The 139,540-nt window shown below is 39.3% G+C and overlaps 14 protein-coding genes, 1 long non-coding RNA gene and 2 pseudogenes across 17 annotated transcripts; 8 read left to right on the forward strand and 9 right to left on the reverse strand.

Moving 5' to 3' along the window:
• The first annotated feature begins 490 nt into the window (after positions 1-490).
• Positions 491-4,231, forward strand: LOC120428793 (Bardet-Biedl syndrome 7 protein homolog). Its single transcript, XM_039593891.2, has 4 exons — positions 491-1,886; positions 1,939-2,793; positions 2,850-3,336; positions 3,393-4,231. Exons 1-4 carry the CDS (start codon positions 1,284-1,286, stop codon positions 3,776-3,778), a joined length of 2,331 nt encoding a protein of 776 aa, XP_039449825.1. The 5' UTR covers positions 491-1,283; the 3' UTR covers positions 3,779-4,231.
• Positions 4,232-8,517: 4,286 nt separating this feature from the next.
• Positions 8,518-10,662, reverse strand: LOC120428804 (alkylated DNA repair protein alkB homolog 8). The gene is made up of 2 exons (XM_039593904.2): positions 10,494-10,662; positions 8,518-10,432 (listed from the first exon to the last, which is right to left on the reverse strand). Exons 1-2 carry the CDS (start codon positions 10,602-10,604, stop codon positions 8,738-8,740), a joined length of 1,806 nt encoding a protein of 601 aa, XP_039449838.1. The 5' UTR covers positions 10,605-10,662; the 3' UTR covers positions 8,518-8,737.
• Positions 10,663-17,362: 6,700 nt separating this feature from the next.
• Positions 17,363-20,067, forward strand: LOC120428805 (T-complex protein 1 subunit beta-like; annotated as a pseudogene).
• Positions 20,068-21,664: 1,597 nt separating this feature from the next.
• LOC128092895 (uncharacterized) lies at positions 21,665-22,418 on the reverse strand. Its single transcript, XR_008212075.1, has 2 exons — positions 22,281-22,418; positions 21,665-22,207 (listed from the first exon to the last, which is right to left on the reverse strand). It is a non-coding gene; the product is annotated as an uncharacterized LOC128092895 (long non-coding RNA).
• Positions 22,419-26,247: 3,829 nt separating this feature from the next.
• On the reverse strand, positions 26,248-29,532 carry LOC120428806 (putative helicase MOV-10). Its single transcript, XM_039593905.1, has 3 exons — positions 29,397-29,532; positions 27,886-29,335; positions 26,248-27,831 (listed from the first exon to the last, which is right to left on the reverse strand). The coding sequence occupies exons 1-3, from the start codon at positions 29,413-29,415 to the stop codon at positions 26,409-26,411; spliced, it is 2,892 nt and encodes a 963-aa protein (XP_039449839.1). The 5' UTR covers positions 29,416-29,532; the 3' UTR covers positions 26,248-26,408.
• Positions 29,533-38,033: 8,501 nt separating this feature from the next.
• On the forward strand, positions 38,034-41,336 carry LOC120428802 (putative helicase MOV-10). Its single transcript, XM_039593902.2, has 3 exons — positions 38,034-38,122; positions 38,182-39,724; positions 39,783-41,336. The coding sequence occupies exons 1-3, from the start codon at positions 38,110-38,112 to the stop codon at positions 41,194-41,196; spliced, it is 2,970 nt and encodes a 989-aa protein (XP_039449836.1). The 5' UTR covers positions 38,034-38,109; the 3' UTR covers positions 41,197-41,336.
• A 5,776-nt stretch (positions 41,337-47,112) lies between these two features.
• Positions 47,113-56,787, reverse strand: LOC120428796 (putative helicase MOV-10). Its single transcript, XM_039593894.2, has 5 exons — positions 56,627-56,787; positions 56,460-56,514; positions 51,277-52,400; positions 50,904-51,217; positions 47,113-48,782 (listed from the first exon to the last, which is right to left on the reverse strand). Exons 1-5 carry the CDS (start codon positions 56,672-56,674, stop codon positions 47,219-47,221), a joined length of 3,105 nt encoding a protein of 1,034 aa, XP_039449828.1. The 5' UTR covers positions 56,675-56,787; the 3' UTR covers positions 47,113-47,218.
• A 387-nt stretch (positions 56,788-57,174) lies between these two features.
• Positions 57,175-59,740, reverse strand: LOC120428803 (putative helicase MOV-10; annotated as a pseudogene).
• A 9,789-nt stretch (positions 59,741-69,529) lies between these two features.
• Positions 69,530-72,166, forward strand: LOC120428808 (putative helicase mov-10-B.1). Of its 2 annotated transcripts, XM_039593907.2 has the most exons (4): positions 69,530-69,709; positions 69,764-70,067; positions 70,131-70,429; positions 70,483-72,166. In XM_039593907.2, the coding sequence occupies exons 1-4, from the start codon at positions 69,702-69,704 to the stop codon at positions 71,990-71,992; spliced, it is 2,121 nt and encodes a 706-aa protein (XP_039449841.1). In that variant the 5' UTR covers positions 69,530-69,701; the 3' UTR covers positions 71,993-72,166. The 2 variants fall into 2 exon arrangements, with proteins under 2 accessions (XP_039449841.1, XP_039449842.1); XM_039593908.2 differs by lacking the exon at positions 69,530-69,709 and having other exon boundaries at positions 69,936-70,076.
• A 131-nt stretch (positions 72,167-72,297) lies between these two features.
• On the reverse strand, positions 72,298-75,803 carry LOC120428794 (putative helicase MOV-10). The gene is made up of 2 exons (XM_039593892.2): positions 75,727-75,803; positions 72,298-75,674 (listed from the first exon to the last, which is right to left on the reverse strand). Exons 1-2 carry the CDS (start codon positions 75,801-75,803, stop codon positions 73,958-73,960), a joined length of 1,794 nt encoding a protein of 597 aa, XP_039449826.1. The 3' UTR covers positions 72,298-73,957.
• Positions 75,804-88,935: 13,132 nt separating this feature from the next.
• Positions 88,936-91,584, forward strand: LOC120428800 (putative helicase mov-10-B.1). Of its 2 annotated transcripts, XM_039593899.2 has the most exons (4): positions 88,936-89,121; positions 89,176-89,479; positions 89,543-89,847; positions 89,901-91,584. In XM_039593899.2, exons 1-4 carry the CDS (start codon positions 89,114-89,116, stop codon positions 91,408-91,410), a joined length of 2,127 nt encoding a protein of 708 aa, XP_039449833.1. In that variant the 5' UTR covers positions 88,936-89,113; the 3' UTR covers positions 91,411-91,584. The 2 variants fall into 2 exon arrangements, with proteins under 2 accessions (XP_039449833.1, XP_039449834.1); XM_039593900.2 differs by lacking the exon at positions 88,936-89,121 and having other exon boundaries at positions 89,348-89,488.
• A 131-nt stretch (positions 91,585-91,715) lies between these two features.
• LOC120428795 (putative helicase MOV-10) lies at positions 91,716-95,222 on the reverse strand. The gene is made up of 2 exons (XM_039593893.2): positions 95,146-95,222; positions 91,716-95,093 (listed from the first exon to the last, which is right to left on the reverse strand). The coding sequence occupies exons 1-2, from the start codon at positions 95,220-95,222 to the stop codon at positions 93,377-93,379; spliced, it is 1,794 nt and encodes a 597-aa protein (XP_039449827.1). The 3' UTR covers positions 91,716-93,376.
• A 9,825-nt stretch (positions 95,223-105,047) lies between these two features.
• Positions 105,048-108,816, reverse strand: LOC120428809 (putative helicase MOV-10). The gene is made up of 3 exons (XM_039593909.2): positions 108,152-108,816; positions 107,786-108,090; positions 105,048-107,733 (listed from the first exon to the last, which is right to left on the reverse strand). The coding sequence occupies exons 1-3, from the start codon at positions 108,389-108,391 to the stop codon at positions 106,131-106,133; spliced, it is 2,148 nt and encodes a 715-aa protein (XP_039449843.1). The 5' UTR covers positions 108,392-108,816; the 3' UTR covers positions 105,048-106,130.
• A 2,938-nt stretch (positions 108,817-111,754) lies between these two features.
• On the reverse strand, positions 111,755-114,050 carry LOC120428801 (putative helicase mov-10-B.1). Its single transcript, XM_039593901.2, has 2 exons — positions 113,890-114,050; positions 111,755-113,830 (listed from the first exon to the last, which is right to left on the reverse strand). Exons 1-2 carry the CDS (start codon positions 113,946-113,948, stop codon positions 111,865-111,867), a joined length of 2,025 nt encoding a protein of 674 aa, XP_039449835.1. The 5' UTR covers positions 113,949-114,050; the 3' UTR covers positions 111,755-111,864.
• A 5,205-nt stretch (positions 114,051-119,255) lies between these two features.
• Positions 119,256-121,008, forward strand: LOC128093131 (uncharacterized). Its single transcript, XM_052708925.1, has 3 exons — positions 119,256-120,627; positions 120,714-120,797; positions 120,878-121,008. Exon 1 carries the CDS (start codon positions 119,291-119,293, stop codon positions 120,422-120,424), a length of 1,134 nt encoding a protein of 377 aa, XP_052564885.1. The 5' UTR covers positions 119,256-119,290; the 3' UTR covers positions 120,425-120,627; positions 120,714-120,797; positions 120,878-121,008.
• A 3,458-nt stretch (positions 121,009-124,466) lies between these two features.
• Positions 124,467-132,321, forward strand: LOC120428799 (putative helicase MOV-10). The gene is made up of 5 exons (XM_039593898.2): positions 124,467-124,702; positions 124,759-125,077; positions 125,141-125,457; positions 125,511-126,262; positions 131,512-132,321. The coding sequence occupies exons 1-5, from the start codon at positions 124,569-124,571 to the stop codon at positions 132,273-132,275; spliced, it is 2,286 nt and encodes a 761-aa protein (XP_039449832.1). The 5' UTR covers positions 124,467-124,568; the 3' UTR covers positions 132,276-132,321.
• A 1,721-nt stretch (positions 132,322-134,042) lies between these two features.
• On the forward strand, positions 134,043-136,287 carry LOC120428798 (nucleolar GTP-binding protein 2). The gene has a single exon (XM_039593897.1). It carries the CDS (start codon positions 134,175-134,177, stop codon positions 136,197-136,199), a length of 2,025 nt encoding a protein of 674 aa, XP_039449831.1. The 5' UTR covers positions 134,043-134,174; the 3' UTR covers positions 136,200-136,287.
• Positions 136,288-139,540: the final 3,253 nt, after the last annotated feature.

Genomic DNA, 139,540 nt, shown 5'->3' on the forward strand with positions numbered 1-139,540 from the left:
CGGGCTTATTGGAAAGGTCTTTTAATTACCTATCCAACGATGGGTCATAATAGATCATGACAAATATTTCATCAAAATATTAGAGATCCGGCCTTGAAAATGTGTATAGATAACACTTAAGTGTTTATAACTTTTGATGGGGTTGTCAGATCTTCAATCTTTTGAACGCATTGGAAAGGTCTTAATACCCTTCTAACAATATATAGCATGACTAGTTTTCTTACAAAAACCACCCTTTTTACAATCTTCCGAAGTTTAGCTAAAATCGTTTTTTTTTGCATAAAAAACGGTCCAAATCGGTTCAGCCAATCCGGAGATAATCGAGTGCATACTCGATGCACAGACTTACAGACATATACCCGCACAGACATTTTTTCAGAATTTGATTCTTAGTCTGAGAAGGTGTGTCGAATAAGGAAGTTCATTTTTCGAGTGATTTTATAGCCTTTCCTCATTGGGGTGAGGAAGGCAAAACTTAAATTTGGAGTGCTTTTTCAAAAATGCGTGGTTTTGTGATTTTTTTTAGTATTAGGGACAGTACATGAGAAGCGAGCCGGGGAGAGATCAAAAAGAGCGAGGATCACCTCTGCTCACTCTGCTCACTTCAGGGACAGACAGGGACAGAATAACATTTATTTGTGGATCACATTTAGGCTGGTAGAAATTGGAAGTTGATCTCTCGCGCGATCACATCGAAATGTAAATATGAAAAAATCCTAATTATTTAACTTCCCCGTGATCTTACCACTGGTCGTGGCCGGCGCCATTATTTATCAGCATGATAGGGTTCTTTGAAACATGTGGTGATGATAACTTTCGATAGATTTGTCACATCTTCAATATCTTGGACGCGTTAGACGACTCGAATGCTTTTAAATACCTTTCTAAAAATGTATAGCATGACAGGTTTTCTTATAAAAACCACCCTTTTTACAATCTTCCGGACTTTTGTTAAAATCGTTTTATTAGCATAACTTTTGAAGTACTTAACTAAACTGCATAATTTTTGATAGCGACTTATGGGACCCCAAGACGTATCGAATGACGCCAAAACGGACAAAATCGGTTTAGCCAATGTCGAGATAATCGAGTGACAATTTTTTGATCAACATCCCACCACACACACAGACATTTGCTCAGAATTTGATTCTGAGTCGATAGGTATACATGAAGGTGGGTCTAGGAGGTCTAATTGAGAAGTTCAGTTTTCGAGTGATTTTATAGCCTTTCCTCAGTAACGTGAGGAAGGCAAAACGGATAAATTGCAACCACGTGTCTGGCGCATGCGCCACAATCCACAAGTGTCCCCCTCGACTGGTTACCTTGGAACCGTTAACGACCCCAACAGAAAACACAATCCCCGAAAAAATCAACGAAACCAAACCAAAATGGAACTCGAGCTGACCCGCGTCGACTACACGACGGTTGGCCTCACGGCGGCCAACTGCCTCCAGCTGCTGCCGGTGACTTCGGGCGGGGACGCGGTTCTGTCGTCCCGTGCCCGCCAGCAGCAGAAGGTCGTGGTAGGCGACCAGGACGGGGTGCTGCAGGTGTTTTCGATGAAAAAGGACGAACTACAGGTGCACTTCAAGACGCTGCCCACGGATAAGATCGCGTCGGTGAAGCTGGGCGGCCAGATTGGTTCGGTGGCGGACAAGATCTTTACGGCGTCGGAGAATAAGGTTCGGGGGTTCAATAAGAAGGGGAAGATGTTTTTGGCGTTTGAGACGAACTTGACGGAGAACATTAGGTCGATGTTTGTGAGTGGAAGCGATTTGTTGGTTTGTGGGAACCACGTCTATAACCATTACAAGGACTGCAAAGAGCACGGGTCTTATTTGTGCGGCGATGCAATTGTGGACGTGGCCGGGTTGTGTCCTAATAATGTAGGTATGGAGGGGTCGATGACGTAGAGATTGATAATGAGTTCATTTGCAGACGAGTCGGCTGATAACGGTGCTGGCGTGTTCGGGACGAGTTTTGCGGATCTTGGAGCACTCGCGAGTCCGGCAAACGCTCGAGCTGGACAGCGTTCCGACGGTGCTGCACGTTCCGAAGGGTCTCGGCGATAGAATCCTGTGTGGGTTCGCGGACGGGAAGGTTGTGCTGTTCCACATCAATGTGGCGTCCAGCGAAGTCAAACGGGAGACTTTGGTCGAAGATGCGGAGAACCTGAGTGCCGTCACGTGTCTGGAGACGTTCGACCTGTCCGGGGATGGGAAGGACGAGCTGATCGTGGGTAGACGCGACGGAACGCTGCAGGTGTTTACGATGAACTCGGACGAGTACCAGTTTGAGATGGAATGTACGCAGATCTACAGGGAGAACTTTACGGAGAGTGTGTCGAGCGTACAGGGTGGTTGCATTGGGGCTAATGGATACTCGGAGATCGCGGTTTGTACGTACTCTGGTAGGGTGTTTGGCTTGACAACCCAATGCATCAGCAAGAGTCTAAGTGACTCGAATAAACGTGGTTCGGTCAGCATGGCTCCGGACGCGTCCTCGAAGCTTCACAAACTGCGTGCTGAGATCTACGAACTGGAGCAAGCGATCACCAGGGAACGCGAACGCTACCAACAGTCGACACAAGCCCTCTCGACGGGGTTGTCGGCGATCCCGATGCTACCAGTCAACGACTCGATGCTACTCTGCCAGGAAGACGCAACGTACATGCTCACCGTGGAGATCCCAACCCCGATCGAGCACGTTCTCCTGCAGTGCGATGCCCCGATCAACCTGATCGACGTCGAGAAGAACTCTGCGGTGGTAAGCTTCAGCGAGTGCGATAAAATGGTATGTAACTTCAGGTATAAAATAAACATCGCCCTTTTCAAACCCGATCTTTTCAGAGTGGCAACAGCCTGCTAGCCAGCTATCGCTGCCAATCCAACACAAACCGCGTCGATCTCAAGTTTCGCACCGTCGAGGGTCAAAACGGAACCCTTCAGGTGTACATAACGCCAAACCTGCAGCCCAAATGTTGCCAGCTGAAGCGCTACTCGATCAAACCGCTGTCCCTGCACGCGATCGTTCACAACCTACCGGACGACGAGCTGTCCAGGCCGATGAACGTCCTAATCCTCAAAGGGGCCTTCAGCCAGGCCGAGATGCACAACTGGATGATCAACAGCATCCCGGAGCTGCCGGAAAAGATCTACGGCAACGACAAGATCCGGCAGGTGTTCCGGCACGTGTTCATCGGCACGGTGCTGATCTGCGAGTACGGCAAGGGCGAGGCCGACTTTCGCAGCGATAACGTGTCCACCATTTCGATACTTAAAGATTTTATTACCAAAGAGGCGACCAAGAAGCGCATCAAGCTGGAGATCGTCACGAGTAAGGCCTGAAGACCTCACCTACAGAGAGTTGTTGTTCATTTTCGATCGTTTCAGACATCAACGAGCAAACCATCCCCGGCCTCATCAAGCTGATCGAACCCAAGATCGTGCACTACAACAAACTGACCAAGGACTACCAGATATTGCAGGCGCTGATCGATCTGGACATTCGCAACGACGACGAGTTTGGAACGCTCTCGCAAGAGTACCAGGATCTGCTGAAGAACCAGCGCCAGATCGAGGCGGAGTTTAAGAAGCAACCAACGATCCTGAACCGCATCTACGGCATTCTGACGGATCTGTACATCGATAAGTTCAAGTTCAAGGGTGTCAACGTGAAGACGAAGCTGCCGCAGCTGATTGATTTGCTGGAGCATTACGAATATGAGGAGTTGGTGGGTTTCTACAGCGTTGTAAAGACGATTGATGATGAGGTTTGAAGATTTATAGTTATGAATAGGGTTGGTGAATTTTCACGATTTCGCGGAACGCGTTTGGTTCTTTCCGTGGGATCCTTTTAATATTTTATTGTTCTATACATACACATTTTTCAAATAACTCTGGAGCAATTCTCTACGAAATCGGTCTTTTTTCTTCAATTTTAATTTTTGTATTTTTTAATCCGGCTGAAACTTTTTTGGTGCCTTCGGTATGCCCAAAGAAGCCATTTTGCATCATTAGTTTGTCCATATAATTTTCCATACAAATTCGGCAGCTGTCCATACAAAAATGATGTATGAAAATTCAAAAATCTGTATCTTTTGAAGGAATTTTTTGATCGATTTGGTGTCTTCGGCAAAGTTGTAGGTATGGATACGGACTACACTGGAAAAAATAATACACGGTAAAAAAAAATTTGGTGATTTTTTTATTTAACTTTTTATCACTAAAACTTGATTTACAAAAAAACACTATTTTTAATTTTTTTTATTTTTTGATATGTTTTAGAAGACATAAAATGCCAACTTTTCAGAAATTTCCAGGTTGTGCAAAAAATCACTGACCGAGTTATGAATTTTTTAATCAATACTGATTTTTTCAAAAAATCGAAATTTTGGTCGTAAAAATTTTTCAACTTCATTTTTCGATGTAAAATCAAATTTGCAATCAAAAAGTACTGTACTAAAATTTTGATAAAGTGCACCGTTTTCAAGTTATAGCCATATTTAAGTGACTTTTTTGAAAATAGTCGCAGTTTTTCATTTTTTTAAATTAGTGCACATGTTTGCCCAGTTTTGTAAAAAATATTTTTGAAAAGCTGAGAAAATTCTCTATATTTTGCTTATTCGGACTATGTTGATACGACCTTTAGTTGCTGAGATATTGCAATGCAAAGGTTTAAAAACAGGAAAATTGATGTTTTCTAAGTTTCACCCAAACAACCCACCATTTTCTATCGTCAATATCTCAGCAACTAATGGTCCGATTTTCAATGTTAATATATGAAACAATTGTGAAATTTTCCGATCTTTTCGAAAAAAATATTTTTGGAATTTTCAAATCAAGACAAACATTTTAAAAGGGCGTAATATTGAATGTTTGGCCTTTGTGAAATGTTAGTCTTGATTTGAAAATTCCAAAAATATTTTTTTCGAAGAGATCGGAAAATTTCACAAATGTTTCATATATTAACATTGAAAATCGGACCATTAGTTGCTGAGATATTGACGATAGAAAATGGTGGGTTGTTTGGGTGAAACTTAGAAAACATCAATTTTCCTGTTTTTAAACCTTTGCATTGCAATATCTCAGCAACTAAAGGTCGTATCAACAAAGTCCAAATAAGCAAAATATAGAGAATTTTCTCAGCTTTTCAAAAATATTTTTTTCAAAACTGGGCAAACATGTGCACTAATTTAAAAAAATGAAAAACTGCGACTATTTTCAAAAAAGTCACTTAAATATGGCTATAACTTGAAAACGGTGCACTTTATCAAAATTTCAGTAAAGTACTTTTTGATTGCAAATTTGATTTTACATCGAAAAATGAAGTTGAAAAATTTTTACGACCAAAATTTCGATTTTTTGAAAAAATCAGTATTGATTAAAAAATTCATAACTCGGTCAGTGATTTTTTGCACAACCTGGAAATTTCTGAAAAGTTGGCATTTTATGCCTTCTAAAACATATCAAAAAATAAAAAAAAATAAAAATAGTGTTTTTTTGTAAATCAAGTTTTAGTGATAAAAAGTTAAATAAAAAAATCACCAAATTTTTTTTACCGTGTATTATTTTTTCCAGTGTAGTCCGTATCCATACCTACAACTTTGCCGAAGACACCAAATCGATCAAAAAATTCCTTCAAAAGATACAGATTTTTGAATTTTCATACATCATTTTTGTATGGACAGCTGCCGAATTTGTATGGAAAATTATATGGACAAACTAATGATGCAAAATGGCTTCTTTGGGCATACCGAAGGCACCAAAAAAGTTTCAGTCGGATTAAAAAATACAAAAAAAATCGAATGACCGAAATCCTAGAGAACTGCTCTCTGGCACAATTTTTGAAAAATATTTGTTTTTTTTTTATAATCTGTAGGATTTGTTTTTTTTACATAAAAAAATTTCAGAGGTTTTTATTTTTTTTTATTTTTTGTTAATTGAATTCAATAGAAAATTAAAAAAAAACGATGCTTTATCCACCTTTAGGTGGTTGGTGCCTTCCTCACATTCATAAAGTCAATACATTCAGTAAAAATAGCAACGTTCCCTTAACATGTTTAACAAATCAATTTTATTACTGATTTCTTTTGATAGGGTTCGCATACCTTCAATTTTCTGGCTCATCGGCAAGGTCTGATAAAAAAAAAACCTATCCAACGAAAGTTCACATGGAAGATTCAGACAATATTTTTATCACAATATCTCAGATCCGGCCTCCAGAAAGTATATAAATAACAATTAAGTGTTAATAACTTTTGATAGGGTTGTCAAATCCTTGATGTTTTAGGCTCATTTGAAAGGTTTTTTGATTATCTAAATAACGATGGGTCGCATGATGGACCCGGACATAATTTTTACTGAAATATCTGAGATCCGGCCTCCAAAAAGTGTATAAATAACACTTAAGTGCTAATAACTTTTGATAGGGTTGTCAGATCTGCAATGTTTTGGGCTCATTGGAAAGGTCTTTTGAATACCTTTCTAAAAATGTATAACATGACAGGGTTTCTTGCAAAAACCACCCTTTTTACAATCTTCCGGACATACGCCAAAATCGTTTTTTTAGCATAACTTTTGAAGTACTTAACTAAACTTGCTGATTTTAAATAGAGACCTATGGGACCCCGAGACGGATCGAATGAGACTAATACGGTCAAAATCCGTTCATCCAGTCCGGAGATAATCGAGTGACTATTTTTTGTCCACCCACCTACACACATCCACACAGACATTTGCTCAGAACATGATTCTGAGTCGATAGGTATACGTGAAGGTGAGTCTACGAGGTCGAATTAAGAAGTTCATTTTTCGAGTGATTTTATAGCCTTTCCTCAGTAAGGTGAGGAAGGCAAAAAGGATGAAAAAAAATATTTGGGTTCTTCCAGATTTTTTTAAATATTTTGTGGATTTTTGTCTTTAGTTTTTGTTTATTTTTAATTTATTATTATTCATATTTGCCAAACATTGAATGTTACGCCCATTTAAAATGCTAGTCTTGATTTAAAAATTTTCATAATATTTTTTTCGAAAAGATCGGAAAATTTCACGAATGTTTCATATATTAACATTGAAAATCGGACCATTAGTTGTTGAGATATCGTCATTAGAAAATGGTGGGCTGTTTGGGTGAGACTTAGAAAACTTCAATTTTCGTGTTTCTTTTTCTTTAAGCCGCTGTATCTCAGCAACCAAAGGTCCAATCTTCAATGTCTGTCTCTTAGACAATTTTATAGCAAATTTTCTGAACTTTTCAAAAAAAATATTTTTAGAAATGGCCACTCATGGTCACTATTTTTAAAAATTGAAAAACTGCAAATATTTCGCTAAAATCAAACCTTCGGTGGCTATATCTAGAAAACGGAGCCCTTTATCAAAAAATTAGTAAAGTACTTTTCGATTGTAAATTCAATTTTGCAATAAAAAATAATGTAAAACTTGTTTTTGCATGAAACTTCGATTTTTTCCAAAAATCACTATTTTTTCAAAAATCCATAACTCGGCGGCAGATTTTTTGACCATGTTTCTCTATGGCTCAAAAGTTGCGGATTTTTGTCCCCTAAAACATATCAAAAAATCTCGAAAATCAAAAAATACGTATTTTGGGAAATTGAGTTTTAGTGAAAAAAAAGTTGATAAAAAAATCCTCAAATTTTTGTTTTCCGTGTACCTATTTTTTTCTCAATAGTCCTCAACAATACCTACAACTTTGCCGAAGACACCAAATTGATCAGAAAATTCACTCAAAAGTTACAGCTGTTTGAATATTTACATACCATTTTTGTATGGACAGCTGCCAAAATTGTATGGAGACTTGTATGGGTGAACCAATGACACAAAATAGCATATTTGGTCATAGGGAAGGCCCCCACAAAGTTTGAGTCAAATAAAAAAATACAAAAAATAAAAATGGTCGAAATCGGCCGATTTCGTAGAGAGTTGCTCAGCTTTGTTCGCAGTTTGGGTTACTGTTGTCGGCTGTGCTGACTATGTTGGTGGCGTCGATCAATTTTGTGGATTTTGTTTGTAACTCTTCATTTTGTAGAGATTTTTATGTTTGTTCCTTTTTTTGAGTTTTTATTTTTTCATTGTTTTTTTTAAATTAATTAATTAATTTATTTTTTTATTTTTTTTATTTTAAATCTTAAATGCTGTCATTTTCTGGCGCTTTAGATTTCAGTAAACCAGATAACTTTGAATCATTTTTGGACATAATAATTAGGATAGTAAAATTTAAAAAAAAAAACAAAACTAAGTTCAAGGGATAAATAGTCGAGTTCGATCTATAGTAAAAAAAAAAAAAAAAAAAATCCCAAGAATTAAAGAAAATAATTTTATTTTTATTTTTATAATTTTGAAGTTATTAATATTTGTATTTCTAAGTTTCAGAATTTTAAACCTTAGAATTACGGTATTTTTGATGTTTTACCTGGATTTTTTTTAATATTTGTGTTTTAGAATTTCAAAATTTAGTTTTTTTTTTAATCATCTGATTAAATTATTTTGCAATCTTAAGTGACTTAACAAAGCAGAGCTTGAAAAAAGATGTTTTATTGAAATCACGGTAAAATTTAGTGAGAAAAACTTATAGTTGATTGAAGATAAATAGGTACATAAGTTTTTGCTCTCGATCCTTGAAATTTCCATGAAATGATGAACATGATTTTACTCATCTTTCGTTAAGGGACGTTTCGGATGCAATGACGACACGCTTCTTAATCGCTCAACAAAAACCTTCATTCCTTCCTAAACTCAACGCACCAGTTGCCCTGGTCGTAGTAACTCTCCACCACCGTCACGCCGACGATACTCTCGCAAATCTTCGCCAGCTCCCCCTCCTCAAACACGTGGTAGTACCGCAAAAAAGTCACCTTCGCCTTCTGCTCGTTCCGCTCCACATCGCGCAACTTCCACGGCACCAGCAGATCCTGGTGCTGAAACTGTGTCCTGTTGGTGTGCACCGGCAGCAATCCGTCGTAATGTTCCGCCACCTTCACCCGATCCTCCTTCTCCGGTCGATTGTTGTGCTTGTTCTGCCTCAGATAGCTGGACTTTTTCGCGTTCGCTTCCTGGTTCTTGGCCCAAACGTAGACGAGGGAGCGTCCGCCAGGGCGCAGCACTCGCGCCATCTCGGAGAGGGCCTGCCGGCGGCGTTCCTCCGTGGCTAGGTGGTGCACGACGGCGATGCTGATGCAGGCGTCGGCGGAGGCGGTTGGGAAGGGGAGGGCGAGACAATCGCATTGGGCCACTTTGTGGCCACGTTCTAGGCAGAGTTTGAGGAGTTCCGCGCTGCGATCACAGCCGATGGGGATGATGTCCGGGCGGAGGCCGAGGTACTTGCCGTTGCCACAGCCGACATCAAGGAGAACGGAACCGGCGGGAAGCGATTTGATGAACGATTCTACGCGAGGCCACGGCGAGTGACGAGTTTCGCTGAAATGCTTTGCTATTTCGTCGTACACTTTGTGAACGTTTTCCAGCTCTAATTCGGCGGCTTTTTCTTTTAGCCGGTCAGCTCGATCTTGGGACTCCGATTGAAACGTGTCGCAGAGGGTCGGGAACTGGCAGCGACATGGTCCGTCGTGAAGCTTCCGGAAGGTGAAGGAAACGCGGAGTTCTCGCTTGCGAACAGTCAAACTGTTGTTCAACCTGACGGTGTCCATCTTTCGGGGAGTAATACCGTGCGTCCAGCCGTACCGGCTCTCGCCGGACATGATCAGCAGCGATCGCTGCGGGAGGTCCACACTGAGGTGGGTTCCCTTTGCGCCCCGGAAGTCCATCGCTACGGAACTTCCTATCGATAAGGAAATAATTGGATCTTCAAAGGCGCTGTGTGTGTCCACGTGGGGAGGAATTCCCTGTCCGGGTTCGTACCGATTGACCGTTAACTGCTCCGGAACGTGCCAACTTAATTCAGGGTAAAGTCGTTTTAATTTCTCCCACAGTTCGTTGCAAATTTCCGGGATCTTTCTGTCCAAAGGATTATTCTTATCGACGTTGTTACTTCCATACAAAAATTCATAACCAAAGTGCTTAACCTTTCGATGTTTCAAACTCCCATTACTTTCGTCCTCCTCCTCCCAATCTACCAACCCCAAAAGCGCCCTCTCCATCCCCTCGTCCACAAAGTCTTCCAACAAAATCAACCCCGGCGGAACTCTCTCAACATCCGTCTCGTCCCTCAACCCTTCCTTAAACTCCTTACAAAACGCCATCAACAGGACACTCCCGTCCTGTCCCAGCGGAGCAAGTCCGTTCATCTGCGTACAAACCTCCCGCGCGTCCTGCACCGTCCGGAAGCGAAGATAGCAGAACGACTTCCCCGCCGGAAGAACGACATCCTCCGGCGAAACGCCGTAACTCAATACCTGCTCCAGCAGAACCTCCTGCTGCAGCCCCGTGGACAGGCCGGCGTTGCAGATGACCACGTTCTAAAATGATAAGATTGTGAAATCCCTGAAAAAAAAAATGTTTTTTTTTCTCAAAACAAACCTCAGTCGAAATCTCCCCGGTAAACTCCAGTCCCGTTTCGGCGGCGATCATCAGCTGGCACCGTTTGATCTTTTTGGCCAGCTTCTTTTCGGCGTTTTTCGAGAGGGTCATCCTGAACCGGCTCCGGAGATTGCAGGCACGATTTTTCCACCGGATTTGAATTTTGTAAACAAAAACAAAACGCGCGTGTGCGGTACAGTGCGGTCAACTTTGCGGGTGAAATGTCTGTGCGTGGTTGACGAAAAAGTCTGTAGTAGTCATACAAAATGCGCGCCAATTTTTACACGTTAATTTAAAATAGTCATTTGAAAGCATATACCCAGCAATTCTCTTTTAAGATCTATTTCTCGATTAGCTTTTTGTAAAATTTTTAGCGATTTTTTATCTCGATTTAGATGAAACTCTGTCTATCGATTTCTTTTGTCCAGTGAGCCATTTTTCATTTTTAGTTTTTTCCAAACAAGTATTTATACCTCGATTTATACCACAGCTGTCCATAAAAAAAGTGCTATGAAAAAATAATATTAAATCCTATATTTCAAACTCCAAAATTCCATACCGTCATCAGGGGTGACATTGGGTAAAGGATTTGGACTGGGGGTGAGATTGGGTCATACAAATTTCCAAGTTCCAATGTCAATCCTGATGACGGTATTAAAAATCTTGAAAAAAGCAAAAACTATTTTAAAAAATTAGAAAATTTCAGTTTTCAAAAACTGAAGTAAACCTTTTTTTAATTTTTCAATTGAAACCACTTACAGTATGTAAAAAAAGTATTTACACCCCTTGGGCACTATGCACATTTTGTGATGAAACATGTAAAAATTTTAAAGTTTGACAGGAACCTAGTACTACGTTTTGTTCAGAAACTCGTGCCAAACATTTTGCTTCAAAAAGCTCATGAAAAGATGATTTCTATAAAAAGTTATATAACAAATACTATTACGAAAATAAAAAAGGTGCAAAAAAAGTTTGTACACCTTTCGAAAAATTTACATAAGTAAAGTTATTTGTTGACAAATCACCATAAATCCAGTCTCCCAACTCCAAATAGGCATCCCTGACTGATTAAAAAAATAATTAGGATTGAATATAAAGTTTACTAACTACTTAGTATAAAAGTTTATATAACTCTGGAAATTCTATAGAAAACTTATCTTAACTTAATTTTGAAATCTTCTAATTCAACTAAATGTCAATATATTACCATAGAATTGCAAAATAAACATTTGGGAGTGGGTATAACACCGTTTTGGGGGTCTTTGTATCGCTAGAATAGATTTTTCGTTGGAATTTCGTACCAACCCGGAATTACGTCGTCGGAAAATCCGCCGGCATCCGAACCGGTCCACAATTCACAAGTCAACCTATGTGGAATCGGAAAGGGCATAAAATTTCCGATCTTTTGATACCCAAACATCTAGGTTTTCTTTAAAACCTACGTTTTTAAATACCTGGGCAAAAAGTAAGTTTGATCCACGAGAACAAAAATTACGAAATTCCATACATTTTTGACAGGTTGCTCAAACGAAACCATAACAACGTTTTTGCTTAGGTATTTAAAAACGTGGGTTTTATAGAAAACCTAGATGTATGGGTATCAAAAGATCGGAAATTTTATGCCCTTTCTGATGCCACATAGGTTGACTTGTGAATTGTGGACCGGTTCAGATGCCGGTGGATTTTCCGACGACGTAATTCCGGGTTGGTACGAAATTCCAACGAAAAATCTATTCTATCGATACAAATACCCCCAAAACGGTGTTATACTTACTCCAAAATGTTTATTTAGCAATTCTATGGTAATATATTGACATTTAGTTGAATTAGAAGATTTCAAAATTAAGTTAAGATAAGTTTTATATAGAATTTCCAGAGTTATATAAACTTTTATACTAAGTAGTTAGTAAACTTTATATTCAATCCAAATTATTTTTTTAATCAGTCAAAGATGCCTATTTGGAGTTGGGAGACTGGATTTATGGTGATTTGTCAACAAATAACATTATTTATGTAAATTTTTCGAAAGGTGTACAAACTTTTTTTGCACCTTTTTTATTTTCGTAATAGTATTTGTTATATAACTTTTTATAGAAATCATCTCTTCATGAGCTTTTTGTAGCAAAATGTCTGGCATGAGTTTCTGAACAAAACGTAGTACTAGGTTTCTGTCAACATTAAATTGTTTAGATGTTTCATCACAATATGTACATAGTGCCCAAGGGGTGTAAATACTTTTTTTACATACTGTAAATTGAAAAAGTATACTGAAAAATATATGATACCCAACTCAAAGATTCTTAAATTCATGAATCCTGGAATCCTTAAATTCTAAAAGCCTTAGGTCTAAAATTAGAAAACTTAAAATTTCTGATATTTAAATATTCTAGAAAATTCTAAAATTCAAAAATCCTCAAATTCCTAAAAGTGAAAGTTTAAAATTGTAAAATGTAAAATTGGAATATTTTTTAAAAAAGCTGAAATTCGAAATTAAAATTTTCTAACAATCAGAAAATCCTATGTTTTAAAACTTCAAGATTTCACATTCAGAAATAAAAAAAAATATAAATACATGAAAAAATAAAATCCATTGAAAACAATTCTAAAATGAAAAAAAAAACTCAGCAAATTCTAAAATTTTAAATTACATCATTCTAAAATTCAAAATACCTGCAAACTACATAATAAATAATTAAATAAACAACATACTTCAATTCAGATGTTGATAAATTTTGATTCTCAGACTCAAAATTCCTAATTTCTAAAATTCTTAATTCGAAAGTTCTAATTTTCTAACAGTCTAAAATCTACAAATAAAATTTTAAAATTCTACAATTTTAAGATTCTAAAATCCCTCCACTGTAATATACTCAAATTCAAATATTCTAATAGCCAAACATATAAAACTACGTTTTTTTTATTTCGAAGGTTTTAAATTCTGAAGTTTTAAACTTCCCTAATTAAAAAGTTCTAAAAAATTTTAAGTCTAAAATTGTGAAGTTCCAAAATCCTAAAATTTTTAAGATGTAAAATTCCAAACTCGAAGATTACTTAGATAACATTTTGAACCTTTTTCGGGTGATCTATTTTCGTTTTATCTGAAAAGAATGCTTTCAAACAGCTGAGAAAATTCTCTTAAATTTGGTAGCTCTTAGCTTTGGTAGCTTTTGTAATTGTCCCACCCGGGACCGTGGTGTAGGGGCAAGCGTGGTTACCTCTCACCCAGTCGGCTTGGGTTCGATCCCAGACGGTCTCGGTGGCATTTTTCGAGACGAGATTTGTCTGACCACGCCTTCCGTCGGATGGGGAAGTAAATGTTGGCCCCGGTCTAACCTAAAGGGTTAGGTCGTTAGCTCAGTGAGCTCAGTCCAGGTGTAGGAGTCGTCTCCCTTGGTCCTGTCTCAGTGGAGTCGCTGGTAGGCAGTTGGACTAACAATCCAAAGGTCGTCAGTTCAAATCCCGGGGTGGATGGAAACTAAGGTGTAAAAAGATGTTTGCAATTGCCTCAACAATCAAGCCTTTGGACACCTAGTTTCGAGTAGGAATCTCGCAATCGAGAACGAATGATTTGATTTTTGCCTTCCTCACTGAGGTAAGGCTATAATCCTGCTCTGAAAATGAACTTTTTATTAAAAGCTCCTAGACCCACCTTTATGTATACATATCGACTCAGAATCGAAAACTGAACAAATGTCTGTGTGTGTGTATGTGTGTGTGTATGTGTGTGTGTATGTGTGTGTGTATGTGTGTGTGTATGTATGTATGTGACCAAAATTCTCACTGAGTTTTCTCAGCACTGGCTGAACCGATTTTGATCGAACCAGTTGCATTCGACTTGGTTTAAGGTCCCATACATCGCTATTGAATTGTTTGAAGTTTCGATAAGTAGTTCAAAAGTTATGTATAAAAACGTGTTTTCGCAAATATCCGGATCTCAATTATATGCACGTAAACGATGTCCGGATCCATCATCCGACCCATCGTTGGTTAGGCAATTGAGAGGCCTTTCCAATGAGTCCAAAACATTGAAGATCTGGCAACCCTGTCTCGAGTTATGACCACTTAAGTGATATTTATGTACTTTTTTAAAGCCGGATCTCACCTAAATGCATGTAAACGATGTCCGGATCCATCATCCGACCCATCGTTGGTTAGGCAATTGAGAGGCCTTTCCAATGAGTCCAAAACATTGAAGATCTGGCAACCCTGTCTCGAGTTATGACCACTTAAGTGATATTTATGTACTTTTTTAAAGCCGGATCTCACCTAAATGCATGTAAACGATGTCCGGATCCATCATCCGACCCATCGTTGGTTAGGTAATTGAAAGGCCTTTCCAATGAGTACAAAACATTGAAGATCTGGCAACCCTGTCTCGAGTTATGACCACTTAAGTGATATTTATGTACTTTTTTAAAGCCGGATCTCACCTAAATGTATGTAAACGATGTCCGGATCCATCATCCAACCCATCGTTGGTTAGGTAATTGAGAGGCCTTTCCAATGAGTCCAAAACTTTGGAGATCTGGCAACCCTGTCTCGAGTTATGGCCACTTAAGTGATATTTATGTACTTTTTTGAAGCCGGATCTCACTTAAATGTATGTAAACGATGTCCGGGTCCATCATCCAACCCATCGTTGGTTAGGTAATTGAAAGGCCTTTCCAATGAGTCCAAAACATTGGAGATCTGGCAACCCTGTCTCGAGTTATGACCACTTAAGTGATATTTAAGTACTTTTTTAAAGCCGGATCTCACCTAAATGTATGTAAACGATGTCCGGATCCATCATCCGACCCATCGTTGGTTAGGTAATTGAAAGGCCTTTTGAATGAGTCCAAACATTGAAGATCTGGCAACCCTGTCTCGAGTTATTACCACATAAGTTATATCTGTTTTTTTCTGGAACTAAAAAAGCTGAAATGTGTGTCCAAACCACTCATATTACCCATTTTTGGTAAAAAGTGAGGAAGGCATCAACCACATAGGTGGATTAGGTTAGTTTTTTTTGTAATTGTCCCACCCATGTGGATCAAATCGGACCGCGCACTGGGCTCACAATCCAGAGGTCGCCAGTTCGAATCCCGCGGCGGGCGCTCTAAAAATTCTTTGTATTAATATGGGTATTCGGCGCCGTCGCTCCATGCCATACTTTCATACACTTAGGAGCCCAGGGCGGCGAAGTCCTTTTAGATTAAAAGGAAGACACTAGTTGTTGGTACTAACAATGGTGGCCGACAGCTATAAAGTCAACTTCGTTTCTTTAATTTAAAACATTAAAAATTTAAGTATTCGACAATTCATTTAATAAAATTAAAAAAACGAATATTTATAAATTTTAAAATTTAAAGATTGTTTAATTCTTTAACTTTATAATAAATTTAAAAATCTGAAACTCAATCAAATAATTCTCTCTGGTTGGCGATTTTCGCGATATCAATATTGCTCCATCTGTCAATTAATTTTTCAGTCCCTTCAAAAACATGCTTTGATTTTTTCGTTGTATAATCACAGACAACAGACGTTTGGGCTCGATTCTTCCCTTGTGTAAATCATTGCTACAGATTTTTTAGTTGTGGCAATCCGTTTGTGGCGCTGCAGTCGCTTTTCTCTGACACATTGCCCGCTGTCAAAATATCGCTTTCCGCCTACTGTCATTTTTCATTTTGTTGGTTTTCAACGTTTGTAATCGTTTGTTCTGGATGTTGATTTCAGCCTAGATTTCAGCCGATTTCAGTAAAATCACTCGCTAGAAATCCGGTGGGGGAATCTGACGCGCCGGGGAGAGGCCTTTGGTATGGCGACGAGGGTTCGCTGGAAGTGGCGGCACATGAAGGTGGGGTGGGTTTCGAAGGCGTTGAAGAGGTTGATGTCTTGGAGGTGAACGTTGAAATGATCGTGGTAGCTGGTTTGTCGGTTCCAGAGATAATCTTCGGAATGCGGTCGTTTGGGGCCAAAGCGTTTACGGGGTTGGCCGTGATAGTAGCTCTTGTTCCGGATTGTTTCGTTTCTGGTTCCGGATCTTTTATCCTCCAAGAAACGCTTGCTCATCCTCCCGATTTCCACCGGGTCTCCTACTCCTTTTCGCTCACCACTATTGGTTTTGTTTATCAACACAACCAGCAAGAATTTGACAGCCTCAAGCGCGGCCTTGGTTGCTGTGTTTAAAAAAGCATCAGACTAGACTATTTTTTTAATATCGATAATTAAATGAAAAAAAAAAACATCCACGTGCTTGTAAACCGTGTTAATTAATAATTAAAGTAGATTTACTATAGCATTTAAACATAATCTTCAACTTTTTATTAATTTTTTTCGAAAAATTGAAATAACATATTTTTTTATATTTCTAGGTGATGCATTTTCAAACACACCTTCTCAGAAAACCATCATGGCTGCTTTAGAGAGTGGCAATAGACTAACAGATGGCGCTAGTAGATTAGCAGGATGCGGCAGCCATGTTTTTACACACGATTTTCAAATTATTTTGTTCTAGCCGCTACGTCTGTTGTCTGTGGTATAATTTCATACCTCCCGCTCTCGACAGTCCTTTGAAAAAAATCAAAGAATTTTTAAAGTTTAAAATGAAAAAAAAAACAAAACAAAATAAAAATCAAAATTCGGGTGATTTTGGAAAATTAGAAAAAAAAAATAAATTTAAACAACCTTAACTTTTTCAACTAAATTCATTAGAATATTTATTATCATGTTTTTTTCAACCTATTTTTTTTTCAGTTGACGTCAAAACCTCGGTTGGGGCGCACGTCTTTACACTTTCGCGCTGCGAGTTGTTTTTTCGCTAATAGTTGCAACCACTCTCCGCGCTAGGCAAATATTGCCTACTGGCCCGCATCATGAACGAGATGCGTGGCTACCGAGGGGGATGTCACTCCGCGATAACACACTAAAACGCACAAAAACGAGCTCGAAAAGCATCAACGCTACTCATCGTGCCGAGTTTTCACATAACGCCACCTTAAAGCAAGTTATCGCAAGTTAACGCGCGTTAAAGCGAGTTAAAGCAACCACATCTGCTCGACTTTTGAGCCAGGGAAATCTATCTTGCAACCTTGCCGTCGAGCAGTTTTTGGTCATGTTTGGCAACTCGGTATTTGTTTTGGTTTGTTTTCAAGCAGTTTTGACAGAAAGAAAAAAACAATGCAAAAATTGCGATTTTTTTCAACGGCCGGAAAAGTTTGCTCCGGTGTGATCGCCGGCTCCACCGTTCACAGCACGGCGCACGTTTTGACGACCGGAAAAGTTAACTTTACTCCCGGTGTGTTGGTGTGCGGTGGGACTTTGGCGGAAAATCCTGACGCAAACTCAAGGAGGAGCACAGTTTTTGGGTAATGTTTTTTTTGGCAGTGCGATTAAGAGATTTTAGTGCCGGCGCTCCGCTGACCGCTGAAAGGCGCACCGCCACGCTGCATCACTAACCTTCCCCCAGCGAAGCGTCGAAACGTTTGCCGAGGAGGAGAAGGGCGAATTCGCCCGGCTGTCCTCGTTTGTGGGGGCCATCGCGATCGACGATCTGGTCAAGGGCACACTCGGTCCGAAGGGAATGGACAAGATTCTGGTTGCGCATGGCCGCAGCGCCGGCTAGGTTGAGGTCTGGCAGCGAAGACGTGGACATAAGTCGCTTCCAGGACGACGAGATTGGCGATGGAACGACTTCCGTGACGGTGCTGGCGTCAGAGATGCTGCGAGAGGCGGAAAAGTTGATCGAGCAAAAGTTGCACCCGCAGACGATTATCGCCGGGTGGAGAGCTGCCACGAAGGCGACATCTTCGGCGCTGATTACCGCGGCTCAGGACAATTCGAAGGAGGTGGAAAAGTTCCGAGAGGATTTAATGAACATTGCCTGGATGACGCTCAGGTCGAAGATTCTGTCTCAGCAAAACTACTTTGCCAAGCTGGCCGTCGATGCCGTGATGCGGATGAAGTGATCCGGGGAATTGAGATCAAGGTTTTTGGATCGAGCATCAAGATGGACTCGATGGCGAAGATTGCCGAGAAGGAGAAGATGAAGGAAAAGGTGATAACCCGGAAAAGGTGATAACCCGGTTCGTCTCGGTCGTTGCGATCTGATCGAGCAGATCATGATCGGCGAGGACACGCTACTGCGCTTCAGCAGAGTTCCCCAAGGAGAGGCCTGTACCGTCGTAATCCGTGGGGCAACCCTGCTGATCATCGACGAAGCGGATCGTTCGCTGCACGACGCTCTTTGCGTTTTGGCCGCGGAAACGTCCGGTAAGGAATCGATAGCCATGGAAGCGTTCGGTCTCGCTCTGCTCTAGCTGACGACGACGACGATGATCGCCGACAACGAAGAGTACCGTTTGTAACGCTTATCTAAACGAAGAGTAAGAATGTTGGAGAGGGGTTTTGCAGGACTTTTTTATGTTAATGATTATTTCTTTGCAGGTGCACGTGTAATCAACATGCCCATCGAAGGACGCTGCAGCGATGGCCGGACCTGGACATCCTGGACAGCCGGATCATGCTGCTGGAGCAAAAATTTAACGAAAAGATGATTGTTTCTATCAAGATTAACAAAAATACTAGTCAGATGAGTTTTAAATATAGTTAGAATACTTTATCAACATGAACTGTAAAAGAGACTGTAATGCTACTTATAAATATACTTAAAAATAGAACTTGTTTCAAACGAAATCCAACCGCGTTCTAAGAAAACTTTCATAGCGCTACCGACACTCTCGCACCTTGCTGTAGACGCTTCCTCCACAGCAGACAGATTTGTGTTTCAGCCGGTAGAACAGTTGCTGGGTAGATTTCCGGCTCGTGCCATCAATTGCAGCGACTGAGCAATCAAGTACGCGTACAACTTTTTTTTCTAGAAGTAGACATTGGCAAAGTTGAACATCACACTAGCTCAGGATCGCAACTTCAGGATGTTCCAGTGAGGTGGCTTCAATTCCGCTTTCATCAAGGTTGTTTCCGCTAACACTCTCTTCCGGAATGTGGTGGAGGTCACGTGAATTTCGTTCAACAACAGTTTATTACCAACCGAATCCGTCTGGTCCGTCTCATGTCGCAATGGGTTCTTGAGGGACCGGATGCACCGATTGAACCGACCTTTGTCCTCGAACCTCCAGAACTTCACCAGTACGGCGTCGGTACGTTTGTTGTTCTTGAAGGCGCACCTCCTTCACGTCGTCCGGCGCGTTGAACCCAGCGCGCCCGCAGACACCACGGAACACATCCAGGTGTTGATTCGGACGTTCCAACTTGATTCCCTCGATAAGGACTTCCTCCTGCAACCGATCTTGTCGCAGTTCCTAGATTCCCCATTTCAGCAGTCGGTTTTCAGCGGAGACGACGTCGACCCGTTGCGCAAGCTGCAGCAGCTTCCCAAGGAGGTCCTTGCTTAGCTTTTCCAGGTCGTCCAGCTTTTGCAGCTTTGCGTAAATCTCCTGCAACTGCTGTGAGACGCTGGAATTCGCCGTTTCGGAGTTCGTCGACTTGCCGTTCATTCCACCTTTGGAATTGATCGAGCGTCGGTCGGATCCGTTCGTCCTAACCTCAATCTGCGACACGATCAACTTTGAGATGATTTCACCGAAAAGCGACCACCGGACCGGAACTCCACTTCTCCCGGTTCCGCAACGTACTCCAGCGACCGGATTTATGCAAAACACAAGACAAAACGCGTGAATTAGTATATTTTTTTTGATTTTTTTACGGTCGGTAAACAATGCCGACCTTTCAGGTTGCAGATGCTGCCGTTCTGTCCGGATGCTGCCAATTTGCTAAAGCCGGGCCGCTGTGTCCTGCTTACTCATGTCCGGGTGCCCCCGTTTTTTTTTAAAATCGACGATCTAGTCCGGCGACGGAGAAAAAATTGGCAAAACAAACTGCTCGACTGATTTGACATCGAGAACTGTCATTTGCTCTTGACAGTTCTCGCTGTCAAAAAAATCGAGCAGTGTGATGCGAAAACGCAAGAAAAGGTAAACGAAAAAGCAAGTTAACGCGGTTATCGCAAGTTAAAGCATGAAAAAGCGGAAAGGTAAAAGTGAACGCTACAAAGGTTAGCAAAGGAATCTTTATCGCTCGGTCAACGCGGAAGTGTCATCCCCCTCGGTGGCTACCGTAAAAACACGGTGGTGATCGATTTTGGACCGGTCCCAAAAAAACCAACAATAACACAAATCCGCAAGTTCGCCTTCGAGCAGCTCAAACTAGACATCACACAAATTCGCAACCTCCAGCTCAGCATGACCAAGTCATTTGTTTACATCGAGATGAGTCCAGAAATCAGCGCAGAAGAACTGGTGGCAGAGTTCGACATGAAGCTCACTATGACGTCGGAAGATGGAGTACAAACTCCGATCCCGCTGCACACTGCAGATGGAGCTACCGAAGTTAAGATCCACGATCTTCCCCCCTACATGCCCACCCAGATTATCGCGCAACACCTAGCAGAGTTCGGCGAGATTCTGTCCATCACAGACGAGCTGTGGAAGGAACACTTCCCGGGTGTACCGACAGGTACGCGGATTGTTCGCATGAGGATCCGGAAACCTATTCCATCCTATGTCAACATCGGGGAAGAAGTGGGGTACGTTCGTTACCGGAATCAGCGACCTACCTGCAGACACTGTTCCCGCTATCTCCACGTTGGACAGAAGTGTTCTGACGTCAAGAAAGCTATCACGGGCGGTGTTAGCAGCCGTTTGACACTGGCCGACATCGTGTCGGGTGTAAACCCGAGCGCCGATGGAAAACAGACACCCGAAACCCTACCAGCACCACCTCCATTGATGCCACGACCCTCTCTCCCGATCGAGCCGCTGAACGAGGAACAACTCCTTGCCGATGAGGAGGCTCCGGTGATCCCTGAAGGCACAATCGTTCCGGAACAAGAAAGCCCAGAAGAAGAACTCCACCTTCCCGGGGACTCCACCTTCCCGGGAGATGAAAATTACGAGATTTCCAGTGATGAGGACACAAAAATGCAGACGGAAGAAGCCGAATCGGAAGCCGATTCAGCTGAAGATACAACTGCAGGAAAGAAACGCCCCGCACGACCCAAGTCGCAGAAGAAATCCAAACGGCTGTCCGGATCCAAGTCCAAATCTGGCTCCTCCAAGTAACATCGTTTTCAACCTAATTTTCATCAACATTTTATCTACATCAAACTCCTCATCGTCATCGCAATCTCGCCATTCTTCAACAAACATTTATTTCGCGCAACACATAGTTCTTAAAGGTAAAAAGCTCCGGTATATGTCCTGCCGAAGCGTCCACAGATACTGCCATCCCATTCAAAGCTCCCAAACTGCTCACAGATTTTCCGAACAAGGCGCTCCTGGAGTCGCTTACTGCCGCACGTCTGGCTCGTCGTCGTTGAAGAAAGAATACCATCACGCCGCTTCACCTGTTCGTATAGGTAAGAAGCTCAAGTCCAGGTATATGTCCTGCCGAAGCACCAGATACTGCCCGCCGTTCAAAAGTCCTCAAACTGCTCACAGATTGCCTGGCCGCTCTGCATCTATCATCCGCATCTACGGCTCGACGTCGAGCACACAAACTGCTCGCAGAATTTCCTGCCGAGCTGAACTTGGAATCCGCAACCGAAACACACCCTGCCCGGCGATGAGGACAACATATCAACAAGCAGCTTCACCTAGCTCCACAGGTAAGAAGCACAGATATATGTCCTGCCGAAGCACCTCCGGATACTGCCTTTTCTGCAAAAGAATCTCAATTACTCACAGATCGCAGCACACATCGTGGTGTGCAGAAAATTTGCACGGAACTTACCTGCCGGGACGTGCACCGCCTCGCCAACGGCTGGTGATAATTGAAACACGGAAGTTCAAACTCGCATCAACACACGGTCCAAGAAAAAAACAGGTGAAAGCAGCGCTTTTGGAAGTGGTATGTAAACACAAAAACCATGACAGCAGCGCAGGAACAGCTGTTTTGTCAAACTATTTGACAGAACCAGAGACCTGGAACGGACATCAAAACGTAAAGGGTCACACAAAAACGTGCGACACTAGCGACATCTGTTGGGCAATAGCAGCACTACGCGGGCATTTTCCTAAAGGGTCTAAGTGGATTTAAAAAGTTATAATTTCGTATCTATCAACATAAACAACATCACGAGCCAAACTAAGCTGGATGCGCTGACCAGTTTCATGCGCGCTCACGAAATAGACGTTTTCTTCCTTCAAGAAGTTGAAAACGATACTATAAATATCCCCGGCTACACCATGCTGTACAATATAGACAATCGAAGAAGGGGCGTTGCAATTGGATTGAAATCTACAGTTGAGCATGTAACGGTTGAGAAATCACTGGACGGACGATTAATCGTCGTACGCTTGAGAAATGGGACAACGCTGTGTAACATCTACGCGCCTACTGGTTCGCAAAACCGCCAGTCACGTGAAAATTTCTTCAACTGCACCTGTGCTCACTACTTGCGCAATCTTTCTGGTCCGCTAATTTTGGGAGGAGACTTTAACTCAATCGTGAACGACCGTGATGCTACAGGTGCCACCCCTAAGAGTGAAATGACTTCACGATTGATGACTTCGCTTGACCTGATCGATGTGTGGAGGGAGATACATCGGAATCAAACAAACTACACTTTCGTTCGAGGAGGTTCTGGTTCAAGACTGGATCGTTTTCTTGTGTCGAAGTCAACAAGAGAGCACCTAAGGACAATCCAACATGCTGTTACTTGCTTTAGTGATCACAAAGCTGTGATAGTGCGCATGGTGATGCCAGTTGCGGGTACAAATATTGGTCGAGGAGTTTGGAGATTGAACGCAGCAACTATGGACGATGAGGACACAATGGCTGAGCTGCAACGGAAATGGGACTATCTAGTAAGGCAGCGACGAAACTTCACATCCTGGCTAATCTGGTGGATAGAATTTGCTAAACCAAAGCTGGCTGCCTTCTTCAGATGGCGGTCATCGATCCAAAATAGGGAGTATCGAGACTCAATGGAGCTCTTGCATGGGGAATTAGCTCGACGCTATGAACTGTACATCGACGACGCTTCGCAGCTTACTCGCATCAATCACATCAAAAGCCTGATGCTGAGAATGCAGAGGGAAAGATCCAACAAATCACGCCTGCTATATGATACCTACCTACAAGGAGAACCGACAAGCACGTTTCACCTGGCCGAAAAAAGCCAAAATCGAAAGTCAACATACATTCACCAGCTAGAGATTGACGGAAGAATCATCCAAGGACCGGAAGTCGTACAACATGCAGTGGAGTACTTTGAAAACCTGTTCTCAAACAACATTGTGGACTTTCATTCACCTGACTTTGTGCCAACCTGCAGCATCCCTCCAAACAATGAACGCAACGAAGCAATCTTGGAACCTGTGAGCGAAGAAGAAATTCTCAAGTACATCAAGCAAAGCTGTTCGAGGAAGTCACCTGGCGAAGACGGTCTACCCAAAGAATTTTACTCGAAAGCGTGGGACATCATCAAGCAGGAATTCACGCTGACAATGAATGAAGCTCTTCAAGCACCAGACACTACTTCCAAATTCATGAATGGAATAGTTGTGCTGGTGAAAAAGAAGGGTACCGGAAAGGACATGAAGGCGTACAGGCCGATTACGCTGTTAAACTTTGATTACAAAGTCTTAACTAGAATAATCAAACAACGAATCACGCCTCTTGTCGAAACAGTTCTTTCACGTCACCAGAAGTGCTCCAACGGGAAGCATAACATCTTCGAAGCAACGACAAAGATCCTGGACAAAATCTCTGCACTGAAATTCCGTGGCCAGCCTTCCATGCTTGTCTCTTTTGACATGGACCATGCGTTCGATCGGGTCAACCACAGCTTCCTCTTCAGGGTGATGGAGCAGATGAACTTTAATCCTCGCTTGATCAACTTCTTACAAAAAATTACTAGGAACTCGTTCTCTAGAATTCTGGTAAACGGAAATCTATCACGTCCGTTTCAAATACTACGGTCCGTAAGGCAAGGCGACCCTCTCAGCATGCTGCTCTTCGTCCTATACATGCAACCATTGGTCGACAAAATTGTTTCAGAGGGACTCGCTGGCGACGCGCTGAACGTTTACGCAGACGATCTAAGCATATTTGTACCAGACGGAAGACGACTCACGCAGTTAGTCAACGTGATCAAAGCTTATGAACCAGTTTCTGGTGCAGTTCTCAACCTTGCGAAGACAGTGGCGCTGAAAATTGGAAATGTAGACACAAATGGTATTCCGCCTTGGCTGAATTTCGAGGACTCCTGCAAGATCTTGGGGCTTATCTTCACGGATACCGTGAAGAAATCCATGGAGCTTACCTGGCAAAACATTTTGAAGCAGTTGAAATGGCGACTGTGGACGTGCAAGTCTCGAGTTCTAAATCTGATCCAGAAAGTCATCCACATCAACACCTTTGTGTCTTCCAAACTGTGGTACGCAGCTTCAACACTTCCGCTTCCCAAAAAGTTTGAGACGCAGATTCTGAAAGAATTTCGGAATTTCCTGTGGATTGGTGGGAAACAACACATCCGGCTGGAGACTTTATCTCTTCCCAAATCTCGTGGTGGTCTGAATCTTCACTCACCTGGCCTCAAATCAACTGCGCTGATCACAAACAGGATGCTGAAAAATGAAAGTGAACTAGACCTCTTCAGGGACATGCGATACAACACACCTTTCTTTCAGATACCAGCCGCTTACCCACAAATCAAAACAACTGTTCTGGAAATATCAACACTGTCACCACGTGCAATTCAGCAGCCCAGCTCGTTCGTCATCTTCCAAGAGCTCCTGGAGGGTGAATGTGATCCTGCCATCCTAGAAACCCAGCGAGAATGGAGACGTATCTTCAAACAACTAGGAGATCAAAAACTGGACTCTACACTTCGATCCAATTGGTATTGCGCAGTACATGGGAAAATCCAACACAACGAGCTGCTGCATCGGCAAAACAGACGATCTAGTCCGAACTGTGACCATTGTCCGCGGACAGTGGACACACTAGAGCATAGGCTATTCGAGTGTCGCATAGTTTCCCCAGTATGGAGTTATGCGAAAACAAAACTGAATGCTATTAGTCCTAACCTTAGACATAAACGGAATGAGTATTTTCTGTATCCATCATTTAGTCGATTGTCACGAGAGCATTCAATTCAAACAAAACTCATTGTTGCCAAATATTTATATTTTGTTTGTAATAATTCTATAGATAACATTAGTGTAGAAAACTTCAAATTTGAACTTTAAAATTTTAAGCGAATAAACAAGGACTATTACAAAAAAAAAAATTTTTATTTTTTGAATTTTTAACTTGTTTTTGTTGTTTGTTCGCTTACTTAAGGCCACTTTAACCTTCTTGGTCATTCAGTGCCTAACAGTTTTAAATAATTTATCAAATTTTAAATTTTTTATATTATTAAATCAAGAACAAAATAATTTTTTTATTTACTTTTAAAAATTTATTTAAAAATTGTATTTTTTTATAATTTCGGATTCAAATATTTTTCAAAGCTTATGTTTCGTAAAATTCGCAGCGACTAAATCGTATTACTGGAACCAATAGAAATATTCCGGACACCAATCTAAATGTTTTGATCAACGATTGTCGATCTAATTTTTAATAATGGTGATGTAATGATCGTATTGAAAACGATCACAATGTGACGACCACTTGCAATATTCAGGTAATTGGCTAAATTTGTGATTTATACTAAAATATTTCAAGTTTGAACACACTTTTTTCCCAAAGGATTGTCGTTGTATTTATCAAAGTCCAAAAAAGTACAACATTAATTTGAAAAGAAATCGAATCAAACGTCCACGTTTGTACGTTCCACTACAAATAAAATCACATGATGTTCAATTCAGAAAGAATTAAAACTATCTTTGGAAGCACCTTAAAAGCTACAATCTAACTATCCCCCTTCGCCTTCCCCCCATCCTTCGCAAACAGCGCATCGAACATCCGCTCGCGCTTGGTCCGCTCGACGATCCGGGACGCGTCCAGCCCGAACCCTTTCCCGACGACGGCTCCGTTTTGCTTGCAGTAGCGCACCAGCTCGAACCAGTTCGCATCGTGCTGAAGAGTGTAGCTGTTCCCGATGACCACCAGCAGGGCTTTGGCCCGCGTCATGGCCACGTTCAGCCGCTTCACGTTGTTCAGAAAGCCGACGTCGGCGGTGTGCGAACGCACCGTTGAGAGCAGGACGATCAGCTTCTCGCGACCTTGGTACTGCTCGACGGAACCGACCTCGACAGCGGGCCATTTGTGGCGTTCGCAGAGTTGTTTGAGCTGCTGGACTTGGAGCTGGTAGGGGGAGATTATGCCTATGTCTTGCTGGGTGATGGTGCGCCCGTTGATTCCGGAACGGAGGATGAAGTCCAGGTAGAATTCGACCATTTCGACTTCCTTGGCGTTCATCCGGCTTCGACCGAAGCTGGACTCGTTTTCGCCGAGGACGGTGTGTAGAATGATGGGGAGGTTCTTGTTCGGGAGGAACTTCCAGTTCTCGACGAAGCTGACCTCTTGTGGGGGTGCGAGCGCGATCAGTTCGTTCTCGTAGAAGCGCTGGTTGGAGAAGCGGAGGAGTGCCTCGTGCGATCGGAAGTTCCTTCGGAGTTTGGAGATGATCAGAGTGTTGTACTGGTTCGTTTGTGGGTCTTTCTGGTACACCGGCAAGTTCATGAGTCGCTCCAGCATCGACATCCCAAGACCCATCTTGTCCGCGAGCTCGCTGCGAACGACTGGGCCGAGTTGGTGGGGATCTCCGGCGAGGACGACGCTCGCGCACAGCTTCTTGGACGTGGTAACGAGTCCGGCCAGAGCAACGAGCGCAGCCGGTTCCGAGGCGCTTCCGCACTCGTCGATGAACACGTGCTTGAAGTGACTCGGCCTAACGCGACACTGCACCAACCGGCCGCACGTCGTCAAGCTGCAGATGAGGACGTTCGTCTGGTCCAGCTGCTCCCACGTTGGCCACTGATAGCTGCCGGTGGACAGGTTGGAGATCTGCTTCAACGGTTCCGGCAGCTCGTCGATGCGCTTCTCGACGGATCGCGAGAAAAACCGGAGCAGGTTCTTCGAAGGAAGGTAGTTTAGGAGGCGGACCGCGAGTTCGTCGCAGGCCGCGTTCGACTGGGCCGTTACGAGGATGTGCTCCGACGGATGGCGCGTACAAATCTGAACGATGGCTTCCACGAGGGTTGTGGTCTTGCCGGTTCCGGGTGGACCAAACAGGATGTACGGCAGCGGGTAGGCGGTTCGATTGACAATGTTCCGGACGGCCGTTTGCTGCTCGACGTTGTTCTCAAGCCCCGGGTTGAACCAGGCTTTGCTGAAAGATTCAACAAGTTAAATAACTTTTACTGAACAAGTTCAACTAACTCACATTTCCCTGATCGTCGATCGTGGCGTGGGAGGTACCTCGGGAAAGAACAACGATGCCACTTGATCACGCCGCACCAAATCCAACGCCTGAAGTTCCAGCCGGCACACGAGGCGGTCAACCTGCAGCCTCACCTGGCAGCTACAATTGGCCTCGACCTTCTTTTCCAGTTCAACAACCAGATGTTCGGGCAGCACCTGGACAACGGTGCCTCGAATTTCGACGTTTCCCCTGTTGGGATCGACCAGCGTCAGGTTGATAATGTCCCCGGCGGCAAGATTCGTCGGCAGGGCGTTAAAGTGGACGGTATCTATGCGGTACTGGCAGTCGACCTCGGTCGGAACGATGACGGCTTGATCAGCCTGAAACTTAGCGAGATCCAACTGAACGTTTAAGTCGTGCACGTGAATCATAACTTCCAGCATGTCGCAGTAATTTGCGATGGTCAGTCGCGCCGACGGTCCCGTGGTGCACAGATATCGGATTGCGTCCAGCAGAATCCGTTCAACGAGCGTTTGCTCCTTCGACATCTGCAGATTGTTGGAGATCAACGCAGTCAGCTCCGGCTTCGGGAAGAATTCATCAAGTTGACCAGGTCGCAACGGAGGAGAAACGGTTCGAACGATGATCTGGTAATGCTCAATGTACTCCGTTTGTTCGTTCTCCTTGCGGCAACTTATCAACAGCCAAAACTTGTCGTAACTCTTGAAAAAGATGTGATTCGGGAGCAAAAAACTACGAACTTCATTGGATTCCAACAACTCCAGCTTGGTGTGCACCGGAAACAGCAACGTACTCGTGTGATACACAAAGACGGAACCCACATACACCGGACCAGGCTGGCGACTCTTGATCTTCAACGGCGACGTCAACCCTTTCTGATCATACTGAAAACAAACATTCAGCTGGCATTTAACCGTCTGCAACCCACCCCCAGCCTCAATATCCGGCAGCGAATCGTGCTTCTTCATGTGCAGCCGCAAACCCAGCGCACTCCCAAAGCTAACCCGACACAACAAACAACTCAAGCTGTTCGCTTTCAACTCAAAATCCGTCTTCACAGCCCGGGCCACCGTGGTCACGTACTTCAAGTGCACGTTCAGCAAATTCAACCTCTTCTCCGACTTCCTCCCCTCAACCGCTGCTGTTGGACACGATTGAAACGACTTGACCGAGTCACATTCGTCCTCCTCCCCCTCCTCTTTCTGCAGCATCAGCGGCAGCAGCTTCTCCAGGTCAATCCGATACTCGGACTGGACGACCTCCACCAGCAGAGGCGATCGTTGCATCAGGGCCTGGAACTCGCGCAGCCGGACGTCCTTCCGGTACTGGTTGAACAGTTCCGCCTGGAAGCGACGGAAAAGCTTCTCCGAAGGCACCCGGCCGTCCTGGTCGAGCTCGCCCGCGGTGTGGCACTCGAGTAAGGATTTGCGCAGGATCTCCTGCGGGTTGTCTGGTGGGAATGGGGACCATGATTTGAAGGTATTTGCCGAAGGATCGGACGAATAATTTACCTCTGCGGACCACGTCCATGACTGGGTGGTTCCAACGTTTCGAAAGACGGGAACCGGCTCTGAGAACGTCGATCGGAACGTTGTTTTTCTTGCAAATTCCGTTGAATTTTAGCACGTCAAACTCACGATCCACACACTGACAGATTGTTTCGAGTGTACACGCTAACCGAGACATGCAACAAATTCACTTTTACTCCTAACTTTTTTAAAATTCTAAAATTCTATAATAATTCTAAAGCTCTAAAATTATAAAATTCTAAAATTTTAAAATTCTAAAATTCTAAAATTCTAAAATTCTAAAATTCTAAAATTCTAAAATTCTAAAATTCTAAAATTCTAAAATTCTAAAATTCTAAAATTCTAAAATTCTAAAATTCTAAAATTCTAAAATTCTAAAATTCTAAAATTCTAAAATTCTAAAATTCTGAAATTCTAAAATTCTAAAATTCTAAAATTCTAAAATTCTAAAATTCTGAAATTCTAAAATTCTAAAATTCTTTCTAAAATTCTAAAATTCTAAGAGTCTAAAATTCTAAAATTCTAAAATTCTAAAATTCTAAAATTCTAAAATTCTAAAAAACTTAAAATATATTTTAAAATTATAAATTTCCAAAAAATCAGAAATTCTAAAATTCTTAATTCAAAAATTATAAAATTCGAACATTAACAAAACTAAAAATTTAAGATATTCTCATATTTTGAAAATACGCAAAACCGAGTCTTGCAACAAACTCGCAGAGTTTTAGAAATTGATTTTTTTTAATTTTCAAAATTTTAGAAGTTAATATTTCAACCTAGGAAGTTGTTGTCTTCTTATTCCAAAATTTACTAACTTATGGACCCAATCCTGCATCAATCTGATTGTTAAAATAGAGAGATTTTGTTGTAAATCGCTTAGTAGACAGTACTTTAGGGGATGAATAAAAAGTTATATCGATAGTTCCCGTAGTTTCAAAAATACTAAAATATCTGTAACTTAAATTTGGGTGCAAAAGCTCTGGTTGATGTGCACCGTTAAATATTAAGTATTTCAAAACAAGCCTTACCCGACCAACTTCGTTCTGCCTTTTTTCGTTTGTAGACGTTTTTTGCTTATTCAGCCTCCTGTGATCAAAATATGATTTTACGTAATTTTCTCCATACAATTTGCCGATGCTCCGGAACCGGTTCCAGAGTGGCCGAAGTGTCAATTAGTTAGCGTAAGAACCTTCCTTGGACTTATACGAACCCAACGCAACAAAGAGCACCTCGATCCGACGTTCCGTGTTGAATTGATTCGCGTTCGAACAAAACCGTCGAAATTTTTTATATATATAGATTCTAATATTCGTAAGTTCTCAAATTTTATTTTTTTTAATTCTAGGATTTCGAAAAATCTTAATATCTATTCTAAAATTAAAAAAATCAAGAATTTAAAAATTCTAAAATTCTAAAATTCTTAAATAATTATTCTAAAATTCTAAAATTAAAAAATATCAAAATTGCTTAAGTTCTAAAATTTTAAAATTCAAAAATGTCCACACAAAAAAAAACAAAAAAAAGATATTGCACTGTAATTTGGATTTGGCCCCCACTTTTCTCTCGCACTTCTGACAACAAAATTTCCAAAAACTATAGGCAACCAGCAGTTGTTTATTTACATTTCCAGTCGCAGTTTCCACCAAACTGGACATTCGCCGTGACATTCGCACTTTAAAATTGCGATTGACAGGTGAGCAACATCGGCTCGCTTTGATCATTTTTGAGAAAATTAAAATTTCCCAAGCCAGTTTGACAAGTGGCAATAGTACGATCGATAGCAATAATTTAGTGCGAAGTTCAAGTTAGTGAGAATTGCGCAATATTCTGAAATTTTAAAACACGCAGAATTCTAATTCGAAGAGTTTTAGATATTTAGAATTATTTTTTTTTAATTTTCAAAATTCGATGCCAACATTTCAAAAAGCATCATGTACATACCATCCTTTTTGAGAAAAACGCATTTGAATGTTGAACATCCATTTTCAATTTCCATTTTAATATAGTTCGTGTACTTAGGATCGCTGGTAACCGCCGACAATGACACCAGCAAAGAGATCCGGACTCGTATTTTTGCTGGAAATCGTGCGTACTTCGGATTACGGAAAACCCTTACTTCGGATCGAGTGCAACGCCGCACGAAGCTGACGATGTACAAAACACTGATTAGATCGGTAGTCCTCTATGGCCACGAGACCTGGACGATGCGGCAGGAGGACGAACGTGCCCTTGGAGTTTTCGAACGGAAGGTGCTACGAACGATCTACGGTGGAGTGCAGGTGTCTGACGGAGTGTGGCGAAGACGCATGAACCACGAACTGCACGCGTTTCTTGAAGAACCGACCATCGCCACCCAGGCGAAAATCGGGAGGCTCAGGTGGGCCGGCCATGTCACCCGAATGGACGAAAGCCAGCCTGTCAGACTGCTATTTGACCGCGCTGAACCAGCTGGCGGAACAGGCAGAAGAGCAGGGAAACCGCGCGCACGGTGGGGAGACCAAGTGAATGGTGATATCCGGAAGATCTGTAACCTGGGAAATTGGAGAGTAGCAGCACAAGACCGAGAAAGATGGAAGCGTCTTCTTGCTACAGCACGCGTACCTGGTGCGCTATGCTGATTGGTATGGTATGGTATGTATTTTAATATAAAATCAAAATAAGCTGTTCTAATGATAACAAACAATGAAATACGTTGCTTCTATTGAAACTTGATCATCCAAATTTAATAAAACATTATTTCCGTAATTTTATTTGAGAAAAACAAACATAACTTCTTTTGAAATCACCAACGTCTATATTACCCTGCTTTTATTGAGGGGGACGCTATGTTATGATTCGTTTTTCTTCGCCGAATGCACATGGCACTTTTTTCATGATGCTTTTTTTTCGTCACGAGGTTCATGTAGTCTTTTGTTTGACAGGTTGACAGGGCTATATAAACAGGGACTGCTGATGGCAGAGATTTTGTTTATGTTACTTTATTTAAAATCATGATTAAACAGACTTTACTGTTGTAACTCATTTTTGGTGGAGAGGTAGCTTAAGTACGGTATGCTGATCGGAAGGAACGCGGTCAAGAAATGTTGCGTGTTCTTTTCGTGACCCCCCCAAGAAAAGTTGACAGCTCGGTTGACAGTTCGGTATGAGCGCGATTGACGGTGTGCGCGATTGAGGTTCTTTCGAGGAAAAAAATAAAAAGATTAAAAATATTCAAAACTTAAAATTAAATAGATTAAAAATGTTTATTCAAAAACATTTAACAACAATTATAAACAAAATTAAGAAATCAATAAATAAAAGAAAATTTAGAAATTCTTATATTCTAAAACAAGAAAAACTGAAATAAAAAAAATGTAATTATGAAATAAGGAAATTAAAAAACCAGGGAATTAGGAAATTTGGAAATTATGATAATAGCAAATTAGTAAAATAAAGAAAATAAGAAAATTAGGAAATTATGAAATTATGAAACAAGGAAATTAAGAAATAAGGAAATTAGAAAATTAATATGTAAGGAAATTGAAATGTTAGGAAGTTAGGAAATTAGGAGATGAAGAAATTAGGAAATTAGGAAGTTAGGAAATTAGGAAATAAGGAAATAAAGAAATTTTTAAAATTAGGAAACTAGAAAATTAGGAAGTAAGGAAATTGGGAAATTAGGATATCAGGAAACTAGGAAATTAGGAAGTTAGGATATTAGGAAAATGAGAAATTAGGAAATTAGGAAACTAGGAAATTAGGAGTTTAGGAAGTTAGGAAGTTAAGAAATTATGAAATTAATATTTTGGGAAATTAGGAAGCTAGGAAATTAGGAAATTATGAAATAAGGAAAATAGGAAATTCAGAAATTAGAAAATCGTGAAATAAGGAAAATAATATGTTAGGAAATAAGGAAGTTAGGAAATTAGAAAATTAAGAAGTTAGGAAGTTAGGAAATTAAATTATGAAATTAGAATATTAGGAAGTGTGGAAGTTAGGAAGTTTGGAAATTGGGAAATTAAATTCTTAAATTCTTAAATCTTTAAATTCTTAAATTCTTAAATTCTTAAATTCTTAAATTCTTAAATTCTTAAATTCTTAAATTCTTAAATTCTTAAATTCTTAAATTCTTAAACTCTTAAATTCTTAAATTCTTAAATTCTTAAATTCTTAAATTCTTAAATTCTTAAATTCTTAAATTCTTAAATTCTTAAATTCTTAAATTCTTAAATTCTTAAATTCTTAAATTCTTAAATTCTTAAATTCTTAAATTCTTAAATTCTTAAATTCTTAAATTCTTCAATTCTTCAATTCTTCAATTCTTCAATTCTTCAATTCTTAAATTCTTAAATTCTGAAATTTTGCAATTCTTCAATTTTTGTAAATTTCTTAATTCTTAACTTTTTTTGAATTTCTTTATTCTTAAATTTTCATTCTAGATTTTTTAATTTTGGAAGAAATAGAGTGTTTGATTTTTATAATTTCGAGGTTTTCGTAAATTTGTATTTACGAATTTCTATATTTCCGATTTTTAAAACTTTTGGAATTTCGACTTGTACATTCGTTTCGAATTTTAACATTTTTGATCTATTGAATTTATAAAAACGTTAAAAATTAAAATTATTATTCAATTCTGCATATTTTTAATTTTCCAAATTTCTGATTTTTGTTGAAATTTTCTTTATTATTTAAAAAAAATGTTATTTGAAATTTCTGGAATGTTTGTTTTTTTTTTCATATTTTTGAATTTGTTGTTTGGTTGGATTTCAAAATTTCAGATTATTATTGTATTTTCAGTAAGAACATAGATATTTGTATGATTATTGTCAAGTTTAATTTCACTCTGATTTACTTCATTTTGGTCCCGCGAGTGTGGGTAAATCGGACTTAAATTCAGAGGTAGCTGGTTGGTACTAGCAATAAATTGTTGGTGACACGATGGCCGACATCTATAAAGACAACTTCTTTTTTTACTCCATTTCGACCAAAAAACTAAATCTCTCCTTTTAGTTTCAATATTCTGCTTTTTGAGATTCGGCGGGAATTTTAAATATTATTATATTATCGCGGGCGTTAATAATTAGAGTTCACGCACGCTGATATGACCGCAGAAGAATGGCCGCATGACAGCCGCAGAGCAAATTTTTGGCTGTTGTCAATGGTTGCCTTGAGTTTTCTGCTGACTTTTTGAAAACTACACGCAGAAAAATGTTTTGTAGAATCAGCCTGTACAAGGTTTATTTCAACAAAAATTTTGTTGAATATAATCAACGCCGATTTTGCGTTGAAACAAACCTTGATTTTCTCAATTCCACAAAAATCTTTTGTTGTTTTGAAAAAGTTGCTTTGACGTTTAGCGTTGATTCAACAAAAATCTTGATTTTCAAATCAACAAAATGTTTTGTTGATTCAAATATGCCTCATTTTTCTGCGTGTATTCAAAACAAATCAGGTTGACAGCCAAATCAACGCTGGATTTCAGTTCAACCTGCTGATTTTTACACAGCGGTAGTTCGGCGGCTGTAACCTCCTGTCAGTCACAGCGAAGGAGAAAATTGATTTAATCTCGCAATAAGCGGGATTGCCTCAAAAGGCTGAAACTCAAAAGGCAGGATCTCGGAAGGCCGAAATTCAAAAGGCCGAATTTTGTCTTTTGCCCAGAAGGCAGGTCGTCTCAAAAGGCCGAATGTCTCGAAAGGCAGAATGATGATGGAATTCAGAATTTTGTTCATATTTTCACGATTTTCTTTGATTATGATATTCAAAGATATAGTAAACTTACGAACTGTGTTCTTTTTTTATAATATTAAGCGAAATTAGTACATAATGAGTACATTCTGTTTATCTTTACCGATCATATTGTTACCATGCATACAAGTGAGTAGAGTAAAATGAATTAAAGCATTTCAAAAGTGTTTCAATCTTGTTGTTTATTGAATTATGGTGATGATAACCGAAATTTGATCATTCCTGACCAAGTATGTACTTAAATGAATTCAAATAATTACAATTATTTTTTTGCGGTGAATTAATTGAAGTTTTTAAAATTTAGTTAGCAGCAATGGTAGAAAGTTATGCCCAACTCGATATGTCGAACTCCATAGAGCTGGAAGATTCAACCTCCACGTAGATGGTCTCGGAAAGAGAAATAAGATCGTCCTTGCTGGTCGTTGTTGTCTCGATGGCCAGCGTTTTCGGCGCTGGAGATCGGGATCGGTTACTGTCGTCAGAGTCTAATTCGTCATTTTTCTTGGCTTCCGAAGATCTATCTCGCTTGGTGGGCATAGGGCGGCGTTCTTCGTTCGGGGTCATATTAGAGTTGTTATTACTGGTGAGAGTTTTCACTTTCTGCTCCAGGAGGGTGATGTAGTGCTGCTTGTTCTCCAGCTCTTTGGTCAGGTACTCGATTTGCATGGAACTTTTTTCGAAGCACTTCTGTAGTTTTAGGTAACTTTGGTCCACTTCACTTTGCTTTTTTAGCATTTCTTCGAATTTCTGTTCATATTTTAGTTCTAACACTTTCAGCGATTCTTCCTTTTGCTTTATTTCACTTAACCACTTGTTTTTTTCTTCCTCAATGTTCACTTGCTCAGCCGTGTTCATAGAGCCGGCTGCAGCGACTTTAGCGTAGTTTCCGGCGTTCGTCCTGCTCTCAAGGAGTTTCCTCGCTTCGTGGTAAGGGATGTTTCGGTCGATTTTGATTCTCACTATTTCCTCCTCGGTTTTCCTTTTTGGGCACTGTCGATTTGTTGCAGCGTGGCCTTCTCCGCAGTGTTTACATTTTGCTGGGTTTGGGCAGTCGATGTTATCGCCGTGGAAAGGCCCAGAGCAGTTGGCACAGGCCTTTGCACCTCTACAATTTTTGCTGATATGGCCATATTCAAAGCATCCGTAGCACAGTGCTGGTGGGGGGTAGTATGGACGGACCGCGACCGAATGACATGCTACTTGTACTCTTTCCGGCGGGTGGGGTTTGTTGAAGGTTATCACAACCGATCCAGTTTCAACTTTATTCACACCTTTTTTCAGATGTCGTGCAGCTTTGATCCCTTGTTCCGACAGTTCTTCAACGATCTGCTCTTCCGTTACACCAATTAGATCCCGGCATGAGATCACTGCTCTTGATGTGTTTCGGAACTCGTCGTCCACAACTTCTACTTTTGTTATTCGATCGCCAAGTACAGTTAGCTTGTCCTTCAGCTGTTTAGCCTGTGCTTCGTTTGGTACTCTGACTGTGTACGTTCCGGCTTTGAAGTTCTTGCGGATGTCCTCGACGGTGGCACATGCCCGGATAGATTTGGTAACCAGGAAGATGTTTACAGTGGCCAGAGATCCTTTGTTCGGTGCTTGTACTGTCACGTAACGAGATGAACCTTTCAAGCTCCAACTTGAGTCAAGGGTAGGTGGGAATGCGTACATTCCCCCTCCACTCGAAGCCATGTTGACCGCCTCTCCCTCGGAGGGCGCCTCTTTGGCGGACAATTCACTCAGAAGGCTGAGATTGTGTACTTCCTTTGGCAAAAATTACAGTTCTTCTTCACTTGTTTACATTTTGGTTTGTTGTCTCTTCTAGGTTAGGTATTCTCCTTTGCGGAGCACACCACGGATGGTTTCGGCCCGGGCCCTTTTTGGTGGCCCACTGGGACTGCGAAACTATTTAAACACCACTTTACTGTCCTTAGCTAAGTTTGCAGTTAGTTCGATAACTAAATCACTTTTAAATCTGACAAAATCGCTCGAAATTGGCAGAGCAACGCAGACGCTTGTTTATTCAACCGAACGTCACTTTGTCGAGAAGTTATGCCTTCTTTATTTCGAAACCAATGTTTATTACATAACTATGGTTTATAAAAATAATAACAGCAAACCGCGCCCAAAAAGGCGGAAACGCATTTCAAACGAAGTTTGGAATGCGTTTCCGCCTTTTTGGGCGCGGTTTGCCTTATGAGATTCGGCCTTTTGGGCATTCGGCCTTTTGGGATTCGGCCTTATGAGAATTCTGCCTTTCGAGTAATTCGGCCTTTTGAATTTCGGCCTTTCGGGATTCGGCCTTTTGAGATTCGGCCTTTCGTAGGAGACCCCAATAAGCAATATCCAATTCAAAATTATTAAAACGTTTGTAATTATCAGTCGCATTCGAAAAGAAAAATTACAATTCATTGAATTTTTCATCAAAACATATTACAAACAAGCACCGCGCGAAGAAACGTCAAACGCAATCTTTCCGTTTCTGTTACTTTTCAGCTGCGTACCGCTTAAGAAAAATCTTTTCGTGACCCTTTCCTTGACCGTTTCTTGGGCGTTTTTTTGTATGGAGTTTTGCGTTCCTTCCCATCTGCGTATCAGCCTTTATTAGGAGTACTTTCAGAATATGCAATAACCCAGAAAGTGTCAAAATGTACATGATGCCTTTTGAAATGTTACCGTCGATTTTAAAAATGATGTTCACTGTAACTGTTTTCGCACTTTTTCATACGATTTTTTCAGTTCGACTGCGATAACACAAAAAAGTGTAATCGCAGTCGAACTGAAAAAATCGTATGAAAAAGTGCGAAAACGAACTCAGCAAAGTGCGATTTTCAGTTACAGTGTTGTGGTTAAACCTCGGTGTAAACTTAATTATTATTTAGAGTGTACCGAGGAAACATGATCCACATAATCCACAACTTTCTAAACATCAACAGTCCGCCAAATTGTCTTGACCGCAGCTTTCGCAATGACCCGGAAAGGTAATTTCTCACGTTAAAAATACGTATTTTCCCCTGATTCAAACAATTTTCCTTAACAGTGGACAAAACCCAGGACATTCTCCGCAAAAGTTTGGCCAAATGCTTCGCGGAAGGGTCGCTCGCCCCGGACGGGCTGGTTCCGTCGGAGGCGATCTTCGAGCTCTTTTCCAAGGACCTGTTCGCCGAATGCCGTAAGGACGTCCGGCTGCGTGAATTTCAAGCCCTGATGCAGCGTTCTCCACTGGTGCTGGAGACGCTGCTGCCCGAGCCGGACAGGAGGGAGTATCGGGTTGATTTGGGTAGGTTGCTGGAGGAAGCGGGAGAGACTGAGAAAGTGGTGGAGGAAGCGGTAGATCCGGTGAAGTCGGCGAAGCTTTCGTCGAAGGTTGACTTGCTGATTGGGGGGATTCAAAAGTGCGCGTTGACGCGTCACGAATCGGATGAGGATCTAACGGCTTTGGTGGTTAAGATCAAGCACGTGACTACGGTGTCCCGGTGGTTTCTACCGGATTACAAGCTTTCCGGGAAGAGCTGCATCGTGTGCCGGTTGGATCTGCAGAGTGAGCAGCAGGTGCATCAGCACTACCGGGAGAAGCACGGACTGGCGCTGAAGATAACGCCGGATGGGAAGGAGGTGCGCAAGGCGAAGACCAAGCTGGAAGTTTCGATGAGGTTCGACCAGTGTCAGCTGAGCAGTACGGTTCAGATTCGGAACTGCAAGGCGGTTAGGCTGAACGTTGTGTCGGTTTACCTGTTTCATAACCGGTTCCAGTTGTACGCGATCCGAGAGCAGCCTACCACCGATTTGGAACCTGGTGAAACGCATGGATTCTTGGTGCCGAACAGTCTTCTTAAGAAGAACACGCTCAAGTACTCGCTGCTTCTAGTCTATCGACAGACGAACGACATCTCCGAATATCTCGAGCAGCACCACATCAGCGTGGCCGAGATCTGCTCGAATGCCGGACAAAGCTCGCGGCGCAAACACACCAAAGAAATTCGCCTGCGACCTGGCCACCTGGACAATTACCTGCCAACTGAAAAGCTCACGGAACTTGTAACGAATAACTTGAAGATTTCACCGGAACCGTCCATCAGCGAACCACTTCTGCTGGACGCAATCCGATACCTGTGCACTACGGAACCCGCGACTCGACTGACCCCAGCCAACTACTGCGACATGCTGGAGATCATGGTCCACGTGTGCGATCTTAACGTCCAGCTTGATCTGGCGGAGTTCAAAGCGGAAGACGCGGCGCTGATCCAAATGGGCAAAACTCGCCAGTATCGGGTGGAGCTTGCCGATTTCGATGCTCCGTTGACGAAACTCTCCATGGGCGACAACGTCTACGTTACGGTTGAGGATCCGAAAAAGGGACGCCTTGAGCTGCGCGGAAGTTTGGTGCTGATTCAAACCGATTACCTCATAATTGAGCTGAACAGAAAGCTTGAAGGGGAATGTCGCGGGCAGGTTTCGTTGCTGCCTGATCGGTTGATCTGCCGGCTCGAGCTGCACGCGCTGGATTTGGTGCGAAGGTATCAACTGGCGCCGTTGTTCTTTCCCGAGGAGGCTCCCAAGCCGCTGGAGAATGTTAAGGAGATGTGAGTTAGATTGTGGATGCTTGTAGAACCTCTTCTCAAAATTTGATTTTTTTTTCAGCGATTCCTGGTTCAACCCTAGTCTTGAAGGCAACGTCGAGCAACAAACGGCCGTTCGGAACATCGTCAATCGGACCTCGTACCCGCTGCCGTACATCTTGTTTGGTCCACCCGGAACCGGCAAGACCACAACCCTCGTGGAAGCCATCGTTCAGATTTGCACGCGCAATCCTCTGGATCCGATCCTCGTAACTGCCCAGTCAAACGCGGCCTGCGACGAACTCGCGGTCCGTCTATTACACTATCTGGCACCAAAGTCCATCTACCGGTTCTACTCGCGATCGATTGAAAAGCGTCTCGAAGAACTTCCGGAACCGCTGAAACAGATCTCCAACCTGGCCGACGGCGTCTTCTTGTGGCCACCGTGGGAAACGCTGTACAAAACCCGCGTCATCGTCTGCAGCTTGACCGTTTGCGGACGATTGGTGCAGGGCAACATGAAACCGAACCATTTCCGGCACGTGTTCGTCGACGAGTGCGGAAGCGCTTCGGAACCAGCAACCCTCGTTGCCCTAGCTGGACTGGTCAGTAAACGCAGAAGAATTCCAGCCAGTGTCGTCCTCGCCGGAGATCCCCACCAACTCGGCCCAGTCGTTCGCAGCGAGCTCGCCGAACAAATGGGTCTTGGGATGTCGATGCTGGAGCGACTCATGAACTTGCCGGTGTACCAGAAAGATCCGGAATCCCACAAGTACAACCCCCAGATCATCACCAAACTCCTCAGGAACTTCCGCTCGCACGAAACACTCCTCCGATTCTCCAACCAGCGGTTCTACGAGAACGAACTGATCGCGCTCGCACCCTCGCAAGAGGTCAACTTTGCCGAAAACTGGAGCTACCTCCCAAACAAGAACCTCCCGCTCCTCCTGCACACCGTCCTCGGCGAGAACGAGTCCCTTCTCGGTCGCAGCCGAATGAACGCCAGCGAAATCGAAACCGTCGAGTTCTACCTGGACTACATCCTACGATCCGGAATCAACGGACGCACCATCACCCAGCAAGACATCGGCATAATCTCCCCCTACCAACTCCAAGTCCAGCAGCTCAAACAGCTCTGCGAACGTCGCAACTGGCCCGCCGTCGAAGTCGGTTCCGTCGAGCAGTACCAAGGTCGCGAGAAGCTGATCGTCCTGCTCTCAACGGTGCGTTCGCACACCGCCGACGTGGGCTTCCTGAACAACGCCAAGCGGCTCAACGTGGCCATGACGCGGGCCAAAGCCCTGCTGGTGGTCATCGGGAACAGCTACACGTTGCAGCACGATGCGAACTGGTTTGAGTTTGTGCGGTTCTGCAAGGAAAATGGGGCCGTCGTGGGCAAGAAGTTTGATCTGAACGCGGCGCGGATCGTCCCGCAGACCAAGCGGCAGCAGATGTTTGCGAAGCTGTTCCGGGAGATGGCGGAGGTTGACCGATGAGCTGCGGTATGTAGTTGAATAGGCAGTTTGTTGTCTATTGCTATTTATTTTTTTGGAGCAAAAGTGTGCATTTAAGACTTGACCGGTAATTTAAACGTAATAAAACAGTTAAATAACTTAAAATCATAAATGACGTCAACTGAACACCAGTCGACCTACGCTGAGAGATATTGAAGAAGCCGTGAGGTGTATGAAGTCAGGAAAAGCTCCAGGGGTAGATCGGATCTCCTCAGAAATGCTCATAGCTATTCAGCATGTTCAGCTAGTCTGCCTGTGTAGATCTATCGGATCACGCAATAGATTAACAGTCCGTGGCAGACGCACTTAAGGAGGTTTTAGACTACGGCAAAAAAACAATTCGCACATTTTGCCAGTTTGTCTGCGTTGTTTGTTCGCCAACATTATTTGTTTGCAGAAACGTCAAGGAGCCATTACACTACCACAATCAAACAAACTCGCACTTTTTCGTGTTTGACAGACTCGCAAACTTGTTTGCGGCAAACTCGCAAACAAGACAAAATGTATGCAAGCTGAAGGGCATACATTTTGTCTTGTTTGCGAGTTCGCCGCAAACAAGTTTGCGAGCCTGGCAAAGTGTCAAACGCGAAAAATTGCAAGTTTGTTTGCTTGTTTGTTTGTCATAGTCTAATACCACCTTTAGGAGCCCAGAGTGGATTGGTCTTTGTAGCAAAAAGAAAGGCACTGGTCACACATTAAGCGGTATACGCACTTCGGAAGAAACCGGACAAGAAAAAAATCAAATGGGCAGCAGCGGCAGCGAAAGCAAGCCAGAGAGGGTGAAGAAAAGCCCCAAGAAATCGCTCCCTCTCCTTTGTTCTGCTGTTCGTAAAGCTGTTTCTTGACCCCTTTCCTTCCGATCTCCATACTAGCCTTTAAATGAAAAAACGCTCAAGAAACGGTCAAGAAATGGGTCAACAAAGGGTCACGAAAAGATTTTTTTCAAGTATTACGCAGCTGAAAGGGAAATTCAAATACAGCCCAGACTCGATTATCCGAAGGCGGTGCCAGAAAAATTTCATTTGAGAAAATGCATTCGGTAGTTTTTAAGACATTCAACCATACAAATTCGACTAAAATCGGGTCACAGAATTCGAATTTGATGTTTGATTTGATTTAACATCAAGTAAGAAAAAAAAGTCAGAAAAAAGAGATTTTTTTTCTTGATTCGATTACCGTAAACTGGGGTGACTTTGATAGGTTTTTCAAATGCCCGTCAAATTCATATCAAAGCATTTTAGAGAATTTTGAGTATGTAAGAATTAAGGGATAGCTTATTATCGAACATATATGCAAAAAATGTGACTGTTACATTGGATGTATCAAAATAAGTGGCCAAATCAAATTTCTATCAATGTCACCCCGGGCTATCAAAGTCACCCCAGTTTACGGTATTTGAAGTATTATACATACCTTCCATCGGATGAGGAAGTAAAATGTCGGTCCCGGCCTTGGTTGTTAGGCCGTTAAGTCATTCCAGGTGTAGGAGTTGTCTCCATGCCATAAGTACAAACAACAAACCAAACCAAGCCTACTCCGGTGGAATCGCTGGCGGCGGTTGGACTCGCAAACCAAAGGTCGTCAGTTCCAACACTGGGGTGAAAGGTTCCTTGGAGTAGAAAGAGGTTTGGGTGCTCTCCCCATTCAAGCCTTCGGACTCCTAGGTTCGAGCAGAAACTTGCAATAGAGACCACAAAAGACCCGGGGGTCGTTAATGTGGATGGTTTGATTTTGACATACCTTCGGATAACCAAGTCCATAAATTTATAAATTCAAAAATAAAATAATACAAATTAAGAAACCTAAAAATTACAAAAAAAAAAATAGAATAGAAGTTTATGCAAAAAGAAGATTTTTTTTTTATTTATCCAACGAGGTTTACTGAGTTGATTGAATACGACGAGTGCTGAAAAAATCAAGTTTTGCAACGATTTGCTAACAATCCCGAAAAACGCTTTTTAAATGGAAATTTATGATTTAGGTTTTTTTAAGTTCTAAAAAAAATCCAAAATTCAAAAAATCTAGAAATTTAGAAAACAAAAAAAATAAAATTAGGGGAAATGCATGTATGTTTTTTTTTATTATTAATGATTTTAATCTGTGAAAGTTTCAATTTTTAATTTATTTTGTTTTATTTTTTTGTATCGTAAAATGCTTCATACATATATACAGTTACAAGCCTTACCCGAAAAACTTCGTCTTTTCCTTTTTTCGTTTGTTGACGTTTTTAGCTTTTTCCTTGTTCAGCCTCCTATGATCAAATTTGATTTTACGTTACTTTTTCCATACAATCTGCCGATGCTCCGGAATCGGTTCCAGAGTGGCCAAAGTGTCAATTAATTAGCGTAAAAACCTTCCTTGGACTTTTACGAACCCAACGCAACAAAAAGCATCTCGCTACGACGCTCCGTATTGAACTGATTCGCGTTCGAACAAAACCGTCGAAATTTTTTATATATATATAGATAGATGATACTGTCAAAAAAGTGCAAAATATATATGAACTTACGAAAAAAAATCTTTTCCTAAAGTTATATGTTTTTTTTCGATTTGTGGTCCCAAAGTTAAAAATTTGTAATAAAATAGCCTCAGAAAATTGAAATATTTTTTTATAATTTTCTTTAGTTTTTTTTAATTTAAAAAAGAAGATTTTTGTATTTTTTTATCAAGCTGGAGTAGTTTTGTTTCAAGGTTCAATAAACATTTTTTTTTTCGCTTTTTGGGTGTTTTTGAAATTGCCTTGAGTCAGGAGTCAGGGATATTCAAAAAATATCCTAAAACTCTTTAGAAGTTAACTTTAGAAATTAATTAAATTTATATTTCTTTTTTTTATAATTTTCTTTAGTTTTTTAATTAAAAAAAAGGAAGATTGTTGTATTTTTTCTGTTAATCCCGAGCATGGGTAAATAACAAGGGAAATCCAAAATAATACCATTCAATGGTATCAATACCAAATTTTGGTTTTCGCGAGCCCTTGAAAAAATGTCTAAAGTGTATGTTAATACCAATCTGTAGTATTATACCAAATTATGGTATTGTTTTGTTATTGGGCAAATTTTAAGAAAATGTCGAATTTTGACATACTGTTACTTACTTACATCTAATCTAATCTAATCTAATCGAACACAAGCGCAGCCAGTCCGAAGAAAGCATCCTGGAAGAACTTGTGGTTAGATTACGCCCCAAGTTCTTTCTTGTCAATATTAATAATTGCAGTACATTCGAGTTACCTCGAAAATGTATAGCAAAAATTAAAGCGGCCAGGCCTACTGCGTTGCATTAACCGCAGAGACAGATTCTGTGAACGGATCACATTTCACAGAATCATCAGGGGAGGAAGGATGCGTGGACATACCGTACCAAACGCTCCGAATCAGTTGTGGTGTGGTGTGTTAGTGTAAATTTGGCAGATAATAATATTTAGAGGCGCGGGGGGGGGGGGGGGATTGGAAGGGGGAGGAAATGAGGATAGGAGAAAGGGAAGGTGGGAAAGGGATAATATGGATATATCATTTGATCAATAGAATATTATATAAAATAAGGGGAAAAAAACTTCTATCAAATAATGATAGATAAAATGGATAGATCTCACAAACTCCTGGGTCCAACTCGATATAACCGGAAAGTGTTGTTCCACAACGCCTTGATTGTTGCTATTGGAAAACAGGCTGTTATCTCCACAATCCTCCTCATCAGCTGGAAAAAGACTTCTAATCCACCGGAACCGAAAAACCGCCAGAAAAGTTTCACTGCAGCAGAAGTAACTGCACCGGAACAGCAGGAACCAGGAACCAATCCACATTGAAAGCGATCCACCAGAACTGAACTCCACTCGTAAATGAACTACACCGGAACTTTACTCCAACGGAAAACTTTAAAAAAAATCTTGAGGAAAATCCACTTCTTTGAAAAGAGAAAAAAAAAACGCCGGCGAAAAAAACTTTCCGTCCCTGACATACTGTTACTTACTTACATACTTACAAACGCAAATCTACTCCAAATTAAAGCCAACTATTTTATTTTGGTCTAAAAAAGTCATTTAATGAACTTTATAAATTAGGGAATATTATACATTGGTATTGTAAAGGTATTTTAAATAAAAATATTTAAATATAAAGGTGATTCATAAAAAACATCTTATTTAACTGATGTTTAACATTCTTAAAAGTATGCTGATACATTTGAAAATGATAAGAAAAACGTTTATACATTTAGACGATTAACTTTACGACAACAATAGGTTTAACGTGAAAAAAATAAAATTTTATAATGGATTTTACGTAACATTGTGTGTCTTTTTCGTCATAATCAATAAACTTAAAAAAATAATGTCAATCTTTTTTAATTTGATAAAATAACTCTTTCAATACCAAAATATTGGTATGCATGTGGTATTCGAACTTCGTTCTAAAATCCTTTTAATATTGGATTTGTGTTGAATCCTATTCAGTTGGAATCATGCATCCTCGAAAATCCCACGAAAAATGCCACGCTGCCTGGGATATAGCCTTTCTCGTTCTGGTTTAGTTTGTTTCTCTTTCTTTGAATTTCCTGATATTTTTGCCTGCAGCTAAAACATGTTGATGCAGCAGCAGCTAGTTTTCAACAAGCGTTGATAGCTCAGTTGGTAAACGGGTAGCTAAAATGGTGTCTGCACCTTACCTGTCATGAGTTCTCGATTCCAGTATTCCTCTAGTTCTTTACCTGTTATTTTTTGGCTTTTTTTTTTTTCCATAAAATTATTTTTATTAGGTCCCTTTCGGTACTGGGACCTGGTTAGGACCGAGTCGGCTTTTGTAATTACATTTGACTTAATAATTACAGAGGATCTTGTGTGTAAATGTTAGTGGGAGGGGAGACTTCGTTTTCCTGCCTGTTCGAAGGATTTAAATAAAGCATCAAAATTCTACCCATTTCTCATTGCAATCCCATTAGCCAAATTGAATTCCCGCTGTAATCCTATAGAGAATTCTCATTGTTTTTTGTCTAATGAGAATTTTTATTTACCCGGAAAGTTGTTTTTTGTCTGGTATTCATTTGCCCTTGGAATGGCACGTTTTGGTATTGCTTTGGTCTTCCCCATACAGTTTTTTGGTATGATTTCATGGTATTATACCATCTATTACTGGGCAACCAAGGGCACATTTTGGTATTTGTTATTATGCCAAGTAATACCAAAATATGGTATCCCCGTGTTATTTACCCCTGCTCGGGAAGCTGGAGTTTTTTTTAAAGGTTCAATAACGAATTTTTTTTTTTTGCTTTTTGGGAGTTTTTTAAACCGCCTTGAGTCAGGAGTCAGGGATATCCAAAAATTAACCTAAAACTCTTTAGAAGTTAATTAAATTAATATTTCGGTTTTTGAATGCTTGAAATTAAAAAAAAGGAAATTCGCGTCTAAATTATTTATTTTAAACAAGCCTTACCCGAAAAACTTCGTCTTTTCCTTTTTTTTCGTTTGTTGACGTTTTTAGCTTTTTCCTTGATCAGCCTCCTATGATCAAAATTTGATTTTACGCAACTTTTTCCATACAATCTGCAGATTTTCCGGAATCGGTTCCAGAGTGGCCAAAGTTGCCACTTTTTGGCGTAAGAACCTTCCTTGGGCTTATACGAACTCAACGCAATAAACAGCACCTCGATCCGACGCTCCGTATTGAACTGATTCGCGTTCGAACAAAACCGTCGAAATTTTTTATATATATAGATTATTTAGAATTATGAAATCGGAATTGTTTAATAAAGAGGCCGTCCATAAACCACTTACGAATATTACGAATCTGATAATTTCGAATTTTGGTATTATCAATTAAAAAAAATATGAACGCCAGTCACTTTAAAACTGAAAAGATAAATAGGAGTGGAAATTTCGGATTTTCCCCCCAAATCAAAAGTTGCTGCATTTAACGTCATTTATATTATGCTCTGGATTTCTAGTCAATTAAACAATTTGCAGGCATTCTCTCACATCAAGTACTAACACACGTGACTTTCACGACGCGTTCTAGAATTTTTCCAACAACTCCACGTTTGCAATCGCATGCAGCTGTTGCCTAAACCAGAGATACGAAGAAAGCGCTTCCTCAATCTTTCTCGCATTGTTATTAACTGGGACGGGTTTCGCCGGAATGGGCGCCACCTTCTTCACCACATTCGGCTTCTTCTTTTCTGCCTGCTTCGGCGGGTTCTCCTTTGGTTTCTGCTTCTTTTTATTTGCCTTATTCGCCGGAGCAATCGCCGGTTCCGTGGGCTTCACCAGTGCCCGATTAACGCGACAATACTTGATAAACTCCTTCCAGTGTGGGTCATTTCCCAGCGTCGATGGATCGCCGACGATGATCATGAGCGCCTGGGCTCGCGTCAGCGTCACGTTGAGTCGTTTAACGTCCGACAGGAAGCCAACGCACTTGGTCCGCGTTCGTACAGTGGACACGATGATGATGGGTTTCTCTCGACCCTGGTACTGCTCGACGGAACCGATCTCGATGTCGGCCCACTTGGGCTCACGGAAGCGACTCTTGAGGTGGGCCACCTGCAGGGCGTACGGCGAAATGACGCCAATGTCGGTCTGCTTAAACTCGCGCCCGTTGATGCCTTCCGCGAGGATCTTGCGGATGTACCACATGACCTGGTCCGCTTCAACCTCGTTGTAAAGACTGGTGGAGTTTTTGTCCTGCAGTGACTTCCCGACCAGAGGGTGAAAGATGATGGGGAAGCTCTGGTTGGGCAGTACGCTCCAGCCGAGTGCCCAGCCGGACACTTCCGGACTGGCTTTGGCGCGAAGTCGTGCTTCGTAGAACGTTTTGTTCGAATACTGCAAGATTGCAGTGTGGGACCGGAAGTTGTCCCGAAGTTGGGTGATGACTTGCCGGTTGTACTCTCCCGTCTCAGGGCTCTTCGCGTACAATCCGTGGTCAATCAACCGGTCCAGCATGGACCTGCTTTGTGAGCTGTGGGACAGGTAATCGTACATGATGACCGGTCCCAGCTGGCGAGGATCTCCCGCGAGTACGACACTCGCAGTGACCTCGCTGCCGAACGTGGCAATTCCAGCGATTGGAATCAGTGCGGAAATCTCCTTGGCACTGCCACATTCGTCGATAAAAACATAAGAAAAATGCTTGGCGGCAATCCGGGCCTGGTTCAACCGGCCGGCAGTCGCCAAGGTACAAACCACCACCCGACTCTGGTAGATGTCTTCATAGCACAGCCGTTGGTAGATCCTCCCGTTCAAATTGGACACCTCCAACACCTCGTGGTCAAATTCGTCCACCTTGCGCGTGCACGACTTGGAGAAGAACCGAAAGATCGCATCGTCCGGAACAACGCCCAGAAGCCGGTTGGTCAGCTCGTTGGCGGCGAAGTTGGACGTGGCCGCTACCAGGACGTTCTCCTTGGGCCGTTGGTGATAGATTTGGCCGATCGCTTCGGCTAGCGTCGACGTCTTGCCCGTTCCGGGCGGTCCAAACAGGATGTAGGGGGCCGGAAAGGACGACTGGTTCACGATGTTCCGCACGGCGGCCATTTGCTCCTCGTTGGATGCGACGTTCTGGCGAATCCACTTGAATCTGGAAGGAGAACAATTAACAACTGACAAACTGCACAAATCCGTGGCGATTATTGCACTCGATCGTAATTTTGTCAATGGGTAGATTCAGATAATTCGATCGTTATTTTTCGATCTGTCATCGAAAAAAAATACCATAGAAAAAATCTCGATCTGTGTTCAAAGTTTTGCAAAATTCCTTGATACAAAATTAAAAGCAATTTTGTAAATTTGATAAATTTGGTAAGATGTTTAAATTTGTTAAATTTGTTATTTAAAAAAATGTTATATTTTTTTAATTTGGCCAATTTGTTAAATGAATGAAGTGAATTCGATAAATTCTGTAAAATTTGGTGCAGTTTTAAATTCTGCGTGTTTTTTTTTTAATTTTGTAAATTAGGTAAATTTACCGATAAATTTGGTGAATTCTATAAATTTGGTAAATTTAGAACAAAAGTTAAATTTGGTAAATTAGATAAATTTGGTAAATTTGGCAAATTAGGTAAATTTTGTGAATTTGGTAAATTTGGTATTTTTTTTTAATTTTGTGAGTTTTGTTAATTAGGTAAATTTGCTAAAACTGTTTTTGCTTATTTATAAATTTTGTAAATTTATGAAATTATGAAATTTTTAAATTTCAAAATTACGAAAATTTGATATTGGGAATTTTATGATCTTGAAATTTTGTGAAAATTTATCAATTTTGTAAGTTTTATAAATTTTGTGAATTTAATTTTTTTTCGTAAATTTGGTATTTTTTGTAAATTTTCGAGAATTTAGTAAATTTGGAAAAAACGCTAAATTAAATAACATTGGTTAATTTTGTAAATGTTTTAAGTTTTTCAGGGTTAATCAACTTTTTAGGTAAATTTTACTAATTTTGTAAATTTTGCATATTTGGTATATTTGGTACATTTTGTATTTTTTTAATTTTGTAAGTTTTTTGTAAATTTTGTACATAAGGTGGATTTGATATAATTGGTAAATTTTGTAAATTAGGTAAATTTGAAAAAAATGGTTCAATTTGAAATATGATAAATTTGTTAATTTGTAAATTTTGTAAAATTCGAAATTTTAAAATTATGAAACTTAAAAATTTAAAATTTAGAAATTTTGAAATTATTTTTTTTGAAATTTTAAAATCTTGAAATTTTGAAAATGTTGTAAATTTGGTTAATTTGGTAAATTAAGTAAATTTAGTAAATTTGGTTAATTTAGTAAATTAGGTAAATTTAGTAAATTTAGTAAATTTGGTAAATTTAGAAATGTAGAAATTTAGTAAATTAAGTAAATTGCTAAATTTAGTAAATTTAGTAAATTTAGTAAATTGTTAAATTTAGTAAATTTAGTAAATTTAGTAAATTTGGTAAATTTAGTAAATTTAGTAAATTTAGTAAATTTAGTAAATTTAGTAAATTTAGTAAATTTAGTAAATTTAGTAAATTTAGTAAATTTAGTAAATTTAGTAAATTTAGTAAATTTAGTAAATTTAGTAAATTTAGTAAATTTAGTAAATTTAGTAAATTTAGTAAATTTAGTAAATTTAGTAAATTTAGTAAATTTAGTAAATGTAGTAAATGTAGTAAATGTAGTAAATTGGTAAATTTAGTAAATTTAGTAAATTTGGTTAATTTTAAAAATTTTGTCAATTTAGTAATTTTACTCATTTTAATAATTTTAGTAATTTTAGTAAATTTTGTAAATTTTGTATTTTTTTAAATTTTGTAGACTTTGTAAATTTTTGAATTTTGTAGATTTCGAAATTTGGTAAAATTGGTAAATTTTGTAGATTTTGTAAATTTTTAAATTTTGAAGATTTCGAAATTTTGTAAATTTGGTAAAATTGGTAAATTTTGTAGATTTTGTAGATTCTGTAAATTTTAAAATTTTGTAAATTTTGTATTTTTGTAAATTTTATAAATTTAGTGCATTTCGAAAATTATGTTGATTTTCAAAATCTACTCCAAATTTCGTAATTTTGTTAAATTTTGTATTTTTATTTATTTTGCAAGCTTTTTTTTGTAATTGTTTGTTAAATTTGCTAAATTTTGCAATTTTTGTAAATTTTTATAAACTTTGCAGTCGTCAGTTGTAATTGGTCGATAGTAGATCGAAATCAATCATCACCACTCTGAAAACTCACTCATTAATCGCCGGCAGCTTGCTCCGTCCAAAGTCGCTCGGAAAGGCCAGCTGCTGCATCGCCTTGCTTTCGAGCAGCTCCAACGCCTGGTACTCCAGCTGGAACGGACTCCGATCCGGAACAAACTCCAGCTTGTGGAAGTTGGCGTCCGGATTACCGAGCGGCAGCCCGTGCTCGAACAGCATGAGAACACCCTCGAAATCGATTCGCTCCACCACGCCTTCGAAGGTTTCCATGCGTTCGCCAATTTCGATCGCCAGCAACACCACCACATCCTCCTTGAGCATCGAAGGACGCGCCTTGAACTGGTCGATCTGGAATTTAGGATGCTTGATTAGGGGAATGCCAAAAAAGACTTACTAGAAACGCTTACAGAAATGGTGAAATACTTTGGAAACTTGGTCTTCTGCAGCTTCGGCTCCATGATGATGTAGCTGCGAAACTCTTGAATTTTGTACTCGTCCTCGATCTGGTTCAGCAGCGTCAGCTGCCGATGGTACCGATCGCCACTAAGCGAGTTGGGCTCCTTGAAGCTCTCAACCTCCGCTAGGAGATCCGCCTGAGCGGGTGTGAAAGCGCCCTGGTTCTTAAACTTGTTCTTGTACAAAAACCGAACCGCCACCGGCACCGGAAAGTCCGGCAACTTGGCCAGCTTGATCTCGGTCCGCCGAGCACGACTTTGACCTGCCTCCCTAAAGTGAAACTGCTCCACGATCTGGAAGTCCGCTTCTACCTCCACCCACGGAGTGGCCACGATCAACAGCGAGTAGGTCCGCGCCCCACTCAGCACCAGATCGTCCAGCGTGACCTGCTCCTCGAAGCAGTACCCCGGGGCCATCCGGAGTACCGTATCGCCAAACAGCGAGTGCAGACACTCGTTTCCGTCAAACACGAACACCGACCGAAGCACCAGCACCACGTTGGTCGCGTTGGTGATCTGAACCTCGAACATCGGCACGGCCCGCGGAATCTGCTGCAGCTGAACCTTGAACACCTGCCGCTTCAGCAGCCCGTTCCGGTCGTGAAGGTTCAGCATTGGTTTGAGCGAAAAGACGGCACCGTGGTCGCCGGACAGGTGCGCCCGGAGTTCGCGTTTCGTCCCGAAAGGAAGCTGGCAGATCGGGCAGGAAACCCGCACCGAACCGTTGAGAGGTTTTGCCACGCGGACGGCGGTTGCCTTTCGTTGGAGCTTCAGGTTGGAGGATTTTTTGTGCTTTTTGGACAGGAATTCGTCCATGGAGTTGGTACCGGGGCGTCGGTTGAACTTTTGATGGGCCACGTTTTCCGATGGTTTGGATTGGGCTGAGACGTTGCTCGTGGTGGCGGTTGCATTTTTCTTCTTTCGCGCGATCCTGGCTTCTTTGTAAATGTTTTTCTTTTGGGGGTTGGGCTGTGGGGGCTGCTTCTTAACCTTCGGGGGTTTGGTCGTAGGGTTGTGATTGTTGTTCTTTGGGGGTTTGGGCTGCTTCTTGGTATTTGCGGGTTTGGTCGTAGGAACTGAAATAGACGAGTTAAAAAAGACGATATCGACATTTTTGATTTAAAAAATTACTACGATTCCGATTGATACCAGTTTGCCTTTCTCACTAAGGATAATAATGAAAAAATAAATTCTTAATTAGGGCTCGTGCATAAACCACGTGGTCTTAAAATTAAAGATGGTTTTCCATAGTTGCAACTTTGCCGAAGACATCAAAGCGCTCTGAAGAATTTTAATGAATTTATAACATCGCCAATCAATCTCCCATTTCTCCAAAAACTCAAAGTTTCATGCAAATAAAAATAACATAATAGTAGTTTATGCAACAAGTTGCAAAAAGAGGATTTTTTCAGCACGAGTCGTACATTTATCCAACGAGGTTCACCGAGTTGGATAAATACGACGAGTGCTGAAAAAATCCTCTTTTTGCAACGAGTTCCATACAACATTTTTTGCAATTTCGAAAAACACTTATTAAGTCGAATTTTCATGTATTTTGTCAATAAATCGTTTAAATCAAAAAAATGTTGAAAAGTGTTACTTTTCGAAACAAGTGCTGAAAAGTTCAACTTTTCAGCACCCATTTCAGTGCTAAAAAGTAGAACTTTTCAGCATTTATTTCGAAAAGTGTTGCTATTCGATTCTGTTGTTTTTGGTACAGAAAAGTAGGCTATTTCGTCGTTCAAGAATGACAGGAAAAGTAAGTAGTTTCACGACGGAATTGCAAAAAATAAATTAGATTTGCGAAATCGTAGAGAACTACACTCATACAAGTTTTCACACAAATAAGGTTTCTGTCTTCGGCAGTCAAAATTAGAGTAAAACATTATTTCTGTTTTTTTAAATATTTTTCTTTCTGGGTAATTCTCCGCCAACTCACACAGCAGTTGCCCCGACCCCTCTTCGATTTGCGTGAAACTTTGTCCTAAGGGGTAACTTTTGTCCCTGATCACGAATCCGAGGTCCGTTTTTTGATATCTCGTGACGGAGGGGCGGTACGACCCCTTCCATTTTTGAACATGCGAAAAAAGAGGTGTTTTTCAATAATTTGCAGCCTAAAACGGTGATGAGATAGAAATTTGGTGTCAAAGGGACTTTTATGTAAAATTAGACGCCCGATTTGATGGCGTACTCAGAATTCCGAAAAAACGTATTTTTCATCGAAAAAAACACTAAAAAAGTTTTAAAAATCCTCCCATTTTCCGTTACTCGACTGTAAAAAATTTTGGAACATGTCATTTTATGGGAAATTTAATGTACTTTTCGAATCTACATTGTCCCAGAAGGGTCATTTTTTCATTTAGAACAAAATTTTTCATTTTAAAATTTCGTGTTTTTTCTAACTTTGCAGGGTTATTTTTTAGAGTGTTTTAATGTTCTACAAAGTTGTAGAGCAGACAATTACAAAAATTTTGATATATAGACATAAGGGGTTTGCTTATAAAAATCACGAGTTATCGCGATTTTACGAAAAAAAGTTTTGAAAAAGTTGGTCGTCATCGATCATGGCCGTTCATGGTCACCCGCGACAGACACGGACGACGAAACAAAGAGAAACGCAAAAAGTAACTTTTTCAAAACTTTTTTTCGTAAAATCGCGATAACTTGTGATGTTTATAAGCAAACCCCTTATGTCTATATATCAAAATTTTTGTAATTGTCTGCTCTACAACTTTGTAGAACATTAAAACACTCTAAAAAATAACCCTGCAAAGTTAGAAAAAACACGAAATTTTAAAATGAAAAATTTTGTTCTAAATGAAAAAATGACCCTTCTGGGACAATGTAGATTCGAAAAGTACATTAAATTTCCCATAAAATGACATGTTCCAAAATTTTTTACAGTCGAGTAACGGAAAATGGGAGGATTTTTAAAACTTTTTTAGTGTTTTTTTCGATGAAAAATACGTTTTTTCGGAATTCTGAGTACGCCATCAAATCGGGCGTCTAATTTTACATAAAAGTCCCTTTGACACCAAATTTCTATCTCATCACCGTTTCAGGCTGCAAATTATTGAAAAACACCTCTTTTTTCGCATGTTCAAAAATGGAAGGGGTCGTACCGCCCCTCCGTCACGAGATATCAAAAAACGGACCTCGGATTCGTGATCAGGGACAAAAGTTACCCCTTAGGACAAATTTTCACGCAAATCGAAGAGGGGTCGGGGCAACTTTTCCCGATTTCGTGTGAGTTGGTAGAGAATTACCCTTCTAGAAAACGTAAAAAAAACGAAACAAAAATCACTTTACTTCACCAAATTGGATTATAAATCAAAAAGTTTTTACATAAATTTGGATAAAGTGCACCGTTTTCGAGGAAAACATAAAGTTTGATTTTTGCATTATTTCTGCAATTTTTCACTTTTTTGCCCATGGTTATCCAAATCAAGGATGTGAAATTCAAGTTCAGCGATCAAAAATTCTTCAAATTTGTCTGGATGATTGCCCGTATCACCAAATGAATATTCCCAACAGTTCATTACAGTCCATTTTATATTTCCAAATCCAAGGTGGAGTGGACTCAAGACGGGAAAGTCTGGAAAAAGTCGGGAGTTCGACAAAAATCGACAAAAAGTTGGTAATTCAAAGCATACTTGTTTGAAAATTATTTTCTAACTCTTACCTAATTTTGTAATATTTTATACAATTTTCAAATTAAATTCACTTAATTTTTCGTTAGTAACTTACTTTAAATTCAAGGTTCCTTTCACTATTTCATTCACATTGAATATATAAAAAAAAATCCAGCTTGAGTTTGGCATTGTTTTTTTGTGTTAAATATTTTAATTGTTTAACAAAATTCATTTAGCTATTTGAAATATTTTTACCCAAATATTTCCCTTGATTATTTTTGGAGTATGGGTAAATTAATATAAATAAAGACTATAGAAAAAATAGAAAAAAAATGCAAACGTGATAAAATATTGAAATTAAAAAAAAATAATCCATTAAATTTTGATTTCAGTTTTTGCAAATATGTTTAAAGAATTTGTCTCTAAAAACAGTCACCCCTTCTCAGGGGTCAAGTTAAGTAGACCAAATAAACACTCAAGAATTGTACCCTCTTTTGTGCAATAAAGTTCATCCCCAAGTTATCGCGACTTTTCTGTAACTTACCGGATCACTAAGTTCTCCCCCGAACACACAGGACCACATCCGCTACGATGTGCGTTAACATTTTTTAAAAGCATTTTAAAGCATTGAATCAAACTGAATTTTCGTACATTGAAAAACAGGTAAATACCGACAACTAAATAAATTAACATTGATTCAAACTAAATAAATTAACCAAATTGATTAAGGAACTTCATTAAAACATTTTTTAAACGAATTACTACATATTTTCAAAAAAAATTAGAGAATAATAAGGCCGTTGCTAATATTTTTCAAAGTTGCATATTTGCAACGGCCTAACAGTAATTAATCATGTTGTAAACGTTCTTTGATAAAAAAAATAAGAATACAATTTGAATTCAATTATTTTTTAACTTCTAGTTGAAACGAAGTATCAAAAAATATACGTCTGCCAGTTTTTTTTTACAATAAGGCCGTTGCAAATATTTTTTGAAGTTTATGTCCCTCGACTCTGACCAAAGTCGAGGGGGGGGACAAAAAATAAAAAAAAGTATGAAAATTGAAATTACAATTGACATAAACTTTGAAAAATTTTGGCAACGGCCTAAGTGAAAATTCATCAAAACTAATTACCATTTTAGAATCAGTAACTCATTTTTTCTAATAAAATTTAATCACCTAGAAGCAGATACAGTTTTATTACCCTTTGTGCCTTTTATTTAAGCGGATTTCTTAATTTTTACTACCTTCTGCAGTTTAACTGCTCAGTGATGTCATATAACTGTGTAAGTTGCTTATCTTGAAGTAGCTACTTCAAAAAGTTTTTTTTATTAAAAAAGAAACAAATATAAAACAATTTCCAGCAAGTATAATTCAAATATTTAACGGTGTTGCACCTGAATCAGAAAAAACGGGAATCCCCGATTTATAATCCACAAAATCATTGATAGAACGTAACAACAACAAAAAAGATGCAAACATGCACTTTTGAAATGACTCACCATCGACAGCCGCCGACCGGACACTGCTAGCCGGCTTATCTGGATGCAGTTTGAGCTGTGGCAGACAGGAAAAAAAAATCGCAATGTTGATGTAAGTTTATTGTTCGTAAACACAACTGATTCGATGAAAGTAAAGTTTTTGTAGGCTAGAAAAAGCAAACAAGTACCTTTGTCAGCATTTCCACCATCGTTCCGATCGCCGGATTAGAATCCATAATAGCAAATGTACACACAACAACAAAGCACGACACAAAACTGCCAAACAATAATACTGATTGTGGTGACGGGGTCCCTGTTCGAAGGAACAAAGCTGATGAAAGACTGATGGGGACGCGATCGAAGTAATCGATGATCAGCTGGAAATCACTTTAGAGAGGGAGAGCGAGAGCAAGAGAGCAAGAGAGACGCGCAACGCTGAGAGATTTTGACGCCGGTTTTGGATTGGCTGAAAATTTTTAATTTTGACGGGCGCCAAAGTCGACTGATAAGAGAGGACGCCTACTGAGAGCGAAAACGTGGCGAGTTGCATCCTTGCATCCATGGATATGTGAAAATTGATAATCGTTATTTTTTATTTCTCACAAGTAAAACGTGCACAAATTTTCCATGCAAAAATGCGTGGTTTTATTTTGAACTGTTTGAGGCATTTTAGAAAGAATTTGGTGAAACGTTCCCTTTGACTTTCTTTCGTCTCAATTACCCATTTAAATTAATAAAAAAAGACATTTTTTGTCGCACACTCAGATTTCTTGAATTTTTATAATTTCTGCTGCAATTTCAATACATCTTCTGGTTCATCTAATGAATGAGTTATTGCCAGATTTTGCAATCTAGACTGAATTCCGGCAGTTTTCAGTTGAACGTCAAGTTCAGGCTCAGTAAATCGCTGAGTATGTCCAGGAGATTTAACCGATTTCTTAGGTGCTTTTTTGCTATGTTTTTTCACTTTAAATGGCGCTACCCGCCAAGTCAGCGGCCAATTCACCATACTTTCAATAAAAGCGTCATTTTTTCGGCAATACTGAATAAAATCCTTCCAGTAATCGATCTTTTCCAGCGTCCCCGGATCGCCAACCACAATCATGAGGGCTTGCGCCCTCGTTAGGGAAACATTTATCCGTTTAGCGTTGTTCAAAAACCCCGCACTGTTGCTGCGGGATCGTACCATGGACATGATCATGATGGGCTTTTCGCGTCCCTGGTACTGCTCCGTTGAACCGACTTCGACTCCATCCAAATCGTGATCTTCAAGAAGCTCTTTGATGTGGCGAACCTGGCTTGCGTACGGAGTAATAACTCCAATCGAACCTTCCTGGACTTGCTTTCCACAAATTCCGTTCTTGACGATCATCTCCACGTACGTTAATACTTGATCGGCATCAAGCTCGTTATACATGCTGGATGAATTCTTATGCTGCATGGTCTGGCCAACGACGGAGTGGAAGATCATCGGGAAGGTACGATTCGGTAGACGATCCCAACCCACCGCCCAGTGAGTCTTTTCGGGAGAAGCCTTCGCCCGAAGTTGACCGTCGTAAAACGTAAGATTCGGGAACTCCAACAAAGCTGGATGGGATCGGAAGTTATCCCTGAGTTGCGTTATGACCTGCGGATCATACTCCTTTGCGTACAATCCATTGTCCGCGATACGCTCCAGTAGAGACACGCTGTGGGTTGTATCGTTGAGATAGTCGTACGGAATAACCGGCCCAAGCTGCTTTGGATCCCCTGCCAGGACGATACTGGCTGTAATTTCACTGCCGTGGACACCAATGCCGATTATCGGGACCAGGCTGGAAACCTCTTTGGCGCTTCCACATTCATCGATGAAGATGTAGCTGAAGTGGATCTCGGGAATATCCGAACCAACGAGTCGACCTGCGGTAGATGCGGTACAAAGAACCACTCGACACGGACGAATGTCCTCGTAAAACTCCTTGCTGTCCATACCGATATCCCAGCGGTTTAAATTTGACACAAGCAAAACATCCTGCGCGATGTCTTTCTTTTTGCGCGCACAGGACCTGGCAAAGAAGCGAAAGATATCTTTCCCGGGGATGATTTCCAGCAGTCGGCTGGTAAGCTCGTTGGCGGCCGAATTCGACGTTGCCACTGCGAGAACATTCGCCGCGGGTCGAAGTTTGTAGATCTGACCGATGGCCTCTACCAGTGTGGATGTCTTGCCGGTTCCGGGTGGACCAAACAGAACGTAGGGTGCCGGGAAAGAAGTTTGATTGACAATGTTCCTAATGGCCTGTACTTGTTCCACGTTTGAAGCGATACTTTCACGGAACCAATCAAAGCTAAAAAAAATACGTTAAATAAACGTTTTAAATCGTTACTAATGCAGAATTGACCATTACCTGGAAAAATCAAGCGATTCGTTTCCGGTATAAGAGTTAGCAAAAAACACCTTCTCGATAACGCTCTGCTGTAGATTCTCAAGTGCTCGATACTCCATTTTAAACGTAGTTCTTTCGGCAAGAAACTCAAGTTTCATCACCCTGTGGCACGGTAGTGCCTTTTCTGTAAAAATCGTAACACATTTCCTGTGCACTTTGTCCACGGTTCCTGTGACCTTTCTAGTTTCATCCGAGTATTATTCTATGCTGAACCGCACCCCAACGTCTTCCTTTATTGCAGCTAAAAAATTTGGACAACTGATACGTCTGGAGAAAAAAAAATCCCATTATTCTCGAATTCTTCCAACCCAGCAAACATTTCCTCCATACTGGAATTTGGCACTTGAAACCTCCAACATCTCGATCAACTAGATCTGGCCTGGGTGTCAAGGTAGGTCCAACTACGAAGCAATCCCGGAACTCGTAGTTCACGTGTACATCTTCGATTTGGTTCAACAACTCCAGCCTCGATTTATAGTTGTCCACCGTCAGCGGTGATCCTTGCTTTGCTTCCGTAACTTCAGCCAACAGGAGATTTTCCTCCGAATCGTACGCATCGGAAGGCTTGAACTTATTCTCGTATAGTGTCCATACCGTCCGTGGAACCAAGTATTCGTTCAAGTCGTCATCTTGGAGCAGTCTGTGCGATCTGAACCAATAAAATTAAAAAATAAATCCCCTTAAAAACATCAAATTATAACTACCTCTCGTAACAACTTCTTCGCGGGCCGAATTCACTGAACAGCGATCTTGAATGATGCGAACGATACATTCTTCAAAAGTTTTCCTAACTGCACTATGCGGCTCCAACTCGAAGAGTGATCCGTCGAGGAAACGACTCTGATCTGGTACAGCCAAAAGCAAAGCTGGGGTTGGAGATAAATGTGAACAAATGCACAACTTGTCAACCTACAAACAGGCCCAAAATTACCCTCCAATACGAGTAAACAGTTTGTATATTACAAACAAGAAAATAAAAAGCGTACGTTGCAAATCACACATCAAGCAGGAAATAAATGCTCCAGAAAGCCCTCGCGTTTTACGAGCCAACTCCAGGCACGTTGCTGTAAAATCGCTTAGTCCTGGAAGCGTGACTAATTTCTTACTATACACTATAGCCGGGAACCGTGGTGTAGGGGTAAGCGTGAATGCCTCTCACCCAGTCGGCCTGGGTTCGATCCCAGACGGTCTCGGTGGCATTTTTCGAGACGAGATTTTGTCTGATCACGCCTTCCGTCGGACGGGAAGTAAATGTTGGCCCCGGACTAACCTAAAAGTTAGGTCGTTAGCTCAGTCCAGGTGTAGGAGTCGTCTCCCTGGGTCCTGCCTCGGTGGAGTCGCTGGTAGGCAGTTGGACTAACAATCCAAAGGTCGTCAGTTCGAATCCCGGGGTAGATGGAAGCGCTAAGGTGTAAAAAGAGGTTTGCAATTGCCTCAACAATCAAGCCTTCGGACACTTAGTTTCGAGTAGGAATCTCGCAATCGAGAACGCCAAGGCAATGCTGTAGAGCGAATAATTTGATTTTTTTTTTGACAAACAGCACTATACAATCTTGCGCATATCAGACAAGCGTGGCCCTTTGTTGATAACTTGTGGGAGAATTTTCACAAGTAACATATTTCCAAAACAGCGCATTTAACGGAACTTAAAAATTGGTAAACTAACCCACATTCAATATTATGTGAAACACTGACATTTAGGCAATCATTTACAAAAAAACGTTACTTAATCCATACTTAGGTGGTTGGTGCCTTCTTCAAATTTAAAGAGTGCTATCCAAAATAGACACAAAAGGGCGGTGTTTTTCAGTGTTTTATCAATTTGACTCATTATTCATACCACTAGATTTGGTAGTCAGATATTCATATTGCAGGGCACTTATGTACTTACAACTTATGATAGGGTAGTCAGATCTACAATCCAATTTGTGCTCGTTGAAAAGATCTTTTAATTACCTATCCAAAGATAGGTCGCATGATAGATCCGGACAACGTTTTCATCAAAATATCTGAGATCCGGCCTCCAAAAAGTGCATAAATAACACTTAAGTGCTAATGACTTTTGATAGGGTTATCAGATCTTCAGTTTTGGACTCGTTGGAAAGGTCTTTCAAATACCGTAAAACGGGGTGACTTTGATAGCCGTTTGCGATTTTTCCGCAAAATGAAGAGTACAATTAAAATACGTAAGGAATGGTTCAGAAACATACTGACCGTGGTAGAGAAGTGTTCAAAGTACCTCAAGAAGAACTTTTCATAAAATTTTGACAAGTTTAAAAAGTTAGTTAACTATAGTTAAGAAAATGTTGATGAAGTTCATTATTTTAATATTCTCAAAGTGTCATGATTTTCTCAATGAACATGATTTTTTATCGGAAAACGGAATGCATTTTCGGATTCTTTGGACAATTTTCCAATAGGAGAAGGCTAACAAAGTTTGTGAATAATAAATAATATGTGTATTTGAAACACAATTAAAAAAAATCTCCAAATTCATAGGCGATTTCAGTTGAACAAATTTCATGTAAAATGTGAAAACTTGTCATTCGTGCTTCAAATTCAGTATAAAATGCAATATAAATCGATAATTTTATAAACAAAACTAGTTTTAACAAATTTCAGGCAAAATTCCGACTTTTTAACAATTTTACCTAAAATTTATATGTATTTTGCTAAAATGCTTATACACTTAGTTAACTAAATATAAACATTGATTTTTTTCTTAAAAACTATATCAGCTACTTTAGTGATGGTACAATTAGCGTACAAATAAAGTTTGAACATCTTAAATATGATTTTAACAAGAAAAACTATGACTATCAAAGTCACCCCGGAATTAAAACTAAGAATTTTTAACGTAACTATTTTTCTAAACATTATTGAAAAAACTTTTTTACCGAAATAGTGCATGGACTTTGTGTAGTCTACCCCAGTACATGTTTTAAAAATAATAATCTTGAGAAAAATCTTACCTATCAAAGTCACCCCGGTTTATGGTACCTTTCTAAAAATGTATAGCATGATGGCCTTTCTTACAAAAAACACCTTTTTTACAATCTTGCGAACTTTAGTCAAAATAGTTTTTTTAGCATAACTTTTAAAGTACTTCACTAAACATAATGGTATGAAAATATGACCTATGGGACCTGTAGACGGATCTAAAAACACAGATCCGGACAAAATCGGTCAAGCCAGTTCCTAGAAAAGTGAGTGAGAAAAAAATCTACGTCCATCCACACACACAGACATTTGCTCAGAATTTGATTCTGAGTCGATATGTATACGTGAAGGTGGGTCTACGAGGCCTATTTAAGAAGTTTATTTTTCGAGTGATTTTATAGCCTTTCCTCATTGAGGTGAGGAAGGCAAAAATCATTATTTTCAAATTTCAAATTTGAAAATACTTAATTATTTTTTTTATTTCGATTGAATAAGTTCGTTGCCATTTTTTGTAACTCAAATGATTTGTAGCATTTTTTTCTAGACTGTTTTAAAGTTTGCTTATTTTGAAATATGGACATTGGACCATCAACTGGGCCGAATCGGAACAAGAGTCTGAACAGAGACAGCAGTTTTTAGAGCGCAGAATGGTCCACCTAAGTAAAACGCACCAAAAACCATAGAAAAACATACAAATTTATAAATTCTGTGTAGTAGGCTTATGCTTTGGAATGTTCCCTTCAATGTTGTATACTTGGTCGATGATTTTTTTTTACTCAAAACTATTTTTGAACCACTTTAAAAAAAAGGTTGAATGGACCACCTTAGAAAACAATCCATTTCTTCTAATACAACGTAGCAGGGTGTGAAGAAATGAAGGAAGAAACCTTTCATACATAGTTTACATGAAGTTTGATTACTTTTATAAAAATAGTCACTTAACAAAATAAACATGTTGTAAAATAGTGTAAATATGTCGAAATAAGACACTATTTCTACAAATGAGCATCAAAACAACTTAAAAATCAACTAATGTGGCATTAAACGTGATTTGTGATGCTACCAGGAGTGAAATAATCCATTTAATTTGAATTGCATAACTTTTGATTGGCATTCTGCCCCCATGTGGATTTTAATTTAACACTTCCACTGCCAAGCCTCTAAATGATTTGAAGGTTCTGTTCTTGTATGTTTACCTTGATAATAACATCTTGTAACATTATAAGCATTGAACAAACATTTTCAAACTATCCAACTTTTCAGAAAGCGTATTTACAAACCTCAAAATAAATAGAATTTGTGTGGTTTATGTAAAGAAATTTAAATTTTTGCGCATACACTCAAACCCCGATGGTTTGACACCAACTGTTGTCAAACGAACGGGGTCACGTTTTAGTTTGACACCCCTTTTACACGGAGTTCACACACACTACCAAACGTTTGTTTTGATAGTGTGCGTGAGCGCCGTGTAAAAAGTGACAGTTCGTCACTTTTTAGTTTGACTTTGACCAACCAACGGGGTACAAACTAAAAAAGTGTCAAACGAAAAAGTGACCAACCACCGGGGGTTGAGTGTAATTCAAAAAATACAATGAATTCAAATGTGGTTTTCGGTTTGGTAATGTTTTTTGACGTCTTTTATAAGACCCTTGCCTCATAGTTGGTCAAAATCCAAAACCAAGGGTGGCCCATTCTGCCCCCCTGCCCCTACCACTCAGTTAAATCTTTTTACGTCGCAAATAACAATCTTTTCTAAATAATTTTTTAACAGTTCGGTAGTTATGTCCTGGGGTCAAATCAGCTAAGTGTACGGATTTTTTAAAGCAAGAGTTGGTAGCCTTACCTATAAACACAGAGTGTACTACAAATATGAAGATATTTTTGAATTAGGCTGAATATTATTTAAAGTTTATGTTTGCATCGGCCTAATGTAAAATTGTCAATACAATCCGCTGATGCATTCCGTTTTCTGATTTGAACTCATTTTCAATGATAAAAACTCGAAACATGAACTTTAGGAGTACCTATTAATGTAATGCGATTTATCAATGTTTTCCTAGTTATAGTTGACTAACTTTCAAAACTTTTCAAAGTTTGTTGAAAACTACTTTTTGTTGTACTTTTTGCGAAAAAAGACAGGAAAATTTCTCTCTCTTTTGAGAGAACTGAATTCATAAAAGTAAACTAAACGTTCAAATTTGAAGAGCGCTAAAAATTTTGCCGATGCCTTCTACGCATAAACGTGATCTAACGCACGTGTTTGGGACCTGTTGGAATTGCAAACGATACGATAAGCTGATTGTATTTTATAACATTGGCCAGTTTTTTTTTTCTCGATAAGGACATATCCGTTTATGATCCCCGGTCTTAACCTGGTCGCAGTACCTAAAAGGACCTAATAAAAATAAGATATGATAAAAGGGCATACCCGACATTCAGAGTTCGTTTCATTATGACCAGAATAATAACACTTAGGTCGAAAATCTTGACTTTAAACCTGTTTTGACCCCATAACTCATCTTCAATTCTTCAACGCATCTTCACTCAGGCCATCGGTTCAATTCTCCACATTTCGATGAATCATTACGGGGAAGAACCTGTCCAAAAATACCATCACGTCACCAATATACTTACGGTCCGGTGTGTATACTCGACTGTCTGCAGATCATATATGTTTGTTCCCGGTTTGCGTTTTCCCCACGACGTTCACAACCTGTCGTGTAATCTGCCTTTTTACGCATAATTGTCCCATGTCAGTTTTAGACGATTTTGACTTTATGACATTTTTAAGTTTAGTTTGATGTGTACTTTAAGAAAAACACATAAAAACTGGTATTTTGTTGGGAAACTCATTAAAAATAACATCAAGTCTGTTTGTCCCATCGTTAAACTTCTACACATAATTGTCCCACCAAGTATTTTCTTACACGGAATCATTAGTTTTACGAAGCATTATGTCTTCGTTACCTGTTGTATAGCAAGAAAATCACAAATAAGGGTGATAAACTGCTAACTGGGGCGATTAGGGACACATAGGGCGAATAGGAACCCGCGGGACAATTATGCGTAGAAACGCAGAAATCGGTCGAAAAATTTCAATCGCGTTTTTCTCAGTTCGACGGTAACATTTCAAAAAACATCATGTACATTTTGACACTTTTTGGGTTATTGCATATTCTGAAAGTACTCCTAATAAACTACCTCTCCACCAAAAAGGAGCAAAAGTTTCTTCAGTTAAGTCTGTTTAATCATGATTTTAAATAAAGTAACATAAACAAAATCTCTGCCATCAGCAGTCCCTGTTTATATAGCCCTGTCAACCTGTCAAACAAAAGACTACATAAACCTCGTGACGAAAAAAAAGCAACATGAACAAAGCGCCATGTACATTCGGCGAAGAAAAACGAATCAAAACAAAGCGTCCCCCTCAATGACAGCAGGGTGATATAGACGTTGGTGATTTCAAAAGAAGTTATGTTTGTTTTTCTCAAATAAAATTACGGAAATAATGTTTTATTGAATTTGGATAATCAAGTATCAATAAAAGCAACGTTTTTCATCGTTTGTTATCATTAGAACATCTTATTTTGCTTTTATATTAAAATGGGAATTGAAAATGGATGCTCAACATTCAAATGCGTTTTTCTCAAAACGCATGGTTTGTACATGATGCTTTTTGAAATGTTGGCGTCGAGTTGCACTTTTTTGAACATGGGACAATTATGCGTAGAACGGCAGTAATCCAATTCAAAACTTGCTCGCCCAAGCTGCAAAAACCATGCTGGGTAACTACGTCAACTCTCGGTCGGTGAATCGAATACTTCGATGCCAACATTTCAAAAAGCATCATGTACAAACCATGCGTTTTGAGAAAAACGCATTTGAATGTTGAGCATCCATTTTCAATTCCCATTTTAATATAAAAGCAAAATAAGATGTTCTAATGATAACAAACGATGAAAAACGTTGCTTTTATTGATACTTGATCATCCAAATTCAATAAAACATTATTTCCGTAATTTTATTTGAGAAAAACAAACATAACTTCTTTCGAAATCACCAACGTCTATATCACCCTGCTGTCATTGAGGGGGACGCTTTGTTATGATTCGTTTTTCTTCGCCGAATGTACATGGCGCTTTGTTCATGTTGCTTTTTTTTCGTCACGAGGTTTATGTAGTCTTTTGTTTGACAGGTTGACAGGGCTATATAAACAGGGACTGCTGATGGCAGAGATTTTGTTTATGTAACTTTATTTAAAATCATGATTAAACAGACTTTACTGAAGAAACTTTTGCTCATTTTTGGTGGAGAGGTAGCTTATTAGGAGTACTTTCAGAATATGCAATAACCCAGAAAGTGTCAAAATGTACATGATGCCTTTTGAAATGTTACCGTCGAATTAGCTGATTCTACTACCACATATCCGCCAAAACGACGTAAACGCCACGGGGCATAAGATTTAATGAAGTTTTTTTCAAAACCTTTGTTTTCTAATAATATTTGGAAAGTACAAAATAAGGCTTAGGGTTCGTTTTAAGGCTCATTTTATCAAAATGCTATTTTTCCTAGATCAGTAGTGTCCCTACCAATGACATGCACCTATTACAAAGTATGATTTAACTTTTAATTATTTTTGTTGACAGCTTTTAATAGATCTTGTTCAGGTGGGGCAAGTGTACCATATGGATTTTTAGTATGGAAAAAATTACGAATTGCTGCAACAACATATTTTATTGGGAAATAAATACATGAAAGTACTTAAAAACTGATAAACAATTGTTAAAAAAAATTGTCTTACAAAATATAGTGATATTATGAAAATTTCCTTTTTTTTCATCTAAGTAATATTTTTTTTCGTAAAAACGATTTTTTTTTTTGTAAAATATTATTATTTAATCTAAAAATGAAAGAAACGTTTCAAATACATTCTAATCTGATGTCTCTAAGTGATAACAGTTCAATTGTTAGCAAATTAACATGTTGTTTCATGCATTGTTCCTCTTGCCCCAACGGGTTGTTCGTCTTGCCCCACTAGTTGAGTAGAACGTACGGAAAATCAAAAATCTTAAAATCAATTTTTTACATTCAAAAACAGGAATTTTTAAAAACTTGTTCTAACAAAGTCTTAGTCAAGACCTAGAATAAGATGATTATAATAAAATCCGACAGATTTTTTTACTTTTTAATGGGTTATATCGAGCATTTCCTCAGCTTGTTACACTTGCCCCACTTTCCCCTATACGCACTTTGGAAGGAACCGGTCAAAAAAAATTTCAAATGGGCAGCAGCGGCTGTGAAAGCAAGCCAGAGAGGGTGAAGAAAAGCCCCAAGAAATCGCTCCCTCTCCTTTGTTCTACTGTTCGTAAAGCTGTTTCTTGACCCCTTCCTTCCGATCTGCGTACTAGCCTTTACATAGAACTGGCCTGAAAGGTATGATTTCAGAAATTAAGTTTCAAAAATAAATTAAACCTTTTAAGAGCTGAGGTTCCGAAGTACTGGAAAAGAGTATGGAGAACGTTCATAAGTCCCATTTTTTTATTTGTTAATACTTTAAAAACATGTATTCAAATGTATTTGAAAATGTAGATTAATAAGTCTTGTAAACCGGGGTGACATTGCTAGGATTTCAATTTTTTTTTCAAATATTATTCAAACGGCAGGACTTGTCTCAAGATTTATATTTTTAAAAATGTACATTTGTAGGCCACACAATGCCCATGTACGTTTTTTTTTTTTCTAAAAAGTTTTTTTTTCAATAGTGCTTGGAAAAATACTTTTGTTGTACATAGTTTTTTTTTAAAGCGGGTGACTATCAACACTGTTTTCTTACAAATTTTGATCTACAAGTGTGAATATTCAATTTATTATGTCAAATTAATCATTAGTAAGGTTCTCGGTAAGGTTACTTTGAAAGTTGCATTTGAAAATGTTTTTTTTTTCAACTCAGTTCAATAAGTTTTTTTTATGTACATCTAAAATTAATATACATTTTTAATTTAGTTGTCTGACCAAAACCAATTTTGTTGCATGAGAATTGAAATTCCAAATTTACTATAAAACTGGATCTATCAAAAATGCCTAAAAATAAGGCTACTAACTGTTCTGATTTTTTACGTACCCTACGGATTTTTGACCCACTTCGAGGATTTTTTACGTGCCAGGTTTTTTCGTGTCACACGGATTTTCAAGGAATTTAATGATGAGAATAACATTTTTTTTGAATTTAATAGCTTTTCTGCTTTGGACAATGCTTTTCTAACTAGACATTTTTTATTCGACTGTAAGTTTGATTATAAAAGGATAATATGGGTAGTTCAAACATTACTATCATTTTTTTTTAATTCCGCATAAAAAAATAACCAATTAAGTACCCAAGAACTTTCAAAAGCATGCAAAACCTGTGAAAATCTGAATTAACAATTTTGCTCCTATACTCAGAGCAATATTACTCGTAAAAGAAACTTGACAATTCGTGAACTTTTAAAACGTTTAACCACTCAGTTAAATCTTTTTACGTCGCAAATTACAATCATTTCTAAAAAAATAATTAACAGTTAGGTAGCTATGCCCTGGGGTCAAATCAGCTAAGTGTACGGATTTTTTTCAAGCAACAGTATAAATATGAAGATATTTTTGAATTAGGCTGGTACAAATATTCTTTAAAGTTTTTGTCTTCCCTCTCCCCGACGCCCCCCCCCCCCCGCCCCCCCCAGTTGGCCCGAAAAACCAGGGGGCCAAAAATATATTTCACTAAACTTCACAATTTCAATGGAAATTGAACTGCAATCAGCTGAAATCAATTTAAAATGCATTCCCCTGCGTTTAGAATCATTTTCATTTTTAAGCATGTTTGGGTTGATTTAAAAATCTTTTGAATTTTTAAAAGTTTCCGATAGTTAGTATCGCAAACTAATGATTGCAAAACAATTAGCATTTTAAAACACTTTTTCCATGCAAACTATGGCTTGTTATTTCAATATTTATATTTTTTCATTTTTTTTTTTCTAATTATAGTTAACTAATTTTCAAAACTTTTTTTGAGAAAAAAGACAGAAGGATTTCTCTCTCTTTTGAGAGAACTGAATTCAGAAAAGTGAACTAAACGTTCGAATTTGAAGAGCGCTAAAAATTTTGCCGACGCCTTCTAAGCATAAACGTGATCCAACGCACGTGTTCGGGACCTGTTGGAATTGCAAACGATACGATAAGCTGATTGTATTTTATAACATTGGCCGGTTTTTTTTTCTCGATAAGGACATATCCGTTTATGATCCCCGGTCTTAACCTGGTCGCAGTACCTAAAAGGACCTAATAAAAATAAGATATGATAAAAGGACATACCCGACATTCAGAGTTCGTTTCATTATGACCAGAATAATAACACTTAGGTCGAAAATCTTGACTTTTGACCTTTTTTGACCCCATAACTCATCTTCAATCCTTCAACGCATCTTCGCTCAGGCCATCGGTTCAATTCTCCACATTTCGATGAATCATTACGGGGAAGAACCTGTCCAAAAATACCATCACGTCACCAATATACTTACGGTCCGGTGTGTATACTCGACTGTCTGCAGATCATATGTCCGCTCCCGGTTTGGGTTTCCCCCACGACGTTCGCAACCTGACGTGTAATCCAATTCAAAACTTGCTCTCCCAAGCGGCAAAAACCATGCGGGGTAACTACTTCGACTCTCGGTCGGTGAATCGAATACTTGACTCGTGCTGCAATTAGCAAACGTTTCTACGCTGCGGTAGTGCTAGCATCGGCAGCTTCGTCATTCTACGCTATAATTATATGTGAATCGCGAATGTTGCAGCAGTGTGGCTGCATTCGTTGAAGACAACCGGTGTTGGTCGAGTAATATTTTTGATTGATTTCGCTAAACTATTCAAAATGGCACGGTAAGTTTCGCGATCTAGTTGGAACAACGATCCGACAAACATTTAAACCCACAGACGACAGCAGCTGGACGATTACGAGGTGCCGGCGGCCGTCAAAACGTTGTGCGCGACCAACTTCAAACGAACCGACGCGTACGGACCGGAAGAGGACGCCCTGCTGGCGAAAGTGACCGAGGCCAAGAAGCGGGGCTCGCAGCTGACCGTGGAAAACTACAGGGAACAGCTGAAACTGCTGAACCAGATCGAAGATGAACACCTGGCCAAGGAGTTTGGTGAAAACGTAGTGGTTGGGCCCAGTCTGGAGCCCAGGAGAGATCTGGTGGATCCGGTTGTCGGTGGCTTCAAGTGCCAGATAGCGGTATGAAAAGTGGGTTGGAAGAAGTGTGTTGATGAAGTTACTGATTACTGATGTCCATTGCAGAAGAAGCTGTTGGGAAGTTGTAAAGCAAACATCAAGGAAGATGGAGGTGTACGCATGAGCATCAATCGTTACGACGGAGGTATCAAAAAGATCACCGGAACTGTGGACAACGTGGACGCACATAATGTGACCATTTGGGTGGAAAAGGATGTCTATAGCGTGAATAAGCTTGAATTCCTCGTCGAAAGGACCACGTTTCAGATGGAGTATCGTGCACTTGAGCTGTTGGAGCAGAACGTTATCAAAAATGTTTTCTTTGCTGATTCTTACACCGGGAATAAATCATTGGATTATATGAGGTAAAAAGGTTTGAACATTTGTTGATTATTCTCATAATTTAATTCATTTTTAGTTTCGAGTGGTTCCGTCCGAGCATCGCATCCAATCCGGAGCAAGCCCAAGCAATCCGAAACATCGTCAATCAAACCTCGTTCCCGGTGCCTTACGTGCTGTTTGGTCCACCCGGCACGGGCAAAACGTCCACGCTGGCGGAAGCCATCGGCCAAATCTACAAACTTCGGCCCTCGGTGAATGTTCTCGCAGTGGCCACGTCGAATTCGGCCGCCAACGAGCTAACCAGCCGACTGCTGGAAATCATTCCCGAGGATAACGTTTATCGATTCTTTGCCAGATCCTGCGCGCGCAAGAAGAGAGACATCGAAAAAGAGGTCCTGGACGTGTCGAACCTGCGTGGAAGTACAGTTGCGGACAGTCAACGGTTCTACGAGAAGATTCGACCCTGTCGAGTGGTTCTTTGTACCGCGTCTACCGCAGGTCGACTGGTGGGCATGGATATCCCCAAGGAACACTTTAGCTACATCTTCATCGATGAATGTGGCAGCGCCAAGGAGATTTCCAGCCTGGTTCCGATAGTCGGCGTTGGCATAAACGAGGGTCAAATCACTGCTAGCATTGTTCTGGCTGGAGATCCGAGGCAACTGGGACCGGTCATTCCGTGTAAATATCTAAACGATACGACCCACAGTGTGTCCCTGCTGGAGCGCATCGCGGACAAAGGATTGTACGCGAAGAACCCGCTGACGGGAGAGTATGATCCAAACGTCATCACACAACTCAGGAATAACTTCCGGTCACATCCGGCACTGCTTGAGCTGCCGAATCGTATGTTCTACGCCGGACAGCTGCGAGCAAAAGCTTCTCCCGATAAGACTCACTGGGCCGTGGGTTGGGATCGTCTGCCGAATCGCGCCTTTCCGTTGATCTTTCATCCCGTGGTAGGAGAGATCAAGCAGGATGAAAACTCCTCCAGCATGTACAACGAGCAGGAAGCTGAACAAGTACTCTCGTACGTGGACACCATTATGAACGATGGAATTTGTGGCAAGAAACTCGAGCAAACTGCAATCGGGATCATCACTCCGTACGCGCGCCAGGTTCGATATCTGAAAGACCTTCTGAACATGCGTGGCTGGAAAGACATTGAAGTCGGGTCAACGGAGCAATACCAGGGACGCGAGAAGCCCATCATGCTGATGTCGACCGTACGGACGGGCAGCAAGAGTGTGGGCTTTTTGGCTGACACCAAACGGCTGAACGTATCCCTGACGAGGGCGCAAGCCCTGATGATTGTGGTGGGCGATCCGGAAACGCTACAGAACAATCGACACTGGGAGAAGCTGCTGCAGTACTGCAGACGCAACAATGCCGTGTTTGGAAGGTCGGAGAAGCCGGCAAGGCAGGTTGTACGGCAAGATAGAGAGCGACACTCGGAGAGGAGGTTCTACAAGAAGGCGCCCCCCACCAACGTGGGCCGTTCTCGTTTTGGCGGTAAAAAAGTTCAACCGGAAGTGGGTGAGGTGGAGAGTAAGATGGAACGTCTGGGACTGGATGGAGATTGTTGATGATTTGTTTATGGTTTGGTTTTAAGAGCCGGGTTTTGTTCTCGAACATAAGATTTTTATGTTATGTTATTATGATTCTGATTATGAGATTTTGTTTGAAATAACTGTAAATTTATTGTGGCAATAGTTTTCGGATTATTAAAAAAATATATATATTTAAGGATGAGAAATTTATTTCACGTGTTTTGCAAATAATTATTCTACTATATAATATCTTCTGAAGGCCTTTTGTAGCGATAAATATAATTTAACGGTCATTAGACCGACCGTCGACTTACCGGTGTCTGTTCCGCGATGGTCACACTGACCTTCAAAAATTGACAAAAAATTACTGCGCAGGTCCAACTTGAGGGTTAGCAAGAACTTTGGTTACAGAATAGAATGCTCATAAGTATTCAGGAAATGTGCAATTCAAGATGGCGGCCAATATGGCGGTGCTAGAGTATTTCTACAGAATTGTAAAAGGCAATTAACAGGCCTGAGTACTTTGGAGCATTCTTGGGGTCAAATTCGATTTCAGTGACCCCAAATTAGTAAAATTTGAATAGTTGATTGAACCTCAAAATCCTTTAATGTTGTTTTTTTTTTCATTCAGCTGCCATATTGGACGCTGCTTGAATATATCGGTTCCCTTAGAGAATCGGGAAAATCAACAGGCAAACTGGCATGAAACACGACTTGCTTCTTGCAAGTTGCAACGCTATTTTCGCGTTTCGTGAATAAGGCCAAAGCCCCAAAATCAAAATTAAAGGATAAGGATGAAGTTAACTAGAAGAAAATGTCATAAGAAAAATCATTAAATTTTCATAAAAAAAAAGAAATATCAAAGCTTAATTTTTTTTAAACATAATGAAATTTTTAAAACAGGTATTAGGGTATTAGACTATGACAAATAAACCAACAAACTCGCACTTTTTGACAGTTTTCCTGCATTTGTTTGCAGAAATATCAGCCTGTATACATTTTGCTTTGTTTGCGAGTTTGCCGCAAACTTTCACTGCTCTACAAAAAAAATACAAACATGACTGCGCAAGCTCATCTCGAAGGGAATCATACACTTTGGGGTCAACAGAAACACGTGCCCTTTGATTTATTCAAATATATTTAGGCAAAGGCAAATGGTTTTTTTTCCCCGAAGTTTGTACTTACGGAGAATTCCAAAATTATCCAATCTTAAATTCAAAAACTTCAAGATTCAAACCCTAAAATTTTAAAATTATGAAATCTAAAAAAACTGAAAATTAAATAAAAATCCATATTAAATCTAAATAACTGTTTAATTTGAAATGCTAAAATTCCGTAGTTCAAAATTCTAAAGTATTATCATTCTGAAATTCTTGCCAAAATACAAAAATGTCTGAAATTTAATATTTTTAAAATTCCTGAATTTCTGAATTTTGCAGTGTCAAATTTTAAAATTACATAATGCTCAAATTCTAAAAGAATTAATTGTTAAATTCCGTAATACAAAAAAAAATTAAAAAGTTTAGAATTTTGGAAATTTAAAATTTTATTTTTAAACTTTTTTGAATGTTAAGATTTTTGAAGTCTAGAATGTTTTATTTGTGTAAACAAAATTAAAAATACGGTATGTCCACGCATCCTTCCTCCCCTTTAGACTCTGTGAAATGTGATCCGTTCACCGAATCGTCTCTGCGGTAAACACAACGCAGTAGGGCTGGCCGCTTTAATTTTTAATTTTCCTCGGATGTACTGCAAATATTAATATTGACAATGAAAAGTGCTTGGGGCGTAATCTAAGCACAAGACTAATTCCAGCAATTCCAGCATGCTTTCATCGGAATGGCTGCGTTTGTATTAGATTAGATTCTAATCATTAGAAAAACAGAATAATATTTTAAAGTATTTTAAGAATTTTAAAATTAGTTTTTTTTAACATCAGGACACCACTGCTTAGACAGCTGGGAATGGGCATATTTCCCTACTGTTAAATACTTCGATGATTCAAATTGGTCTTGTTGGTCTGCGTGGCCATAGAACATATCCAACAATTATGTTAGCAATCTCTAATATCACACCAAGCGTTCCGTTATCTTGCCCTGTGACAGCAGGGACAATTTGGGTCGTTTCAACTGTTCTATTGTGTAGTTCTGCCTCAACAATTACGTTTCCAGTGGAGTCGGAGCCGGATTCGGAGTCTGATTCGGTGTCGGCATCTAAGTCACCCGACTCCACAGGCCTGGTACAAGCTGTGATTTGGTTGGGTAATATAGTGTAATCTATTTCTGGCGTTTTGGTATTATTTGACGTTTCTGCGCGCATATCTGATCCAGAACTATTGAAGCTTTCCGTGTTCAAAGCGACCGTTTCAACGGGAAATTCCAACACGGAAGGCACTACGGCATTGTTCTGTCTACAGTACCCGATAAATTTTGCCCAATGTCTATTATTTCGTAGCGTCTCCAGATCGCCCACCACAATCATCAGGGCTTGCGCTCTCGTCAGGGAAACATTCAGCCTTTTTGGGTCGGCCAAAAAGCCCACACTCTTGCTGCCCGTCCGTACGGTCGACATCAGCATGATGGGCTTCTCGCGTCCCTGGTATTGCTCCGTTGACCCGACTTCAATGTCTTTCCAGCCACGCATGTTCAGAAGGTCCTTCAGATATCGAACCTGGCTAGCGTACGGAGTGATGATCCCGATTGCAGTTTGCTCGAGTTTCTTGCCACAAATTCCATCGTTCATGATTATTTCCACGTACGAGAGTACTTGTTCAGCTTCCTGCTCGTTGTACATGCTGGAGGAGTTTTCATCCTGCTTCATCTCACCGACCACGTGGTGAAAGATCAACGGAACGGTGCGATTCGGCAAACGATCCCAACCCACGGCCCAGTGAGTCTTATCGGGAGATGCTTTTGCTCGCAGCTGTCCGGCGTAGAACATTCGATTCGGCAGCTCAAGCAGTGCTGGATGCGACCGGAAGTTATTTCTAAGTTGTGTGATGACGTTCGGATCATACTCTCCCGTCAGCGGATTCTTCGCGTACAATTCTTTGTCCGTAATGCGCTCTAGCAGGGACACGCTGTGGCTGGTTTCGTTCAGGTAGTCGCATAGAATGACTGGTCCTAGCTGTTTCGGATCCCCAGCCAAGACGATACTGGCTGTGATTTCACTGTCGTGGACACCAATGCCCATTATTGGGGCCAGGCTGGAAATCTCCTTGGCGAATCCGCATTCATCGATGAAGATGTAGCTGAAGTGATTCCTTGAAATATTTGCATCCACGAATTGAGCTGCAGTTGATGTAGTGCAAAGAACTACTCTGTAAGATTTTACATCTCTGTGTACCTTCTTTTTGTTTTTCTTATCACTTATCATGCTGCGTAGATTTGACACGTCCAGAACATCCCGATCGATGTACTTAATCTTTCGCGCATAGGATCTAGCAAAGATTCTGTAAACGTCTTTCTTGGGGATGATTTCCAGCACTCGGCTGGTCAGCTCGTTGGTGACCGAATTTGAAGCGGCCACTGCGAGAACATTCACCGAGGGGCGAAGTTTGTAGATTTGGCCGATTGCTTCCGCCAGCGTGGACGTTTTGCCCGTTCCGGGTGGACCGAACAGCACGTAAGGCGCCGGGAACGAGGTTTGATTGACAATGTTCCGAATCGCCTGGGCTTGCTCCGGATTGGATGCGACGCTCGGACGGAACCACTCGAACCTTCAAGAATATAAAGTGAAAAAAGCATTCTACGAATTTGTTATAAAATTACCTGCAAATATTCAACGATTCATTCCCAGTGTAGGAATCAGCAAAGAACACCTTTTCGATAACGCTCTGTTGTAACATGTTAAGTGCACGGTGTTCCCTTTCAAACGTGATTGTTTGGGCGTTTTATATACCTCCTGTTGAATTTCACCAAACGCATACAAAAGTCGTGATTGATAGTTTTGCTAGATTTTTATGCACATTTGAAAAAATGTTTTTATTTAAAACAATTCACTACAAAAAATAATTTTGTACAATTTCTTCTACAACTCTGCCAAAAATTATTAGCACTAAATCATAAACTAAAACACTAAAACACCAAACAACGTACAGTGTGGTACTCGTCTTGGTCGCAGCTAAATAACACTCGACCGGATTTACCAAACAACAGAGTGAAAATGATTTGATTTATGCTACCGTGAACTGAAGTGGCATTGCTCGGTGGACACCTCCTCAGAGTGGGTGGGCTAGCTCCAGAATAGAGGATAATGTTTCAAACCCTATCGCTACACAAGCCGATTGCCAATTCCAGAAGGAATTCTAAGTTTCTGGAAACATTTTTTTTTAACTTTTTGACATGATAGGGGAAATATACTGCCCCTGATCGCATAAATGTCCTATATGCATTATCATCACTTTTGAGTTATTGATGACACATTCCGCCGTGACGTTGCAACGCTTTGACTTTTCTTTTTTCATTATTTCGGCTATAACTCAAAAATTGCATTGAAAAGGTACATATGTTATTACAGTTTCGGAAAGTACATTAAATTTCCTATAAGAAACATTATTTGAAACATTATTTTAAGCAAATATTCTATTTTTGAGAGGGGAATATGTAGCGTGACGTTGCAACGCGTGACTTTTTCTCAATCCTGACCCAATTCATGTTTCGCCATTAACTCTGCTCTGTTTAATGGCAAATTTGGAGTTCTTCTTCCATTTTTAGTGTAAAATTGGCCAACAAATCGAATGCAATCATTAGTTTTACGAAAAAATTAAACCTCGATTTTTAAAGACCACTTACATTTCGTGACGTTGCAACGCTCTGTTTTTGAAAACAGGGTTTTTCGTTGCGTTGCAACGTTACGAAATTTTAGTTTCAAAATAAATCATAGTTTTTGTTAGGCTGAACAACTGTAGGTTAAGATTTGATTATAAGACATTAATAGACAGTACAAGGACATGTGAATTGATTGGCCCACCCATTAGACCCCCCCCCCCCATTACCGCTTTCACAGTAGCAGTATGATTTACTAAGTTTTCCAAAGCGTTTTCAAAATGTTTTTGCCTTCCTCACCTTACTGAGGAAAGGCTATAAAATCACTCGGAAAATGAACTTCTTAATTCGACCTTGTAGACCCACCTTCACGTATACCTATCGACTCAGAATCAAATTCTGAGCAAATGTCTGTGTGTGTGTGTGTGTGTGTAGGGATGTGGGTCTGTGCACCAAAAAATATGCACTCGATTATCTCAGCACTGGCTTAACCGATTTGGACCGTTTTGGTCTTATTCGATTTGTCTTGGGGTCCCATAAGTCCCTATTGAAAATTATGAAGTTTAGTAAAGTACTTCAAAAGTTATGCTAAAAAAACGATTTTGGCGTATGTCCGGAAGATTGTAAAAAGGGTGGTTTTTGCAAGAAACCCTATCATGTTATACATTTTCAGAAAGGTATTTAAAAGACCATTCCAAAACATTGAAGATCTGACAACCCTATCAAAAGTTATTAGCACTTAAGTGTTATTTATACACTTTTTGGAGGCCGGATCTCAGATATTTCAACGAAAATGATGTCTGGGTCCATCATGCGACCCATCGTTAGTTAGATAATCGAAAGACCTTTCAAATGAGCCTAAAACATCAAGGATCTGAAAACCCTATCAAAAGTTATTAGCACTTAAGTGTTATTTATAAACTTTTTAGAGGCCGGATCTCAGATATTTTATTAAAAATGATGTCCGGGTCCATCATACGACCTGTCGTTAGTTAGATAATCAAAAGACCTTTCAAATGAGCCTAAAACATCAAGGATCTGACAACCCTATCAAAAGTTATTAGCACTTAACTGTTATTTATACACTTTTTGGTGGCCGGATCTCAGATATTTCAGTAAAAATGATGTCCGGGTCCATCATGCGACCCAACGTTAGTTAGATAATCAAAAGACCTTTCAAATGAAATGCGAACTATCGTTGGATAGGTTTTTTTTTATCAGACCTTGCCGATGAGCCAGAAAAATTGAAGGTCTGCGAACCCTATCAAAAGAAATTAATAAAGTAATAAAGTTGATTTGTTAAACATGTTAAGGGAATGTTGATATTTTTACTGAATGTATTGACTTTATGAATGTGAGGAAGGCACCAACCACCTAAAGGTGGATTAAGTAACGTTTTTTTTTGTATTATTCCATTATCACGAAGGACAAACCCCCCCCCCCCCTCCCCCCCTCTCCCGTCCTCTATTCATGTTACGGGACGTCCATTAGGGTGGTCCAAATCCGGACTTTTTTGGGGCTACCCCCTGAAATCAAAGATTGACCCATCACTAGGCTAAATTCCAAATTTGAGCTCATTCTGACCACGGGAACCCCTCCCTCCAATCGCTTAAAGTTTGTATGGGAAAAATCGTCAAAATGTATGAAGAAAAGCAACTGTTTTACTTTTTAACCTGTGGAAGGCGCCATAGTTATCGGATTCTTACCATTTCTCAAATGTAGAACCTTCATTAAATTTAGAACAACTTTCCCGAAGACACCATATTTTTAGGATTTTTTCCCGCGAAGTTATTAGCGCCCAAAACTGACCCTTTTTGCGCGGCCAGCTGTAAGGGGCTACCTAACAACGATGTTTATTTCCAATTCGTACACGCACGTGCTCTCTCTCAGGTTCAAACTCTCTCACGAGCTTGCTCGCCTGCCTGCCTGCCTGCCTGTTTACCTACAAGCGCGCGCTGTTTCTCTGCTTGGACTTTTGTCGTCGTCGTCGTTTTCTTTTGCTTTCCGCTGCGTTCTTGACATGTTAATTATAATTTTGAACTAAAATACCAGGTTTGTTTTGAGATATAAAATTTAATGTAATATGTGATCAACAAAACGAAAAAAAAGCACAGCAATAGATATCATATTATAAGAGCGTGTGAGAGAGAATACAAATTTGATGAATTAGTTCATCCATGAATCGTCATCTGTTCTGATCCAAACTTAATTGCAAACGTTTTGGATTTTAATTTATCTGCTTTTGTTACAAGAAATACCATGCAGTTTTTTTAGATAAAAAAAGTAGGAATTTTATTTACATTTTTTTAAAACTGAATCCAAATGAGTATCTTAAAGGAAGGCCGAGACTGCAAGATCTGAAGGTAGTTAACGATTGTGCAGAAAGAAATGTTTCCTGAATCGAAAAATTTACAGGTAAACTGACAAAACATGATAAACAGTTGCAATATTTGTTGCAGGTGGTCTAGGAATAAAAAAGAATTTTCCAGAAAGAATAAAAAAATAATTTTAGAGAGTATGAATGAAAATTTGCAGCAATTATTGTAAAATTGCCTTGATTGGTTCTGATTTGTACTGAAGTATATTTTTGTTAAAGCAAACTACCTAAAGGAACAACATTTGTATTACCTGAAGATTTTTTTTAAGTAATTGAATCATTATCATGTTTCTTTAGCATATTCGAAAAACTGCGTGTAATGCTTGGAAAAACAAACAAACCCTGTTCTCATGACATTTGCTGTAATTTTTTAATTGAGCCTAGGCAATCCTGCTATTTTAGTTGAAAATTATAATAAACATGCCAGAAACGCAGCGCAGCGGATAGCAAACGAAAACGACGACGACGACAAAAGTCCAAGCAGAGAAACAGCGCGCGCTTGTAGGTAAACAGGCAGGCAGGCAGGCAGGCGAGCAAGCTCGTGAGAGAGTTTGAACCTGAGAGAGAGCACGTGCGTGTACGAAATGGAATTAAGAAAATCGCTGTTAGGTAGCCCCTTACAGCTGGCCGCGCAAAAATGGACAGTTTTGGGCGCTAATAACTTCGCGGGAAAAAATCCTAAAAATATGGTGTCTTCGGGAAAGTTGTTCTAAATTTAATGAAGGTTCTACATTTGAGAAATGGTAAGAATCCGATAACTATGGCGCCTTCCACAGGTTAAAAAGTAAAACAGTTGCTTTTCTCCATACATTTTGACGATTTTTCCCATACAAACTTTAAGCGATTGGAGGGAGGCGTTCCCGTGGTCAGAATGAGCTCAAATTTGGAATTTAGCCTAGTGATGGGTCAATCTTTGATTTCAGGGGGTAGCCCCAAAAAAGTCCGGATTTGGACCACCCTAACGTCCATGCATTACGTAACGGCGTAATATCAAGGGGGAGGGGGAAGGGTTCAAGGATTTATACAAAAAAAAGTGTATCGGAAATGTATTACCAGGGGGTGGAGGGGGTCTAAAAATATAAATGTTTTGTTACGTAATGCAAGAACGCTCCCTTAATATTTTAATGGCTTTGGACAATTTACAAAACACGTGGAAGTTTTAGAAAGGAGGTAAGGAGCTTCAAGATTTCAGGAGATCTGAAATTTATAAATAAAGTGCCTATATCGTTTGTTCATGGCCCCTAAGGGGTGATCTGCAAACAACGTAACTTATTTTGTCGACTTTTGTGCTTTTTAAAATAAGTTTGAGGAAATAATAAAACTGTTTACCTGCACAACATAACATTTTATACTGCGAACAACTAAACGTTGCATACAACTTATTTAAGTAAGGGTTCGTCCAACAACAGAGTGACAAAAGTTTGTAAAAAAAAAACAATCAAATCACGTGATTTTTATTGTTTAATGAATTTCACTGTAATTTGACTTACATAAGGGTGTGAGATAAAAAAAATCATTGCGTTGTATTAGAATCAACCCTCACGTAAATCAGTTTATCATAAAGAGGCCATCCAGTAACCACGTGATTATTTTTTTGAAAGTTTCAGATTTTTCCCCCTTGTGTACATCGGTCTATTTTGATTTGTTCAACAAGTTTCATAAAATACTTTTTTTTTTCGAGTTTCATACAAACTTTAGTGACGGAATTTGTGAATGACCCATGTACAATTCTTCTGTAAATATGCTCGGAAACATTATATAAAAATTATATAATATTTAGTACCCTTTTATCTTCAACAAACAACTACGCATACACCTTTTTGCCATTTGACCAATATGATTTAAATTTTCGTGACGTTGCAACGCAAACTTAAACCTGTTGTAACTTTGGATCTAGACAACCAATTAAGTCGCTCTAGGTTGCATTTGAAAGCTCTTTCCAAGTACAAAGAGCATCCGAAATATCAAAATGATTGAATGTTTAGTTTTTTGTTGACATAAACAAATGTCCCTTTTTCGTGACGTTGCAACGCAATAAAATGGTAAACTTACACTAGTTTGAAAAAATACTTAACTTAAGATAAACTGCAAACCCATGACATTTCCGTTTAGTACAACTAAAAACCTACAAAATGCAATCAAAAGAACAATTTTTGGATTTTATTTCGCTGAAAACCAGGAGTTTTTAGAAAAATGTTTTAAAACGATGATTAAATCACGAATTGATGCATAACTTAACCAACTTGTACAAAATGATATTCAAATGATCAATTAATGAAAACCATGATTTTTGAAGCTTCAAGTAGTCTAGAATCGAGGAAAAATATCCAAATAGCTCATACACGCTTTTCAAAATTTCATCCTAAGGTGTACATTGCCGGTCTGTGTCTGTGCAGTTTGGTTCAAAATCGTATACTCTTTCAAAAGAGCCTACAACATCCAGTACTTTGTGTCGTGATCGGGGACTTTCTTTTATAATAAAAACACAGATATTTTTCAATTAACAAACAACACGTCTTATTCCACAGAAATTAACCACAAAACTTCAATCTCTCTTTCGCCGGCCGCGCGCATCTCGTTGTTTTCTCGCTCGTTGTTCTCTCTCGCAGCTCGCTAGCGCGCTCTCGCACTCAATCCGCAATCAGCTAACAAAGCAATATTCATGGAGGTGCGCACTTTTCGTTGCGCTCTAAACTCTTATTTATGAGTTATATCAATCTTATAATAAATACTCATTTAATAATTTATTACATCACTTGGCTTCGACAGCTTCGAGAGAGTAGACGTTTGTGACGTGCGCGCTAAAGGCATCGTTGTGCCTCGAGTTGTTTGACGGATGGAGGTGGAAGAGACCTCCGAGACGGATGATTTCCAACTCATCCCCGGAAATCGGAAGCGGAAGAAGTCCCCTGAGATCACCGGAGCTGTCGTCGGAGAAGGAGAAGTGGAGCAGAATGTGCTCAACAACAACAAGTTCAGCCCGTTAGCGGAAAACAACAACAATGCCAGCCCAGCGGGAGGAGGCGACGCCCCGGCGGTTCCACCGCCCGGTAAACAAAAGCAACCACCGTTGGTGGTAAAGAACTCCACGGCCTTTTACAGGCTTGTGAAGATAACGTCGCTGTGTCTATACGATTTCGAGCCAATTTTCAAGATTACTCGGTTTGGCACCAAGGTAACCAGCTTCTCTGTCGAAGACTTCGACAAGTTGCAAGTGCACTTCAAGAAACATAAAGTGGAATTCTACACCTACCAACGACGAAGCGAACTATCGGATAGTACACAAAGAATTTTAGAGCGCCCGCCGCGGGATTCGAACCGGTGACCTCTGGATTGTGAGTCCAGTGCGCGGTCCGATTGATCCACACGGGCGGGCTACTAACTGTTCTGATTTTTTACGTACCGTACGGATTTTTGACCCACTTCGAGGATATTTTACGTGCCAGATTTTTTCGTGTCACACGGATTTTCAAGGAATTTAATGATGATAATAACAATTTTTTTTGAATTTAATAGCTTTTCTGCTTTGGACAATGCTTTTCTAACTAGACATTTTTTATTCGACTGTAAGTTTGATTATAAAAGGATAATATGGGTAGTTCAAACATTACTATCATTTTTTTTTAATTCCGCATAAAAAATAGTCAATAAAGTACCCAAGAACTTTTAAAAGCATGTAAAACCTGTGGAAATCTGAATTAACAAATTTGCTCGTATACTCAGAGCAATATTACTCGTAAAACAAACTTGACAATTCGTGAACTTTTTAAACGTTTAACAATTGGAGAAACATAAATATTTAGTGCTCCAATTATGGTTTATTTTAAAATTTGTTTAGCAACGTTCAAGTCATAAGCCTCAATTTGACATTTTTAAGCTGTGAATACCACTCAGTTAAATCTTTTTACGTCGCAAATTACAATCTTTTGTAAATAATTTTTTAAACAGTTAAGTAGTTATGCCTCGGGTTTAAATCAGCTAAGTGTACGATTTTTTTAAAGCAAGAGTTGGTAGCCTCACAGAGTGGTGAGTGGTGAGTGGTTTTTGTTGTTGTTACGTTCTCTCAGTGATTTTGTAGATTATAAATCGGGGATTCCCGTTTTTTTCTGATTCAGGTGCAACACCGTTAAATATTTGAATTAGACTTGCTGGAAATTGTGGTAGCCTTACCTATAAATATGAAGATATTTTTGAATTAGGCTGGTACAAATTTTATTTAAAGTTTTTTTCATACTACCTTCAAAATTGGTCCGAAAAATAAGGGAGCAAAAAATTTTTTTCAGAAAACTTCACAATTTCAATGGAAATTGAACTGAAATCAGCTGAAATCAATTTAAAGTGCATTCCCCTGCGTTTAGAATCATATTAGCATGTTTGGGTTGATCTAAAAATCTTTAGAATTTTTGAATATTTCAATGTTTATTATCGCTAATTGTTTTTTTTTTGCTAAAATTTTTGTTTTCGTCAAATCTTACATTTTTGAAAACTAAGGCCGATGCAAATATTTAAAAAAGTTTTTGTCCCTCGGCCCTGACCGAGGTCAAGGGGGGGGGGGCAAAAAAAATAAAAAAATATAAAAATTTAAATAACAAGCCATAGTCTTCACAATTAAATGAAAAAAGTGTTTTAAAATGCATTTTACACTAGTTCAGTTGTTCTGCAATCATTAGTTTTCAAAAAATCTAAGACCTGACAAAAACAAAAATTGTATCGAAAAAAAAGATTTTGCATCGAAAATTTTCAAAAAATCTTAAGATTTTGCTAAAAATGATTTTAAATGCAGAAGAATGTATTTTAATTTGATTTCAGTTGGTTGCACTTGAATTTTCATTGAAATTTTGAAGTTTATTGTAAAAATATTTTTTTGCCCCCTGATTTTTCGGGCCAATTTTGAAGGGAGGGGGGGGGGGGGGTTGACAAAAACTTTTAAAAATATTTGTAAATGATTGCAAAACAATTGAACTTATGTAAAATGCATTTTAAAACACTTTTTCCATGCAAATGTTGAAACTATGGCTTGTTATTTCAATATTTATATTTTTTTTTTTGCATCGGCCTTAGGTTTCAACAAAAATTAAAACTTGTAACTTGAAAACTAATTTTAACTGTTAATGTAAAATTGTCTAAAGAATCCGTTATGCATTCCGTTTTCTGATTTGAACTCATTTTCATTGATAAAAACTCGAAACATGAACTTTGGGAGTACCTATTAAAATAATGCGATTTATCAATGTTTTTCTAATTATATTTAACTAATTTTCAAAACTTTTCAAAGTTTGTTGAAAACTACTTTTTGTTGTACTTTTTGAGAAAAAAGACAGAAGGATTTCTCTCTCTTTTGAGAGAACTGAATTCAGAAAAGTGAACTAAACGTTCAAATTAGAAGAGCGCTGAAAAAATTGCCGACGCCTTCTACGCATAAACGTGATCCAACGCACGTGTTTGGGACCTGTTGGAATTGCAAACGATACGATAAGCTGATTGTATTTTATAACATTGGCCAGTTTTTTTTTTCTCGATAAGGACATATCCGTTTATGATCCCCGGTCTTAACCTGGTCGCAGTACCTAAAAGGACCTAATAAAAATAAGATATGATAAAAGGGCATACCCGACATTCAGAGTTCGTTTCATTATGACCAGTATAATAAAACTTAGGTCGAAAATCTTGACTTTTGACCTTTTTTGACCCCATAACTCATCTTCAATTCTTCAACGCATCTTCGCTCAGGCCATCGGTTCAATTCTCCACATTTCGATGAATCATTACGGGGAAGAACCTGTCCAAAAATACCATCACGTCACCAATATACTTACGGTCCGGTGTGTATACTCGACTGTCTGCAGATCATATGTCCGCTCCCGGTTTGCGTTTCCCCCACGACGTTCGCAACCTGACGTGTAATCCAATTCAAAACTTGCTCTCCCAAGCGGCAAAAACCATGCGGGGTAACTACTTCGACTCTCGGTCGGTGAATCGAATACTTGACTCGTGCCGCAATTAGCAAACGATTCTACGTTTCGGCAGCTTCGTCATTCTACGCTATAATTATATGTGAATCGCGAATGTTGCAGCACTTCGGAGGGAATCGGTCAAGAAAAAATTCAAATGGGCAGCAGTGGCAGCGGAAGCAAGCCAGAGAGGGTGAAGAAAAGCCCCAAGAAATCGCTCTCTTTCCTTTGTTCTGCTGTTCGTAAAGCTGTTTCTTGACCCCTTTCCTTCCGATCTGCGTACTAGCCTTTAAGAGCTGAGGTTCCAAAGTACTGGAAAAGAGTATTGAGAACGTAGATTCGTAAGTCCCATTATTTTATTTGTTAATACTTTAAAAACATGTATTCAAATGTATTTGAAAATGTAGATTAATAAGTCTTGTAAACCGGAGTGACATTGCTGGGATTTCAATTTTTCAATTTTTATTTAAACGGCAGGACTTGTCTCAAGATTTATATTTTTAAAAATGTACATTTGTAGGCCACACAATGCCCATGTACGTTTTTTTTTTCTAAAAAGTTTTTTTTTCAATAATGCTTGGAAAAATACTTTTGTTGAACATAGTTTTTTTTTTAAAGCGGGTGACTATCAACACTGTTTTCTTACAAATTTTAGTCTACAAGTGTGAATATTCAATTTATTATGTCAAATTAATCATTAGTAAGGTTCTCGGTAAGGTTACTTTGAAAGTTGCATTTGAAAATGTTTTTTTTTTCAACTCAGTTTAATAAGTTTTTTTTTATGTACCGTCATCAGGGGTGACATTGGGTCTGGGGGGTGAGATTGGGTCATACAAATTTCAGCATTTTTGTATGACCCAATCTCACCCCCCAGACCCAATGTCACCCCTGATGACGGTACATCTAAAATTAATATACATTTTAAGTAAAGTTCCAAATAAATTTAATTAGAAATTAGTTAAAACTTGAAACAAAATTAGTTATCTGACCAAAACCAATGCATGAGAATTGAAATTCCAAATTTACTATAAAAATGGATCTATCAAAAATGCATAAAAATAAGGCTACTAAAAAAAAACGAAGTTGACTTTATAGCTGTCGGCCACCATTGCTAGTACCAACCACTAGTGTCTTCCTTTTATCTACAAGAACTTCGCCGCCCTGGGCTCCTAAGTGTATGAAAGTATGGCACGGAGCGACGGCGCCGAATACCCATATTTACACAAAGAATTTTAGAGCGCCCGCCGCGGGATTCGAACCGGTGACCTCTGGATTGTGAGTCCAGTGCGCGGTCCGATTGATCCACACGGGCGGGCTACTAACTGTTCTGATTTTTTACGTACCGTACGGATTTTTGACCCACTTCGAGGATATTTTACGTGCCAGATTTTTTCGTGTCACACGGATTTTCAAGGAATTTAATGATGATAATAACAATTTTTTTTGAATTTAATAGCTTTTCTGCTTTGGACAATGCTTTTCTAACTAGACATTTTTTATTCGACTGTAAGTTTGATTATAAAAGGATAATATGGGTAGTTCAAACATTACTATCATTTTTTTTTAATTCCGCATAAAAAATAGTCAATAAAGTACCCAAGAACTTTTAAAAGCATGTAAAACCTGTGGAAATCTGAATTAACAAATTTGCTCGTATACTCAGAGCAATATTACTCGTAAAACAAACTTGACAATTCGTGAACTTTTTAAACGTTTAACAATTGGAGAAACATAAATATTTAGTGCTCCAATTATGGTTTATTTTAAAATTTGTTTAGCAACGTTCAAGTCATAAGCCTCAATTTGACATTTTTAAGCTGTGAATACCACTCAGTTAAATCTTTTTACGTCGCAAATTACAATCTTTTGTAAATAATTTTTTAAACAGTTAAGTAGTTATGCCTCGGGTTTAAATCAGCTAAGTGTACGATTTTTTTAAAGCAAGAGTTGGTAGCCTCACAGAGTGGTGAGTGGTGAGTGGTTTTTGTTGTTGTTACGTTCTCTCAGTGATTTTGTAGATTATAAATCGGGGATTCCCGTTTTTTTCTGATTCAGGTGCAACACCGTTAAATATTTGAATTAGACTTGCTGGAAATTGTGGTAGCCATACCTATAAATATGAAGATATTTTTGAATTAGGCTGGTACAAATTTTATTTAAAGTTTTTTTCATACTACCTTCAAAATTGGTCCGAAAAATAAGGGAGCAAAAAAAATTTTTTCAGAAAACTTCACAATTTCAATGGAAATTGAACTGAAATCAGCTGAAATCAATTTAAAGTGCATTCCCCTGCGTTTAGAATCATATTAGCATGTTTGGGTTGATCTAAAAATCTTTTGAATTTTTGAATATTTCAATGTTTATTATCGCTAGTTGTTTTTTTTTGCTAAAATTTTTGTTTTCGTCAAATCTTACATTTTTGAAAACTAAGGCCGATGCAAATATTTAAAAAAGTTTTTGTCCCTCGGCCCTGACCGAGGTCAAGGGGGGGGGGGCAAAAAAAATAAAAAAATATAAAAATTTAAATAACAAGCCATAGTCTTCACAATTAAATGAAAAAAGTGTTTTAAAATGCATTTTACACTAGTTCAGTTGTTTTGCAATCATTAGTTTTCAAAAAATCTAAGACCTGACAAAAACAAAAATTGTATCGAAAAAAAAGATTTTGCATCGAAAATTTTCAAAAAATCTTAAGATTTTGCTAAAAATGATTTTAAATGCAGAAGAATGTATTTTAATTTGATTTCAGTTGGTTGCACTTGAATTTTCATTGAAATTTTGAAGTTTATTGTAAAAATATTTTTTTTTGCCCCCTGATTTTTCGGGCCAAAAACTTTTAAAAATATTTGTACCAGCCTAATGATTGCAAAACAATTGAACTTATGTAAAATGCATTTTAAAACACTTTTTCCATGCAAATGTTGAAACTATGGCTTGTTATTTCAATATTTATATTTTTTTTGCATCGGCCTTAGGTTTCAACAAAAATTAAAACTTGTAACTTGAAAACTAATTTTAACTATTAATGTAAAATTGTCTAAAGAATCCGTTATGCATTCCGTTTTCTGATTTGAACTCATTTTCATTGATAAAAACTCGAAACATGAACTTTGGGAGTACCTATTAAAATAATGCGATTTATCAATGTTTTTCTAATTATATTTAACTAATTTTCAAAACTTTTCAAAGTTTGTTGAAAACTACTTTTTGTTGTACTTTTTGAGAAAAAAGACAGAAGGATTTCTCTCTCTTTTGAGAGAACTGAATTCAGAAAAGTGAACTAAACGTTCAAATTAGAAGAGCGCTGAAAAAATTGCCGACGCCTTCTACGCATAAACGTGATCCAACGCACGTGTTTGGGACCTGTTGGAATTGCAAACGATACGATAAGCTGATTGTATTTTATAACATTGGCCGGTTTTTTTTTCTCGATAAGGACATATCCGTTTATGATCCCCGGTCTTAACCTGGTCGCAGTACCTAAAAGGACCTAATAAAATAAGATATGATAAAAGGACATACCCGACATTCAGAGTTCGTTTCATTATGACCAGTATAATAAAACTTAGGTCGAAAATCTTGACTTTTGACCTTTTTTGACCCCATAACTCATCTTCAATTCTTCAACGCATCTTCGCTCAGGCCATCGGTTCAATTCTCCACATTTCGATGAATCATTACGGGGAAGAACCTGTCCAAAAATACCACCACGTCACCAATATACTTACGGTCCGGTGTGTATACTCGACTGTCTGCAGATCATATGTCCGCTCCCGGTTTGCGTTTCCCCCACGACGTTCGCAACCTGACGTGTAATCCAATTCAAAACTTGCTCTCCCAAGCGGCAAAAACCATGCGGGGTAACTACTTCAACTCTCGGACAGTGAATCGAATACTTGACTCGTGCCGCAATTAGCAAACTTTTCTACGTTTCGGCAGCTTCGTCATTCTACGCTATAATTATATGTGAATCGCGAATGTTGCAGCAGTGTGGCTGCATTCGTTGAAGACAACCGGTGTTGGTCGAGTAATATTTTTGATTGATTTCGCTAAACTATTCAAAATGGCACGGTAAGTTTCGCGATCTAGTTGGAACAACGATCCGACAAACATTTAAACCCACAGACGACAGCAGCTGGACGATTACGAGGTGCCGGCGGCCGTCAAAACGTTGTGCGCGACCAACTTCAAACGAACCGACGCGTACGGACCGGAAGAGGACGCCCTGCTGGCGAAAGTGACCGAGGCCAAGAAGCGGGGCTCGCAGCTGACCGTGGAAAACTACAGGGAACAGCTGAAACTGCTGAACCAGATCGAAGATGAACACCTGGCCAAGGAGTTTGGTGAAAACGTAGTGGTTGGGCCCAGTCTGGAGCCCAGGAGAGATCTGGTGGATCCGGTTGTCGGTGGCTTCAAGTGCCAGATAGCGGTATGAAAAGTGGGTTGGAAGAAGTGTGTTGATGAAGTTACTGATTACTGATGTCCATTGCAGAAGAAGCTGTTGGGAAGTTGTAAAGCAAACATCAAGGAAGATGGAGGTGTACGCATGAGCATCAATCGTTACGACGGAGGTATCAAAAAGATCACCGGAACTGTGGACAACGTGGACGCACATAATGTGACCATTTGGGTGGAAAAGGAGTTTGATGTCCATAACGTGAATAAGCTTGAATTCCTCGTCGAAAGGACCACGTTTCAGATGGAGTATCGTGCACTTGAGCTGTTGGAGCAGAACGTTATCAAAAATGTTTTCTTTGCTGATTCTTACACCGGGAATAAATCGTTGGATTATATGAGGTAAAGAGGTTTGAACATTTGTTGATTATTCTCATAATTTAATTCATTTTTAGTTTCGAGTGGTTCCGTCCGAGCATTGCATCCAATCCGGAGCAAGCCCAAGCAATCCGAAACATCCTCAATCAAACCTCGTTCCCGGTGCCTTACGTGCTGTTTGGTCCACCCGGCACGGGCAAAACGTCCACGCTGGCGGAAGCCATCGGCCAAATCTACAAACTTCGGCCCTCGGTGAATGTTCTCGCAGTGGCCACGTCGAATTCGGCCGCCAACGAGCTAACCAGCCGACTGCTGGAAATCATTCCCGAGGATAACGTTTATCGATTCTTTGCCAGATCCTGCGCGCGCAAGAAGAGAGACATCGAAAAAGAGGTCCTGGACGTGTCGAACCTGCGTGGAAGTACAGTTGCGGACAGTCAACGGTTCTACGAGAAGATTCGACCCTGTCGGGTGGTTCTTTGTACCGCGTCTACCGCAGGTCGACTGGTGGGCATGGATATCCCCAAGGAACACTTTAGCTACATCTTCATCGATGAATGTGGCAGCGCCAAGGAGATTTCCAGCCTGGTTCCGATAGTCGGCGTTGGCATAAACGAGGGTCAAATCACTGCTAGCATTGTTCTGGCTGGAGATCCGAGGCAGCTGGGACCGGTCATTCCGTGTAAATATCTAAACGATACAACCCACAGCGTGTCCCTGCTGGAGCGCATCGCGGACAAAGGATTGTACGCGAAGAACCCGCTGACGGGAGAGTATGATCCAAACGTCATCACACAACTCAGGAATAACTTCCGGTCACATCCGGCACTGCTTGAGCTGCCGAATCGTATGTTCTACGCCGGACAGCTGCGAGCAAAAGCTTCTCCCGATAAGACTCACTGGGCCGTGGGTTGGGATCGTCTGCCGAATCGCGCCTTTCCGTTGATCTTTCATCCCGTGGTAGGAGAGATCAAGCAGGATGAAAACTCCTCCAGCATGTACAACGAGCAGGAAGCTGAACAAGTACTCTCGTACGTGGACACCATTATGAACGATGGAATTTGTGGCAAGAAACTCGAGCAAACTGCAATCGGGATCATCACTCCGTACGCGCGCCAGGTTCGATATCTGAAAGACCTTCTGAACATGCGTGGCTGGAAAGACATTGAAGTCGGGTCAACGGAGCAATACCAGGGACGCGAGAAGCCCATCATGCTGATGTCGACCGTACGGACGGGCAGCAAGAGTGTGGGCTTTTTGGCTGACACCAAACGGCTGAACGTATCCCTGACGAGGGCGCAAGCCCTGATGATTGTGGTGGGCGATCCGGAAACGCTACAGAACAATCGACACTGGGAGAAGCTGCTGCAGTACTGCAGACGCAACAATGCCGTGTTTGGAAGGTCGGAGAAGCCGGCAAGGCAGGTTGTACGGCAAGATAGAGAGCGACACTCGGAGAGGAGGTTCTACAAGAAGGCGCCCCCCACCAACGTGGGCCGTTCTCGTTTTGGCGGTAAAAAAGTTCAACCGGAAGTGGGTGAGGTGGAGAGTAAGATGGAACGTCTGGGACTGGATGGAGATTGTTGATGATTTGTTTATGGTTTGGTTTTAAGAGCCGGGTTTTGTTCTCGAACATAAGATTTTTATGTTATGTTATTATGATTCTGATTATGAGATTTTGTTTGAAATAACTGTAAATTTATTGTGGCAATAGTTTTCGGATTATTAAAAAAATATATATATTTAAGGATGAGAAATTTATTTCACGTGTTTTGCAAATAATTATTCTACTATATAATATCTTCTGAAGGCCTTTTGTAGCGATAAATATAATTTAACGGTCATTAGACCGACCGTCGACTTACCGGTGTCTGTTCCGCGATGGTCACACTGACCTTCAAAAATTGACAAAAAATTACTGCGCAGGTCCAACTTGAGGGTTAGCAAGAACTTTGGTTACAGAATAGAATGCTCATAAGTATTCAGGAAATGTGCAATTCAAGATGGCGGCCAATATGGCGGTGCTAGAGTATTTCTACAGAATTGTAAAAGGCAATTAACAGGCCTGAGTACTTTGGAGCATTCTTGGGGTCAAATTCGATTTCAGTGACCCCAAATTAGTAAAATTTGAATAGTTGATTGAACCTCAAAATCCTTTAATGTTGTTTTTTTTTTCATTCAGCTGCCATATTGGACGCTGCTTGAATATATCGGTTCCCTTAGAGAATCGGGAAAATCAACAGGCAAACTGGCATGAAACACGACTTGCTTCTTGCAAGTTGCAACGCTATTTTCGCGTTTCGTGAATAAGGCCAAAGCCCCAAAATCAAAATTAAAGGATAAGGATGAAGTTAACTAGAAGAAAATGTCATAAGAAAAATCATTAAATTTTCATAAAAAAAAAGAAATATCAAAGCTTAATTTTTTTTAAACATAATGAAATTTTTAAAACAGGTATTAGGGTATTAGACTATGACAAATAAACCAACAAACTCGCACTTTTTGACAGTTTTCCTGCATTTGTTTGCAGAAATATCAGCCTGTATACATTTTGCTTTGTTTGCGAGTTTGCCGCAAACTTTCACTGCTCTACAAAAAAAATACAAACATGACTGCGCAAGCTCATCTCGAAGGGAATCATACACTTTGGGGTCAACAGAAACACGTGCCCTTTGATTTATTCAAATATATTTAGGCAAAGGCAAATGGTTTTTTTTTCCCCGAAGTTTGTACTTACGGAGAATTCCAAAATTATCCAATCTTAAATTCAAAAACTTCAAGATTCAAACCCTAAAATTTTAAAATTATGAAATCTAAAAAAACTGAAAATTAAATAAAAATCCATATTAAATCTAAATAACTGTTTAATTTGAAATGCTAAAATTCCGTAGTTCAAAATTCTAAAGTATTATCATTCTGAAATTCTTGCCAAAATACAAAAATGTCTGAAATTTAATATTTTTAAAATTCCTGAATTTCTGAATTTTGCAGTGTCAAATTTTAAAATTACATAATGCTCAAATTCTAAAAGAATTAATTGTTAAATTCCGTAATACAAAAAAAAATTAAAAAGTTTAGAATTTTGGAAATTTAAAATTTTATTTTTAAACTTTTTTGAATGTTAAGATTTTTGAAGTCTAGAATGTTTTATTTGTGTAAACAAAATTAAAAATACGGTATGTCCACGCATCCTTCCTCCCCTTTAGACTCTGTGAAATGTGATCCGTTCACCGAATCGTCTCTGCGGTAAACACAACGCAGTAGGGCTGGCCGCTTTAATTTTTAATTTTCCTCGGATGTACTGCAAATATTAATATTGACAATGAAAAGTGCTTGGGGCGTAATCTAAGCACAAGACTAATTCCAGCAATTCCAGCATGCTTTCATCGGAATGGCTGCGTTTGTATTAGATTAGATTCTAATCATTAGAAAAACAGAATAATATTTTAAAGTATTTTAAGAATTTTAAAATTAGTTTTTTTTAACATCAGGACACCACTGCTTAGACAGCTGGGAATGGGCATATTTCCCTACTGTTAAATACTTCGATGATTCAAATTGGTCTTGTTGGTCTGCGTGGCCATAGAACATATCCAACAATTATGTTAGCAATCTCTAATATCACACCAAGCGTTCCGTTATCTTGCCCTGTGACAGCAGGGACAATTTGGGTCGTTTCAACTGTTCTATTGTGTAGTTCTGCCTCAACAATTACGTTTCCAGTGGAGTCGGAGCCGGATTCGGAGTCTGATTCGGTGTCGGCATCTAAGTCACCCGACTCCACAGGCCTGGTACAAGCTGTGATTTGGTTGGGTAATATAGTGTAATCTATTTCTGGCGTTTTGGTATTATTTGACGTTTCTGCGCGCATATCTGATCCAGAACTATTGAAGCTTTCCGTGTTCAAAGCGACCGTTTCAACGGGAAATTCCAACACGGAAGGCACTACGGCATTGTTCTGTCTACAGTACCCGATAAATTTTGCCCAATGTCTATTATTTCGTAGCGTCTCCAGATCGCCCACCACAATCATCAGGGCTTGCGCTCTCGTCAGGGAAACATTCAGCCTTTTTGGGTCGGCCAAAAAGCCCACACTCTTGCTGCCCGTCCGTACGGTCGACATCAGCATGATGGGCTTCTCGCGTCCCTGGTATTGCTCCGTTGACCCGACTTCAATGTCTTTCCAGCCACGCATGTTCAGAAGGTCCTTCAGATATCGAACCTGGCTAGCGTACGGAGTGATGATCCCGATTGCAGTTTGCTCGAGTTTCTTGCCACAAATTCCATCGTTCATGATTATTTCCACGTACGAGAGTACTTGTTCAGCTTCCTGCTCGTTGTACATGCTGGAGGAGTTTTCATCCTGCTTCATCTCACCGACCACGTGGTGAAAGATCAACGGAACGGTGCGATTCGGCAAACGATCCCAACCCACGGCCCAGTGAGTCTTATCGGGAGATGCTTTTGCTCGCAGCTGTCCGGCGTAGAACATTCGATTCGGCAGCTCAAGCAGTGCTGGATGCGACCGGAAGTTATTTCTAAGTTGTGTGATGACGTTCGGATCATACTCTCCCGTCAGCGGATTCTTCGCGTACAATTCTTTGTCCGTAATGCGCTCTAGCAGGGACACGCTGTGGCTGGTTTCGTTCAGGTAGTCGCATAGAATGACTGGTCCTAGCTGTTTCGGATCCCCAGCCAAGACGATACTGGCTGTGATTTCACTGTCGTGGACACCAATGCCCATTATTGGGACCAGGCTGGAAATCTCCTTGGCGAATCCGCATTCATCGATGAAGATGTAGCTGAAGTGATTCCTTGAAATATTTGCATCCACGAATTGAGCTGCAGTTGATGTAGTGCAAAGAACTACTCTGTAAGATTTTACATCTCTGTGTACCTTCTTTTTGTTTTTCTTATCACTTATCATGCTGCGTAGATTTGACACGTCCAGAACATCCCGATCGATGTACTTAATCTTTCGCGCATAGGATCTAGCAAAGATTCTGTAAACGTCTTTCTTGGGGATGATTTCCAGCACTCGGCTGGTCAGCTCGTTGGTGACCGAATTTGAAGCGGCCACTGCGAGAACATTCACCGAGGGGCGAAGTTTGTAGATTTGGCCGATTGCTTCCGCCAGCGTGGACGTTTTGCCCGTTCCGGGTGGACCGAACAGCACGTAAGGCGCCGGGAACGAGGTTTGATTGACAATGTTCCGAATCGCCTGGGCTTGCTCCGGATTGGATGCGACGCTCGGACGGAACCACTCGAACCTTCAAGAATATAAAGTGAAAAAAGCATTCTACGAATTTGTTATAAAATTACCTGCAAATATTCAACGATTCATTCCCAGTGTAGGAATCAGCAAAGAACACCTTTTCGATAACGCTCTGTTGTAACATGTTAAGTGCACGGTGTTCCCTTTCAAACGTGATTGTTTGGGCGTTTTATATACCTCCTGTTGAATTTCACCAAACGCATACAAAAGTCGTGATTGATAGTTTTGCTAGATTTTTATGCACATTTGAAAAAATGTTTTTATTTAAAACAATTCACTACAAAAAATAATTTTGTACAATTTCTTCTACAACTCTGCCAAAAATTATTAGCACTAAATCATAAACTAAAACACTAAAACACCAAACAACGTACAGTGTGGTACTCGTCTTGGTCGCAGCTAAATAACACTCGACCGGATTTACCAAACAACAGAGTGAAAATGATTTGATTTATGCTACCGTGAACTGAAGTGGCATTGCTCGGTGGACACCTCCTCAGAGTGGGTGGGCTAGCTCCAGAATAGAGGATAATGTTTCAAACCCTATCGCTACACAAGCCGATTGCCAATTCCAGAAGGAATTCTAAGTTTCTGGAAACATTTTTTTTTAACTTTTTGACATGATAGGGGAAATATACTGCCCCTGATCGCATAAATGTCCTATATGCATTATCATCACTTTTGAGTTATTGATGACACATTCCGCCGTGACGTTGCAACGCTTTGACTTTTCTTTTTTCATTATTTCGGCTATAACTCAAAAATTGCATTGAAAAGGTACATATGTTATTACAGTTTCGGAAAGTACATTAAATTTCCTATAAGAAACATTATTTGAAACATTATTTTAAGCAAATATTCTATTTTTGAGAGGGGAATATGTAGCGTGACGTTGCAACGCGTGACTTTTTCTCAATCCTGACCCAATTCATGTTTCGCCATTAACTCTGCTCTGTTTAATGGCAAATTTGGAGTTCTTCTTCCATTTTTAGTGTAAAATTGGCCAACAAATCGAATGCAATCATTAGTTTTACGAAAAAATTAAACCTCGATTTTTAAAGACCACTTACATTTCGTGACGTTGCAACGCTCTGTTTTTGAAAACAGGGTTTTTCGTTGCGTTGCAACGTTACGAAATTTTAGTTTCAAAATAAATCATAGTTTTTGTTAGGCTGAACAACTGTAGGTTAAGATTTGATTATAAGACATTAATAGACAGTACAAGGACATGTGAATTGATTGGCCCACCCATTAGACCCCCCCCCCCCCCCATTACCGCTTTCACAGTAGCAGTATGATTTACTAAGTTTTCCAAAGCGTTTTCAAAATGTTTTTGCCTTCCTCACCTTACTGAGGAAAGGCTATAAAATCACTCGGAAAATGAACTTCTTAATTCGACCTTGTAGACCCACCTTCACGTATACCTATCGACTCAGAATCAAATTCTGAGCAAATGTCTGTGTGTGTGTGTGTGTGTGTAGGGATGTGGGTCTGTGCACCAAAAAATATGCACTCGATTATCTCAGCACTGGCTTAACCGATTTGGACCGTTTTGGTCTTATTCGATTTGTCTTGGGGTCCCATAAGTCCCTATTGAAAATTATGAAGTTTAGTAAAGTACTTCAAAAGTTATGCTAAAAAAACGATTTTGGCGTATGTCCGGAAGATTGTAAAAAGGGTGGTTTTTGCAAGAAACCCTATCATGTTATACATTTTCAGAAAGGTATTTAAAAGACCATTCCAAAACATTGAAGATCTGACAACCCTATCAAAAGTTATTAGCACTTAAGTGTTATTTATACACTTTTTGGAGGCCGGATCTCAGATATTTCAACGAAAATGATGTCTGGGTCCATCATGCGACCCATCGTTAGTTAGATAATCGAAAGACCTTTCAAATGAGCCTAAAACATCAAGGATCTGAAAACCCTATCAAAAGTTATTAGCACTTAAGTGTTATTTATAAACTTTTTAGAGGCCGGATCTCAGATATTTTATTAAAAATGATGTCCGGGTCCATCATACGACCTGTCGTTAGTTAGATAATCAAAAGACCTTTCAAATGAGCCTAAAACATCAAGGATCTGACAACCCTATCAAAAGTTATTAGCACTTAACTGTTATTTATACACTTTTTGGTGGCCGGATCTCAGATATTTCAGTAAAAATGATGTCCGGGTCCATCATGCGACCCAACGTTAGTTAGATAATCAAAAGACCTTTCAAATGAAATGCGAACTATCGTTGGATAGGTTTTTTTTTATCAGACCTTGCCGATGAGCCAGAAAAATTGAAGGTCTGCGAACCCTATCAAAAGAAATTAATAAAGTAATAAAGTTGATTTGTTAAACATGTTAAGGGAATGTTGATATTTTTACTGAATGTATTGACTTTATGAATGTGAGGAAGGCACCAACCACCTAAAGGTGGATTAAGTAACGTTTTTTTTTGTATTATTCCATTATCACGAAGGACAAACCCCCCCCCCCCTCCCCCCCTCTCCCGTCCTCTATTCATGTTACGGGACGTCCATTAGGGTGGTCCAAATCCGGACTTTTTTGGGGCTACCCCCTGAAATCAAAGATTGACCCATCACTAGGCTAAATTCCAAATTTGAGCTCATTCTGACCACGGGAACCCCTCCCTCCAATCGCTTAAAGTTTGTATGGGAAAAATCGTCAAAATGTATGAAGAAAAGCAACTGTTTTACTTTTTAACCTGTGGAAGGCGCCATAGTTATCGGATTCTTACCATTTCTCAAATGTAGAACCTTCATTAAATTTAGAACAACTTTCCCGAAGACACCATATTTTTAGGATTTTTTCCCGCGAAGTTATTAGCGCCCAAAACTGACCCTTTTTGCGCGGCCAGCTGTAAGGGGCTACCTAACAACGATGTTTATTTCCAATTCGTACACGCACGTGCTCTCTCTCAGGTTCAAACTCTCTCACGAGCTTGCTCGCCTGCCTGCCTGCCTGCCTGTTTACCTACAAGCGCGCGCTGTTTCTCTGCTTGGACTTTTGTCGTCGTCGTCGTTTTCTTTTGCTTTCCGCTGCGTTCTTGACATGTTAATTATAATTTTGAACTAAAATACCAGGTTTGTTTTGAGATATAAAATTTAATGTAATATGTGATCAACAAAACGAAAAAAAAGCACAGCAATAGATATCATATTATAAGAGCGTGTGAGAGAGAATACAAATTTGATGAATTAGTTCATCCATGAATCGTCATCTGTTCTGATCCAAACTTAATTGCAAACGTTTTGGATTTTAATTTATCTGCTTTTGTTACAAGAAATACCATGCAGTTTTTTTAGATAAAAAAAGTAGGAATTTTATTTACATTTTTTTAAAACTGAATCCAAATGAGTATCTTAAAGGAAGGCCGAGACTGCAAGATCTGAAGGTAGTTAACGATTGTGCAGAAAGAAATGTTTCCTGAATCGAAAAATTTACAGGTAAACTGACAAAACATGATAAACAGTTGCAATATTTGTTGCAGGTGGTCTAGGAATAAAAAAGAATTTTCCAGAAAGAATAAAAAAATAATTTTAGAGAGTATGAATGAAAATTTGCAGCAATTATTGTAAAATTGCCTTGATTGGTTCTGATTTGTACTGAAGTATATTTTTGTTAAAGCAAACTACCTAAAGGAACAACATTTGTATTACCTGAAGATTTTTTTTAAGTAATTGAATCATTATCATGTTTCTTTAGCATATTCGAAAAACTGCGTGTAATGCTTGGAAAAACAAACAAACCCTGTTCTCATGACATTTGCTGTAATTTTTTAATTGAGCCTAGGCAATCCTGCTATTTTAGTTGAAAATTATAATAAACATGCCAGAAACGCAGCGCAGCGGATAGCAAACGAAAACGACGACGACGACAAAAGTCCAAGCAGAGAAACAGCGCGCGCTTGTAGGTAAACAGGCAGGCAGGCAGGCAGGCGAGCAAGCTCGTGAGAGAGTTTGAACCTGAGAGAGAGCACGTGCGTGTACGAAATGGAATTAAGAAAATCGCTGTTAGGTAGCCCCTTACAGCTGGCCGCGCAAAAATGGACAGTTTTGGGCGCTAATAACTTCGCGGGAAAAAATCCTAAAAATATGGTGTCTTCGGGAAAGTTGTTCTAAATTTAATGAAGGTTCTACATTTGAGAAATGGTAAGAATCCGATAACTATGGCGCCTTCCACAGGTTAAAAAGTAAAACAGTTGCTTTTCTCCATACATTTTGACGATTTTTCCCATACAAACTTTAAGCGATTGGAGGGAGGCGTTCCCGTGGTCAGAATGAGCTCAAATTTGGAATTTAGCCTAGTGATGGGTCAATCTTTGATTTCAGGGGGTAGCCCCAAAAAAGTCCGGATTTGGACCACCCTAACGTCCATGCATTACGTAACGGCGTAATATCAAGGGGGAGGGGGAAGGGTTCAAGGATTTATACAAAAAAAAGTGTATCGGAAATGTATTACCAGGGGGTGGAGGGGGTCTAAAAATATAAATGTTTTGTTACGTAATGCAAGAACGCTCCCTTAATATTTTAATGGCTTTGGACAATTTACAAAACACGTGGAAGTTTTAGAAAGGAGGTAAGGAGCTTCAAGATTTCAGGAGATCTGAAATTTATAAATAAAGTGCCTATATCGTTTGTTCATGGCCCCTAAGGGGTGATCTGCAAACAACGTAACTTATTTTGTCGACTTTTGTGCTTTTTAAAATAAGTTTGAGGAAATAATAAAACTGTTTACCTGCACAACATAACATTTTATACTGCGAACAACTAAACGTTGCATACAACTTATTTAAGTAAGGGTTCGTCCAACAACAGAGTGACAAAAGTTTGTAAAAAAAAAAACAATCAAATCACGTGATTTTTATTGTTTAATGAATTTCACTGTAATTTGACTTACATAAGGGTGTGAGATAAAAAAAATCATTGCGTTGTATTAGAATCAACCCTCACGTAAATCAGTTTATCATAAAGAGGCCATCCAGTAACCACGTGATTATTTTTTTGAAAGTTTCAGATTTTTCCCCCTTGTGTACATCGGTCTATTTTGATTTGTTCAACAAGTTTCATAAAATACTTTTTTTTTTCGAGTTTCATACAAACTTTAGTGACGGAATTTGTGAATGACCCATGTACAATTCTTCTGTAAATATGCTCGGAAACATTATATAAAAATTATATAATATTTAGTACCCTTTTATCTTCAACAAACAACTACGCATACACCTTTTTGCCATTTGACCAATATGATTTAAATTTTCGTGACGTTGCAACGCAAACTTAAACCTGTTGTAACTTTGGATCTAGACAACCAATTAAGTCGCTCTAGGTTGCATTTGAAAGCTCTTTCCAAGTACAAAGAGCATCCGAAATATCAAAATGATTGAATGTTTAGTTTTTTGTTGACATAAACAAATGTCCCTTTTTCGTGACGTTGCAACGCAATAAAATGGTAAACTTACACTAGTTTGAAAAAATACTTAACTTAAGATAAACTGCAAACCCATGACATTTCCGTTTAGTACAACTAAAAACCTACAAAATGCAATCAAAAGAACAATTTTTGGATTTTATTTCGCTGAAAACCAGGAGTTTTTAGAAAAATGTTTTAAAACGATGATTAAATCACGAATTGATGCATAACTTAACCAACTTGTACAAAATGATATTCAAATGATCAATTAATGAAAACCATGATTTTTGAAGCTTCAAGTAGTCTAGAATCGAGGAAAAATATCCAAATAGCTCATACACGCTTTTCAAAATTTCATCCTAAGGTGTACATTGCCGGTCTGTGTCTGTGCAGTTTGGTTCAAAATCGTATACTCTTTCAAAAGAGCCTACAACATCCAGTACTTTGTGTCGTGATCGGGGACTTTCTTTTATAATAAAAACACAGATATTTTTCAATTAACAAACAACACGTCTTATTCCACAGAAATTAACCACAAAACTTCAATCTCTCTTTCGCCGGCCGCGCGCATCTCGTTGTTTTCTCGCTCGTTGTTCTCTCTCGCAGCTCGCTAGCGCGCTCTCGCACTCAATCCGCAATCAGCTAACAAAGCAATATTCATGGAGGTGCGCACTTTTCGTTGCGCTCTAAACTCTTATTTATGAGTTATATCAATCTTATAATAAATACTCATTTAATAATTTATTACATCACTTGGCTTCGACAGCTTCGAGAGAGTAGACGTTTGTGACGTGCGCGCTAAAGGCATCGTTGTGCCTCGAGTTGTTTGACGGATGGAGGTGGAAGAGACCTCCGAGACGGATGATTTCCAACTCATCCCCGGAAATCGGAAGCGGAAGAAGTCCCCTGAGATCACCGGAGCTGTCGTCGGAGAAGGAGAAGTGGAGCAGAATGTGCTCAACAACAACAAGTTCAGCCCGTTAGCGGAAAACAACAACAATGCCAGCCCAGCGGGAGGAGGCGACGCCCCGGCGGTTCCACCGCCCGGTAAACAAAAGCAACCACCGTTGGTGGTAAAGAACTCCACGGCCTTTTACAGGCTTGTGAAGATAACGTCGCTGTGTCTATACGATTTCGAGCCAATTTTCAAGATTACTCGGTTTGGCACCAAGGTAACCAGCTTCTCTGTCGAAGACTTCGACAAGTTGCAAGTGCACTTCAAGAAACATAAAGTGGAATTCTACACCTACCAACGACGAAGCGAACGATCGCAGCGGGTCGTTCTACGTGGTCTCCCGGATGTGGATCCGGAACAAGTAAAGAAGCTGCTGAAAAGGGATCTCAAACTGGACGTTTTGGAGGTGCATGCCATCAAGCGGAAGGAGCAAACCACCGCGGACGAAATTCCGTACATCATCGTCTTCCCCAAGGGATACACTACGCTGAAGAAGCTTTCTCCAATGAAAATCATAGCAAGCACGATCATCCGGTGGGAGGCCTACCGGAACAAACAACCCAGAGTGACCCAGTGTAAGAATTGCCTGCTTCTGGGGCACGGAACCAAGAACTGTCACCTCAAGGGCAGATGCAACAGCTGTGGGGGACCCCACAAGACGGACGAGTGCAAAATCCAAGAAGCTGAGCCGAAGCGGTGTGCCAACTGCTCTGGAGCCCACGAAGCCACGGACCGCAGCTGCCCCAAGCGAGCGGACTTCATCCGGAGGCGCCAGCAGGCGTCGCAACCAAAACCGCCGGCAAGGAAGGCGGAGAAGCAGAGTCCAGCAGTTCCAGCGTTCACGCCGGCGGAGTTCCCTCCGCTGCCGGGCGCAGTTTCGGACGTAAAATCAAAGGATCGCCCTCGACCCGCAGGAAGCAGTCAAGAAAATACCGGCGCCGGCGCCGGTGCCACCCCTACGGCGGAACGAGAGGAGGTGCTCTACAGTTCAACTGAGCTGTGGCACATTTTCAACGAATACAGCGCCAGGTTCCAGACCTGCAAGACCCGCGTAGACCAATTAAGACTTGTTAGCTACATGCTTGGCAAATATGGAGGAAAATGAACATATTTTTGTAATGTACTCTAAATTATTTTGAACCGTTCCTCGGTCCTAACCTGGTCATAGCACCTAAACGGACCTAATAAAAATAAGCTGAGAATAAAAAAAAAAAAAAATAATTTATTACATACACAGAAAAAAAATGATGGTAATATTCATCAGGAAATGGTGACAGATTTTGTGGCAAAATAAATGATAAATTTTACCCCAGAAAATGATGAATTTTCATCAGTTTTTGATGAATATTCATCAGGTTCACATTTTTACACATTTTTTATGTAATATTACACCAATAAAGAGGTAATACTCACCTACCAAATTTTTAACATTCCAAAATTCAACTTTTTTTTTCTGTGTATTCAAATCCCTACACTTTGTTCTAGAAATCAGGAGGAAATCCAGTTTTTTCGTGACAACTTTCCCCTACACTGAAACCCACCAATTAGTAGCGATTGGTGTGGTACAGTCCAGACTCGATTAGACGAAGTTCGATTATCCGATAGTTTCTTAGGCGAAACAACTCATTGATTTTTTTTTTCTTATCACAGAAAAAAAAGTTAGATTCTGGAATGTTGAAAGTTTGGTAGGTTGAATATTACATCTTTTTTTGCGTAATATTACATAAAAAATGTGTAAAAATGTGAACCTGATGAATATTCATCAAAAACTGATGAAAATTCATCATTTTCTGGGGTAAAATTAAACATTTTTTTTGCCACAAAATCTGTCACCATTTCTTGATGATTATTACCATCATTTTTTTTTTCTGTGCAATTTTAACATCAAATTCAAGTTTTGCGACCCCATTTAAATCAAATTTGAGAGGTTGATATTTCCAAATCACTTTATCGCATTGTTGGTGCCTAGGTTGGTGCCAACGCTCCAAAAAGGACGATTACACTTTTTTTTGTAATATCAGGCACCCAAATCCCGTCCCTAATTTATTTATTTTTCCCGGATTCAATGACACTCCGGTTCACGGTAATTAATAGGCCTTGAACGATTGAAACATGATACTGCTCCCATAATTATTGTGAAAGCTCCTCGAAAAGTGTTTTACTCTACACAGATTAAAAAAAAAAATTTGAAAAAGCATTTTCATAAATAGTTTTTCCCAGTGAATCCGGTCGCAAAGGGGAGCAGCATGCATTTTTCTCGGGCACCTAATGTTGGCATATCAGAACATGGACGTCCGATTGCTATTTCGTAAAAGCGGTTTCAATTAGCTGATACTCAGTAATAAATTGCTCAAAAGGAAGTGAGCATTCAAAAATCTATTTAAAAAATTTCATAAAATTAGACGGGAATTGAATCGAACCTTGACCTTCCAAAACATACGAGAATTTCCTCTATTTGCTTCTTTACGTAGTTGGCCGACCTTGAAAGTCATGCACACATTGCATGACAAGTGTGACAAGTTCACTATCGTGCTGACGGCCAATTAACTGGTGAGGGCAGCTGCAACAGACCTATATTCAAATAAAAATAATGCCAAAGTTCGAGACTTGTTTGATTGCTTCTAGGTGTTTTTTTTATTAGGTTATATTTCATCTTCCAGATTAACACTGTGGCTATCGTAAAAAAAAAAAAGATTTTTGGACCCCATCCCTCTCGTAACAAAATTCCTAAACATTTTTTTTTAAATTTGGTAATTCTCCTCCAAAATTCCTAAACAAGTTTTAAAAATTTGGTATGTCCATGAACTTCATAGCAACGCTTTTGATAAATTTAAAAAACCGGGGTGATTATAGCGATTACGTCACATTCACTTTTGGTACGGTTACTTCGAATGTCTAATTTGAAAAAATCGTAATATAGAGAAGAATAAATAAAAATACAAATTTACTATAAAACTTGTGGTACTAAAAGTTCTAACAAATTTGAAGATATTTTTGAATTCTGTTTCAATAACAATTTGTACTATTTTAAGAGTAAAATTGTTCAAAAAATTTGATAATGCAATCTGTTTTCCAATTCGAACTCATTTTCATTGAAAAAACATGACATTTTCAAAGTAATAAAAGAATGCTATTTATCTAATTATAGTTTACTAACTTTTAAAACATTTCAAAATTTGTCGAAAACTGCTTCATAAGGTACTTGGTACCTACCAAGGTCAACATGGTTTATACCATTCCGTTTGTATTTAATTTGTATTTTTAATTTTACAATAAAATCATAAACCTATCATAGTCACCCCGGCTATCAATGTCATCCAGTTTTATGGTATGTACAACTATTCAAAATATTTTTAAATGAAATGAAAAAAAAATATTATAAAATAAGAAAAACGTAGGTATTTGGAATTTTTCCTTACTCCTCCACTGACGTTAGCAAGATACTTGTTTTCTCTTTGTTTACAATTTTACATTGGCCCAATAACATTGTATCGCTTGGTATTCATTTGAATTTGAAATCATAATTTAAAAATGTTAACTTATATTAAATGTTTAATAGTTTTTATTAAAAAAAAATACAAAGAAATATTTTTTTCCCACAATTTTTAAATTTAAATTTAAGTCATTTATTTACTGAAACTTAAATTTTATTTTATTTGGATTTTTTTGTTCAAATGCGCTTTTTTGCGACTATGCCATTTTTGAAGACAAAAATAACAACAAAAACAAATACAAATAATTCGAAAAATCGCTGCAAAAATTTGCCACCCGCAGCTCGGGGGAAAAAAGCAAACAATTTGGACATATAATGCAATTAGAAGCATGTTCTATCATGCTAGAATATAGTTCAATTGATTTTGATCAACAGAATTTGAAAATGAATAAAGTAGATCCCCGCGGTGGGCTTGATTCAGAAGCCAAATTAGCTCCCAGCGGTGCGGAAACGTGCATTAGGTACGGAGCAAAGCTAAACCGATAGGTTTGCCACGCAATTAGATATCTGCGGTGGAGATGCCCTTATATTCATTTATTTTACTTTTTCTTAACGTTGTCAGTTTGAATTATTTTTTCTGGTTTGTTTATAAACATTTTGTATCGAAGAGAAGGGACAGGTCATTTTTAGACGAGTGACGTTACACCTGCAAGTGAAGTAGGTAGTGAAATCGGTGTTCCGCCGAATAATCCTGATGATGATTTTTTGAGTTTCTTTCTACCGAACTATCGTTTGCGAGAGAGGAGAGCCATGTTCACTTCCGATTTTTTCTCTTGATGAGCGTCAAAAAGATTTTCTTTTGATGAAGATTATTCCATCGCTTATTGGTATATTCAATTCTTCAAATCTGAATATCCTTAAATTTTCTTATACTCAAAACATAAAATCTTAAAAAAGTAGGTTGAATGTCTATGAATTTTAGGTTTTTTTTTCAAATTTAACCTTTCTTCCATACAATCTACAAATCTTATAAATAAAAAGGAGTATAAATCTCTATTAAGTTCATAGCTCGGGTAAAAAATACCCTTTTAAATACTTTTACATCTTATAAAAAGGTTAACTATTATTACCTAAAGTGTCTTCCTTGACCTGATCAAAAAAGTTAACTAACAAGTTATCGTACCCAATAAATCAACAAATTACTAATTACAAAACTCCCTATAAATTGCATATATCTCGTAAAAAAATTAAAAACAAATATAAAAGAAATATCACCGCAGCCAACATCAAAAGAAAGCTTATTGCTTGTTCTTTGAACGATTCAATGCTGTTAACTGCAGTTTGGTTTATCGTTTGAGCGGAACATGGTTCTGTTGTATTTTTAATTGTGTAATTATTTGGTTGCGAATATTTGCAATCGCTTGTTCTTGTCTTCGCCGTTTCTACCTGGTTATTTATTCGGTTCTTTATAGAAAAGTCCGCGAGCGTATTTTCAGCAAAATACATTACAGATTGCAATAGTGCGTTGTTCTGTCTACAGTATCCGATAAATTTTGCCCAATGTCTATTATTTCGTAGCGTCTCCAGATCGCCCACCACAATCATCAGGGCTTGCGCCCTCGTCAGGGATACGTTCAGCCGTTTGGTGTTTGCCAAAAATCCTACACTCTTGCTGCCTGTCCGTACGGTTGACATCAGCATGATGCGCTTCTCGCGTCCCTGATATTGCTCCGTTGACCCGACTTCAATGTCTTTCCAGCCACGCATTCTCAAAAGATCCTTCAGATATCGAACCTGGCTAGCGTACGGAGTGATGATCCCGATTGCAGTTTGCTCGAGTTTCTTGCCACAAATTCCATCGTTCATGATTGTTTCCACGTACGAAAGTACTTGTTCAGCTTCCTGTTCGTTGTACATGCTGGAGGAGTTTTCATCCTGCTTCATCTCACCGACCACGGGATGAAAGATCAACGGAAAGGCGCGATTCGGCAGACGATCCCAACCCACGGCCCAGTGAGTCTTATCGGGAGATGCTTTTGCTCGCAGCTGTCCGGCGTAGAACATTCGATTCGGCAGCTCAAGCAATGCCGGATGTGACCGGAAGTTGTTCCTAAGCAAGGTGATGACGTTTGGATCATACTCTCCCGTCAGCGGGTTCTTCGCGTACAATCCTTTGTCCGCGATGCGCTCCAGCAGGGACACGCTGTGGGTTGTGTCGGTTAGATAGTCGTACGAAACGACCGGCCCAAGCTGCTTTGGATCTCCAGCCAGAACAATGCTGGCTGTGATTCGACCCTCGTGTATGCCAACGCCGACTATCGGAACCAGGCTGGAAATTTCCTTGGCGCTACCACATTCATCGATGAAGATGTAACTGAAGTGATTTTTTGGTATATCCGAAGTCATGATTCGTCCGGCAGTTGCGGCCGTACATAGAACCACTCTGTAATGTTGTGCATTTAAACCAATATTTTCCTTGCTGCGTAGGTTTGACACGCCCAGAACATCTAGCTCAATGTCTTGAAGTTTGCGCGCGCATGATCTAGCAAAAAGTCGAAAAACATCTTGTTCAGGGATGATTTTCAGCAGTCGGCTGGTTAGCTCGCTGGCGGCAGAATTCGACGTGGCCACTGCGAGAACATTCACCGAGGGTCGAAGTTTGTAGATTTGACCGATGGCTTCCGCCAGCGTGGACGTTTTGCCCGTGCCGGGTGGACCAAACAGCACGTAAGGCGCCGGGAACGAGGTTTGATTGACAATGTTCCGAATCGCCTGGGCTTGCTCCGGATTGGATGCGACGCTCGGACAGAACCACTCGAACCTTCAAGAATATAAAGTGAAAGTAGCATTCTACGAATTGGTTAGAAAATTACCTGGAAAATTTTAACGATTCATTCCCAGTATACGAATCAGCAAAGAACACCTTTTCGATAACGCTCTGTTTCAACATCTCCAGCGCTTGGTACTCCATTTGAAATGTGCTTCTTTGGGCAAAAAAATCAAGCCTAATCACATTGTAGTACTCAAACTCTTTTACCATATAAATTATCACATTTGCTGCATCCACACCGTCCACAATTCCGGATAATTCCTTGGTATCCCCGTTGTGGCACGCAATGCTGACACGTACTCCAACTCCTTCCTTGACGCGTCCTGTACAATGTCCCAACTGTTGCTTCTAAAAACCAAAATATTTGATAAAGCCAAACTGATTTCATTTGAACGCATTCTTCCCTCACTGAAATCTGATACTTGAAACCCATGACCTGTTCCGGCATGGGCACCAACTTGGGACAAAGCACGAAGCAGTCGCGAAACTCTTTTGCCACGTGTTCATATTCGAGTTTGTTCAGAATCCCCAGCCGTAACTTGTAGTTGGCCACGGTAAGCGGCAGTCCCCGCTTGGCGTTGTCCACCTCAGCGTGAGAGTACTCTTCATATGAATCTCGGCCGAACTGGGAGTTCAAGTCGCTCTTCATTTTGTTCCAGTCTGCGCTGTATTCGGTAATTAAAATTAATCCCGCGCTGTACCGTCCACTACCGATGGGCACTCAATACTGCAGCAACACAAACAATATTGATGATGTAATAACCGCAAGCTAGGCACAACTGCAGGGAAACGTGAGCGGCACTAGAGTTGTACGGTATTTCTGGTTCAACTATTAATCTACACAGTGAAAAAAAGTATTGTAGTATTACAACTGGAAATGAGAATTAGAGTTCACGAGCGGTGATACGACCGCAAGATAATGGTCGCATGACGGCCGCATGACAACTAGAGCTGGGACTTCGGATCGGATATTTTCGGACTCCGGATATCCGGTTGATAATTATCCGGATACTATCCGGAGCTCCGAAAATACGGATATTATCCGAAATTTACGGATATCCGGATATTTTTCCATGTAATGCAACAAGACGGAAGCATTATTTTCCCAAATGTTTGGTACAAGTGATGTTATTTGGAGCATTATCAATTCAGAAGAGGGGGAGAAAGATTTTCCAAAAAACCTAACTTAACGACATTTTAACCGATTTCAGCTGTCCTAGACGCAAATGAAAGTGATTAGTTGGCCTTTCAAGGAAAAATAATTTGAGTACCGAAAAAACAGCCAATCACTTGAAACAGTCGCATGAAAATATTTTTATCGGATTCCTCGGGAAATTTTGTGTAAAATACTCAAAAATGGATGGTTTTCAACGAGGTGTTCAATAACAGGATTCCGTGATTTGATTTATTGAAAATAAAAACCTGTTTTTTTACGCACTGTAAAATGGAAAACATCTTTTTTCACTAAAACTACAATAACTTTAAATTCAAGCGACGATCTATACTTTGTTTTTGTACTCTAATTTTCGTAAACTTTGAAAAATATTTGCATCGGCCTAACCCATATAGGAAAAAAATAACTTTTGAATAATGTGTTTTATTTTTTTTTTTTGTGACTTTCAGGGGTTATTTTTTAAACTGTACCAATTTTCTATAAAGTCACAAGCTTGCACCGCCCCACCGTAACGAAATATCGAAAAATAGACCTCGGATTCGTGATCATGGTCCAAAGTTTCCCCATAGAGTATAATTTCACGGAAAACTAAGAGGGGTCGAATTGATGGGGGTTTTGAGAAAAAATATCCGGATACCTACGGATATCGGATAATTATCCGTCTATCCGGAGCTCCGGATTTTGGATATCCGTTCGGATATCCGAACGGATATCCGGATACATTCGAAGTCCCAGCTCTAATGACAACCGAAGAACAAATTTTTGGCTGTTATCAAAGGTTGCCTTGAGTTTTCAGCTGACTTTTAGGAAAATATTTAAAACAAACCAAGTTGACAGCCAAATCAACGCAGAATTTCAGTTCAACTTGCTGATTTTTACACTGCGGTAGGGGAAATAAACCCATTTTAAGCCTAATAAGCGGTCTTGTTTGAATGATGTTGGATAATCTGGAGTGTTCCTTGAAATTCAGTAAAACCAAGTACACCAACAAGTAGACCAACTTTTTGTGAACATTTCTGTTTATTTTCACTTTTATTAAAAGTTATGCTAATCCTTTTACAAGCATTTTAATTTTTTTTTCAAAAACGCATTCTAATCAGTCGTGTGCATTGGGCCACGCCCATTTTTCTATTTTCAGCTTAGTTCTTTTTTTCTTCCAACACTCTTTTGGGTCTGCTTCGTGCTGCCAAAATTGATGAAATTTTGAGCGAACACTCACGAAAAGTAGCATTTATAGTGAAAGTTTCCTGGCAACACTTGCTCACTCCAACAGGCGCTGCACCAGCATGTTGGTGGTGTTGGTGACCACCCTTTGTTCTTTATTTGCCTTCGTTTCTCGCTCGGTTTTCTTCAGCCTTCGATTGGAATGGGTAGTCAAAATTCAATCGTCAGAAGACTTAGCGCGTTTGTTTTTTTTTTATGGTGCTTGCTAATTATTTACATTTTTCGGGATTATTTTTCAAGTGAGTGACTAACTAATGGGCAAAAGAACATGTTGCCGGTAGTTGGAAGCAATTTTATATCTTAAGCGCTTTGAAATCGTTAGCGCAAGTGAAAAGATATTGATGGCGACTTTCGTTAAGCAGTTAACCTCTGATCTTGCGTGTGGGTGTGTGTGCCACCAAAATGATCTCGCAAAATAGAAATTATGGTCAAAAGTGCATTAAATTTGATCTTGGCCAGTAAGTGGCATACATTTGCGTGCTTACTCGAGGCGGTGCTGTTGCTGGTAAGTTTATAGTCTAAAAAGTATTTTTGGAGCTTTAATCGAGCATCAAACTCTCCATATGACGAAGATAGGTGTTTGATTAGAAAGGGTATATTTCCCCTAGTTAGGCGGCAATAATCTCCTGTCACTCACAACAAAGGAGACACGTGATTTTATCTCGCAATAAACAATAAACAAAAATAACATCAAACTAGAGTCCGCGCCCCAAATCGCATAGCCATCTCGACGCTGTGAAAATTGGACGATTTATCCAGATGGGCGTTTTTTGGTATTGAAATTTTTTTGCCCTGCGTATGCCAAAGATGAATTTACATATTATCTGAGGTAATATTAAACTTATTTTCTGGCATAAAAAACGTACTCATTACCAGCATAATATTACCATGAATTTTTTTTACTGTGTAACCTAATCGATTAAGGCCATAAGTACAATCACTTAGCTTAGAATAGTAAAGCAAAGTAAAAAAGATAAGTTACTTAGAAAAGAGCGCAACTTGAAATTTTCTAAACCAAACGTCAGGTTTGTAATTTGATTACTTTTCCATTGTTGAAGATTAGATACATTTCCATAGATTCAAATACCTAAGCTACGTGCATTTTTCTAAGTAAAGTGATTATAGACAGGCCATAAGTTCCTCCCTGCCATTATCAATAATTGCTTTTGTAGTTTTATCGAGTGCTTCTGTATTACAGTCATTCAAGCGACCAGGCCTATACTGCGCTGCATTTATCGCACGATATAGATTCGGTGAACGGAACTAACATTTCATAAAATCATCAGGGGAGGAAGGATGCGTGGACATACCGTACCAAACGCTTCGAGTTATTTACTGAGATTTTTGTTTTAATTCGGTAACGCAGAAAAATATTCTGTACGATGATTGATTGATTGATTCAAAGTTTAGTTGGAACAATAAAATTTGCGCTGAATCAGATCTTGCATCATCGAAACCCACAAAGTTCAACTGTTGTCGAATTGCCCTGTTTCTCATATTCCGTAGCAACGATGCCGTGAAGTGATGCAATAAGTGTGACTCACATTTACATTTCACTATCAAGTCCATCGGTTTAAATTGCTGCCGACGATTGTCGAGCCAAAAGACGCTTCGTAGACGAATGAAAGAAAGGTTTATTCCTTAGTTGTAGTCTTGAAATGTGAAATGGTACAGTCAAATCGTTATCGAGATTCGATAAAGATAAAAAGAAAAGAAAAAAAAACTCACTTCTTGCTCCCAACGACGGCCCGATGCTTGCGACAAAAGCCGATAAACTCCCGCCAGCTTTCGTTCCGCTCGAGCGTGTCCGCGTCGCCGACCACAATCATGAGGGCTTGGGCCCGCGTAACGGACACGTTCAGCCTCTTGACGTTGTTCAGGAAGCCGACGCCGCTGCCACCGGAACGCACCGTCGAGATGATCATGATGGCCTTTTCGCGGCCCTGGTACTGCTCCGTGGAGCCGATCTCGATGTCGTCGCGGCCACGTGACTTGAGCAGCTCCTTGAGGTAGCGGACCTGGCACGCGTACGGGGAAATGATGCCGATCGAGTTTTGGGTGATTTTCTTGCCGTTGATGCCGTTCCAGAGGATGTCCTCGACGTACGAGGCGACGCGCTTGGCTTCCTGCACGTTGGCCATGCTGGCGGAACCCTTTTCGCGGGTGACCTCACCGGCGACGGAGTGGAAGATCAGTGGGAAGCTGTAGTTTGGCAGACGGCGCCAACCGATGGCCCAGTTGGTGAGTTCCGGGGCGGCTTTGACGCGCAATTGACCCTCGTAGAACGCTTGGTTGGGGAATTTGAGCAGGGCTTGATGCGACCGGAAGTTGTCCCGGAGCAGCGTGATGACGCGCGGATCGTAACTTCCGGTGAGTTCGTCCCTGCGGTACAGCTCGTGGTCGGTTAGACGCTCCAGTAGCGACATTCCGTGGTTGGTTTTGTCGAGGAAATCGCACTGGATGACCGGTCCGAGCTGTTTCGGATCTCCGGCGAGGACGATGCTCGTTGTTTCTTCGCCTTTTCCGGTGCCAAAACTCGCGATGGGAACCAGGCAGGAAATCTCCTTGGCACTGCCACATTCGTCAATAAAAATATGACTGAAATGACCCGTTGGAACCTGGTACATGACCAACCGTCCGGCGGTTGACAGGGTACACACGATGACCTGGAAGCCTAGAATCTTGCCATGAATTCCAGCGGCATTTGGAGTTTCGAACAAATTCGACACGTTCATGACGCGTTGATCGATGAAATCTTTCTTCTTCTCGAGGGACTTGGCGAAGAAGCGCAAAACTCGTTGCTCCGGCAGGATCCGCAACAGCCGGACGGTGAGCTCGTTCGCGGCCGCGTTGGAAGTGGCCATGGCGAGGATTTTCGCGTTTGGTTTAAGCTTGCAGATTTGCCCGATGGCCTCAACCAAGGTGGCCGTTTTGCCCGTTCCAGGAGGCCCAAACAGCAAATACGGCGCCGGGTAGGACGTCCCGTTCACAATGCTCTGAATGGCCTCCGCTTGCTCCTGATTGGAGGCCACACTCGGTTGGAACCACTCGAAACTCGTAAACCGTTCCTCCTCCTTCCCCAGAACCTCCTTAGGAAACAAAACCTTCTCAATAAAGCCATCCTTCAGCAACTCCAAAGCGCGATACTCCAACCGAAAGACGGTTCGCTCCGCGATAAACTCGACCTTCTCCACCATCGATTCTTCCGGCAGTCGCACCTTCAAATCCAGCCGAACCCGCACGAACCTCCCCGCCATACTGTCAACCGTGCCGGAAAAAAAGTTCCTCGGACGCTTGCACCCCTCATCGCTGTGCTCAATGTGCAGGCAGTTCTTCTGGTGCACCGTCAGCCGAACCTCGGTATCTCGGCGAATCTCCGAATCTTCCGACAGCTGAAACCGATAGCAAAAGCCACCATCGTTCGCTTCCTCCGCTTCCGGTGCCACCCCGACAGCCTCCAAACAGCACTCCCGATAAACGCCGTTCAGATGTTCGTCCTCGATCTGGTTCAACAGCCGCAGCCGGTCCCGGTAATTGTCCAGCCCCAGCGGAACCGACCCGCCCTTGATGAGTTCCAGTTCGGCCAGCAGGGCGTCCACCGCCGGTGTCCAACCATCCGAGCGACAATAATTGCTGGCGCAAAGCGTTCGGATCGGTTCCGGAACGTCGTACGGTTTGAGCTGTTCCGCGCTGGGAAAACGAAAATTGTAAATAAACCAAAATCAAGGAAAAGCTTATTTACGAGTTACCGTTTCTGAACCTTGGCCTCCGGCGTTTCCTGGGGCGCGTTCCAGCGAGAGCGCTTCATTTTTGGGGCTGGAATGTCACGGGGTATCGGTTGTCCGGGGTCCGGTTGAGCTGCTGGCGTCGGTTCCTTCGCGGAGATTTCGAGCACCAAACGCACGTTGTAGTCAAACGTCAGAAGTGAGAATTAAGGAAAACCTTAAGGAAAACAAGAAAGAGCAGGGTTGCCAGTTTGACATTCTGGGTACAGAACACATTTGCTAATTCGATTTTTGGTAAAATAATTTAAATGGGCCAAAGCCGAAGTGTAAATGCTTCTTAAAATGCTCGTTAGTTGAATATTTAAAACGCATTGAATTTTAAAGTTTTTTATGTTAAAAAATTCCAAAAATTATAGACATTCCATAAACCTGTAAAAAAAATAAAAAAAAACAAAAACTCCCTAAAATTCTAAAATTCTAAAATTCTAAAATTCTAAAATTCTAAAATTCTAAAATTCTAAAATTCTAAAATTCTAAAATTCTAAAATTCTAAAATTCTAAAATTCTAAAATCCTAAAATTCTAAAATTCTAAAATTCTAAAATTCTAAAATTCTAAAATTCTAAAATTCTAAAATTCTAAAATTCTAAAATTCTAAAATTCTAAAATCCTAAAATTCTAAAATTCTAAAATTCTAAGATTCTAAAATTCAAAAATTCTAAAATTCTAAAATTCAAAAATTCTAAAATTCAAAAATTCAAAAATTCAAAAATTCTAAAATTCAAAAATTCTAAAATTCAAAAATTCAAAAATTCAAAAATTCTAAAATTCTAAAATTCTAAAATTCTAAAATTCTAAAATTCTAAAATTCTAAAATTCTAAAATTCTAAAATTCTAAAATTCTAAAATTCTAAAATTCTAAAATTCTAAAATTCTAAAATTCTAAAATTCTAAAATTCTAAAATTCTAAAATTCTAAAATTCTAAAATTCTAAAATTCTAAAAATTCTAAAATTCTAAAATTCTAAAATTCTAAAATTCTAAAATTCTAAAATTCTAAAATTCTAAAATTCTAAAATTCTAAAATTCTAAAATTCTAAAATTCTAAAATTCTAAAATTCTAAAATTCTAAAATTCTAAAATTCTAAAATTCTAAAATTCTAAAATTCTAAAATTCTAAAATTCTAAAATTCTAAAATTCTAAAATTCTAAAATTCTAAAATTCTAAAATTCTAAAATTCTAAAATTCTAAAATTCTAAAATTCTAAAATTCTAAAATTCTAAATTTCTAAAATTCTAAAATTCTAAAATTCTAAAATTCTAAAATTCTAAAATTCTAAAATTCTAAAATTCTAAAATTCTGAAATTCTAAAATTCTAAAATTCTAAAATTCTAAATTCAAAAATTCTAAAAATTCTAAAAATTCTAAAATTCTAAAATTCTAAAATTCTAAAATTCTAAAATTCTAAAATTCTAAAATTCTAAAATTCTAAAATTCTAAAATTCTAAAATTCTAAAATTCTAAAATTCTAAAATTCTAAAATTCTAAAATTCTAAAATTCTAAAATTCTAAAATTCTAAAATTCTAAAATTCTAAAATTCTAAAATTCTAAAATTCTAAAATTCTAAAATTCTAAAATTCTAAAATTCTAAAATTCTAAAATTCAAAAATTCAAAAATTCTAAAATTCTAAAATTCTAAAATTCTAAAATTCTAAAATTCTAAAATTCTAAAATTCTAAAATTCTAAAATTCTAAAATTCTAAAATTCTAAAATTCTAAAATTCTAAAATTCTAAAATTCTAAAATTCTAAAATTCTAAAATTCTAAAATTCTAAAATTCTAAAATTCTAAAATTCTAAAATTCTAAAATTCTAAAATTCTAAAATTCTAAACTTCTAAAATTCTAAAATTCTAAAATTCAAAAATTCAAAAATTCTAAAATTCAAAAATTCAAAAATTCTAAAATTATAAAATTCTAAAATTCTAAAATTCTAAAATTCTAAAATTCTAAAATTCTAAAATTCTAAAATTCTAAAATTCTAAAATTCTAAAATTCTAAAATTCTAAAATTCTAAAATTCTAAAATTCTAAAATTCTAAAATTCTAAATTTATTCTAAAATTCTAAAATTCTAAAATTCTAAAATTCTAAAATTCTAAAATTCTAAAATTCTAAAATTCTAAAATTCTAAAATTCTAAAATTCTAAAATTCTAAAATTCTAAAATTCTAAAATTCTAAAATTCTAAAATTCTAAAATTCTAAAATTCTAAAATTCTAAATTTCTAAAATTCTAAAATTCTAAAATTCTAAAATTCTAAAATTCTAAAATTCTAAAATTCTAAAATTCTAAAATTCTAAAATTCTAAAATTCTAAAATTCTAAAATTCTAAAATTCTAAAATTCTAAAATTCTAAAATTCTAAAATTCTAAAATTCTAAAATTCTAAAATTCTAAAATTCTAAAATTCTAAAATTCTAAAATTCTAAAATTCTAAAATTCTAAAATTCTAAAATTCTAAAATTCTAAAATTCTAAAATTCTAAAATTCTAAAATTCTAAAATTCTAAAATTCTAAAATTCTAAAATTCTAAAATTCTAAAATTCTAAAATTCTAAAATTCTAAAATTCTAAAATTCTAAAATTCTAAAATTCTAAAATTCTAAAATTCTAAAATTCTAAAATTCTAAAATTCTAAAATTCTAAAATTCTAAAATTCTAAAATTCTAAAATTCTAAAATTCTAAAATTATAAAATTCTAAAATTCTAAAATTCTAAAATTCTAAAATTCTAAAATTCTAAAATTCTAAAATTCTAAAATTCTAAAATTCTAAAATTCTAAAATTCTAAAATTCTAAAATTCTAAAATTCTAAAATTCTAAAATTCTAAAATTCTAAAATTCTAAAATTCTAAAATTCTAAAATTCTAAAATTCTAAAAATTCTAAAATTCTAAAATTCTAAAATTCTAAAATTCTAAAATTCTAAAATTCTAAAATTCTAAAATTCTAAAATTCTAAAATTCTAAAATTCTAAAATTCTAAAATTCTAAAATTCTAAAATTCTAAAATTCTAAAATTCTAAAATTCTAAAATTCTAAAATTCTAAAATTCTAAAATTCTAAAATTCTAAAATTCTAAAATTCTAAATTCTAAAATTCTAAAATTCTAAAATTCTAAAATTCTAAAATTCTAAAATTCTAAAATTCTAAAATTCTAAAATTCTAAAATTCTAAAATTCTAAAATTCTAAAATTCTAAAATTCTAAAATTCTAAAATTCTAAAATTCTAAAATTCTAAAATTCTAAAATTCTAAAATTCTAAAATTCTAAAATTCTAAAATTCTAAAATTCTAAAATTCTAAAATTCTAAAATTCTAAAATTCTAAAATTCTAAAATTCTAAAATTCTAAAATTCTAAAATTCTAAAATTCTAAAATTCTAAAATTCTAAAATTCTAAAATTCTAAAATTCTAAAATTCTAAAATTCTAAAATTCTAAAATTCTAAAATTCTAAAATTCTAAAATTCTAAAATTCTAAAATTCTAAAATTCTAAAATTCTAAAATTCTAAAATTCTAAAATTCTAAAATTCTAAAATTCTAAAATTCTAAAATTCTAAAATTCTAAAATTCTAAAATTCTAAAATTCTAAAATTCTAAAATTCTAAAATTCTAAAATTCTAAAATTCTAAAATTCTAAAATTCTAAAATTCTAAAATTCTAAAATTCTAAAATTCTAAAATTCTAAAATTCTAAAATTCTAAAATTCTAAAATTCTAAAATTCTAAAATTCTAAAATTCTAAAATTCTAAAATTCTAAAATTCTAAAATTCTAAAATTCTAAAATTCTAAAATTCTAAAATTCTAAAATTCTAAAATTCTAAAATTCTAAAATTCTAAAATTCTAAAATTCTAAAATTCTAAAAATTCTAAAATTCTAAAATTCTAAAATTCTAAAATTCTAAAATTCTAAAATTCTAAAATTCTAAAATTCTAAAATTCTAAAATTCTAAAATTCTAAAATTCTAAAATTCTAAAATTCTAAAATTCTAAAATTCTAAAATTCTAAAATTCTAAAATTCTAAAATTCTAAAATTCTAAATTCTAAAATTCTAAAATTCTAAAATTCTAAAATTCTAAAATTCTAAAATTCTAAAATTCTAAAATTCTAAAATTCTAAAATTCTAAAATTCTAAAATTCTAAAATTCTAAAATTCTAAAATTCTAAAATTCTAAAATTCTAAAATTCTAAAATTCTAAAATTCTAAAATTCTAAAATTCTAAAATTCTAAAATTCTAAAATTCTAAAATTCTAAAATTCTAAAATTCTAAAATTCTAAAATTCTAAAATTCTAAAATTCTAAAATTCTAAAATTCTAAAATTCTAAAATTCTAAAATTCTAAAATTCTAAAATTCTAAAATTCTAAAATTCTAAAATTCTAAAATTCTAAAATTCTAAAATTCTAAAATTCTAAAATTCTAAAATTCTAAAATTCTAAAATTCTAAAATTCTAAAATTCTAAAATTCTAAAATTCTAAAATTCTAAAATTCTAAAATTCTAAAATTCTAAAATTCTAAAATTCTAAAATTCTAAAATTCTAAAATTCTAAAATTCTAAAATTCTAAAATTCTAAAATTCTAAAATTCTAAAATTCTAAAATTCTAAAATTCTAAAATTCTAAAATTCTAAAATTCTAAAATTCTAAAATTCTAAAATTCTAAAATTCTAAAATTCTAAAATTCTAAAATTCTAAAATTCTAAAATTCTAAAATTCTAAAATTCTAAAATTCTAAAATTCTAAAATTCTAAAATTCTAAAATTCTAAAATTCTAAAATTCTAAAATTCTAAAATTCTAAAATTCTAAAATTCTAAAATTCTAAAATTCTAAAATTCTAAAATTCTAAAATTCTAAAATTCTGGATTTGGTTTTCGGCTTTCAGTCATTTAGCAGTGAAAACAATGTATTGTTTCAATTTCCGACGTTTCGGCAAATTTATTGCCTTTTTCAAGGATTCTAAAAAATATTTTTTTTTTTTTTTTTTGTTTTTAACTATTAGTGCTTGTTTTAGGTGGGAAAATACTGTTGGTTAGATACTGCAGAGCTCACTGCAAAGCACCTACAACATAAGGGACTCCTACAGCTTCTGTGACTACATCAACGGCATCACCCTCCCAGCTGACTATGTGTTGGTATCCCTGGACGTTGTTTCTCTTTTCACGTGCATTCCCTTCGAACTTGTTCGACGCGATATCACGTTCAACTGGAGCGACATACAGAAACACACCAACATAAACCTGGAAATCATGTTGGAAATCATCGAGTTCATCATGAAATCATGCTACTTCACATTCGAGGGAAAGTTCTACTCACAAATTTTTGGAACTGCCATGGGTAACCCCCTGTCGTCCCCACTAGCCGATCTCGTCATGGAGAATCTGATGCACGCCGTCGTCAAAAAGCTCGATTTTCAACCACCAGTGCTCAAGAAGTACGTCGACGACCTGATCGTAGCGCTTCCCCTGAACAAGTTGAAACACGTCCAAGACTCATTCAATAGCTACAGCCAACACATCCAATTCACCTACGAGCTAGAAGAAAACAGGAGACTGCCGTATCTGGACATGGTATTGGTCCGCACCGAAGCCCAACAGATCCGGACGGAATGGTACCGAAAGCCAATTTCGAGTGGTCGTTTTCTGGACTTCTTCTCCTGCCACACCACGAGCCAGAAGGTCAATACAGCTATGAACTTCATACAACGTGTAGACAAACTGTCTACCAACTTAAACACTCGGGAAAAAATGAAGATCGTGGACAGGGAGCTAGAAATCAATCATTACCCAAAACCCCTTCGGCGTCGACTCATCAACTGCCAGCTATGTAACCGTTCCAGCAACGGCAACCAACAACAACAACAACAAACGCAACAAGCCGAACCGAGCCACCAGCAGACAAACATCTGCTACCGATCCATACCAAACATCCCAACCTTGTCACAAACTATAGCCAAAACACTCAAGCAGGACTACCCGGAGGTACGGTTAGCTTTCCGCAACACCAACACTGTGGGCTCAAGCTTCTTCAGCAACATGAAGGACAAGGTGCCCACGGAGAACCACACCAACGTCATCTATGCTATCCCATGCAACGAATGTGAGAGTTCGTACATCGGGATGACAACAACGCAGCTGAAAACGAGGATGTCGAGCCACAGAAGCGACATAAAACGGTTGGACGAGCTGCTACAGGCGGGACACACCACTGACGACTACAAGATAGCCGAGCTGAGGCAGAAAACAGCTTTGCTCGAGCACAGCATCGCAAAACAACATTCTTTCGACACGAAAAAAGTAAGAATCTTAGACCAACACAACCGTGGTACAGCTCTACCAATCCTAGAGATGTGCCATATCACGAACAATAACCATACCGTAAACAAACGTACAGATACAGAGGGCCTGAGTATTATCTACGCAGGATTACTACACACACTTAAAACTAAAAACTATAAACACAGAAAACCCAACACAGTAACACCGGGTGAAACAGAACAAGAATAGTATTCCCTCCCTTCTCCCACATTTGACCCACATTTAGTACACAAAATGACCCAAATTCTAGCCATGCCTTTGACGCTTTTTGGTGAACAAACCGCCATTAAGCTCCGTTCGATTGAAATTGACCGTTTCGTGGATAGTGCAACACAAAAAGTTTTTTCGAAACCGAAACCAGCAGCTACCAGCATAATATGTGCTGCTATGCAGTAAGTGCCCTTAGAACCACTTGAAACATTGCTCAATTTTAACACCCCCCCCCCCCCCCTCTTTGTGCAAACCCTTAAAATTACAGCCAACTAAGACTGAGGAACAACAACAAAAGACAGTTATCAATTTACCCAAAACCCCAAAAATAACAAGAAAACAAACCGTTTTTGTAAGTAACCAACAGTATTTTCCCACCTAAAACAAGCACTAATAGTTAAAAACAAAAAAAAAAAAAAAAATATTTTTTAGAATCCTTGAAAAAGGCAATAAATTTGCCGAAACGTCGGAAATTGAAACAATACATTGTTTTCACTGCTAAATGACTGAAAGCCGAAAACCAAATCCAAAATTGTAGAGTAACAGTCGAGAGCATAACTACTGAAAATGATTGAGGCGCCAGAGATGACCATCAGTTTTTACGGATCCATCGAACGGAATTATGGTGAACAGGTCAAAGCATTGTTCAAGACTTTGGCCACCCACACAAGAAAATTAGGAAGCGCTCAAGCCCGAAAAAGCTTCCTGATCCGATGCAGAAAGAGAGGGGTTTTCCCTTCCCACATCACACATACATTCCGCTGTGTGTACCAACTATTAGAGGCGAACAGCCCATTCTTAAGGGAACTAGACAGATGCATTGGAAACTTCAAAAAACGGCTACTGAGCATAGAAATCAAACAAGCATACCACACCCTCACCAACCTACAGAACACCATCCGTCAAACCAGAGCAAAAATCACCGAAACTGTCCCGGAAGCCGATTACAAACCATTTTTTGACTCCCAGGACAACTACCACGTCCATAACCTGGCTACCCAATCACACACAACAAAAAAGAAGTTCCACAACATAATTGCTGCTATGGCAGAACAAAACAACAGTATACCTGGACTGAACCAAGCCGCCATTCACAATGGTACAGACAAACAAATACCACACGAAGCAGCCATACTCCTCAGCCTTGGTCCAAAATTCGCCCTCCCACCGCACTCCATTGAGCAAATCCCGTTTTTCCATCTTCTGGCCGATGTTGAAAACATCTTGCACACCAAAGACAAACCAATGCAGATAACGCCCCGCCGCAAAGTTGCTGACCCAGCCACTATTGCCGTGCAAAACACAAACAGGTGCAAGATTACCAACAACATACAGAACTACCTGCACCAGTTTATCAACAACCCGCAGCCACCCACACCATTAGCACAATTTCTCAAAACGAGTGCGAAAGCCACGAGAGAGTTTCTGCGAACGCACAAAGAGCTTGTCGTACTAAAAGCTGACAAGGGCAATAAAACCGTGATTATGAACGGCAACGACTACAAGTCTAAGATGCTAGCTCTACTCTCGGACACCAAAACATACGCCACGGCCAATCGCGACCCAACATCAAGTATCCAGAGCAAGAACAACGAGATTGTTAAGCGTTTGAAACGACTAGATGCCATAAACGATCGGTTAGAGAATGAGCTAATGTCCAGAAAAGCTTTATGCCCAAGAATCTACGGGCAACCCAAAGCTCACAAAGCTGGATTACCACTACGACCAGTAGTTCCAAACATGACAGCACCCACCTACACTCTCTCAAAGTTCGTTGGACAGATACTGCAGAGCTCACTGCAAAGCACCTACAACATAAGGGACTCCTACAGCTTCTGTGACTACATCAACGGCATCACCCTCCCAGCTGACTATGTGTTGGTATCCCTGGACGTTGTTTCTAAAATTCTAAAATTCTAAAATTCTAAAATTCTAAAATTCTAAAATTCTAAAATTCTAAAATTCTAAAATTCTAAAATTCTAAAATTCTAAAATTCTAAAATTCTAAAATTCTAAAATTCTAAAATTCTAAAATTCTAAAATTCTAAAATTCTAAAATTCTAAAATTCTAAAATTCTAAAATTCTAAAATTCTAAAATTCTAAAATTCTAAAATTCTAAAATTCTAAAATTCTAAAATTCTAAAATTCTAAAATTCTAAAATTCTAAAATTCTAAAATTCTAAAATTCTAAAATTCTAAAATTCTAAAATTCTAAAATTCTAAAATTCTAAAATTCTAAAATTCTAAAATTCTAAAATTCTAAAATTCTAAAAGTCTAAAATTCTAAAATTCTAAAATTCTAAAATTCTAAAATTCTAAAATTCTAAAATTCTAAAATTCTAAAATTCTAAAATTCTAAAATTCTAAAATTCTAAAATTCTAAAATTCTAAAATTCAAAAATTCTAAAATTCAAAAATTCTAAAATTCTAAAATTCTAAAATTCTAAAATTCTAAAATTCTAAAATTCTAAAATTCTAAAATTCTAAAATTCTAAAATTCTAAAATTCTAAAATTCTAAAATTCTAAAATTCTAAAATTCTAAAATTCTAAAATTCTAAAATTCTAAAATTCTAAAATTCTAAAATTCTAAAATTCTAAAATTCTAAAATTCTAAAATTCTAAAATTCTAAAATTCTAAAATTCTAATAGTCTAAAATTCTAAAATTCTAAAATTCTAAAATTCTAAAATTCTAAAATTCTAAAATTCTAAAATTCTAAAATTCTAAAATTCTAAAATTCTAAAATTCTAAAATTCTAAAATTCTAAAATTCTAAAATTCTAAAATTCTAAAATTCTAAAATTCTAAAATTCTAAAATTCTAAAATTCTAAAATTCTAAAATTCTAAAATTCTAAAATTCTAAAATTCTAAAATTCTAAAATTCTAAAATTCTAAAATTCTAAAATTCTAAAATTCTAAAATTCTAAAATTCTAAAATTCTAAAATTCTAAAATTCTAAAATTCTAAAATTCTAAAATTCTAAAATTCTAAAATTCTAAAATTCTAAAATTCTAAAATTCTAAAATTCTAAAATTCTAAAATTCTAAAATTCTAAAATTCTAAAATTCTAAAATTCTAAAATTCTAAAATTCTAAAATTCTAAAATTCTAAAATTCAAAAATTCAAAAATTCAAAAATTCAAAAATTCTAAAATTCTAAAATTCTAAAATTCTAAAATTCTAAAATTCTAAAATTCTAAAATTCTAAAATTCTAAAATTCTAAAATTCTAAAATTCTAAAATTCTAAAATTCTAAAATTCTAAAATTCTAAAATTCTAAAATTCTAAAATTCTAAAATTCTAAAATTCTAAAATTCTAAAATTCTAAAATTCTAAAATTCTAAAATTCTAAAATTCTAAAATTCTAAAATTCTAAAATTCTAAAATTCAAAAATTCTAAAATTCAAAAATTCTAAAATTCTAAAATTCTAAAATTCTAAAATTCTAAAATTCTAAAATTCTAAAATTCAAAAATTCTAAAATTCTAAAATTCTAAAATTCTAAAATTCTAAAATTCTAAAATTCTAAAATTCTAAAATTATAAAATTCTAAAATTCTAAAATTCTAAAATTCTAAAATTCTAAAATTCTAAAATTCTAAAATTCTAAAATTCTAAAATTCTAAAATTCTAAAATTCTAAAATTCTAAAATTCTAAAATTCTAAAATTCTAAAATTCTAAAATTCTTAAATTCTTAAATTCTTAAATTCTAAAACTCTAAAACTCTAAAATTCTAAAATTCTAAAATTCTGCCGCCGATCCGTTGTAATAATCTAACAAGACTTTTACGAACTAGATTATTAATCATTGGCGACTGCTGTCGACGTGAGAAAGGGATTTTATAGCCCCAGACGTGACTGCTGCTGATGTTTACTCGAAACAATCTGTCGATTTACACGACACGAGGGCTTCCTCGAGTGCCACTTCCCGCCAAACTATGATATCGCCGATGGGTGGGGGATGTGTGATTTGCAGCGTGGGCGTTTTTTCTTTTCTTTCAGCAAAACTATTGAAAATAAATCAGTTAAGGGTAATAGGTTCACAATTCTTGTTGAGCTCAAGCGGAACAGTTAGATTGAGTTTCGTGTTGGTCAAAAGATAAGTTTTCTTAAAAGAGTTGAAATATGGATAGTGGATTTTTAAAGTCTTACCGGTCTTACCTTGAGTATGGTTCCAGTTCGAGTAACTTACTCAGGCCCAGATCAACTCGTGGTAGACCCTTTGGAAGACCTTCGGATAACAGACCCTTCATAAAGCGGTAACTCTTGTAATTAAATTAAAAGTTTAAATTTCAACCACGTGTTCTTGGTCCAGCACGTACAAGAAGCCACCTAAAATCGAAATTGCGGAGTACGAGGTTCCCGAAGCGGTCAGGCGAATTTACGAGAACAAATTCAAGCCTTCCGCTACATTCGGTACGGAGGAAAACCTGCTGTTGGCCGAAGTTGCGGAAGCTAAGCAAGGATTACCGCTGACGGTGTCCAACTACAAGCCACGCCTGGAATTGCTGAACCAAATCGAGGATGAACACGTGAACAAAGAATTCCGGAGGTGCTTCATCCTTGCGCCAACCTTGGTTCCCAAACCGAATCTGGTAGACCGTGCAGTTGGTGGTTTCAAGTACCAGTTATCAGTAAGGGAAAGGGGAATGATTATTTTTGTAGGTCTATTTTTTAAGGAGTGATTTTTCTTGCAGAAGCACCAGATCAGAAAATATTCCTCCATCATCAAAGAAGACGTTGGAGTTCGTTTCAGTGTTGAATTTAGTGACGATGAGATTAAAAAGTTTTCGGGTACTGTGGACCTAGTGGACGCGAAATATGTGATCATTTTTACTGAAAAAGAGCTACAGTATAACAGAGTGACTAAGATTGAGTTTCTTGCCGAAAGGACCACGTATCAGATGGAGTACCGCGCTCTGGAGATGTTACAAGAGAGCGTTATAGAGCGGGTGTTCTTTGCTGAATCTTACACCGGGAAAAGCGCGCGAAACCCGTATATTTATTTTTCAAGGTTAGTTCTAAATTGATGAAATGAAGGTTAGTCACCTAAACCGTACTAATCAGTTTCAGCTTCGAGTGGTTTCGGCCGAGTGTTGCTTCAAATCATGAACAAGTACAAGCGATTCAGAATATCGTAAATCAAACATCATTTCCAGCGCCTTACGTGCTGTTTGGTCCACCGGGTACCGGTAAAACGTCCACCCTCGTGGAAGCCATCGGACAGATCTACAAGCTTCTACCCACGGCGAATGTCCTAGCAGTGGCCACTTCGAATTCGGCCGCCAACGAGCTTACCAGCCGACTGTTGGAAATTATTCCAGAGAAAGACATCTTTCGGTTTTTTGCCAAATCATGCGCGCGCAAAAAGAAAGACATAGAACAAGACGTGCTGGACGTGTCAAATCTTCGAAGCTGGAATATTGGTATGGACGGCAAGAGGTTTTATGAGAATATCCGCCCTTGCCGAGTGGTTCTTTGTACCGCGTCAACTGCTGGTCGCCTGGTAAATTCAGATGTTCCAAAGAACCACTTCAGCTACATCTTCATCGATGAGTGTGGAAGCGCCAAAGAGGTTTCCAGTCTGGTCCCGATAATCGGCATTGGTGTTCATGGCAGTGACATTACAGCCAGTATTGTGCTGGCTGGGGATCCGAAGCAATTGGGACCGGTTATTCCGTACGCATATCTGAATGATACCACACACAGCGTGTCCTTGCTAGAGCGCATCGCGGACAAGGGGCTGTATGCACGAGATCGCTGTAGAGGAAAATACGATCCCCGAGTTATCACCCAACTCAGGGATAACTTCCGCTCACATCTGTAGGAATCTAACCTCAGACAACAAGAGCCGGCAGATCAACTATGGTTGACGTCTAGATATTCGATGGAGGGGTTAGTTAGAATCAGAGTGTGAGACGGTCGGGCACGCGAGTGGTGGCGGCAATAAACAATATTATTAGCCGCCAGTGAAGTGTTTCTTTTAATCCGATTCCTCATTTCGGCTGATCGTCTACATTGGCGACGAGGAGAAAAATCGGAGATAAGAGGAAATTGATCGCTGGTTTGGATTCTACACGTGGTAAGGTTGAATTTGTTTTGCAGGAGGAGGAAAAGGTCAGGAGGTGCCGGGATATGTAAAGGTGTGCGTGTTTGCATGTTCGGACGTTGTGAAACGGATGTCGTGATTTGCATTAGTGTGAGAGTATCACGCCGTGCAAAATAATCCATCGTGGCAACATCCGAGTGCCAAGAAAGACGGCAATCTGATATCATTTTTTATAAAAAAATTATATATGTTGATGTTTTTGTTGTTGTTGCTTCTTACACGGTGCCGAGGTATTACTTAATTTGTTATTATAGGATATAATCGAGTTGTACCCAATTTTAAGTATCTTTAGAGAGAAAGATTTTGAGCTAGTGAGGGTTTAGATCGAGGTTTAAATATTGAAAGTGCCGCCTACGTGAGCATGTATAGCGTGTTTGTGTACGGAAAAATAGGTTAAAATTTTTATCACAAAAGAAAATAGCACGCGCTAGGGTGCGTGAGATCGAGCGTAAATAATTTTATAAGAAATGTGTTGTGTGGTACTTCAACTGGTATAGTTCGAGTACAGCGAGTATTATTATATATTTTCAGTTTAGAGGCTTAGTGCCGGTGGGTTGGCTTAGTGCCGTTGGGAGGCTTAGTGCCGGATATTGGCTTAGTGCCGGGGGTTGGCTTAGTGCCGGGGGTTGGCTTAGTGCCGGGAGTTGGCTTAGTGCCGGGGGTTGGCTTAGTGCCGGGGGTTGGCTTAGTGCCGGAGGATGGCTTAGTGCCGGGGGTTGGCTTAGTGCCGGGGGTTGGCTTAGTGCCGGGGGTTGGCTTAGTGCCGGGGGTTGGCTTAGTGCCGGAGGATGGCTTAGTGCCGGGGGTTGGCTTAGTGCCGGGGGATGGCTTAGTGCCGGGGGATGGCTTAGTGCCGGGGGTTGGCTTAGTGCCGGGGGTTGGCTTAGTGCCGGGGGTTGGCTTAGTGCCGGAGGATGGCTTAGTGCCGGGGGTTGGCTTAGTGCCGGGGGATGGCTTAGTGCCGGGCTTTGGCTTGTGGATGTTCACTCATGCCTGGTGGAGAGATGGCTCGTGAATATCTGCTGTAAGGCCTGTGGGAGAAGAGCCTTGTGATTGTCCACTGATGCCTGGTGGAGAGATGGCTTGTGGATGATTACATGGAAGCTTGGTGAAGAGGAGGCTTGTAGATATTCACTCATGCCTGGCGGAGAGAGGGCTTGTGAATGTTTACTGTAAGGCCTGAGGGAGAAGGTGCTTGTGATTGTCCACTCATGCCCAGGCTTGCCACAAATACAGATTTTTCAGCACAGGCCCGAAACACAAACGAATTTTTTTTTAAAGCTAAAATAAATTTGAGCAGTTTTTGTTAAATCGGCTAAAAAGATAAACATTTTTAGCATCTTTTGGCATGTTCAGTTTTTGGTAAGAGTATTATTCTTTAAAGTTATACTCGATTGAGTGTTTGGTATGTGCCAAAAAAATCTGTATTTGTGGCAAGCCTGCTCATGCCTGGTGGAGAGATGGCTTGCGGATGATTACAAGGAAACCTGATGAAGGAGAGGCAGGTGGATGTTCGCACATGCCTAGTGTAGAAATAGCTGGTGAATACCCACTGTATTGGTCATGGTGTAAAAGCGGGTTGTGAGGGAAGGTGAAATTAGTGAGAATTGTCATGTTTCATAACTTTGAAGGGTTTCCGTGTGGTAGATTACCGTTGAGAATTAGGACTAGGATACAAAAGAATATGTCACTCGGTTTGGTTTGAGGTCCCATAAGTTCTTTTTGGAAATTAATAAGTTTGGTAAAGTGCTTTAGAGATATTTAAAAAAAAAACTAGTCACTTTCAGTTCTCGGTGACTTCAATTAGCAGGCCAAAAAAATCTCATCCCTCAACTTTCACTACCCTTCTTTCCGTCGCGAAATTCTCAAGAAAAAAAGAATAGCCGCTCTCTATCTCGTGTTTTGCGGTTTAAAAGAGGTTTGCAATTGCGTCAACAAACAAGCTTTAGGACACCTAGTTTCGAGTAGGAATCTCGTAATCGAAGACGCCAAGGAAATGCTGTAGAGCGAACCATTCATTTATTATTAAAAAACGAAGTTGACTTTATAGCTGTCGGCCACCATTGCTAGTACCAACCACTAGTGTCTTCCTTTTTATCTACAAGGACTTCGCCGCCCTGGGCTCCTAAGTGTATGAAAGTATGGCACGGAGCGACGGCGCCGAATACCCATATTTACACAAAGAATTTTAGAGCGCCCGCCGCGGGATTCGAACCTCCGACCTCTGGATTGTGAGTCCAGTGAGTCAGCGGTCCGATTGATCCACTCGGGCGGGACAATTTATAGGAAGAAATCTCACAAGCTATAGTGATGGTTGCTATACCCTCTGATGTTTGGTGCAAGGAATCATCCTCTCCTAGATCCTCTACCGTCAGCTGTCATCCCATGCAAGAAGGTTCGTGGGGCCCTACCAACCGGGCTTCACAGGCGCGCGCTACAACGGACCAAATATTTTGTCTCCGACAGATCCTCGAGAAATGTCGTGAGTACAACGTGGCCACACATCACATCTTCATCGATTTCAAGGCGGCCTATGATACAGTCGACCGCGAGCAGCTATGGCAGATCATGCACGAGAACGGGTTCCTGGATAAACTAACTCGGCTGATCAAGGCTACTTTGGATGGTGTGATGTGTCACGTGCGTGTTTCGGGGGAATTAGCGGAACCCTTTGGATCACGCCGAGGGCTGCGGCAAGGTGATGGCTTATACTGTGCGCTGCGCAACATTGTCCTTGAGGGCATTATCCGATGGGCGGACATCGAAACGAGTGGCACGATTATGAACAAGTCCTAACAGTTGCTTTTGCCGATGACATCGACATTGTGGCAAGAAACCTGGTGACGATTAAGGATGTCTACATCCGACTGAAGGTACAAGCAAGGCGTGTAGGACTTGGCATGAATACGACGAAGACGAAGTACATGAGAGGAAGGGGTTTTAAGGATGTCGGCCCCGCAAGTCTCGCCGCTCTAACTCCGGATGGTGATGAGTTGGAAGAGGTGAACGAGTTCGTGTACTTGGGATCGCTGGTAACCGCCGATAACGACGCCAGCAAAGAGATCCGGACTCGTATTTGGAAACTGGGAAACGTGCTTACTTCAGATTACGGGAGACCCTCACATCGGATCGAGTGCAACGCCGCACGGAGCTGACGATGTACAAAACACTTATTAGACCGGTAGTCCTCTATGGCCACGAGACCTGGACGATGCGGCAAGTGGACGAACGTGTCCTAGGAGTTTCCGAACGGAAGGTGCTGCGAACGATCTACGGCGAAGTGCATGTGTCTGACGGAGTGTCGGAACAAACAGAATAGCAGGGAAACCGCGCGCACGGTTGGGAGATCAAGTGAATGGTGATATCCGAAAGATCTGTAACCTGAGAAATTGGAGAGTTGCAGCACAAAACCGAGAAAGATGGAAGCGTCTTCTTACTACAGCATGCGTACCTGTTGCGCTATGCTGATTGGTATGGTATGGTATAATCATCAAATGACAGTTCATTTCTTTTTTTTTATCACTCATTTACAACACTGTGTAGAAGAAACATGGAGAAGTTGTAAAGCCAGATCTATCATCTCACACACTTACATGCAATAACAATACAAGGGATTAAACCTACAAAACATTTTCTTTGTATTACTGAGTCTTTTTAGTATCAGGACACGGATCGTGGGCGATTTTCGAGGAAGACCTGCAAGCACTCGAAGTTTGCGTTCGGCGGGTGCTGACTACGGTATGGCGGCGTCAGTGAGAACAACACATGCAGCAGAAGGATGGACCATGAGCGTAACTTCATGACAAACCAAGCATTCTAGAATTCACCAAAACGGGTCGTATCCGGTGGGTCGTACGCGTCGCCTATCGAACCAGACAATCAATCTGGTAAAGTAGGTATCTAAAAATAGCTAGTATGAACTTGGCAGAGAGGGCATACAGACAAGGTAGTTTAATTTAATTGAACCAGGTAGAAGAACGGGAACTCAGAAGCGAAACTTGAGAAAAGCAGCCCAGAACCGAGTTAAATGATAACGCATCTGGAGACAGCTCATGACCGGAAAGATGTTGGGATTGCTAGGAGGCTGTTTACATTGTTTATAAATTCATAAATTCGGTGTTGAACGAAATTGAATTTTGAAATGATAGTTCAGGATTATCTTTGATCATTTATATTTTTTCTTGGCTCGAAAGTTATTTTATACATAGGCTGAAACAATGTCGTATAATATTTTTTTCTAAATTAGAATATTAAAAGAACTATTGGGTGTCACCTGAAATAATAATTAATTTTCTAAATACATAATTGTAGACTGTTTGCTCAATATAAAGGATACATAAGTTAGGGAATCATTTCCATCTTATTATTTTTATTTTTATTTAACAGTTGCAAGTGAAGGAGGGGATAGATGAGGAGGATAGCGTCAAACGGTTGTGAATTGCAAAGATGAAATAATGTGATGAAACAGAAATTAAATTGACTAGTTAAGAAACGAGAGTGAAATGACAAACTTTCATCAGGTGAAATAACTTCGTTCAAAGTTCAAGGGTCTTCACAGAGATTATACTGTTTACAAAAATGCTTGTATGACTCAGCTAGAATAATTGTATTTAAAAAAATCATAACTAGATTTAAAAGAAATCCACTCGTGTGTTCAGATCAGGACAGATCGATAACTTCGGCAAACTGGTAAAGTGAAAAGTTTTCAATATGTTTAATTTTTAATTATTAAGTATATATCATTTTCAAGGAAGAGAGGGATGTAGGAATCTAACCTCAGACAACAAGAGCCGGCAGATCAACTATGGTTGACGTCTAGATATTCGATGGAGGGGTTAGTTAGAATCAGAGTGTGAGACGGTCGGGCACGCGAGTGGTGGCGGCAATAAACAATATTATTAGCCGCCAGTGAAGTGCTTCTTTTAATCCGATTCCTCATTTCGGCTGATCGTCTATAACATCCAACTTTGCTGGAGTTTCCGAATCGCGCCTTCTACCAAGGAGAACTTCGAGCGAAAGCTTCACCTGAGAAGACCCATTGGGCGGCCGGTTGGGACCGTCTACCGAATCGTTCTTTCCCGTTGATTTTCCACTCGGTGGTTGGCGAGACCATGCAAGATGAAAACTCATCCAGCATGTACAACGAGCAGGAAGCCGAGCAGGTACTTTCCTATGTGGAGCGTATCATTGAACATGGCATTTGTGGAAGGATGGTCGAGCAGAGCTCAATCGGTATAATCTCTCCATATGCCAGCCAAGTTCGACTATTGAGGAATTTGCTGAACAAGCGTCACTGGAGCGATATCGAAGTCGGATCGACGGAGCAATACCAGGGGCGGGAGAAGCCTATCATGCTGATGTCCACGGTGAGGGCTCGCAGCAAAAGTGCGGAATTTTTGAACAACGCTAAAAGAATTAACGTTTCGCTGACGAGGGCGCAAGCGCTGCTGATTGTGGTGGGCGATCCGGGCACGCTGGAAAGGATCGATCATTGGAGGAGTTTTATACGGTACTGCCGGGAGAATGGCGCCGTGGTCGAGAGTTCGGTGAAGTTGCTGGAAGGTCCAAGTACATCTAGAAAGTACAACAAGAAAAAGCCTCAAAAACCTGAACAAACTCGTAGTGGCGCAGAGCAGGAAAGCTTGGATTCCATTGAGGAAATGAACATGATGCTTAGATTTCTGGGAATCCATCGGGATTGTTTAGATTCGGACTTGGATTAGCTTTGATGTGTTGCGATGTTGAAATAAAACATTTTTTGTCCTAACATCTGGTTTCAATTTCCATGCATATTCCTACTCGGTCCTAGGCGTCCGAAGGCTTGAAATGGGGGGCTCCCCTCAAAACACTTTTTGCACCTAGAATCTCTTCCTCCCCGAGATTTGAACAGACGATCTTAAGATTACCTTGCCTATCGACCTAACAAATCCGGCTTGGACCAACATTTACTTCCTTCCCACTCCAAAGAATGGTGTGATCCGGCGCGATCAAACATTGCTCATCTCATGAAATGCTAACCGGGGTCGACAGGGATTGAACTCAGCGCAGCTAGAGTGAGAAGAAACCACGCGTAGTATTACGCCACCGACCCCCGAATGTACAACGGTAAAAAACACCATTTCTGTTCACTTTTTGGTTGCAAAAAAAAAAAATTGACAAGACAAGACAAGACAACTTTTTTTTCGATAGATCAACTATGGTCCCCTTGGAAATAGCTGTCAAGTAGGAACTTTTCTGTCAAGAAGAACCACGAGGTTGAGGTTGATTTATTCAATTCAATTCAATTCAATTGGTGTTTAGGCCGATGCAAATATTTAAAAAAGTTTTTGTCCCTCGGCCCTGGCCGAGGTCAAGGGGGGAGGGCAAAAAAATAAAAAATATAAAAATTTTAATAACAAGCCATAGTCTTCACATTTAAATGAAAAAAGTGTTTTAAAATGCATTTTACACTAGTTCAGTTGTTTTGCAATCATTAGTTTTCAAAAAATCTAAGATCTGACAAAAACAAAAATTGTATCGAAAAAAAAGATTTTGCATCGAAAATTTTCAAAAAATCTTAAGATTTTTTAATTAACCCAAACATGCTAAAAATGATTTTAAACACAGGAGAATGTATTTTAATTTGATTTCAGTTGGTTGCACTTGAATTTTCATTGAAATTTTGAAGTTTATTGTAAAAATATTTTTTTTGCCCCCTGATTTTTCGGGCCAATTTTGAAGGGGGGGGGGGGGGGGGGGTGACACAAACTTTTAAAAATATTTGTACCAGCCTTATTAGAATTTAACAGTTCTGCTCCAGGATGTTACATTTGCAATTCAGAGATTTGGAGAACCTTTCAACTGAGATCAATTCATAAGCCTTTACAGGAAGGGTATATGTTTCTAAGTTTAGATTTTGCTAGCTGCGTGCTCTTTTTGGGAAAATAAATTTTGAGAAAAAAAACCCTAGAAGGTTGATTTAAAAATCCATTTTAAACTCTTTGTGGTCATTTTACTCAGAAAAATAAGCTTTATCGTCGTGAACAGTAATATCAGCAATCTAAGCTTGATTTTAGGACCCAATTGCTCCAAGATTTCTGTTTCACACATTTTAGTATCTTCAAAACTACGAGAACTATAGATATAATTTGTGATTGTTCCCTTAATGTACTGTTTTTAAAACTGACTATTTTGACGTTTATCAATTTTGGAAAAAGAAGACAACAACTTCCGTAGTCGCTGTGCACCCTTAATTTTTTTTCAGTTTCATCAGTTGTGATAAAAGTTTTCCTAAAATTGCTGTAAAGTTCAACCAAAGAGTATGTTCACCATTGAACATGAAGTTCAAACTAGCGAATCCACCCTGTACCTCACCTATCTAATCCAATCTGGTACTTCACAAGTTTCCACACGAAAACCTCAGTCACAGGGCTGCAAATTCCGCGCCGATGTCCACTCCCTCGGCGCTCTCGCTTTTTGTTTTGACATTTCTCACAACACGACCAAAACACATCAAACCACGTTTTTCTTCTTTCGGGTCGCCACGACCGATCCGCACCCGTGTTCGTTTGTCCATTTGCCGAATTTCGTTGGAAAATCGCGTTTATCGCGGTTGTGAAAAGTGTACAAAGTAGGCCGCCACCATGCCGAAAGTGAGCTCCCGCCCGGGGCCGCCCCGGAAGCTGTCGACGAACAAATCCGGCCACAGCATGAACCCGGAACGCTCGACGGAGGGCCTCAAGGGGGTGGCCAAGCCGCGGTCCAAATCGACGATCAAGCGGCTGCAGATGTACCGGAATTTCAAGGCCAAGCGGGATCGCAAGGGCAAGATTTTGACGCCGGCGCCGTTCCAGGGCTGGGTGTCGAGTGGGACGGTTTCGCGGGTGGAACCGTCGCCGAAGTGGTTCGCCAACTCGCGGGTCATTTCGCAGAGCTCGCTGCAAAAGTTCCAGGAGGAGATGGGCAAGGCGATTAAGGATCCGTACAAGGTGGTCATGAAGCAGACGAACTTGCCGATTACGTTGCTGAATGAAACGGCCAAATATCAGCGGGTTCACCTGTTGGATACGGAGAGCTTCGACACGACGTTCGGACCGAAGAAGCAGCGCAAGAAGGTGGCGCTGAAGGTGCGGGATTTGGAGGATTTGAGCAAGAATGCGGAGGAATCGGCGGAGCGGTACGACGAGGAGAAGGACCGGGACTTGGAGCGGGATGACGGTGGGGTTAAGGACAAGGTCCGGGAGTGGATTTTTGCTGCTGGTCAGAGCAAGCGAATCTGGAACGAGCTGCACAAGGTGATTGACTCGGCGGATGTGCTGCTGCAGGTTTTGGACGCGCGTGATCCGATGGGAACCCGGTCCAAGTACATCGAGGGATTCCTGAAGAAGGAGAAGCCTCACAAGCATCTGTTCTTTGTGCTGAACAAGGTGGATTTGGTGCCGATTTGGGTGACGCAGCGTTGGGTCGCGTTGCTGAGCAAGGAGTTCCCGACCATTGCGTTCCACGCCTCGTTGACGCATCCGTTTGGAAAGGGCGCCCTGATTAATCTGCTCCGCCAGATTGGCAAACTGCACGTGGACAAGAAACAAATCAGCGTCGGATTCATCGGCTATCCGAACGTGGGCAAGTCGTCCGTTATCAACGCACTGCGCAGCAAGAAGGTCTGCAACGTGGCCCCGATCGCCGGCGAAACCAAGGTCTGGCAGTACATCACGCTGATGAAGCGCATCTTCCTGATTGATTGTCCCGGAGTGGTCTATCCGACGGCGGAAACCGACACCGAAAAGGTTCTGAAGGGCGTGGTCCGTGTCGAGCTGGTCAACAATCCGGAAGATTACATCGAAGACGTTCTGTACCGAATCCGCAAGGAATACCTCGTCAAAACGTACGGCGTGACCGAGTGGATCTCGCACATTGACTTCCTGGAACAGATCGCGCGCAAAACCGGCAAACTGCTCAAAAAGGGCGAACCCGACATCCAAACGGTGGCGAAAATGATCCTGAACGATTGGCAGCGCGGACGACTGCCGTTCTACGTCCCACCGGAAGGCTTTGAAATCCCCAAATCCGTCCTGGACGCCACCTCCATCACGGAAGACGACCAAAAGAGCTCGTTCTCCGGCGTGACCGCCACCCCGACCATCCCCGACTCGATCAAAAAGGGCAAGGAACTGTTCCAGATCCAGGACTTCCGCAAGATCAAGGTCAACCTGGAGTTTGAAAGCGAGGACGTGCGCGAAATCGACAAAATCGACCAGGAACTGCTGGAAAAGCTCAAAGAGGAAAAGAAGGCCGAAGCCCGCGAAAAGCGCGAAAAGAAGAAGCAAACCAGCGCAGCGGAACAGGACGAAGAATCGTCCGGCATTTCCGACTTTTACTCCGAGGACGAGTACGACGAGGAGAGCGGAAAGGTCGTCCACAAGAGTGCCAAGGCGGCCAAGTCCGCGAAATCGGCCAGCGGCAAGTTCAACGTCGAGGATGAAGCTGGTCAGCAGGACGGGGAGGCGGAGGAGGGGCAGGCTGCTGGTGGCAAGAGGCCGCTCAAGAAGACGGCGAAGCAGCGGAGGGCGGCCGAGCGGGCTGGGAAGCGGAAGAAGATCGGCAGCAACTTTTACGAGACGCACAACGTCAAGAACCGGAACCGCAACAAGAAGCAGGAGGCGCCTTAGGAGGTGGTGGGTAACGGGGGAGTGTGTGTTAGGTTTAAGAAGATGTTCTACAGAAGTTGCAGAAACAAGAAACAAATCTTATTAAAAATGTGTTGGATTTTTTATTTGAATTCGAAATACTTTACTCGTCTTTTTATGATTCATATTCCCGTATACAAGGCTGTATATCAGGCCTGTCCAACGCCCGGCCCGCGGGCCGGATCCGGCCCGTGAAGCCATTTCATCCGGCCCGCGACAGCTTTTCAAAATAGTTCTATGACCGGCCCTAAAGGCTGTTCATAAATTGTAAATAAATTTAGTGTCAAAATTTAAAAGATAATTTGGAGATCATATTTTCAGATATTACAACGAAACATTTATTTATTTAATTTTTGCTTTTGACATAAAATGTCTCTAATTCTACGTTTTGTTAGGATTTTGCCTTTGTATTTTTGTTAGTTTCTCAAAGTTTTGGCTGTTTTTACTTCTAAATGAATTGTTACAATGAGTAAGCAAAAATAATGTATTTTTTCAGAACATCTTTTTAATGATAAAGTTTAATGAAAAAAAGCTTCAGAAAAGCAAATTAATCATATCAAAAATAATATATTGAAATATTTAAAAATCTTTCAAAATGAGTCAAGAAATCAGACAGCATTTTTTTAAATTTACTTCAATAATTCTAAGAAAATTTAAGAATGACGAATTAAAAACTATCAGATATTTATTTTTTCTAAATTTCGTGTCTTTTAAATCATTTTGAAATGTTTTGTAAAATATTTGAATAAAGGTGCACAACAACGCAAAAATTGTTTTTTCGTAAAGAAGATTTGAATCCAAATTTCGATTCAATAAATTTTAACTTGTCCCGTTGATTTTTCAAACTTGAATGTTTTTTTTGTTAATGATATTAGGGTAAACAAAGCAAAGCAATCCACTTTAACGACCCCCGGGTCTTTTGTGGGCTCTGTTGCAAGTTTCTACTCATTTCTTGGTGTCCGAAGGTTATGTGTGGTGAAGGTGGCATGGCTTTCTACCTAATGGTACGTTCGTTTGAGGGCTAGTTCCACACTGAGTGCCGCACTCAGAGCTGTCAAATGGTACGTTCGTTTGAAGAGCCGGTGCGGCACTGAGTGCCGCACTCGTCGGTGTCAGTTTTGGTTCAATCGAACGTCATTTGTCAGTGCCCGTGGAACTCGCATGAAACTGAAAAAATATCGAGTGCGGCACTAGAGTTTCAGTTCCAAGATGGCGGCGAAACTCGTGCGGAACTAGCGCGAGTTTCTTCAAAGAAACACTTTGACAGCTCTGAGTGCGGCACTCAGTGTGGCACTAGCCATCAAACGAACGTACCAAAAGTGTTTGTTTGAAAAAACTCGCGCTGGTTCCGCACGAGTTTCGCCGCCATCTTGGAACTGAAACTCTAGTGCCGCACTCGATATTTTTTCAGTTTCATGCGAGTTTCATGCACACTGAAAAATGATGTTCGATTGAACCAAAACTGGCACCGACGAGTGCAGCACTCAGTGCCGCACTGGCTGTTCAAACGAACGTACCATAAGGTACTCGCGATTGAGTGTGTAGTAGTGCGGTTGTCAAAATCGTTATCTCTGACTCTCTCACTCCACTGACACTGACATTGTTAATGTTTTGGTTTTCCTGGCACGGTCCATTGTTCGTTTGTTATTGTTTTGGTTTTAGTGGCACGGAGTCATGCACTCACACTAATGCAAAGCAAGATCGCGAGTACCTATGATATACAGCCTTGGGTTGGTGGTGAATCACCCATAGAGCTATCTACGTGCGTATGTATTGCGTGTACGTACACGAAAAAAAGTGAGGTTAAATTTTGTCCGGCCAGCAAAATCAAATGGTGCGCTAGTGTGCGTACGCGAAACGTCATAAAGCTCTATAGCCTCTTTTACGCAAATGGACCGACGTTTTACTTCTCCATCCTGCGTGTATATCATACCTTAGGTAGAAAGCCATGTCCCGCATACTAGTTCGAACCTTTTCTTCTTTTTTTTTGCTAACCACTCCACTTGTAATTGTTTTTCTTAGTTTGTTTAAATAATAAATCGCAGAATTATATAATTTTAAAGCTCCTGAGCAATTATCTACGAAATTGGTCGATTTCGTCCATTTTTATACAGTACTTGTTCGGTAACTGGGCTGAGAACGTAGCCCAGTTACCGAATGCTGCTCGCTAACTGGGCTGAACGAAAAATGACGAGGGGACCACCGATGCATTTTTTTTAAGTAAAAGTGTAAACCCCTTTAGCAAAGCAAAGCAATCCACTTTAACGACCCCCGGGTCTTTTGTGGTCTCTGTTGCAAGTTTCTGCTCATTTCTAGGCGTCCGAAGGTTATGTGTGGTGAGGCACCCAAAACCTCTTTTACGCAAATGGACCGACGTTTTACTTCCCCATCCGATAGAAGGCCAGGAGGATAAGGCGGGAATCGAACCCGCGCCCCATAGCAACTTAGGGATCGGCAGCCGAAGCCGCTAACCACCGCGCCACGAGGCCCTCTTTATGTTGCTTGAATTTGTTTCCAGAGTATACCTTTCAATTTTCCTTTAATTTTGACTTGAAATTTCATTAAGCTTAGAATATAATTTTTAATTTGTTGAACTTGCTTTTTGCATCCACTGGCCCCTCGTTCATTTCGGTTTGTTTTTGTTTTTTGACGTTTGTCTGCTTTTTAAGTGGGCTACAGCCCAGTTATCGAGCGCCCAGTTAAAAAGCATCCCAGTTAAACAACGCCCAGTTACCGAACAAGTACTGTATTTTTTGTATTTTTTGATTTGATTCAACTTGGAACGAGCTGTCAAGAAGGGCCGAGAAAATATTTTTTTAAATTTAATTAAAAATACATTTTAAATGTTTTGCGGTCGTACAAGGGGTCATTGTACTCAGAAAAAAAATAATAAGCTTTTTTTGTTGTGAACAATAATGAACTCGATCGTAATTTCTTGACTCACGATCGAGATTTCTCGATCGTAATTTGTCGATAGTAGATTGAGATCACTCGATTGTAAATTTTCGACCTACCATCGACAAATTGCGACTGGTTTGAAGCTCGCTTTCAAAAATTTAAAAATGTCAAAATCTTTTACTTAAAAAAAATGAAAATATCAGAAAAATATAATATTTCAAAAATGCAAAGAATTAAACAAAAATTCCAAATATTCATAATCTTGAAACTTCAAAATTAAAAATTATTTTTTTTTGAAATCTTTGATTTTTTTTTTAATTTTCTGAATTGTTGATGCTTTTGAAACTTAAAAAAAATATGTTTTTTCCCAACTATTTTTCAAAGTTTTTGTCCCTCGGCTCTGGTCGGGGTCGAGGGGAGGAAGC

The sequence above is a fragment of the Culex pipiens genome, chromosome 2 (genome assembly GCF_016801865.2).
Source record: "Culex pipiens pallens isolate TS chromosome 2, TS_CPP_V2, whole genome shotgun sequence".
NCBI classification, from domain to species: Eukaryota; Metazoa; Arthropoda; class Insecta; order Diptera; family Culicidae; genus Culex; species Culex pipiens.

Excerpts from the sequence above, each read along its gene's own strand:
- LOC120428794 (XM_039593892.2), bottom strand. The coding sequence starts at position 75,803 with ATGTTACAACAGAGCGTTATCGAAAAGGTGTTCTTTGCTGATTCCTAC. Across the intron at positions 75,675-75,726 it reads GAATCGTTGAATATTTGCAG|GTTCGAGTGGTTCCGTCCGA; the intron begins GTAATTTTATAA and ends ATATTCTTGAAG.
- LOC120428796 (XM_039593894.2), bottom strand. The coding sequence starts at position 56,674 with ATGGATTCTAATCCGGCGATCGGAACGATGGTGGAAATGCTGACAAAG. Across the intron at positions 56,515-56,626 it reads TGGTGGAAATGCTGACAAAG|CTCAAACTGCATCCAGATAA; the intron begins GTACTTGTTTGC and ends TGTCTGCCACAG. Across the intron at positions 52,401-56,459 it reads CCGGTCGGCGGCTGTCGATG|TTCCTACGACCAAACCCGCA; the intron begins GTGAGTCATTTC and ends CGTCTATTTCAG.
- LOC120428809 (XM_039593909.2), bottom strand. The coding sequence starts at position 108,391 with ATGAAGAGCGACTTGAACTCCCAGTTCGGCCGAGATTCATATGAAGAG. Across the intron at positions 108,091-108,151 it reads GTTTCAAGTATCAGATTTCA|AAGCAACAGTTGGGACATTG; the intron begins GTGAGGGAAGAA and ends TTTGGTTTTTAG. Across the intron at positions 107,734-107,785 it reads GAATCGTTAAAATTTTCCAG|GTTCGAGTGGTTCTGTCCGA; the intron begins GTAATTTTCTAA and ends ATATTCTTGAAG.
- LOC120428800 (XM_039593899.2), top strand. Across the intron at positions 89,480-89,542 it reads GCTTCAAGTGCCAGATAGCG|AAGAAGCTGTTGGGAAGTTG; the intron begins GTATGAAAAGTG and ends TGTCCATTGCAG. Across the intron at positions 89,848-89,900 it reads AAATCGTTGGATTATATGAG|TTTCGAGTGGTTCCGTCCGA; the intron begins GTAAAGAGGTTT and ends ATTCATTTTTAG.
- LOC120428802 (XM_039593902.2), top strand. Across the intron at positions 39,725-39,782 it reads CTGGAGAATGTTAAGGAGAT|CGATTCCTGGTTCAACCCTA; the intron begins GTGAGTTAGATT and ends TTTTTTTTTCAG.
- LOC120428804 (XM_039593904.2), bottom strand. The coding sequence starts at position 10,604 with ATGACCCTCTCGAAAAACGCCGAAAAGAAGCTGGCCAAAAAGATCAAA. Across the intron at positions 10,433-10,493 it reads CCGGGGAGATTTCGACTGAG|AACGTGGTCATCTGCAACGC; the intron begins GTTTGTTTTGAG and ends TTATCATTTTAG.
- LOC128093131 (XM_052708925.1), top strand. The coding sequence starts at position 119,291 with ATGGAGAATCTGATGCACGCCGTCGTCAAAAAGCTCGATTTTCAACCA.
- LOC120428801 (XM_039593901.2), bottom strand. The coding sequence starts at position 113,948 with ATGAAGCGCTCTCGCTGGAACGCGCCCCAGGAAACGCCGGAGGCCAAG. Across the intron at positions 113,831-113,889 it reads GAGGCCAAGGTTCAGAAACG|CGCGGAACAGCTCAAACCGT; the intron begins GTAACTCGTAAA and ends TCGTTTTCCCAG.
- LOC120428799 (XM_039593898.2), top strand. The coding sequence starts at position 124,569 with ATGGATAGTGGATTTTTAAAGTCTTACCGGTCTTACCTTGAGTATGGT. Across the intron at positions 124,703-124,758 it reads AACAGACCCTTCATAAAGCG|CACGTACAAGAAGCCACCTA; the intron begins GTAACTCTTGTA and ends TTCTTGGTCCAG. Across the intron at positions 125,458-125,510 it reads CCGTATATTTATTTTTCAAG|TTTCAGCTTCGAGTGGTTTC; the intron begins GTTAGTTCTAAA and ends CGTACTAATCAG.
- LOC120428793 (XM_039593891.2), top strand. The coding sequence starts at position 1,284 with ATGCGCCACAATCCACAAGTGTCCCCCTCGACTGGTTACCTTGGAACC. Across the intron at positions 1,887-1,938 it reads CCGGGTTGTGTCCTAATAAT|ACGAGTCGGCTGATAACGGT; the intron begins GTAGGTATGGAG and ends GTTCATTTGCAG. Across the intron at positions 2,794-2,849 it reads TCAGCGAGTGCGATAAAATG|AGTGGCAACAGCCTGCTAGC; the intron begins GTATGTAACTTC and ends CGATCTTTTCAG.
- LOC120428798 (XM_039593897.1), top strand. The coding sequence starts at position 134,175 with ATGCCGAAAGTGAGCTCCCGCCCGGGGCCGCCCCGGAAGCTGTCGACG.
- LOC120428795 (XM_039593893.2), bottom strand. The coding sequence starts at position 95,222 with ATGTTACAACAGAGCGTTATCGAAAAGGTGTTCTTTGCTGATTCCTAC. Across the intron at positions 95,094-95,145 it reads GAATCGTTGAATATTTGCAG|GTTCGAGTGGTTCCGTCCGA; the intron begins GTAATTTTATAA and ends ATATTCTTGAAG.
- LOC120428808 (XM_039593907.2), top strand. Across the intron at positions 70,068-70,130 it reads GCTTCAAGTGCCAGATAGCG|AAGAAGCTGTTGGGAAGTTG; the intron begins GTATGAAAAGTG and ends TGTCCATTGCAG. Across the intron at positions 70,430-70,482 it reads AAATCATTGGATTATATGAG|TTTCGAGTGGTTCCGTCCGA; the intron begins GTAAAAAGGTTT and ends ATTCATTTTTAG.
- LOC120428806 (XM_039593905.1), bottom strand. Across the intron at positions 27,832-27,885 it reads CGATCGACGATCAGGGAAAT|CAAAGCCTGGTTCAACCCGG; the intron begins GTGAGTTAGTTG and ends TGAATCTTTCAG.